Raw genomic sequence first — 138,475 nt, 5'->3', positions numbered from 1 at the left:
GACGCTAGAGACACAGCAGAGAATCAAGCAGCCTCGCAGACGCACCAGGCCTAGAGGAGCTGCTGGAGAGCACGCAGGGGCCAGCCGAGGCGGCCCCAGACGGCGGCCCTCCCGTGCCCTTGCCGGAGCTGGGAGAAGGGAGCCGACCGCATGGCATGCTGGCACATGGCCGGTGCAGAGCCCCACCAGCATCCGCAGAAGCGGGGCTCCGGATCAGTGAGCGTTTGCATCACGGGCCAAGGCGCCCCCGACAGGGCATGATCGCGGAACCGGCGAACACCCTGAGGCTGTGAGGCCCACACCCGCCGAGGCCACAGGTCTGGAGGGCGGGGTGGGCTTCCTGCAGCCACGAGGTCAGGACCCTGGCCGATGAGCCCTCCAGGCGCTCCAGCTCCCAGGCCCCAGGGTCCCTGTCCCCTGCCCGCACATCCCGGGCACAATTTCCCTCTGGGATCATGCCTCGCAATCAGCTGAGTTAATATGTTACCCCTAAATAAGTTAATTATGTTATTACTTTCTGATGCTGCAATCACAGATTTTTGTTTTGATGCTAAATTCGGTAAAACTTTAAATTAGGGTAATTAAATAATTAGCTGCAAGATGACAAGCTAGCAAACAACTTCCCCCGCCCTCAGACACGCCCAGCGGCGTCACCTTCGTGGAAGTTGCCTCAGAGAGCGGCGTGTGCAGCACCACAGAGCACCACAGAGCCGGCACTGGGAGGTGACCCCGGCGCCAGGCCGGCCTCCGCCTTCCCGCCGGGTCCCTCGTCCCCGGGCGCCTGTCTCAGCGTCAGGGCCTGGCAGCCTCTGCGTGTCTGGGGCGGAAGGAGCAGAGCTCGGTGTGACCCGTGCTTCGAGGTGTCCCCACCCCTGCTGGAAGCACCCCTGCGGGAGGGCCATGGGGCTGCTGGGTTTAAGATGGACACGGGCCTACAGTGCCGTCCACGCAGCAAACTGAGCGCTCCTGTCCCTGGGGAGGCTGGGAGCGCAGCGGAACCGAAGAGAAGTGTGGGTCTGAGACCAGGTGACCCCGAGGCCTGCCGCCTGCCCTGCGGATCGGAGCCGTACTCCTTCCTGCCCCTCATCCCAGCCTCCCCAGAAAATGCACCCAGCGGCAGCCGTGCGCGGCCGCCGGCTGTGTTCCGGGCGGTGCGGCTATTTGAAGAGGCGTTTGGTTTCTAGGTTAACGCGGCACATTCAGGCCCCAAATATTCAAGAAAACAGGATCTGCGGAGCGGCCTCGTTTCTGTCCAGGTGAATTCCCCGTCCAGGTGGGACGTCAGCTCTGAGTGTGATACTGCTTCCTTGTGTTTCTAGGGGTCAGACTGCACCGGCTCCCGTGGACTTGGGACACCGTTCCGCTGTGACCGTGCCCCAGGCTTTGGGGAGAAACTGCAGGTTTTCCCCGGGCTCTCCGGATGCACAGCCCCTGTTTGTGGGTGGCGAGAGCCCACGGCCCATCTGCAGCACGGACAGTACACGAGGGAGCTGCCGGCACGCTCGTGAACACCGTGTTTCACACACGTCCCGAGTGAACCGTAACACGGTCCTCCGGGTATGGGGACCCCACCTCTATAACGCCCTGAGCCAGCGGGAGCCGGCACCTGACGTCCAGCAGACACGTCGCTCCAGTGGACCCGGCCGCAGCCTGGGGGCCCCACTCGGTGAGCTGTGACTTGCCCAAGACCCTTCTGCCTCTGGAGTGGGGAGGCAGTATCGTTGTTCACTGAATGTGGGTGAAGATGGGCCCCACGGCTGCCCGCCCACAGATGCCATTAGGATGCGGCAGTACAAAGAGAAAGGGACCCGAGACCAAGGCTGAAGGCCCCCCGGGGCTGGGCATCACTGCTGAACCAGCTCCAGAAGCCGGCTCCCGAGAGACACTGTCCTTCTGCCTGAGACAGAGCCGCAGGCCGCGCACCGCCCTAAGCTTCCATCCCCACTTCCGGGCTGCCCGCCGCAGAGAGGTCCCCTGGGTGAGCCACAGGGGCCCCATGGCCTCAGCAGGTGCTATGAGCGTGAACCCGCGTGCGCTGGCGGAGTCCTCCCCGGAGCTTGGACGGAGGGGCCGACACGCACGCCCGCTCCCTTGCTCACGCTCCCACTTCATGGCCAAATCTCCGGCGGTCTCTTCTGTCCCCCCGGCAGCAAAATTCCCTGTTCATGGACTTTCAGGCAATGAAAACCCTCAAAGGACAAGAGGAGGGGGACTGGGGACAGAGGAGACCCCTCCCCAGGAATGCTCAGATGATAAATGGGGACCCAGCCACGTAATCCATCCCAAAAGGAAGCCCCCAAACGCCACTTGCACATGTGCAGCCGCCTGGGTCAGTCGGGGTCCAGCTGGGAGGATGGAGCCCACCCGGGTGTGTGACTAGGGCACCAGCTTCAGAGGAAGCATGGGAGCATGCTATCATTTCGAGGTCCCTTTGGAAGCCAGGAACTCGGAGGCACAGACGGGCAGCGGAAGGAAGACAGGACGGGGGTGACGGCAGGAGGGGCGCCCACAGCGAGGGGGCCGGAGGGGCAGGGCCTGGCCGGGGTGCAGAGCCCGTGTGGTCGCTGCCATGTAGACCTTCCACTTGTCCACGAAGCCCCAAGCCTGGGACAGGCCTTGGACCAAGGAGAGGGGTGAGGGGACCCCAGCTCCACAGCCCGCATCGTGCCGATTTCCGCTGAGGCTCTGGCCGAGAGGAGCCCCTTCCCAGGGGCCAGGGCTGACGTCCCAGCAGGTCTGGGTCCAGTGAGCAGCTTCATGTGGCCACGTGGCCGTGTGTGTGTCCTGCTTGCAGTGGCCCCTGACCCCACGAGCGCCCCTGGAGAGCCCGCGTGTGCGCGCCTGTCCAGCCCTTGCCCGCCCCTCGAGGGCCCTGCTCTGGTGGGCGCTGGGCCGTTGGCCTTCTTCCAGCCTCGCTGTGCTTTGTTTCTTTGCTGTCATTTCATTGCTAATCACGGAATTTTACTCTCAAACCAGAAGATGTTCAATTGCGTAAAATCTTGTGCTTTACCCCGACCACACCCCACTCCCCTTGTTTTAGGGTTTCACTTCTGAGTTTGTTTGTGCCTCCTTGAGTTTACTGAGTTCACGCACAGAAATGGGCTCCGTCCCGACAGCGTGCACAGCTGCCTTCTGGGTCTGAAGGGGTGTCACCTAACCCCAAGCCCCCGCGGGGGGATGCGTGGCGGGGATGCAGGAAGGGGCAGATGTAGCCGTAATTAGCTCTGGCTGCAGGACGCCTGGAGCCTGGCACCCGGCTGAGCTGCTGACCAGCCACAAGGGCACGGCCGGCCCAGCCCCCGCACTCCCGCCGGCTGCCCACCCACTGAGAGGTGGGGCTGGGGGAGGAGCATTTCTTTTTGGCCGATGACCAAATTCAAATGTACGATTTAAAACCACGCCTGCGGGGCTTCCCTTGTGGCGCAGTGGCTGGGAGTCCACCTGCCGATGCGGGGGACGTGGGTTCGTGCCCCGGTCCGGGAAGATCCCACATGCCGCGGAGCGGCTGGGCCCGTGAGCCGTGGCCGCTGAGCCTGCGCGTCCGGAGCCTGTGCTCCGGAACGGGAGAGGCCACAGCAGCGAGAGGCCCGCGTACCGCAAAAAAAAAAACAAACAAACCACGCCTGCACTTCCCACCCCAGTGCCTGTGACGATTGTGCTGAAGTTGTTAAACACCTCATAAATAATAACGTGACATCTTCCGATTGGGCGTCTGATTACCTAGCTGTCATTTGCAGTCTGAGACTGGGACTGTCCCCACAGCCCCCCGGGGGCCCAGGAGTCGAGGCCCCCAGTGAGGTCCAGCACAGACGCGGCCCTCCCCCCAGGGCAGAGGGAGGGGGAGCAGTGCCCCCCACTCCAGGGCTTGCTCTCTGCGTCGGGAGCTGGGCGTCCCCAGCTGTGTGCTTCCCACGAGCCTGCGGCCCCCCAGACACCCCCTCCCTCTTCCTGACGCCCGGCCTGCCCGAGTCTGGGGACCGGCAGATGAGAATGATGAGAGAGGGAGGAAGAGCAGGAGGTGTCCCCACCTCCCGGAAAGGGTGGAGGGCGTGATGCGCTTGACGGGCACCAGCTCAGGGCCTGCTGTGCCGGGAGAGCCCCGTGGATGCTGATACCGGCTCCCCGGTCACCACCAGCAGAGGCCTGTGGGTGGCGTGGGGTGGGAGGGCGGAAAACGAAGCCCAAGACACAGGAGGCGTGTTTACCTGCCTCACCTGGTAAATCTGCACGGTGCCAGGTGAAGCACAGGCCTGATTCAAAAGGCAAGAAAAGCCGCGAGAGGCATGGAGACACCAAGCCTCCCTCTTGCCTTCTCTGCAGACTTGCATGGGTGACTTTTATTCAGTATTCAGTGTCGTTCTAAGTGAAGAAGAACTGAATGCCGAAGTACTAGCATAACTGTGCGAGGCCGATCTTGAGGGAAGCGTAAGAGCCACGGAAAAGCACGGTCCTACTTTGAGGCTCATATGCGCGTTTTGTTCTCACAGCCCCAAAAACACCGCACGCGCTCGTCTCATTCCACAGCTTGCCACATGGCCTTCCACCAGCATCGCTCCCTCCCTCACCGGTGGGTCCACAGGGACACAGCGAAGCACTCCAGGTTTCCTGTCTTCTCTACCGATCCTTCTAGACCATCCTTTTCACCGTAAGTGGCTGCCTAACAGGGAAGTGACAGGAGTAAGAAAGAGGCCACCGGCTCCGGCCACCGTGTCCCAACCACCTTTGCTTCCCTTCTGCGTCTGACGCAAGCTCTGGTTCAGAGGGAAAGCGTGGCCCTCGGGCCGTGGGCGGGCTGCGTGCTCCCCGCGACGGGACCGCTAGCTGCCTCGTCCTTGCCTCCATCTCGCGGGGCCCCACGCCCGCGGCCCCCGAGCATCCTGAACCCTCCAGGTGAACGAAGGGACGGCCGAGAAATGACAGGCTTGGCCCTCGTCTCGGCCATCATCACTTACGAAGCCCAGGTTCAAAGACAAAATTATTAAGAATCTCAAGATTGCAGCAGAGCGCGGGCCCCAGGGCCCCGTCACTGCCATGTCACAGCCCGCGAGGCGGGCCTGGTCCCCACGAGGGTGGGTGTCACCCACACTGGGAGGGCTGGGGAGCAGGGGGCCGGCGGGGCAGGAAGATGAGGCCCCTGGGGCGTGAGAAGCCACGTGGCACACACTCGAACACAGGCACACAAACGCACGCGCACTGCCGCACACGCACACACGTGCCCACTGTGCGTACAGGCGCACACAGTGTCTGAAATCCCATCGGCACTCCCTTTCTGTGGGCTTCCCTCCTCGTTCACTCCTGATCCTACGTCCCAAAAGGATGGCGCTGGGCCCCTCCCCGTAGGGTGGAGGAGAGGTGGACCCGGAGATTCAGGAGCTGTGCAGGCCTGACCGGCCCAGAACGCGCTAACGGGCAGTTTCCATGGAGACGGGGATTCCTTCCTGGCCCCCCAGTGGCCGTGAGGCAGGCTTCTGCCTCCTTTCCGTGGACGGGGACAGTGCTCCAGGCTCAGGCATGGGGAGCCCCCCCAGGTCCCAGTCTGAGCCCCGGAAGCCCCGCCAGCCACCCTGACCACCACGTGTGCCCTGGCCGCTCCATGTGGGTGGCCCCAGGAGCCACCCGGGGGCCTGGGAAGGGCTGCCACACAGTCCCGCCTTCCCCAGGACCCCTACGAATTTGGCTGGGGTGGGCTCTCTGAGGGCAGCTCTGGGCTCCCCTGGCCGCTCTGCTCAGACCAGCTGCCCAGAAGCAAACCCGAACCCCTCAGCAGCCCTTGTTCACCCCTCCGAGGCCTGCATGGGCTCCACGGCCCCCCAGCACCTCTGAGTGGCCCATGTGGGGAGCCCCGAGTGCAGCTGAGAGGGTGGCGGTCCAGGAGAGGTGGCCTCACGTCTGACCGCTGGCCCTCGTCCTGGAGTCTCGGTGACGACCCGTGGAACCTGCACATGCACTGGGCACCTGCCATGAGCCCCCCACATGGAGGGGTTCATTCTTCAGATCCACCCCAGCCCAGCAAGGGCATCACCTGCCCAGGTGAGGACGGAAGGAAGTGGAGGGACCCAAGCTCGGCTCCTGGCGCTAGAGTGGGGAGACCGTCCGCCCTCCTGACCCTTCTGTCCCGTTCCAGGGTCACCTCGTGCAGGACCCGCCCGGCCTCCCGACCAGCCAGGTCCCACCCGCCCAGCTCCCGGCTTCTTCCCAGCACGTGCAGCTGGCCATAGGATGCCTGCTGGCCTCCGGGAGCTGTGACCCCCGGGGGACACAGGAGACGGGGTGCAGGGTGGATGCCGGCTCACTCGGCCAGACAAGCACGTGGCCTTAGTGACCTGACAGGGAGCAGTGGCCCTGCCTGAACCTTCTAGAAGCTTCTTTCTTTAGGTCAGGATCACATGACCAGTCAGTGAGCAGTTGTGCAGCCTGAGGCTGGAGGCTGGGCCCAGGCTGAGGAGCCCACGCGCCCGACAGGCTCAGGAGGCGGGAGCCACCTGCTCAGAGCACAGCCTGCGGGCGGTCGAGCACTGAACGTTGGCAAAGGTCACACGGCTTCGGGGCTCCAGCAGACACAGGGTATCGGGGGTCCCAGCCCTAGTCACTGGACGCCAGCTCAGACCTGGCCTCTGGCCCAGCGCCCCCTCCACCTGCTGCAAACAACCCCCAGACCCTGAGAGGCCTGGTTCTCTGTCTCCAGCCCCGACTCTGCCCCTAGCACGACTGTGTCTTGGCGGTTTGCGATTTTGCCCTAAAAGGATTAAGAAAACAAGAAAGCAGAAGGCAGGACCCTCCAGCCCCTCTGTGGAGCCTGCGCTTAACTCTGTGGACACCTGCGCTTAACTCTGTGGAGCCTGCATTTAACTCTGTGGACGTCTGCACTTAACTCTGTGGACGCCTGCGCTTAACTCTGTGGAGCCTGCATTTAACTCTGTGGACGCCTGCACTTAACTCTGTGGAGCCTGCATTTAACTCTGTGGACGCCTGCGCTTAACTCTGTGGAGCCTGCATTTAACTCTGTGGACGCCTGCACTTAACTCTGTGGAGCCTGCATTTAACTCTGTGGACGCCTGCGCTTAACTCTGTGGAGCCTGCATTTAACTCTGTGGACGCCTGCGCTTAACTCTGTGGAGCCTGCGCTTAACTCTGTGGAGCCTGCGCTCAGTTGAGGATGCAGCTATCTATTTCCTCCCCTCAGTGGTCCAGAACATGAAATAGTTATTTCTCTTGTTGCGCCTCTGCACTCAAACAGCCTCAGACCCACTCCCTGCAGGACCAGAGAGAAAACTGTCAGTAACTCAAATGAGGGCGCAGACCACACGGGCTGGAAGCTCCAGTGGAGCCCAGGCTGGGGCTTCCGTGGAGGGACGCGTGCCCCCAGGCAGCTCCTGTCCCCGGCCGGGGGCAGCCCCACACACTGAGCTCGTGGACCTGCCCTTGGTGGTGCCGTGTCCAGTGGAGCCCGTGGGGGGACCTAAACGCACCCCGCGGCCCAGCGGTCCGGCCCAGCGGGGAGGTAGGGCGTGCAGGCGCGTCTTTGAGCTTGAACTGCAGAAAAAGATGGGAAAGGCCTGGGGGGTCTGAAGCGTCTGGATCCTCCCCCAGGGAGGGCAGAAGTCATCACAGGCAGAGAAACAGCCCTGTGTCTCCATGGGGCTCTGCTAGCACCTCCCGGCTCATAAGTAGGGCAGCTGCTTCTGTGGAACATGGTTCCCCCACTTATTCTGAGAGTCGAGCTTCTTAAAACAGAAGTCGTTTTTGAAAGGAGGGCACCCCAGCTCCCTGGAGCTGCACGCAGGGCAGCTGGGGGAGCACGGCCTGTTAGGGGCAAAGCAGGGGAGGGGATGTCTCCCGGTCTCCCACCCCCCAGGGCGAGGCTGGAAGGGGCCCCCGCAGGCCTGGCCAGCCCTGCCAGGCCCCTGCGTCTGTGGCGCCTACACCTGCACATTGGGAGGCATCCGAGGCCCTTGGAATCGGGGGCGCCCGGAGCAGAAATCCTAGGGGAGGGGCCGTGGGAGATGCAGGGGTGCCTCTCACGTTCCAGAGCGTTTGGAGGGAGGGAGGGGCGAAGTGCCCAACCCCCTCCCCATCAGAGGACTCAGCACAGGAGAGGAGGGAGGAGAAAAGCGGGAATCCTACTGTCAGTAACGTCACACCTTAATATTGTGGCACATTAGGGCAATCTGGTGGCTGAGACCCCGGAAAGTGGTACCTGTGCTGTCACTGGGCACCGCCTGACGCCCCCTACACACCCTGCCGCCGCCAGCACCCCCTGCTGGCTGTAAGCCCAATTCAAGGGCATCGAATTAACTCTACCCATCTCCACTCGGCAGACCAGCCACAGGACCCTCTTTGTCTCTCTGTTAAAAGGGGAGAGGGGGGCTTCCCTGGTGGCGCAGTGGTTGAGAGTCCGCCTGCCGATGCAGGGGACGTGGGTTCATGCCCCGGTCCGGGAGGATCCCACATGCCGCGGAGCGGCTGGGCCCGTGAGCCATGGCCGCTGAGCCTGTGCGTCCGAAAGGGGAAACGGTGTAATAAATGAGGGTATCCATTGACATCGCCAAAGAGTGGCCACGGGTAGGTTACCACATTGATACGGTGCTAAGCCTGGGACTCTGGACGGAGGACAGGTCTGAGCCCAGCTAGGTTTGTGATAGGGAAGACCCTTTGTGGTCTAGTACAAGTTCATCGCTAAAGGGATGTTGCCTATAAGCCTAAATTACACTTAGTGGCCCATCTCTGAGGAACCTGCCTCCCAGGTAATGAGCATTCAGCTAAAATATCTTTGTTTAGCTCCCAGGAAACATCTTGCCCAGGCCCACCTGTGAATGGCTGCAGGAAGGAAGGAATTAGCACATCCGCTCCGGAGGCTGACCGGAAGCAGGACATGTCTGACTTTACTCCCTCCCCTTTTAGTGTAGAAGGAGCCTGAATCCTAACTCAGGCGAGAGGGTTCTTTGGGACATGAGTCCACCCTCTTCTCCGTCTGCTGGCTTCTGAATCAAGTCACTGTTCCTGGTCCCAACAACTAGTCTCTCAATTTCTCGGCCTGTCGTGCGGCCAGAAGTATGACCTTGGACGCAGCAACAAGTTCAGTTTACTTTTAGGTGAAAATGCTGAGGCTGCTCACAAGGTAAGTTGTCCAGACACAAGAACCCGCATGTTGTGTGATTCCACCTCCATGAAATGTCCAAACCAGGCACAAGTTGTCAGTGGTGGCCGGGGGCGGGGAGGGGCTTCCTTTTGGGTGACGTGGGTGTTCTGGAGTTAGAGGGTGGCGATGATTGCGCAGTGCTGTGCATGTGCTAAATGCCGATGAATTGCACACTCTAAAGGATGAAATGTACAGAATGTGCGTTATATTCCAATACAGCCGCTCCAGAAAAGGAAACCCCAGCCACGTGGTGCAGGCAGGACCGAGGCAAGGGGGCAGCATCCCCGGCTCCCAGCAGGCACCGTCCCTCCAGGGTCGTGAGGTCGGCTGTGCTCCACTTGGGGGGACACTCTGGGGACACAGGCTGTGTGGGGGGCTGACTCTTTCCTGTTGTGCATTAAATAGATTCCACTGACATCACCGCTTGGGAGGCAGCTGCAGGCGGAAACTCCTGGACAAATTCTAACCAGGCCTCCTGAGCTCCCTTTCGGATGAGCCTCCACCCTGCCTTCTGGGTCCCCCTCATAGAGTCCGGTTCTGGCGAGAACCCTGCTAAGTCCGCTTAACCAGAACCCCCAACCCGGTCTCAGGGGCAAGGGACCCGGGCAGTCACTCCAAGTCCCGAGCTCAGACATACTAATGGATTAAGGCTCTGTAGCTGCCATCTGGGACTCAACTTTGGAACAAGGGGCCCTGCGTTGTCATTTTGTGCTGGAGCGCATATATTCTGGGCTGGTCCTGCATCCCCCGTTGGGGGAGATAAAGGCTGACCACATTCCCGGCTTCCTGGTGTGTCTGGAGTGAAGGCCAGTGGATCCTCGCCCTGCCAGCCCCCAGAAAGCCACAGCCGCCAGGAGGGACAGCTCTGGGGATGGGGCAGGTCAAGGCCGGCTAATCCCCGGGGGTAGGACCCCAGGGGTCCCGGGCTCTGCCATCCACTGCTCTCAGCATCTGAGCCCCAATGACCAGCAAGGGGCCAGCGCACGTGGAAGGCGGGACGGAGGGGGCTGGCCCATGTGGAGTGAGTGAACGAGGCGGGGGCTCGGGTGAATTCGAGAGAAGAAACCACAGGGACAGGGGCTTCCCTGGAGGTCCAGTGGCTAAGACTCCGCACTCCCAATTCCGGGGACCCAGGCTTGATCCCTGGTCAGGGAACTAGATCCCACATGCTTCAACTAAGAAGTCCACGTGCCGCAGCTAAGGATCCTGCGTGCTGCAACTAAGACTCGGCGCAGCCAAAATAAATAAATAAATATTTAAAAAAAAAAAAGAAAGAAAGAAACCACAGAGACAGCCAGGGAGGGAGACGGCAGGAGGGTGAACTGTCCGTGCCCCACGTGGTTCTGGTCTCCCTGTTACGAGCTGAATCGTGTCCCCCCAGATTCGTCTGCTGAAGCCCCAACCACCAGGACCTCGGTATAGAACCTTATTTGGAAATAACCCAGAGGCCACTGCAGATGTAAATAGTTCAGGTGAGGTCCTTGGGGTGGCCCTGATCCGACCTGGCTGGTGTCCTTAGAAGAAGGGGACATTGGGACACAGCCACAATCATGGGGGGACAGACGCAGGGATGGGGTGAGGTGTCCACAAGCCCAGGGCACCGAGGAAGGCCAGCACCACCAGAGGCTGGGAGAGCCAGGACAGACGGTCCCCCAGACCCTCAGACCCAGAACGACCAGCTTTGCCACACCTTGACCTCCGAGGTTGGCCTCCAGAACCAGGAGAGAATGGATTTCTGCCGTGTGAGCCCCGCCACAGTGTGCGCGCTCCGACAGCGGCCCTGGCTGGTCCTGGGGGAGGCGGACACGCGTGCGCTCTGTGACAGCGGCCCCAGCTGGTCCTGGGGGAGGTGGACGCGCCCGAAGAGGCCGGGACTCCCTGCACTGATGGTCACAGCCTCGCCGCGTGCAGCCCTCCCCCCACCCCCGTGCGGATGGAGGGCCTCCTCTCGCGGCTCCCGAGGGTCCAGTGCCCAGCAGACCAGGCCTTCGTGGCTCCCTGGGTCTCCCTCCTGGTGTCACTCAGAAGCTGCTGGGATGGCGGCGGCCGGGCCGCCCACCCAGTTCCTCCAGCTCCCCGGGACCCCCGGCCGGCCCCACCCCCTCGAGGCCCACGGGGCCAGCATGTCCCTTCCCGAGCCATGGAGCCCCACGGTGAGCGTGTGTGCACACGGCAGAGAACAGCAGGGATGGACACAGAAACGGCAGCTTCCGAAGAGGCCTGAATCCCAGCCACAAGCATCTATCGGCTCAGAGGAGCGAGCTCGGCACCTCGGTCGGCACCTCGCTGTTCCGAGCGTTCATCCTCACGGAGCCCTGGTCGTGGCGGGTGGGTGTGAGATCGTGCCCGCCTCGCGTGTGGACATGGCAGGGCTGCCCCCAGGCCCCCAGCCTCTGACCAGCCTGGGGAGCGTCTCGGCACTGGGAGGAATCTGGTTTCTCAGACATGAGAGCCTGGGGCTCTCAGGAATTCTGTGTTTTCCCCAATGTTGACCGTTTTCATCATCAAAATAGTTCAGTTGTTTACTCGGGTCCTTTCTTCCTCCACTTTCCTCCTCACTTTGTGCTGCGCTCAGCCCTCGATGGGAAAGAAAACTTTGGAGTACGTGAAATATGATGGGCGAAATGCCACCCTCCACCCCATCACCCCCTCCCACCAGTAATCCGACTCGAGAAATCATAGCAGGACCCCCTCCAGGGGCTCCTCTGGCTTCAGAGAAACTGCTGGAAATGAAGGGGCCCCGAGAGAAAGTGGACAGAGTCGCTGACGCGTCAGCACGACCTCTGCTCACGGCAGGGCCTGGCTCCAGTGACACCGACCCCACACCGCCGCTGGCGCTCCAACAGCCTGGGTCCCAGGGTGCATTCCCAGGGACCAGCGACCCCACAGCGCTGGACCCAAAGCCATTTCTATCTCGTCAGGAGATGCTGTGTGTGTGTGTGCGCGCGCGTGCGCACGTGTATGTAGGGTGGCGGCATTTTTTGCTAATTAACATTTTTATGCTGAAATCTCTAATTTTCACATTGTTCTACAGTCTACTTTGTGTGGAAAATGTGAAATAATTCTGAGCTCCCACCCTGTTTTTAAAAGTCGCTCACATTTGACTAATTTCAAAACCTGGGGCCAGGTCAGCTGCAACTGTCGCCCGTCCCCACCAGGTGGCGCCACCATGATGAGCTGCTTACTCGGGCCACAAACGTGGATGCCGGTAGTGGGGCTGGTCCCAGCCGGGCCAGGAGGCATCTGGCCACATCTCCTTCGGGTCGGCACCCACGGCTGCGGGCACTCTGCTGTCGACACGCGTTGGAAGGTTCCGGCCGCCTCCGGGGCACACAGCCCTCGTTCCCTCCCTGCCGCCCATTCCCCTTAATTAAGCAGAACGTGGGGCGACACTGTCCCTTTCACTAGGATGCACCCGGGAAGGCGTAGGCACAACGGAGAAGTCCCAAGTGCCAGCTGGGCTGGGGCAAAAGGGATGGCGCTGAGTCCGATGCTGAGCAGACCCAAGTCCAAGCCCTCCTGACGAAGGCAGGAGGCTGGGGAGACTGTGCCTCTCTGGGAACCAGAAGTGACGGGCGGGCAGGGCCCTGTGCAAGCCGAGGGGTAAGACCAAGGGGCTGGGTCTGCCCAGCTCTGGCCCCCAGGGAGAGTGATGGGGGAGAGGGCTGGCAGCTCACAGCACCAGCGCGGGCCAGTTCCCAGCAGGACAGCAGCCCTCTGCTCAAACAGGACACCACCCAACGCAACCTCCTCCAGGAAGCCTTCCTGGAACCAGCCCAGCTACGTGACTCCCCATCTTCCCACTCCCCTCCCCTGGGCCTGGGTCCTGCCGCTTTCCAGACTGGCTTGGGGGGTCTGCAGGGTATGACGGAGGGAGAGGGGGAACCCACAGGAGACGATCAGTCTAGGTTGGGGGCGGCTCTAGGGACTGGGCTGCCTGGGCAGAGGCCAGGTGCTGGCACTCGCTGGACTAGATGGAGCTCGGTCTCATGTGGGAGGTGGAGGGGCGGGTTCTGATGGCTGGGTGCCCATCCCTGGAGATGGGGAGGGTCAGCCACCCAAACCGCAGGACCAAGAGTAGGGAATGAGACGCTGGGTAGAATGTTCAGGCCGAGCGAGCGGCTGCTAGAAGGGAAACGAAGCGCCTGCTTCCCCTGGGGCTGCTGAGCTGACGCTAGCCTGCAGCTCCTGACACTCTGGGGGGCCCACCTGCCCGAGAGCAAAGTCAGCACAGAACAGCTGAGCTAAGAGACGGGGACGAGCCCTCGTGCCGTCATCAGGGCACCTAGACCCAGCTGTGCCTGAAGCCATCCTCGGTTCACAGAGCTGAAAACTCCAGAGGCCCCTGTCTTCTTAAACCACCTGGAATTAGTCAGGATTCCTTCCATCAAAAGTGACTGGATTCCAGCAGGTGGTGACTTAAAGAGAAGCCAGACGGTCACAGAGTCAGTACCAGGAAGCTAAGGTGTCGGCTGAGCCAGTGCCCTACACACAGATCTCTGGACCCCAGCGCCCCGTGCTGCTCACACTCTGTTGCTTGGACGCCCCCTTCCCACCCCCCACGGAAACTGAGGAGGGGCGGTGGGTCATGTCAGAGGCTGTGCCTCATGTCTGTGGGTGTGGAAGGAGGAGAAGGCCCCACTCCCACCTGCCTCGCTGTGATAAATGGCAAACACCCACTTAAGGAAGCAGGGGGCCAGGCCATACGGGCTCCCTGACCCGTCACGGGCGATCCCCCTCCTGACCCCAAGACTCCAGCCAACAAGCTTGCTCCAACAAACACCATTCATTTTTTTTGTTTTTTTTTTGCGGTACGCGGGCCTCTCACTGTTGTGGCCTCTCCCGTTGCGGAGCACAGGCTCCGGACGCGCAGGCTCAGCGGTCATGGCTCACGGGCCCAGCTGCTCTGCGGCATGTGTGATCTTCCCGGACCGGGGCACGAACCTGTGTCCCCTGCATTGGCAGACGGACTCTCAACCCCTGAGCCACCAGGGAAGCCCCATTTGCTTTTAATTGTGCCATAAGTAATTGTTTAGGGGGCTGAAGATCTCCTTTTTAAATTTTCTATGTATTAATATTTAACCTTAACGAAGTACAGAATCGTTTGTGCAATAATGTGGGAGCCAGGGAAGGAGGAATCAGCCACTGACACAACACCAGGGTCCCCGGGCTGCTGCAGGCGTCACGCCTCCACACGCACCGCAGGCCCCCGGGTGCTGCGGCCAGAAGGGCTGCCGGGGAGCAATGCAGCCAGGGCAGCTCCGGGTTCAGGCCAGGGCCCAGGCCAGGGTCCTGGGCCGTGTGTGATGTGTGGAAGGGGACGTTCGGGGGAGACCGGCTCCTCTCCTCCTGCCTTCAGAGGGTCCAGGCATGCAGGTCTCCACATCCTCGCAGACCCCTCGTCCATCCAGGCTGCCCTCACACCTGCTGGAGGCCCTGACGCAGACAGCTGCGGCCACGTCCATCCAGAACTCGCCCACGTGAGACACAGGACATGGAGATGGGGGGAGGGGGCAGAGCCAGGTGGGCCTCAAGTCCCCCAGGTGAGAGTGCAGCACCCCCGCCCAGGACCCTGCACCCTCCCAGCCGGGGTTTCAAGCCCAGGGCGCCCCTGATCCCGCTCTGTAGCCAGAGAGAGGCCAGTACAAGCTCGGGCTCTGCCCCTGAGGGCCGTGTGACCCGGGCCACGCTGACCCTGCTGTAGAGCAGGAGGAAAGAGGTCGCTGGCGCCTGGCAAGGAGCACAGTGTCGGCAGAACCTGCCCCTCCGTTGTTCAATAAACATCAAAGCCTCAGAAGCCCTGGGTTCCAGGTAACGGGGAGAAGAAGACCTCTGAAAACCCAAAGTCAATTCCAGAGATGAAAAATACAACTGACGCACAGAAACAGGATGGACAGAAGTAACAGATGAGACTTTGCACGAAAAACAAGTCAATTTGAAGACACAGCAATATTAATATCCCAAAGGAAGCCACAGAAGAGAAAAATGTCAAAAAATAAAAAAGAGCAGAACGTCAGCGGCATGGGGGCAATATTAGGGTGGGTGGTGGAGGGACAGAAAAGTGGACCCTGAAGTGTGATGGTCAACTTTCCAAATCTGTTGGAAATCCAGAGATTGAAGAAGCTTGCTGAACCCCAAGCCGAATTAACGTAAGAAACCACCACAAGCCTGACAAAACCGTCAAACACCAGTGAGGAAGGAAACTCTTAAGCCATCAAAGAAAACAGACAAGTGACATAGAGATGGACAGGCGTCTGAGTGAGAGCAGGATTCCCGTGGAACCACACAGGTTAGAGGACTCAGAGGTGACGTGCTGCAAGTGCTGACAGAAGAAGGAAATCGATCCAGCTAACCGCTCCGTCCAGTGAAAACATCCTCGCCATGAAGTTCCTCTAAACCGACGAACAAACAGTCAGCCCCAGGGCACGCACAGGACACAGTGAAGTTCTTCAGGCAGAAGGAGGGTGACGTCGGATGGGTCTCCACGAAAGAAAGGGGGCCAGATGTGGGAAAGACGTGGATAAATAGAAAAACCGTTACAATCATTTTTGATTTTTCAAAGGTAATGGGTGGTTGAAGGCAAAAATATTAATCACGCGCTGTGGGGATTATAACCTCTGTAGATGGGTAGAATGCATGACAGGCGTAGCACAAAGGCTGAGGGTGGTAAATGTGTACAGTCGTGTATACATGACGGGCACACGGCTGGTCAAAGACCGCGGGGCCGTTTGGAGACTTGCGTTCTACACCTGCCGGGTGTGACGGATCAACCCCTGAGGATGTAAAACGCGGAGGAGAATCTCAGAAGCCAACAGTAAAGGTAGAAAGGAAATCACCTGAAAACTCAATCCAAAGTGACGCAGGAAAAGAGGGGAAAAGAAACAAGAAGAGACGGGACAAACAGACAACAAAACTTGTAGGAGAGGCGGATTTTCAAAAGCGAAAAGCATTGAAAAGAAAAAGACGTAAATAAACACAGAGACCCCGAAAGCTCCTCCGTACATGGAAAACAGACCATTCAACACCGTCGAGACAAACTGCCCTGGGCTTCATCAGGTGAAGCCCTTCCCGCAGAGGACCCCGGGGGACACCCGCCGAACTCCACAGATGATGGGGCTCACGGGCCAGAGCTGGATGGGCACACGGACAGACAGACTTTCCTCAGCACCGCCGACCGGCAATGGCCCACGTCCAAGCATCCACACGGGGTCTAATGCGAATATGGCAGCCAGGACACAGCCCGCGGCCACGAGTCACCCACGCAGCTGTGGGCAGGGAGCTCAGACCGACGGAGACGCAGGACTGCGTGTCTGGGGGGGGGGGCGTCCGATGCCAGGACAGCGCCCAGGGCACACACGCCCCAGGACCGTCATGACCACTAGCCTAGTGTCGGGTCCCCACACCTGGACACGCACCACGCGTCAGGGCTCAGAAGTGGTGCGTCCAGGCTGAGGGACCGAGGAGAGGGGGACCCCCAGGGTGGGAGACCGACCTCCACAGTCTCTCCAGGCGACCTCTCGGCCTCACTACCCCACTTTGCGGAAGGGGAAATGGCTGGCCTCCCACTCAGGAGGCCCGTGGAAAAGCAGGGCCTGCTGGACGGCCAGCTCCACACGGCGGTCATCCCAGCGGGGCTGACCTGCCGGAGTGCGCGGGGCGGGTGGCGCACATGGGACCCTCCCCAGACTCGCCTAAGCCCACAGCGCCCGAGAGGCAGGTGCCACAGCTGGGCCTCGGTTTACCCATTTTACAAGTGAGGACAGAGTTGGGGGTCCAGGGTGGGCTGCCAGCAGCCTGGCTCCGGGACCTGGGCCCTGAGCACCGTCCATCTGTGCCTGACGCTGACTCCAGCCCCTCCCTGGGGCTGGACCCACCTCCCTTCCGGCACCAGGCAGGCATCGCACAAACGCCCGCCCCCAGCCCGCTGCACTGCCCTCCCAGCTCAGTGGTGCCCAGACCTGCTGCTGGTGTCCGCAGCACCCCCTCCAGAGCTCACCCTGACCCGAGGCTGCTGCCTCCAGAGCAGGACGGTGGGGCTGGGGGTCAGAGGTGGGGACAGCAGGCACCCGTCCCCCCCTTCTGAGCCACTGTGCAGAACCCAGCACTGGCCGCCCTCCTGGCTACACCCCCATTACTCCAGAGGGTCCAGGGCCTGAGGGCTGGCCCAAGGGCACCCAAGGCCACACTCGGACACCAGCATCCTGCTGCCCCCAAGCCTCCCCCGGACTCGGCCACGCAAACCCAGGGCCTTGCTGCCCCCTGGAGGCCAGGAGGCAGATGGCCCCTAAGGGGCGGCCCTCCTCCGCCCTCCCCAAGTCAGAGGAGCTGGGTGGGGGCAGGGGTCTTTCCCTGGGCACCCAAGCTGTCCCCTAGCCGGCACCACGAGACCTCCCCTGGGCAGCCCCCCTGCCCACGCAGAGCCCGCCACTCACACCCACACCTAGTAAGTGCTCAGCAGGGGCTCAGGGCCCCTCGGGGGACCTCAGGGAGGCCTGGGCAGGTGGGCGAGGCCCAGCACAGCTAAGCTGGCGGACAGGGCGCGGGGAGGGACACGGGCCTGCGGGAGGCCTCTGCATTTTGTTTATTTCCCATCAGGGGTCCTGGCCTGTGACTTTCTTCTCTCCTGTCCTCGTCTGGCTTTGGTACCAGAGCAATGCTGGCCTTGTAAAGTGAGTTTGGAAGTGTTCCTTCTCTTCAAGTTTTTGTAAGCTTTTGAGAAGTCGTGTTAATTCCTCTTTAAATGTTTGGTAAAATTCACCAGAGAAACCATGGGCCTGGGCTCTTCCGTGTTGGGAGGGTTTTAATTGCGGATTCAATCTCCTTACTGGTGACTGGTTTGCTCAGAGTTTCTGTTTGTTCATAATTCAGTGCCGGCAGGTTCTGTGTCTCTCGGAACTTACCCATTTCTTCAGATTTGTGCAACGCACGGTGTCTTGTCCACAGCAGCCCCTCCCGGTCCTCCGTGCTCCTGTGGCACCAGCTGGAAAGCACGCAGGTGTTTATAGCAACTTCACTCACAAGTGCCAACCGCTAACAGAAGAAACAGACGATATTTGTAAGTATATGGACATTGTTAACAATGCAGTCGATACATCTGATCAAATTAATTTGTTTAATATTTATTTATTTTGGCTGTGCCGGGTCGTAGTTGAGGCACACGGGATCTTCATTGTGGCACGCGGGATTTTTTAGTTGCGGCATATGGGATCTAGTTCCCCAACCAGGGACCGAACCCAGGCCCCCTGCATTGGGAGTGAGGAGTCTTAACCACTGTGCCACCAGGGAAACCCCAAGCAAATTAATTTATAAAGAACACCACACTCCCCAAAACAGTTTACAAAAATTGAGCAGATGAGATAAGTCACAGAGGCTTGGGGTGAGGGAGAAACAGGTGGGGAACAGGAGATTTTTGGGGCCATGAAACTATTCTGTATGGTGGACACATGTCATTATACCTTTGTAAAAACCTGTAGAGTACAACACAAAGGGTGAACCGTAACGCAGACTATGGATTTTAGGCAATAATGATGTCTCTATTGGTTCATCAGTTGTAACAAACGTAGCAACCAGTGCAAGACGTTAATAATAAGGGACACTGAGGGTGGGGTGGGGAAGGGGTGTGTGGGAACTGTGTACTTTCCCATCCATTCTTCTGTAAACTTTAAAACTACTCTTTAGGGACTTCCCTGGGGGTCCAGTGGGTAAGACTCTGAGCTCCCAATGCAGGGGGCCCGGGTTCGATCCCTGGTCGGGGAACTAGATCCCACATGCATGCCACAACTAAGAGTCCACATGTCACAACTAAGACCCGGCGCAGCCTAAATAAATAAATAAATCTACTCTTTTAAAAAAAGTGTATAAAAATCTTTGATTGACCATATGCTGAGTCTAAACCAAGTTTGAACAAAGAAAATAACTAACCGTATTAATGTCTTTGGGGAACAAATTTTCAGATGAATCTTAACGTGCCCAGTAGAAGGGCTTTATGGGTGGTGTCAGTTTTTCCTCGCCATCTGTCAATTTTTGTCTGATATATTCAATAGTACAGTAAAAGACTTTATCACGGCTCTTCCAGCATCTATCAGACAAATACACACACACACACAAAGAATATAAAGGATTTGAACAACACAGTATGCTTGATTGAATAGATATATATAAAATTTCAACTATGCCCAATAAAATTCCCATCCCCTATTATATATGAGCCATGTTCACTGACCACGATGAGATAAGATTAGGAATCAACAAGCAAGAAAAATCGGAAAGTATTTATGCATCTGGATATCTCACCCGAGATTTACCTACAAAACGTAGACTAGCTTTCCTGTGAGAAAATCTTCTAACAGACGCTGCTTCAGAGGGATTCAAAGGCTCCGGGTCTAAACCTGGAGAAGCAGGCAGTGCCCAGGGGCCTGGACTGGATGCCACGAGGCTTTTGGTCAAGCTTGTCCAGAGGGATTCAAAGGCTCCGGGTCTAAACCTGGAGAAGCAGGCAGTGCCCAGGGGCCTGGACTGGATGCCACGAGGCTTTTGGTCAAGCTTGTCGCTCCTAATGAGCCATGGTGGGTGCGTATCTTGTCCGGCTGGGGGAGGGTGTCGGGAGGGCTTCCGGGAAGAGAGGCGTGTTCAGCCCTGGGGAACGGGCAGGGGTGTTCCGGGTGCGCAGATGGCCAAAGTCAAAGTACAGAAACCAGAAACATCCCACATCACTGGCGCCAGCGCAGCCCACCTGGCTGGTGCCGGGGGCAACACGGGATGCGGCTCACGCGTGGGGATGGGCAGGACCTGGAATGCCCCAGGGAGCAGGGCTCTATCCTGCTGGTGACTGGGAGCTACCAGGCATCTTAAGTGGAAGGAGATCAGGTCAGCCAGGAATCTATGTACTGATGGAGAAAAGGGGGCAGAGAACACGCAAGGAAGGTCAGAGCTGAAGCCACCTGCGTCAGAACCCCGGGGGCCCCCTGCTTCCTCCCCGAGTTTTCACGCGGACTCAGTAGCTCTCTTTTTATTCCTCCAGGTCAACGTTGTGCCACTAACCAAGGCGTCTGTTTGGGGAGATAAATTCAGGCTGATGCGTTCTGGGCATCACCCCTGCACGCCCGGCAGGGGCTACCTCTGAGGTGATCTGAAGGTCCAGTTGGTGGGACGTGATCTGAGAGTCTTGAGCAACTCCCGGGGGACGGTCAGTACCAGGGGACTGTCTCCTCTATACCCCACCCAGAGGCCACAAGCCCGCAGCTCATATGGCGTTAAAACCTCCTCTCCTGCAATGTGGATGGACCTGGAAACATGCTCAGTGAGAGAAGCCAGTCACAAAAGGCCACATAGCGTATGAGTCCATTTACACGAAACGTCCAGAGCAGGCAAATCTGTAGAGACAGAAAGCACACTGCTGGTTGCCATGGGCTTCCTTTGCAAAGGGAGGAACGGGAGTGATAGGTAACGGATACGAGTCTTTTGGGGATGACGAACGTGCCCTGGAATAGACTGTCACGATGGACACTGTGAATGACACTGTGAATAAACTAAAAACCTTGAATCTTAAACTTTAAGTGGGGGAAATGTATAGTACGCAAATTATATCTCAGTAAAGCTGGGTGTTTTTTTTTAAATTTCTTTTCATCACCCTGGACTAACCTGGCACGGTGTCCGCTAGTGGGGTGGGGGGAATAAGGGAGGGGGAGGGAGGGCTTTGTAAACTGTCAAGTCTTGTCAAAATGCAGGAGGTGGTGGTTTTGTGGGGTTTCTAAAAACAACTTGAACAAAAACAGGTTCTTGTAAGTGGATTGGGGGCCATCTTTACCTTCCCCCCCATCTTTACCAGTCCCCCCTCCATGGGGGGGACATGGAGACCGCAGATGGTCAGAGGCCAGAGCTGCCAACCAGAGGTTCTGAGGCGCAGCTCGGGGGACTTAAAGGACAATTACCAAGTGCTACCCAGAGGCACTTGGTGAGAGGTACACGGAGACACAAGCCCCTAAAATGAGCCTCGGGACTGGCGCTCCATCACCAGAGACCCATGGAAACAATGGGGGAAGGGGCGGAGTCTCAGCTGAGACGCAGGACCAAGGCTGCCCCAAAGGAGCCTCCGTGGACCCTCTTCCCTGCCTGGCGAGGCCCGAGGCTGTCTTGGCTGCCCCAACCTGCTGCCCTCGGCCTCCCCCCGGAGACCTCCCCCCGGAGGAACGTCCACACCAAACAGCAAAGAGCCTCGACCGCGTTTAGCCTTCTGCGCTTAGGAAATATCGCAGAAAAAAATCACAACCCAAAAGCAAGTGTGGGGCTGCAAAACAAAACCAATAAAACACGAAGAGGTTTGAAATCAATATTCCTTGGGTGTCTTCCAGCCCAGGAATGGCCACGGGGCTTCTTAACATTAAGGCAAGCTGCTTGTCAGTGACGATTGCAATGAAACTGTTGAAACATCAGAAATTATATAAGGAATGAGGAATACCCTCCGAACAGGTGGCGGGAAGTTGAGCGGGGCTCTCATGCCCAGGTGTGGAAAGCGGCATCTTCCACCCCCAGGCTGGCGTGGCCCCCAAAGAGGCCAGTGGGTCTGCGTCCAGCAGCCATGCTTGGGTGCCTGTCTTTTACCTGATTCTGGTGAAGCGCTGGCCTCTGGAGCCCCCACCTCCGAATTCAGGGAGGGGGGCTTCTCGCTGTGCCCCGCTCTCCCCGTTGTGGACAGGAGGTGAGGCTTGTGTGGACAGGGTCCGGGAGGGCCTGAGAACGAGTATTAACCAGCAGGGCCAGCGGGTGGAGCGCAATCTCCCAGGTGGCCAGCAGGTGGCGGCGTCTGACCAAAAACCATGCCTCTCCCGGCGCTTTCAAGATTTGCGGCCGAGCATCGCCCGGATTGGGCCCTCTGGGGAGGCTGCTGGAGGGTCTGGGACCCCAGAGGAAGGCCCGCGCCCCCCACCCCGCCTCCAGCCCTTCTCTGAGCTGCTGAAGTTCAGAAACTGGCCCAGAGCCCTCGCTTCCCGGACTGGAGTGTAGACATCCCAAAGGCCAGGCTGGACCCCAGACTGACACTGTCAGACCCCTCTGGCCCGGGCCCAACGTCGGATTTAATTTAATCTCCCAGCGATGCTGACCTGCAGCCACAGCAGGGGCTCTACTCCAGCCCCTCTTCTGAAAGCCAATATCCTGGGTGCCCGTGGCTTCAATTACTGAATGCTCTGACGACGTTTCCATGTCCCCGTGAGGGCCTGCCAGACACCCCTTGGGTGGTTCAAACGCCCTCACACTCAATCTGTCCACAGCATACCCGCCCCCTCAACCCTCCCGCCCTCCAGCCCTGAGTCCCAGAGGTAGGAGGTCACTGGCCCCCATCAGGCCACACCGCTCGTGTCGGCCGCGGGGGTAACAGTGGAGCTGGCCCACCTCTCTCCACGTCCCCTGTCACCTCTGGCAGCTCTGCCAGGACTGGAGAGACAGCCAGGAGGAAGTGCCCCAAACCCCCTGACCACAGCGGGAGCAGTGATCTGCAGAAAACGCTTCCTTGAGCTCCTACGGTGGCAGCCTCTGCCCTCCCAGCAAAGGCCAAACTCCCCACCAGACTGGCCGCCCCTTGGTCTCTGGGCCCCACCCTGGCCCCCTGCTGCCCCCTCCAATGTGCCACGCCCCTTCCAACAGCCTGTAAGCCCCCTGCCCCCCAGGGTGCTCCCCCACCCCAGGTGCTTGGCCTGACTTCCACTCACCCTTCAGACCATGGCCCAAACACCATGGCGGCCTGTCCATGCTGAGCTGTCCCCACCGCCCTGCCCGTGCCTGACCTCAGCCCAGGAGGCAGTGCAGGGGCTCCTTGGAGAGCCCCCCCAGACCCTTCTTGTCCCTGAGCCCACCTTCAGCCCCAGATGGGACAGGCCCCCCTCCCCTCATCCATCCGCAGGGCCCAGAGCACAGCGACTGATGATCCACGTGTTTGTGCCTGTCTCCTCCCACCCAGCATGGAAGCCCTTGAGAGCCAGGAGCCCCATCAGTGCTGGATTTCCAGAACCTTCCAGAGTGCACACAGCTCTCATCCGTTCGCTGCACAAGAGCACCTGGCACCTGCTCACGTTCCCCGAGCACTCGACAACACCGAGATCATCTCTGTTACTCCTCTCCCTGGGAAACCTGGAGAACAGAGAGGTTAAGCTACTCTGTCAAGGTCACACAGCAGGGCCTGGTGAGTCGTTCCCAGGCAGTACTGAGCTGGAGGCCAGGGGGACACCATCTCTTGACTGAGTGGGAAGCAACCACCACCCGCCAACTCCACAAGACCTCCAGGCACCTTCCCACCTGGAGAAAGTCTGGGGTCCTTCATCTCTCATCGGAAAGATTGAAAAGGTGAGCCCCGAGGCTGGCAGGATTCCCCCAGATGGGGCTCAATCCGAGAGGAGGAGGCACCTCTGGAAACTCCGCCGAAGCCCTGCGGCCAGGGTGCGCTCACTGCACTTAGAATGTGGAGAAAGGTCAGGTGGCGCTGCGCTGGCCGTGCACAAAACCGGGACCCAGGTTTGAAAAAGGAACCAGGCTGCTCTCAGCTTCCTACCCTCCCGGGGTTTTTCAACCTGTATTAGAAACTCCATCATTACCCCACCCCTCCCAAACCTTCCGACAGGTCTGGCCTGAATCCTTGCCCCCAACCTCCCAGCCACGGGGACCCTCCTGGCTGGCAGCCCCAGCTCGGCCAGCACGTCACCCTGCGGCGCGCTGCGCCCAATGACCAGCCCCCACACCCTCCCCGACCCAGGCTGGCGGGGAAATTGCGGAACCGGGCATCGTGCATCCCGGGGCCCCGCAGGTGCTCAGGCAACACCTCTGGTCTGACGTCCACCTGGGGGCACCACAGCCGTCCCTGGAGGGGCTTCTTGGCTGAGACTCGGGCCAGGACAGAGGAGCCGCCCCCGCCCCAGCCTCTCGCCGGCGCAGCCCCCATCTGCTTTCTCCAGCAGAGCTGCCATGCTCCCCAACTTCATGGTGGAGCCCTCGCCCCCGCCCCCAAGTAGAACACAGAAAATTCCTTCTCTATGGTAGGGCAAACCATGGAAAAAACCTTTCACTGGAAATAGCAGAGAATTGAAACAAGGTTTTGCCTAAACAAGAGGTTTTTGTCCTTAAATCTCCGATCCCCGCCTCAAATCACTAAGACTTCAGGGAGCGTGGAAACATCTCCAGGACGCACTTGTCCCCGGAAACGGCGCGGCGGGGGCTGGAGACCCACGAAAGGGCCAGCTGCGGGGAAGGCCCAGCCCAGCCGGGCCTCAGGGCGTTCGGAGCGCTCCCTTTTCCCCGCGGGTTACCCAGCTGTGAGGCCGCTCCTGGAGGGCGCCCACCGAGCGCCCCGGGCGTGCTCTCCGCACCTCCTCCGGCCTCGGCGGGTCAGGCGTCCGCGGTGGGCTGCGCGCTCCCTGCTCCGATACCTGCCTGCGCGGCGCCGGAGGTGGCTCCTGCAAATGGTACCGAAGACGAGGACAAGGCGGCCTGAGGCGGGTGCCCACGAGGGACGGGGGCGCACAGTGACGGCAACCCCCGGGGGTGGCAGGAGGCAGAAGCTCGAGACGCCGGGAAGCAGGAACAGCTCTCCCGGGTCCCGCGGCTTCCACAGCCGTCTCCAACCAGACCTCCAGCTCCTTCCATCCCGGCGGCGCCCCACCCCTGACCATCGGTCTGCGCCGCCGGTGGAGCTGGGCTCCGGGAAGAGGCGGTCACCAAGTCCCCTCTGATTGGACGGCCGCGAAGTCCCAGAGGGCGCCTCCGCACCTTAAAGCAGGAGCGGGCGAGGAGAAGGTAGAGCCCTCCGCAGCCCAGCCCTGAGCGCGGCAGCGAGAGGTGGGGAGGAGGGGGTCGGGGGCAGAGGACAGAGACGAGAGAGGGGGAGGCGACCAGGAGGCGGGGCTGGGGCGGGACCCAGAGGCCCCGGCGCGGGGAGGCCCCGGGACCGACCGACCGACCGACTGCCGGACGGACGCGCCAGCCGGTATTGGTACCCAGGCTGCGGCAGCGGCCAGCGCGCGCGCGCGGACCCCGGGGCGGCTCGGGCCGGGCCGCATGAGCGCCTGCCTGCCCGGCGAGCCCTCGGGCCCCGGAGGCGCGGCCATGGCCGAGCTCAAGTCGCTGTCGGGGGACGCGTACCTGGCGCTGAGCCACGGCTACGCGGCGGCGGCTGTGGGCCTCGCCTACGGGGCGGCCCGGGGGCCCGAGGCGACCCGCGGCTACGGCGCGCCGGGCCCGGGCGGCGACCTCCCCGTGGCGTCCGCTCCCCGAGCTCCGGCCGCGGCGGCCGAGAGCAGCGGCGAGCAGAGCGGTGACGAGGATGACGCCTTCGAGCAGCGGCGGCGGCGGCGCGGGCCCGGGGGCGCGGCGGACGGGCGGCGGCGGCCCCGGGAGCAGCGCTCGCTGCGGCTGAGCATCAATGCGCGGGAGCGGCGGCGCATGCACGACCTCAACGACGCGCTGGACGGGCTGCGCGCCGTCATCCCCTACGCGCACAGCCCGTCGGTGCGCAAGCTCTCCAAGATCGCCACGCTGCTGCTCGCCAAGAACTACATCCTCATGCAGGCACAGGCCCTGGACGAGATGCGGCGCCTCGTGGCCTACCTCAACCAGGGCCAGGGCTTGGCCGCTCCGGTGGCCGCCGCGCCCCTGACGCCCTTTGGCCAGGCTGCCGTGTACCCCTTCTCCGCCGGCGCCGCGCTGCCCTGCCCAGACAAGTGCGCCGCCTTCTCCGGGACGCCCTCGGCGCTTTGCAAACACTGTAACGGGAAGCCGTAAGGGCCCCGGGCCGCCCCTTCCTTCCGCACGCGTCCTTCATTTTACCTTGCCCCCATGACTGTGCACCCTGCCCCCACCGGACCCCGCCCACGGGGAGAAGGCGGCCAGGCCTCGCTTCCAGCCCTTGCGTGCTGAACATTTGGGCCCGCGGGAAGCGCAAAGCCCATCCGGGCGCGGGACTGAACCGGAGAGCGGGGCGCTGGAATCCATGCCCTGGAGCCCGCAGCGCCCAACGGGCACCCTCCCGACGCCCCAGCACTCGACCCTGGGGACGGGACGGGGGTGACCAAACGTGCTTGTCCGGGCGCCGCCGCTCAGCCTCAAAAAGAAAACCAGGATGGTCGCGACCCCCGGGCAGGTGGTCCTCCCCTGAGCCACCCGGGGGTTGGCGGAGCGCGGGACACAGCGTAGCCCACCTTGGCGGGTCGTGGCCCTCGCTTTGGAGCGCGTCTTTGGCCCCCGTCGGCCGCTCTTGCCAAACCTCCGGGCCGCGCTCCGGGTGGGCGTGTCCCCGAGGACGCACCGCGCCCGGCACCTTCCCCCTCTGCCTGCTCCAGGACCCCCGCGCCGAAGCAGCGGAGCTGCGGACGAGCCCCGCCCCGGCCCCGCAGTTGTCGTTTTCAAAGAAGCCGGGCTGCAGCCGCAAGAAGACCCTGGCCAGGAGCTTTGCGGCTCCCAAGTCTGTTGTGTTTGTTTTCTTGCTTGCCTAGGGGTGAGCGGACGCTAACGCCGACTGCAGAATTCGTTCCCTAAACAGCCCCTGGGCTCCCCAGCCACCAATGCCCCCGCCGGATCGTCCACACCCTGGCGCGGCCCGGGTGGAGCTGGATGGAGACCTCCGCACGCCCTCTGCTTAAAGGCGGCTGCATGGAGGAGGAGTCCTGGGGTGTCAGGGAAGGGCCTGGTCTAGCCCTGGCGCCCGGCCAAGCCCCCAGCCCACCAGCCCCGCACATTTCCGGGAGAGGAGACCGGGCCACGGTGAGTACCCTGGTGGTACCCTGGTGGTACCCTGGTGGGGGCCGCGCCCTGGCCGGTGCGAACCGCAATGGGGTCTCTTTTAAAGTCGGTGTGAGGACGGGGTCTGTGTTTTTTAAAGTCGGTGCTCAACTCAGAACTCTGCCACCAGCCGGGGTCCCCCTCGCCCCCCCGGCCCGCCCCCCCACCCCCAGCACAGCCGGCGGCCGCCCTGGGGGACCGAGCTGTCCGCGCCAGTTTGCGCCGGAGCGGCTCTGCTACGATATCCGGCTTTATTAACCCAATTTCTTCGGCTGTCGCTAATGCTATGCTAATAGGGAGAGAGGACCAAGGCCCTGCAAAGCAGCCTGTCTACAGCAGTTAACTTTAATTAATACATTTCAAAAGACCCTTTTGTATTTGCAAAATGAAGTGTGTGATTAAGTCTTATTCATAAAGACATATGCTTAATACTCATTTTTGCTAATTTCCGTATTTATTTCTTATTGTCTTTTTTCCCCATAACGGACTAGTTTATCAGTTTTGCACATTCAAAAAGCTGAGTGTTGGAAACTGTTTCAAATTTCTTTTAGATAACTGCATACCCAAGTGTCACCAACTTCTAGGGTCATTTCAAAGTGACCCTAAATCAACTTTATAAATTACTTATAATCTGAAACAGAGTTGCTTATTCTGGTTAAAGTATATCATTTATATTCAGAATAAAGTATTTGATTTCAACTAATTTTTTGAATAATATATTAAATTTTAATATCAATTTAAATCGTGTTCATTTGTGACTGAACTCATAATTTCAGTGTTCAGGGAGTTGTGTCAGTTTGGGCCACATGCTTCTAAATCACAGAGTCCAAAAAGTCTCTGAGACACAGACAGCTTATCTGTAAGCAGCCGCTCAGCAAATGTATGAAATAATGAGAAAACGGTGAAGGAAAAAAATCTCTCTGCCTCCTCTAGGTGAAAAATAAGAATTAAAAAAAAGCCGTTTAAGTAATCAGAAGTCCTTCCAATAACTTCGTTTAAGTAAAAGTTAAATTAAATTTAAACTTTTCTTTTTTTTCTTTGCAAAGCTGTTTATCAACTGTTCTCCAAAAATGTCAGCGTGCGGCTCCCTGGGGTTGTGCGGAGTTTTTCAAAGTGAAGTTTGCTGGGTTTCTTGACAGCAGCTGCTAATCAAGCAACGTGGAACATCAAAATAAATGGCGTTCAGCCTCTCCCAAGTCTGCACAGCAAACTCACCTGGAGCATCAAAATAAATGGCGTTCGGCCTCTCCCAAGTCTGCACAGCAAACTCACCTGGAGCATCAAAATAAATGGCGTTCGGTCTCTCCCAAGTTTGCACAGCAAACTCACCTGGAGCATCAAACTAAATGGCGTTCGGCCTCTCCCAAGTTTGCACGGCAAACTCACCTGGAACATCAAAATAAGTGGCGTTCGGCCTCTCCCAAGTTTGCACAGCAAACTCACCTGGAGCATCAAAATAAATGGCGTGCGGCCTCTCCCAAGTTTGCACGGCAAACTCACCTGGAGCATCAAAATAAATGGCGTTCGGCCTCTCCCAAGTTTGCACGGCAAACTCACCTGGAGCATCAAACTAAATGGCGTGCGGCCTCTCCCAAGTTTGCACGGCAAACTCCTCATTCTAAGACAACCTAGACATTGGAAGATCAGTCCCAGCACGAAAGGTCTGACTGCCCCCTCCCCGCCGCCCCAAGTATAACCAACCAGGGGTGCCTATTGGCGCTGCCTGTCTCTGTTGCCAGAGACTCTCTGGAAACTTCTGATGGGGGTTCTGGTGTTTTCCCTGAAGGCTTGCTCTCCTACAGTGGTGGCACGAATTGCTGTGAATGAACTTGAAAAAATTCATCACCGCACACCTAACCCAGAGCTTGGCCCCCTCCAGCACCGGGGGAGGAATTAGGTACGAAAGAGCTTTGCTAGCAGCTAGGATTTGACGCAGCTTGTTCTCAGAGGAACAAGTTATTAACAAGAGCCCTTTAAACCGGGGTTGCCGCAACAAGGAGAGTGCCGGCCACATGTGGAATCTTACCATTTCTGGTGGCCACGTTAAGAAAAGGAAAGAGAAGTAGATGAAATTAGTTGGTTTTTTTTTGGCGGTACGCAGGCCTCTCACTGTTGCGGCCTCTCCCGTTGCGGAGCACAGGCTCCGGACGCGCAGGCTCAGCGGCCATGGCTCACGGGCCCAGCCGCTCCGCGGCATGTGGGATCTTCCCGGACCGGGGCACGAACCCGTGTCCCCTGCATCGGCAGGCGGACTCCCAACCACTGTGCCACCAGGGAAGCCTCAGATGAAATTAGTTTCAATGACTTTTATTTGTTCCAACATAGGCCAACTATTATCATTTCAACATGCAATCAATATTTTTTAATTATTAGGAGATCTTTCACGTTCTCTTTTTGGACCGAGCCTTCAGAATCCGATGTCTCACACTCAGAACCCGTCTCGATTCAGAACAGCCCACTTCAAGTGCTCAGCGGCCACGTGTGGCTTGTGGCCGCCCCAGTGGAGACAGCAGCTCTAGACGGTAAAAACACGAAGCATTCAAAGTGCATTCGAATAACGAGCAGGAAACCTCCGCAAAGTCGGGGAATACATTGTAGCGCGAGACAAATAGGGAAGGCTTTGTCCTAGTCACTCAGTCCTGGGCCACCAAATCTCGCTGGGGCTGGGGCGGGCAGCAAGAAGAACCACCGTGACTTCTCTACCAAGAGTGGAAGCCGTGTGTCTACTAGTCGCTGGTCCCAGTGCATCAGCCTTGCACGAGCCAGCCACACCCACACCTAGGGAGCCAGCGGAGTGACTGTGGGGTCCTCCCCACTCTGGCCAAGGGATTGCCTTGAGCCAACAGAGCCTCTTCCTCTGTTGACCCCACAAATGAAGGGGTCGGCGCACTGGCTGCTGCTTGAGTGACTCTCAGACCAAGACTCCTTCACACTCAGGTTATGAGCCCGTGAAGCCTGGCTCCTGGGGGCTTGGGGCAGCCTTCTCAAGCCCAGTGGCTCCGTAGGGGTCCCTGGCTGGGGTCAGAGGAGGCAAGTTGCTCCGCCAGGGTCCTGCACCCCATCTTCATTCACTAACCCACGTGACCGGCGTGGCCCCGGCGCTTTTGGATCAGATGGTGCCCAAGACACTTTACGCCCAAAGATCTTTGTTTTCCCCGGTAGGAAATTCACGCACCTAAAGCAGCATCCCTGGTTTCCAGTAACAGCACCCAGACTCTGGGGGCAGAACTCTACCCAAACCTGGCTCTGCCCTCAAGGACCAGGGGTATGGACCACGCAAAGGGCACCCAGCCCACGCGAGTTCATACACAGGCCCGCAAGTACCAGGTACGTGGCTTCCACTGTTTCATTTTGTTGATTTCATCCCAAAGGTGGGATTTCCTTTTCACTTCTTCACAGAAGACTCCTTGGGGAGCCTTGCTTCCCCTTAGGAGTAATCCGACCCTTGCTTTGCCAGATACGCCCGTCTTATTCCCTTGCAGGTTGGGAACGTTCACAGAAGGGGTTCTGCCTCATAAAGGACAGACACTGCTTTCCTGAAATGATGGGGGAAACGCACCAACCACATCCGACCGGCATGGCCAGCCTGGCCTCTCCCTCGGCATCCGCGAGGGCGCCCACTGCAGCCTCGGCGCAGAGGCCCCTGGGCCCTGGTTAATCCAGCAGAGGGTGATTACAGCAATGTTATCATGTGAATTTGCTTGTGATATGTTTTTAGTCTTTAATCGCTTTTGGTATCCCATTTGAAGGGATGGAAATAGAGGGATTTATGATGTATTAAATCATTTCTCCAACAATTACCTCTTTGGGCTCGTAACTCTAGATGTTTCAGCTCCCCAACTAAAGCCCATTCCATAAAATTAGAAAGTTAATACACGTTTGCACATTTAACCCCAAAGGAGCAAAACCCACGTTACCATAAATGCAGAGAGGCTGAAAGAATTAGCAAAGTTACCTTTGACCCAGTGTTTTCCCTGTTTTAAAAAGTGACTTGTGCTGTTTTCTTTCCGGTCTGAAGTGCCCGAGGCCTGTGCATTCGTATCACGGTATAAAAGCTGATTTTCAGGTGTGGCTCTCTGAGTGGGAAGACGGCCAGAATTATTCTGGAGGTTAACATGAGGCGGGTCACACTTGTAAGATGCACGCGTGCGAGGGGGTCTCTGAACGAACCCTTTCTGCTCTGTGGTCGGCTCTGTAGAACTGACCAGCTGGTGCCTGGTGGGGATACAAAGGGAAGCTGCTTCGTGGCCCCAGGGCCTCAGCCTGTGTTTCCTCGAGGCACAGCCCTCAGAACGCAGTGCGGAGCCACGCGTGGGCCTCTGTCCCCCACGACACACAAGGCCTCCTGGGGTGGCAGCCCCACCCGGTGGCAGCCGGCCTGCACGCACAGTGCTGCCACCGGGGACGGGAGCGCGGTCCTAGCTCAGGGCCTTTGCGGAGCAGCTCGCCAGTGCGCTGGAAGTGGCCCAGCCTTCCCAGGGCCTGGTTCCGCCTCCAAGCCCCGTTTTGTCTAAAGCAATGAGCCCACAGTCAGTTGCTCTCCTGGGGGCCCTGATTCGGCCTGACGGGAGCCCAGTCCCCCCAGTTCCCGAGGACGGCTCATGGTGCCCTAATGAGGCCAGGCCAGCCTGGGAACCTGGCTTCAAATCCCGAGACACATTCAGGACCCGCAAGGCTCTCTGATATCCACAAGGCATCTGCCAGGATGCGTTTCTGTCGCCTTCGTCACCCTGCAGCCCGCTGGCCTGCGGCACCGGAGCTGTGTCCCGGCCCTCCCCGTGTGTCCCTGCATTTGACTGCAGACGGCACCCAAGTTACAAGATCCCTGGGAACAAGCGGCCGGTCTCTGCACCTCGTGCATACAACCAGAGCCAGCGGACACCTGGGGACGCGAGTCAGGGTCGGGCTCAGCCCGCACCTGCCTGGGGGTCCGGAGAGCGGCTCGCGTGACCCAGCCCCGCATGGCCACTGAGCAGGCAGGAGCCAGGTCCCCTCTGCCAAAGTAACTCCCAGTCCTGGGACGGTTTGTACAGAGCAGCCTGGACGCCGTCCACGGACCACAAGCTGCTCGCTCAGGAGTGGACGCATCTACGCGGTTTAGTAATAGAGATGCAGAAACCCACTGTCTGTGAGCCGCTCTCTGGCCTGTGGCGCCCAGATTGTGGGTGGGAGGGGCCGTGTCTCAAGCCTCTGGGTGTTAAGACCCTTCCTCCTTCCAGCACATCCCTGAAGCACCACTGCTGGTGTCCTTGCAGCCCTCAAACAGCTGAGGTTTCCAGGAGGGCATCACAGACACATGGGAAGGTGTTTATTTTCTGTTCAGGGGTCTGGGTTTCCAAATAAACGTAAAGCCTTTTACCTGAGGCCAGGATGTGAAAACAACTGCTCTTCTCACACCCCTGAATCTTTGCTCTGGGCTGTGGGGTCAGCAGTGATGTTCCAGAGCTTTCCATTAGCTCCTCCCCCATGTCGGGGACCTGAGGCTGCCAGGTGGGATGAGAAGCACCGTCCCAGAATGTCCGAGGGCTGCTTCCAGGCCCCCCAGCACACATCTCCTGGCTCGTTCTCTCTCTCTCTCCCTCTCTCCCTCTCTCTCTCTCTCTCTCTCTCTCTCTCTCTCTCTCTCTCTCTCTCTCTCTCCTGCAGCTACACTTGGGAAAAAAGAAGGCTCTATAACCCTTTCCCTCTGGGTAGCCCTATTGCCCTAACACGCATGCTTCTTAAAATATCACAGGTGTGGGGTCTCATGACCCTGGTCACTGCCCCCAGTGCAGTGCTGGTTGCTTCTGGTTTGGGAAGGGGCGCCTGATCCAGGAGGACCGCTGACCGGCCGCCTTCGGCCTTCAGCCCGGCCTGGAGCCAGGCGGACACGGGCCGGGGCAACCATCCTCTCTGCATAAGCATCACTCACACGCGGGCGTGCGCGTGGCTGAGCACGTGTGCGTCCGTGCCTGAATATACGTGCAAGTCACGCTGTAAACTGTTTCACCCCCTGCCGAGGCCAGCTCGTGCCCACGGGGGCCGGAAGAGGAGCTCGTTGCTGCCCGGCTGTCCCGGAAGGTGGGTGAGATGCCCCTTCGCAGGCAGCGGACAGGACCGAGAGAGGAGGTTTCCACCTGGTCTCAGGGAATGTCCTCACAGTGAGGGAGCCTGGATGGCCGTGTGGCCACAGTCAGGAGTGACCGCAGAGACGGGTCATGGAGAGCTATACGGGGGTGAGAGTGGCGTTCCCTGAGTTGCGGTGAGTTCCCTGGTCACCCAGCCTGGCCAGCCCCAGCGCCGGACCCTCCCCACCTAACCCATAGCCCATCCTGATTTCAACAGAGGTAGAGGGGAGCCCTCCCTGCAGGACAGAGGTCTCTGGGCGTCAGGGGAAGGAGGAGGCCACGGCTGCTAACTGAGCTGTAGGAACAGGGGCCGTTCAGCGCCTCCTAACGAGCATGTTGTGGGCGATTCCGCCCTCATCTTCTGCTTAATAAGGCTGGTTAAACAGTGATTTTGCGGGGCCTTGCATCCCCTAAACCTGTTCGTTCTCATGGCGCACTCCCTCTGCACTGCAGGAGGTGATGGTTAATTAATACCGTGCCGGGAAGTGGCTGTGCTGACAGATGAGGGTCACCGGCGAACTTTCAAGGATGCTGACTTCATTAAGCGGCCTCATTACAGCCCACAGAACCGCTCAAGACGTCGTTTGAAAGGAGGTGCTCTGCGTTCAACTGCCCCTCGCCGCCCTCCCTGTAGGGGAACGAACAATGTTTCCAGAATAATGACAAGTGAACAAACAAGGTCAGGGGACCCCGCAGGCGGCTCCGGCAGGCTTTCTGCCCAGTGTCCTGGGCCAGGACCGCAAAGCCCCGGATCCGTTCCCTCCCCGTCCAGGGACCCTGGTGAGGCAGCCGCGGGCTCTGAGCTGTCGGGAGGATTGAGGGGGGTCCTGACGTGCGGCTTCGCCCCCAACCCCCTCAGTGCTTCCTCAACGCCAGCTGTGCTCCAGGCCAGGTGAGGTCGCGTCTGCGACCACAAACTCGGTGTGGCCCTTTGCTGAGGACCACGACCCCCCTCGGGCCACCAGCAGACCCGCAGGGGAGGAGGTGCAGGGCAGCCACTCCAGAGGGACCGTCCGTTCATTCTTCACAGAGCTGCTCTTTCCTCTTTTTATTGTGGTGAGACATACTTAACATAAAACTTACCGTTTAACCGTTTGAAGTGTACATTCCGCGGCATTAAGTACATTCACAAGGTCATGCAACCACCCCCACCATCTATTTCCAGAACTTCGTTATCACCTACAATTGGATTTTTTCAGGTCAGGCTTATTGACGTGTAACTGACACCCAGTAAAATGCACCCCCCCTTAGATGTAGTCCCTTGAATCTTGGTAAACGCACACGGCCGTGAGCCACCCCTGGGCCGGGTGTGGGGTCTTGCCCGCACCCAGAAAGACCTCCTGTGCTCTCCTGACTCCAAAACTGCCGGTCTGCTTTCTGGCCCTATAGTGTTGCTTTTTCGAGAATGTCTTCTAAACGGATGATTACAGTGTGAAATTTGGGGGTCTGGCCTCTTCACTCGGCCTAGTGTGTCCGAGCCTGGCCAAGGTTACCATCTGTGAAGTGGGGTGGTGATCTCAGTGGCACAGGAGACTTGGGGGAGCTGGATGAGCTAACCCTTAGCCCCTCCTAACCCTTAGCCCCCCGCCTGCCCCCACGGGCCGTGCGCTGCTGTCACCACGATCCTACTGCACCCACCATGGGTGCCAGGCTTTGAAAGTCACGGGCCAGCTTGGTTTCTGCAGAAGCAGCCCTGCGTGAGCCGCTGTGACATCAGAGGCTTCGGGGGAGGAAGTGAGCAGGCCCACCTTGCTCCTTAAGGGACGGTTTCCAAAGATGGCTCCTGCCGGCCGTCCAGGGCGGGCCCAGAACGAGGCCCAGAGTCCACAGCCCCGTCGATGCCGACTGCCCGTCTGTCTCCTGAATTTCTTCCTCTTTCCCAAAACACGTCCTCTCAAGGAACACCTGGGCGTGGTTTCCCCGACAGGGTGAGGGGTGGTGAGGGTTTGGGAAGGAGTCGCTGAAGTGGTCCAGGCTCGGGAAAGGCGAGGGAGGGTGACCGCGTCCGGCCCCCTGAGCTGGCCCGACGGCCACGCGCGTCCTCGTGAGGGGCCGGAACAGCGCGGGCCTGTGGTGGACGCCCTAAGCACTGATTAAATGAGGATGACAGCAGCGGTCACGGAGGGGCCCCGGGAGGGCCAGGAGACAGGTGCCCCGTGATATCACTTTTCCGTGAGCTCAGCGCCCCGGGCTGCCACTAAGCTGCTTGTCAGTTAGCGTTAACCTGGAGACGCCCAGCCCCTTACTGGGAACCACGGAGCAGAAGCCAGAAACCACGGACTCTCATAAGGAAACGGAAACGCTGACACGCGTGCGAAGGGCCTCGGCCGGGGAGATGCGAGCAGGTCGTAGCTGGGAGGTAAACCAGGGCCCGAGGGGCCACGCCTCACAGCCACTGTCTGGGGATTTTCTGCTCGAATCTGGTGTCAGCGTTTTTCTCCTGCTGTACTTTTTTGATAGAAAAATATGGAGAAGAGGCTCTAAGAAGCAAGGTGCCTGGAACGGGCTGTCGTCAGGGTAAATGCTGGTGCCGTTTACATGGGCTGCGGCCACGTGTGACCTGAGTGCCCCCGATATGCCGCCTGCCTTGTCCCGGTGGGGCCTGCGGGTGCCCAGGGCACAGACGTCAGCAGGAAGCTGTCTTCACAAACAAGAGGCGTTCCTAATCCTCCGTGTGGCAGCTCAGTTATCTGTCCGGTGGCGAGGGGATGTTATGGGTGAGGCTGTGATTAAATTTCCTCATGTAACGACCCTAAGTAAATCTTTGCAATTTTCATTTTGCGGAGATTTAATATAGATCGGGGCCCTGTTGTTGGCTCCCATTTTAATCCCAAATCACTCATTAGATGAAGGCCAGTGGGCGAGGCCTGCGGGCTGAGCCGCAGACTGGACCCACAGGAGCGCGTCCAGATGGACGGCTGCTGCCCTCGTTCCGTGATGGGTGCTAATCTCAAACCGACCTGCTTCCTCCCCATTACGCATATTAAATGCAGCCAAAATTCTGGGGGTGGTGCGGTCCACGCCGCTCTCCCCAGATGCCTCTGGTCCCGACCCCGCCTGCCTGCTCCACATGGAGGCAAACCCGCCTGGGAGCCGGGGCCGGGCGGTGCCCACTGACAGATCCACCTGGCCGGACACCCCAGCTGGGTTGCCAGGTAAACACAGGAGTCATTTTGAGTGAGACTCTGCCTGAAATAATTGCATGGGACATACACTGAAAACGCGTTTCTTGATTATCTGACGTTCAGATTTCAGTGGGTGTCCTGTATTGGGATTTGTTGCCCTGGCCACTGTCCTCGGCCCCTGCACACTTAGCCCTGAGCCTCCCTGAAGCCCACTGACCAGGGCCACTCACGTGGCCGCAGACCCCACCCTGGCAGCCCTGCCTCCAAAGACTCAGTGGGTTTCCTGGGGGCCAGATGAGCTACAGAATAGCAGACCCAGCGTAAAAGGAAAATGTGGGAGCCTAGTCCCAAAATGATTCAGAATTACAGGATGGCGACAGCCTTCTGAGGGCCGGGCTCTAGGCACACTGTTCAGGCCACCGCCCGCAAAGCAGGTCCTGCTGGGGGAGGAGGGTCGCAGAGCCCACCCAGGCTGCACGCCCAGCCCGACCAGGACGCCCCCTTCCGACCACCCTCCTCTTCATCCCACATGGCCCCTTTCATTCCGGGATCCAAGAGACACCCCCCACACGGGCACGCACTTGCACACACACCTCCACATGCATGCATGTACCACATATTCAGATATGTGCTCACATCTGCACGCACACGGAAATATGCAGACTTTTGCACACATCCACACACATGCTCACATGCGTGCACACGCCTGCACACACATTTACTTCCTTTGGACACTTTGCTCATTTGGGAACATGATGACTGGTCTGGCTTAACTGTGTCGCCCTCTCTGTGGAAAGGCAATCTGGCCTTGTGGAAAAGGCGCAGACCTTGGGTCAGCAGTTCTGCTGTGGGAACGCGTCCCTCGGCACAGTTGGGGCCCTGGAGAAAGACACCTCCAAGACCTCCTGCCAGCGACAGGGCCAGGAAGCCGCTTGGCCGCACCTATGGGCCAGAACCAGGGAGATCATACTCACGGATACAGGCCGTTTCCACGACTGACCATGTGAAAAAGCAACAAGAAGCACTGTTTACAACAGGCTTCAAGGGGGGATATTTACACAGATGTAAAGTCTCTCTGGAAGGACGAGACCCTGCCCTGAGGGGCTCCTAAGGAGGGCGCTCAGGGCCCGGCAGGCAGGTCAAAGGGGGAGTGGCTCCCGGTGGGTACTTCTATACTCTGAGCCCTCTTCCCACCACCGGGAATGTCTTCTTTAATTAAAACCAGAAAGCAGCAGTCATGGGCTGAGTGGTGGCCCCCAAATATGTCCACATCTGAATCCGTGGACCCTGCAAATACTACCTTACATGGCTGATGACAAACTGAAACTATAAAGGAGTGACCACAGTTCAGGTGAACAAAAGTCGAGTCAAGCGGCCATCGAGGATCCGATGTCAAGACGCGGCCCTGCCCCACCGGGAACTTGAAATTTCTCTGAACTGTACCAGGTCCGAGGACACCACCTGCCTGCTGCAACCTTGTGGCCTCAAGGTCTCCCCTGGTGACTATGCAGCCATTTCGGACCCCAACCAGCAGCCTCACTTCTCACCAGCTCCAATTATAATTCTTTTTTTAAAAAATTAATTAATTAATTTTTGGATGCCTTGGGTCTTTGTTGCTGCACGCGAGCTTTCTCTAGTTGTGGTGAGCAGGGGCTACTGTTCGTTGCGGCGCGCGGGCTTCTCATTGCAGTGGCTTCTCTTGCTGCAGAGCACGGGCTCTAGGCACGCGGGCTTCAGTAGTCGTGGCTCGTGGGCTCAGTAGGGAGCCTCTGGAGAGAGCACCTGCCTGCCTGCATTCTGACCTTGGACCTCCGGCCCCCAGACCAGGAGAGACTGCTCTTCTGCTGTTCAAACGCCAGTCTGTGTACTCTGCTATGGCAACCACGGAAGCCACTGCAGAGCCCACCCTGGAGGTTACAAGGGCGCCCACCGCCCCTCGTGGCGCAGCCGACTCCTCCGTGGCTCGGCCAGGCTCCTCCGTGGCTTTATTCTCCCAGAGGAACAGGAAGGCAGGGAAGAGCCAGTGGCAGCTGCTCCAGGCCCCCGGCCGATGGTGCACACTACCCCCTGGGTGCACACAGCACCCCCGTCCCATCTGCAGGTCAGCCCGCAGGCCCCCAGAAACAGTGCAGGGCCGCTTAGATGGCCCACGGCCTCTGCACCACCAGGAGCCACGTCGTGGAGTTGTGGGAGGGTCACGTGGACTCAGGCCCTGACAGTCATGTGATGGGCGCGCCTGCTGGACACTCTGGCAACCCCCAGGCATCAGCCATGCTAGGAAAACCTTCTTCATGTGTCACAGGTGGGAGGTGACGGAGCAGGTGAAGGGCCGTCTCGGGTCACGGCGGCTGCTGGGTCCCTCTGAGTCCTTTCCTTCCTTCCTTCAACAAGCACTGCCCAGTCGAGGGAGGTGGATGACTTCCCTCAGGAAGGGACTCCGCAGGGCCCCAAGCCCCCCAAAGGGCTGGTGAGGCAGGACCAGCCTTGGCCTCTGACCCCGAGGGGTAGATCGCAACCCACCCAACGGGGTCCAGCTCGTGATGGGAGGTGCTTTACCATGAGCAGAGCCGGTGGGGACGTGGGGAGAGGGGAGGAGACCCTAGGGCAGAGACCAGGGGCCAAGGGGTCCCCAGCCCAAGTGCTGGTCACTCCACAGCAACCTTAACATTTTCTTCCCACCTGGAGACCTGACTGTGTCCTTACCGGGTGTGTCAGGTAGCTGTTGCTGCATTACAAATAAGCCCCAAACTTCGCAGCCTGAAACAATAACACTCATTCATCATCTCTCCGTTTCTGCGGATCAAGATTCAGGAGTGGCTCCCTCAAGGTGTCTGGTGAGATGCAGCCCGGGTGTCAGTGGAGGCTCTGGTCATCTGGAGGCTGGACGGGGGCTGGACGGTCCCCTTCCAGGCTGGCTAGATCACGCAGCTCTGGGCTGGAAGCCCCAGTTTCTGGCCCCGTGGACTGTCCACGGGGCTGTCCCAGTGTCCTCACGACGGGGCAGCTGGTCCCCGGGGCCAACAGTGATGGGTGATCTCGTCTTAGAAATCACAGACCATCCCTCCCACCACTTTTTATTCGTTAGAAGCACATCATTAGGTCCAGGCCACACTCAAGAAGAGGGAATTAAACCTTTTCCTGAGGCGAGGATTGGCAAAGAGTTCGGAGATGTATTTTAAAGCTACAACGTTAGCATAGTTCCCTTGAAGGGACTGAAAGAAAGCCCCCCATAGACACCCCGCCCTACATGTAAAACTGTTCCCACAAGCACCACAGGGTCTGAACTCAACCTTTAGATGCTCATTTCTTTGACTTAAGCATAAGTCAAAGTCAAAGTGTCCAAGTTCTATAGTTGGACGTGACTGTCTCAACCAGGGGTCACATGTGAGGAACCTCCTCGTCAACCCTTTCCAAGGGCAGACTGCTATTGTCTCTCTGGGGATCTCTGCTGACTGTCTTCTGGGCCACATCTGTCCCCTGGGCCCCACCTTCAGTGCCTGGGTCGTGCTCGGAAGTAGGAGGCATTTGATAGGCAGATGTGACCTGTCACCCTGGACCAGAAGAGGGTGTCCAGCCACCTCCAGTGAGTCGCCCAGCCCCCGACGCCCAGCCCGAGCACTCAGGAGGCGCAGCATCCGATACACTGGCTCCATCAATCCCCTGGTTTCATCCTTTATGGGCAGCAATAAATGCTGCACTTATTACTGGAATGGGTTTAACTGCGGTAATGATTTTATATCACAGGAGTGGCCATTCTGGGTCTGATATAAAAACCACAATAATAAAACTTCCTCTGTGGTATTTTCGTTGTTCTGAAATGCAGGCCGTGCTAGAACATTCTGGAGGGGGTGCTCTGCTGGGACATGGAAGGGGTCCTGGGACTGGAACAGCCGCAGGCCCTGTCCCACTGCAGACGCTCTGATCTGGCTGGAAAGGGGGAGGCTGTGAACAGCGGGTGAGGCGTCCCTGACCAGGTAGGGCCTAAGGCCTGGACCAGCCGCTGGCCGCCGAGAGCCTCAGCGTCCTGGGTTGTGAAATGGGGGTTAAGATTCTGCCGGGCCGGGAGGTGCGCCCCAGCCCTGCCGCCCGCGGGACCAGCAAACACCCTCTTACTAATGGCCCGCCTGGGTCCCCTGGCATCACATGAAGGGTCGATCAGGGTCCCAGAAACCAACTTGTGCGTGACTTTCCCAGGGATAACGCCGTTCTCCAGGACATGACCCTTTTTCTTCCCCACGTGGATCAGCTCCCGGGATTCATTTGGACCCTCACTAGGTCTCCAGACACCAGGGCTAACTGGGGTCCGTGCAGCCACGGGGAGGCCCACGGGGGTGCGGTGCTTCTCGGATGCTGGGACCCAGGACGCAGTGGCCTGAACCAGCACCCCTCCCCCTGGGCTCTGCAGGGGTCCCTCCTGAGCTCAAGGTGATGGGGACACCGAAGATCAACACCACTGTCACCAGCATGGTCAGAACCAGCAACTCCGGGGTGCAAACGAGACCAGGACCAGCGCACCTGGAAGACCGGCTCGTGTACCCCTCCCCCCATGGGCGAGGCCAGCTGTCTCAACTATCCCGGACCCCGTGGTCAGTTCTTCCTGAGCTACGGGCACGACGTTTGGAGAGCAGTGTTGGAACTCAACCCCAGGATTTAGAAACAATTGAGTTCAGGCTTCCTGCTGATTCGGGTAGTTTTCAGCATATACCCCTCCCCCCAGGGCCTCCCAGCCCCCAGGGCCCCCTTTCTCCTTCTCTTCCTCTCAGTCTGGGGAGAGGTCTGCCTTCACGGGAGCCCTGGGCTGACCTCTCCCTCTGTCCAGGCGAGGACAGTGGCCTCCGTGGGTCCCTCCGTCTCTAGAGTGCTTCTGCAGACTCTGGAGGACTCTTTACAGCCAAAGCAAAAGGAGCCGCCACGGCGAGAGGCACCTGCCCCACAGCAGCCCACCATGAATACTGACAGCCCTTCCTTTGTGACACGAGTCCCGCCCGGGCCTGCTGCAGAGCAGAGTGGCGGCCGCTCTGAGATCCATGCAGCTTTGTTGAGCGTCAGGACGCATGGCGTGACAGATGGACACTCGCCTTCAAACCCCCTGCCCGAGCCGGGCGCCGAGGGCCGGGACGCTTCTAGTATCACACGTTAGCCTCGGGGCTTGTTTTAAATCCCGCTTACCAGGGGCGCTGGCTTTTCATCAGTCAGATGCCTTCAGCGCTTTGTCAACTTGGACATCTGGATGCACAGTTTAAAAATTTTTTATTTGCTAAAATATTTAAGAGTGTGGCATGGGTGTCGCTGGGGACTTGAGCTGCCAGGCATATGTGGATGCCAGCCACTCCAGCAGAGAACCACTGAGCCCCTAGGCCGTGGCCCTGGCAGCGGCGATAGCAGGCCCCGTCCCGGTGGGCGCGGCTCCTCTGGCTGAAAAGTTAGTATTCACTCCATTCGGGCTGGGAACGCTCTGTCCCCCTCGAAACCGGGAGCAACTGAAGGCCGAGGGAGGGGTCTGTGGACTCCCAGGACAGTCACAGTTGAAAACAGGATGCAAGTCCTTGGACACACGCGTCCACGCAGACCCTCGACACACTCCTTGCGCCGTTCAATACCAAAAAGGAGCCCAAACCAGGGATCGACCAAATGCGCACCAGCTGTGATCAGCAGAAGGGGTCCGTCCAGATGTGGCTATTACTCAGCTACACACTACAACGTGGATGAGCCTGGAGGACATTACAGTCAGTGAGAGAGGCCAGACACAAAAGACCGCACCGTGTGTGATTCCACTTGCAAGATGCCCAGAATAGGCAGATCCAGGGGGACAGAAAGCAGCTTCGTGGCTGCCGAGAGCTGGGGGTCAGGGGGGGTCGGGGTGACCGCTAAGGGGTGCAAGGTGCCCTCTTCAGGTGAAGAAAAGGTTCTGGAAGTTGACAGGGGTGTTGATTGCATGCTGGTATTGATTGGAACGGCCCTAACCCTGCTTGATTACCAAAGGTTGTTAATGATCAAGGGTCCCTGGGCGCTGGGCACAGCTGTCTGCTGAGGACACAACAGTGAGCAAGGAGGCTGGCCTCGGCTCCGGCAGAGCGCAGAGCTGAGAGCAGGCACAGACAGTAACCAGATAAGTCAGCCTGAACAAAGGAAGGCTTCCTGGAAGAGGTGACCTCGGATGGAGCTTGGGAGAATGGCGGTGGGGGATCCAGGCAGAGGAAGAGCAGGTGCAAAGGCCCCGAGGCAGCGGCATAGCCCTAAGGGATGAAGGAAGGATGACCTGGTGGAGAGGGAAGAGGTTGGGGAGGTGATGCCAGGTGCCTGGCTGAGCAGAGGTCAGGGGTGCAGGACCAGAGCGAGGAGGGTCCCCAGAGCAGTGATCACCCCTGTAGAAAGAAGGTGGGTTCCAAGTGGGTTCCAGGAAATTTCCTCCCATGATGGCCTTGTTTTAGCCGTGGTCCCTCATCCTCTCCAGAGAGTGACCCCAGGGTCACTGGCAGAGGCCATGCAGCTTCCAGGCAGGGCCTCAGCCCAGGTCTGGGTCCAGAGCTCCCGTCCAGCCTGCCAGCTCCAGTGAGGACCCCGGGATCAAAGACTCCTGAGAAGTCCCGAGAGGCTGGCCAGGGCCGTGGGCTCCAGCCTGGCCCCGGCAGCCCAGGGCCCCCAGTGTCGGGCAGGGGGCTTGGTGCCAGGTGAGCGCGCATCTCCATCCCGCACCCTCTCCTGGGCCACCTTAAGGGGCCACCACCGAGTTTCACACACATGCCCCCTTCCGGAAGCAACAAGAGCCCCCTGCGTGTCCAGTGAGGCGTCTGTTGCTTGGACAAGAGCAGATTCTCCTGCCCACCTGGCTCCTTCCGGAGAGTCCTGAGGGTCAATTCCAGGATGAAGGGGCCACGAGATGGATCTATCTTCGCGTGTTAAGGAGGCATTACCCGGGAGCCCTGAGAGGACGGGAGTTACAGCCCGCAGGTATGGTCCTGGGGGTGGCGACCTCGGGCTACAGGGGCTGCGTGGGGCAGGCAGGGGAGGCCCTCACTTGTTTTCTGGCCTAAACGTAAGACTTTCTCCAGGCTCATCCCACTGCCCGCAGACTTGGGACCAGAGGAAAGGATGCTTGGTACCAGGACTGGACCTCAGATTAGAGCTGGAGGGGAGGCTCCTGACCACGCCCCCTTGGGGAAGCACCAACTCCTGGGCCCTGGCTGGGTCCAGCCTCCAGCAGAGAAGGGCACCCAGCTCCGGGGCTGCACACAGTCTGGGGACCTCATCCCCAAACGCCCACCCCAGGACCAGGCCGACGGGAGACGTCGAGAGGGACAGAGTGTGGAAGGACAGATCCTGGGCGCCAGAGGGAAACTGAGCCCCCTAGGGTCTGGGGCGTCCACCTGGCCACGACAAGGACGCTCCTGGGAGGAGACAGAGGCGAGGAGAGGCTGGAGGAGAGGGCACCATAGGGCACAACCTGGGGAGACGATCCAAGTGGCTGCGGGTCCCACGTCCCGTCCCCAGAGAGGCGGGAGGTCAGCGAGCAGGGCTCCTGCACCCAGATCCCGCCCGCCTTGGATGGGCCCAACCTGCTGTCACCAGCCCCGCTGCCTCTTCTCCCGGCCCATCACTTCTCGCGACCCCCGGGGCCCCCCGCTGTCCCCCACCCTGTGTGCAGTCATGGCACTGGCCCACCCCAGGACCCCTGCCTCCACTCAGCCTGCCTGCTCCCCCCAGCCTCTTGCCTGCATCACCCATCTGCAGGCTCTGGGCGGGAGAGGACAGAGACAGCCCCCCAAAGAGACCCCACGACACGTTGGCCAGCGCACCTCTGCACCCCTGGATCCATCCCCAAGCCTCGTGCCAGGACTTTCTGGGCAGCAGAGGAGACCCCGGAGGCTCCCATGCCGCGGACTCAGCCCGACAATCTCTCCAAACAGCGGCTCCCTGAGCCGGCGTGGCGAGGCCTTCACCTGCCCCTCCGTGCCCACCGGGCCTCGCACGCCTGTGCCCGGAGCCCCGGGGGCCCTCCACCCGTCTCGCCCACCAGATCCCAGCCGGACGCCACCTCGGGGAAGCTGCCCGGAACCCCCTCGGCCTGCTTGCTGAGCTGGGTTGGTGCCAAGCCAGCACCTTGAACAGGGCCTGGGGCGGGAAGCCCAGCAAAGACCCCGAGAGGGGTTCACAGGGCGATCACCTCGACTCCCAGAGGGGACAACAGCAGGTGTGACGTAGTAGCAGTGGTGAACCGGCCTGGCCTGGGAGAGATGTCAGAGGCCGGGAGGTGGGTTGAAGGAGGCGGGGAGAGCTGGCATCGCTTGGCAGCCCGCGTGCCCACATGGCCCCCGGCCGAGACGCTGTGTCCTCGCCACTTCTTCTAAGGGGACACTGTCCTCCTCTCAAGGAGACAGGCTCTTCCCTCCTCCTCAGGGTGACCTTTCATGTCCCACAGAGGCCCAGAATCGACAGGAAATGGTCTGCGCATCCCGCTCTCCGATGGCCTCGTGTCTCAGGCTGACCCAGGTCACCTGCGTGCCCTGACGATCCCCCTGCTTCTGCCCTGGGCCCGGTCCCCGGGGAACCCCGGTGGGTCTGGGGCCTGCAGCCCCCTCCGCCAGCAACACCAGGACACAAGCCAGCAGGTTTGGATTCTGTTGTTTCTCTTACCTTTAGATGTTCAACAGCATGAATATTCTTACTTTTTATTTAAAGCTAATTTGGAGCTCTCGCTCTCCAAGCGGCTTCTAATCACCAGAAGGCGCCTGCAGTGAGGGCTGACTGGCAGGCGGCGGGGCCGCTTCCGAGAGCAAGCTGGCCACTGGCGGCGCCTCGCACAAAGGGAAGCGCCGAGCGCTCGCTATTCATGAGCGATTAGGGCAGCGCAATCAGCATCTGCGCCCCACATGGGCGAAAACACCTGGCAGACATCAGGAGGCCGTAACACGCACACGCTTCACAGTCACTTTGTTTAAAAAGTCATTAAAATTGAATGTCAGCTAAAACCTAGGAAAACATTTATTCTCCGAACCCCTTTGAATCTTGCTGGTGAGCAGGAGACAGGACTGCTTCTGCCGGGACAAAGACACGAGTTTGTAAACAGGCAGGCGAGTCCCCGGAGCGGCCACAGTGACAGAACAGGACACGGGGGAGGAGAGGCGTCCATCAGGGCCCCGGACGGAGTGTGGGACCTGGGACGCCCGCTGACCCCGCCCGCCCCACGCTGACCGGGGCCGAGGTCGTCCCTCCGCCCACAAGGAGGCAGCTGCCGGCCCCCGCTTCTTCTTCCCCCAGTGCCGCCCATTAGGGCCAGTTCTGGAGACGCGTCCGCGTGGGGACTCACGGGCGCAGGCCCAGGATGGGGTCCGAGCAGCAGGCGGGGCCGGGGGTGCTAACTCAGGAGCCAGAGCAGGGCCGGGCTGGCTCCGAGGGGTCTCCTGCTGTAGGGTTGAGACCCCTGGCCGCCCCTGCCCATGTCCCGCTGCTTCCCAACAGAGGGTCCCAGGGACAGAAACTGGCCCGAGGCCGCCTGCTGCCACAGTCTCCACTCAACATGGACGGACTGTTGAGGATGCGGAGGGTTTGCCTCCGGCGGCGCGGCAGGAAGCCCAGCGTCACCCCAGCCCCGCCGGACGCGGGGAAGGGAGGACAGGCCTGCGGCAGCCGCGCCCTTGGCCGGGGCTTCAGACTCGGGCTGGGCACAGGCGGGGGGAGGGACCGGCCGGCAGTGGGGACTTTGGCTCAGCTGTTCTGGCCTAAGGATGTTGGTCTTGCCAGATTTTGCCGGTTTTGCCCGGTCTTTGCCCGGGGCCTGCGAGGTGCTCGAGGTCGTGTTTTGTGTTGAGCAACGGCCATTGGAAGCAAAAGGTCTGTTTGGCAGAAGTTAAGGCTTCAGACGTGCCCAGGACAAGAGGGTGAGGCGGCCACAGGCCCCAGAGAGACTGGGCCTCATGATTGGCAGATTTTGACATAGACCAAGTAGCTGAGCCTTGTCTGTTTTTCACATAAAAGAATTAACCCTAGGAATTCCCTGGGGGTCCAGCGGTCAAGACTCCGCACTTCCACCGCAGGGGGCAAAAGTTCAGTGCCTAGTCAGGGAATTAGGATCCTGCAAGCCGCGCAGCGTGGCCAAAAACAAAAGAAAAACAGGGAAAAAAAAGAAAGAACTAACCCTGGTGAAAATCATTTCAGAAAAGGAAACATGGAAACAGAAATGATGGAAGTAGTGAGCGGCCCCATGGACGGATGACTGAGGAACCCGGCCAAGCCCCCCGTCGGGAGACAGTGGTGGAGACAGGGCTGCAGACCTGGGACCCTCCCCAGCTGGCTCCTCTGGCCCGTCCCTGTGCAGATCATCCACTTGGGGCAAAAGTGCCAGAGGGGAGGAGGCCGACTCATTGGCCTGGGGAGAAAAGTCCGGGAACCCGTGCCGCTGAGGGTTCTCGGGGACACGCCGGCCGGGACCGCAAGGTGCTGCAGTGCCGCGAGCGGCTCCCACCCCGGAAGCCCCAGCCCGGCCAAGCTCGTCCCGCAGCCAAGGGGGGAGGGCGACCCATGCCCAGCTCGAGGGCCCCTCACATGAGCGCCCGGGCGCCTGGGGGCTTGCCTCGCCTCCTCTGGGAGCAGGACCCAGCTGCACTGTCACCAACTACCTCCGTTCCCCGGGCGTTGCGAGCGGTTCATCCCTGGGAGCTGCGTCTCCTAACGCAGCTCTGGCATTTCTTCTTGTTTAGCGTATGGAGAGCCCCAGACATGGCGGACGTAGGTCCCTCCCAAGCTCGGAGGGGCTCTGGGAGCCCCCAGCTTGGGATGCGGGGCCTGCCTCAGGTCGGGCCCCCTGCAGGCGAGGCCGAGCGGGAGACTGGCTGCAGGAGGTCATGGGGGTGGCCTTGACACCAGCCGGGGGGGAGCAGGGGCGGAGTTGGGGTGCAGTGCACCACAACAGAAGCCTCCACCCCCCCATGGAGAACTCTGGAGCCTGATGCCCTTTAGGGTTGTCCCCACTGAGGCCTAGAGCAGGGCCGTAATCCCCTGCAAGATGACGAGTCACACTGGGAGTCAACCCCGGGCGCTGTCGGCAGCCCCCTCCTCACCCTTACGGGGGGTCTGGGCGGCCCGTAGCACCCACTAGGTCTCCATGGCAGCCTCTCCTGGCTCCTATGGCCCTTGGTTCAGGGTAGGTGGAAACGGGGGAGCCACACTGTTATGAGCTGAATGATGTCCCCCCAAATTCATATGTTGAAGTCCCAACCCCCAGGAACTCAGAATGTGACTGTATTTGGAAATAGGGCCTTTACAGGGGTGATTAAGTTAAACTGAGGCCCTTAGGGTGGCCCTGGACCAGTCTGACCGTGTCCTGATAAGAAGAGGAGATCAGGGCACAGACGCACACAGAAAGACGACCACATGAGGATGCAGGGAGAAGACAGCCGTCTACAGGAGGAGCCTCAGGAGGCCTCAGGAGGAGCCCTGCCCACACCGCGACCTCAGACTTCCAGCCTCCAGGACTGTGAGAGGATCTGTGTCTGTTGTTCAAACCCCCTTCCTGAGCGCTTGGTCCTGGTAGCCCTAGGACAACCCCACCGGACCCATCCTGAAAGCGCTGGCTGCTCTGTGCAGAGGTGCCAGGTTCTGTTAGTAAAAATGCGTCAACGGGCACGCGTGAGAGTAGAAGGCAGGAGGAGAAGGGGCCAAATGGTGCAAAATGTCCCACCGGGTGTGGCAGGGAGGGGGCGGTGCAGGCAGCAAGCGGGTCTCCGCGGCCCCACCCCTGCCAGGCCTCCCCTCCCCCAGGTCTCCCGCCAACCCCAGCCTGAGTGCCGGCTGAAGGTTCTCCCAGCCGGAGGCGGGACAGAGAGCAGGAACCACGCGCAGGCGTGCAGGATGGTGGTGGAAGCTGACGCATTAGCTGACGCATCAGCTGGACAGGCTGTATCTCACGTCGCGGTCCCCGCACGCTCAGTGCTGTCTCCCAAGGTCTGTCCTTGGCTCTGATGCTCTTCCGGCTCTTCCCTAAAGCAGCTCCTAGGTCCGCTGCCCGCCTGGCCAAAGGCAGGACATGCTTTTGGGAGGGGGCCAAATTCTCTCCCAACTACTAGACAGCCACAGAGTGGCCGGTGACCCTCCGAAGGTGGCACTGACTGGAGCCAGGTCCCCACTGCCTGGCCAAGCGGGACTGTCCCTGGGGCTGTGCTTGCCAAGCAACAGCCCCCCCTCCCGCCGCCTCCCCCAGACCCAGCTCAAACACACCTGCTCCTGCAGCCCCCTGGACGGCCCCTCTCCTGAAGCCTCCCGTCCGTCCTGTGGGATCTTCTCTCCAGCTCTTACCTGGTTGCTATTCTGCTCAGTTAATCATCCAAGATCTGGGTGCTTTTCTGTCCATCATCGTGTGCTCTCTGCCTGTGTCTGTGCCGGGCATCTGGCAGGGGTGGGCTCCTCCAGGCGTTCCCATCGGGCTTCCTCACAGCATGGCGGCCCCAGGAGGGCAGGGCATAGGCTCATCAGCTCCAGTGTCCCATTCTGGTCTCACAGGCCCACCCAGATCCCAGGGGGACACAGGCCCCATCTTTCCAGAGAAGGAGTCTGGGGGCCAGGTTTTGAAACGGCCGCAGCATCCTATGCTAGATTGGCTTCTGGGGCTGAGTGGGGTCCTCCCCGCTACCTGCCTCCCCCAGCCCCTGATATGGGCACCAGAAGTGCCCGATCAATGCCGAGACCACAGGCCCAGGATTTCTGCCACCCAGTGTGGGACGCAGGAGTCCCGGGTCCTCCTGGCGGGCACCCCTGGCAGGCGGACAGTGTGTGCCACGCACCCCCAGGCCAGGCCTCCTGTGCCCTGTGCAGGCTGCACCCTCGCCAAGGAGCACACAGGCGGGGGGCACAGAGGAGCCCCCGGCTAGCAGGGACTCCCGCGTCAGTACCATGCACGTGTGTGCCCGAGTATGCTCACGTGTGTGCCTGTGTACACGTGTGCATGTTCATGAGGGTTGCACACGTGTACTAGATGAAGTGGGGAGGGGGTCCAGGCGGAGACAGAGGCCCGGCCAAAGTCTCCAGGTGGGAGAATACAGGCAGGCGCATCTAGCGACCGCGAGAGCCAGGGAGCCAGGGCGGGGGGGCCGCGGAGCCCTGTGGCTCAGAGGCTGAAGAAGGAGCCTCTCAGAGTAAGGCCCAGAGAGGCTGGAGGGACAGCTGGACTTCGTCGTCCGGGACCTTAGGAGAGTCGTGTCAACAGATGGCCAGGGTGAGGGGCCCGCGACCCCTCTGGGGAGAGAGAGGCAGAGACAGACAAAGACAATGAAGAGAGACAGAGATAAAGAGGCAGAGACAGAGACAGAAAGACAGAAATGGAGATAGAGACAGAGACAATGAAGAGAGACAGAGACAGAGGGAGACAGAGGCAGAGACAATGAAGAGAGACAGAAATAGAGAGAGACAGAGACAGAGGGAGACAGAGACAGAGAGCATGAGCTGGAAAGAGACGTGGAGCTGACACAGCTGTTGCTTCACATCCAGCAGGAGGCAGGAGTGGCAGGGAGGGCACCCTGCAGTGCCCATGAGGAGCAGCGCGGCTTCGGGTGGGCTCGGGGGCCTGCCCGCTGGGCTCAGCGTGTCCACGTGAGAGGAGGGGACCACCATGCACTCAGGGCGCTAGGCGCATCCTTCCCCACCGTGCGGGTGCTCTCGACGAGCACTGTCCCTGGACTTCTTGCTGTCCATCAGGACAGAGCAGAGGCGCGAGCCCAGTGGGGGGCGGGCGGGCACAGCTGGCCCGGGGGTCTTCCGTCCGGCCTCAGGGCACTGCTCTCAGCCCCTCCTCGCAGGACGCTGCCAGCAGGGCGGCGCAGGCATCACCCTCTGGGTCCTCCCTCCCACCCCACCGCTCCCCTGCACCGGCCTGTGACCCCAGGAGAACCCATAGGGCCACGTCCTCCAGGTGCAGGGAGGAGAAGCCAGAGCCCACGCGCCCGAGGCAAGAGGGGCGGCCAGGCACACAGTCCCTGCACCTGCACCAGCCTCCCCGCCAGCTTCCTTGAAAACTGGGGGCCTCTTTTGTATTCCAAAGTTCAAAGGGCCAAGCTTGCCTGTAATTAAAATGCCCCGTCCTTTAATTACAGGTCCCATAACACATGAAGGGCATCTACTGAAATACGATGTGTTACACAGTCATTTCTCTGCTGTTAATTACTAATTAATGAAGCTATTTCAATTAATAGCTTCCCTACCTCGCTCCCCCTTTGACAGGCGCCGTGCTGGGGCGCGTCCCGCAATCAGATGAGGCTTCCAGCCACCTCGCTGAATATTCATGCCACGGCTTCAACGGTGTTCAATTAAACATGATAAAGCAAATGCCCATCAAAAGTGTGTTCCTACGCGCAGCGCTGCTCCTTCTGCAGGAACCAGCGGACGGAACGAACGGCAGGCTCCACCGTACACTGGAGAGAACACAGCCCGCGGCCTTGGAGGCGCCCCAAACGCCCAGGATGGCCCCTGCACGTCCCGCCCAGGAGGGGCGAGCAGGGGTCCCCCAAGGGCAAGGGGGGACCCCCAGGGCCTTGTCCTACAGCTGAAGGACAAAGCCAGAAATGGGGGTGGGGGGAGCCCAGAGAGGTGGGGCTAATTAACATGCTAATTACAGATATTAACTGGCCATTAAAGATCCTGTTTTAAAGAAATGACAGAAAAGTGTCACTTATGGTGACCAGGAGGGGACACCCCGCCTGAGAGCGGGAGATGGGGGAGGGAGCCCGGCGAGGCCTGTGTGGGGCTGGTGGGGTCTGGGGACAGGACATCGGGGGGAGCCTGGACTGGCACATCCTGGGCCCCAGAGGGACCCCAGCCCGTCCTGACGCCAAACTCCTGCAGTCCCAGGTCGGGGGACAGCCCTGCCCCTGAGGACACCTGTACCCTGGGGAGAGGATTGGGGGACGGCCCCCCAAGGACCTCCAACCACGAAGTCCTGCTGCTGTCTGTCTTCTTGTTAGAAGAGGACACAGACCTTCCCTGGTGACGCAGTGGTTGGGAATCCGCCTGCCAATGCAGGGGACACAGGTTCGAGCCGTGCTCCGGGAAGATCCCACATGCCGCGGAGCAACTAAGCTCGTGCGCCACAACTACTAAGCCTGTGCGCCTAGATCCCGTGCTCCGCAACAAGAGAAGCCACCGCGGGCTTCCCTGGTGGCGCAGTGATTAAGGATCTGCCTGCCAACGCAGGAGACGTGGGTTCGAGGCCTGGTCCAGGAAGATCCCACATGCCGCAGAGCAATTAAGCCCGTGCGCCACAACTACTGAGGCTGCGCTCTAGAGCCCGCAAGCCACACTCCAGAAGCCCGGGAGCCTAGAGCCCATGCTCTGCAACAAGAGAAGACACCACGATGAGAAACCCGCGCACTGCAACGAAGAGTAGCCCCCACTCACCACAACTAGAGAAAGCTCGCACGCAGCAACGAAGGAACCAACGCAGCCAAAAATAAATAAATTAAATAAATAATTAAAAAAAAAAGAGAGAGAGAAGCCACTGCAATGAGAAGCCCGTGCACCGCAACGAAGAGCAGCCCCCGCTCGGCACAACTAGAGAAAAGCCCGCGCGTAGCAACAAAGACCCAACGCAGCCAAAAGTAAATAAATAAATTTATAAAAAGAAAGAAGAAGTGGACGCCGTAACCCCGTGTGTGCAGGCCCAGCAGCCAGCGGGAGGGACCCACAGTGGGGACCCAGACTGGGGGAGGGGTGGTGGGAGAGGGTCCCCGCTCCCATACGCGCACCCCCCAGGTCCTGCCGCTCCTCGGGCCCCCTCCCGCCTCGGGGTCCAGCCTCGAGCCTCCCTGCGCCTGGAATGTCCTTCCAACCCGTCCCTTCCTACAGAGCTGAGGGGCAAGAGCACCGGCCTGCACGGCACAGGGTGGCCAGCTGGACCCCTCGGCTCCCACCTGGCGACCTAGGGAAGAGTCAGGTCGCTGCTCTGGGGCCGGGAAAAGCCCTGTCAGACGGCGCCCTCTGTCAGCCAGCTGCAGGAGGACAGCAGCCCGGCCCTCCCGAGGCGCCTCCTGGCTGTGGGCCGGGCAGGCACAGGCGTACGCACACGCGTGCACAAATGCACACACACACATGCACTACTGCACACACGCCGTGCACAAGTGCACACTCACGGCCCCGGGCGGCCAGAGCCCCTCCTCTCAGGAGAGAAGTGTCTGGGGTTTGGTGGCCCTACAGACTCCGCACCGGCTCTCCCCCTACTGCACTCAGGGTTGGTGTCGGCCCTGGGATCCTGCCAGGGCCACCCGGGCTGGGGACGTGTCTGAGCCTGGCTGCACCAGATAACACAGCGGGGCCTGCTGCTGTCTGTCTAACGCTAACGCTGCCCTCCCCGCCAACAAACATCTTCACCTGGAATCCTCGGAGCCCAACCCGGGGCCCAACACTGGCATTGGGAAGGGTTGAGGGGCCGCACCCAGCTCCAAGGTGACACTGAGCACTAGGGACGGCAGTGACGGGAGGAGGCTGGGCCCAGCTACTGCACAGCAGGCCCAGGGCCCCCACATCCTGGCTTCTCCCTCCCGTATTCTGCCAGGTGCTAACAGAAGCGTGACCAGACTCGGATTCCAGGAGGCCAGGGATCCCAGTTTACACGTATGCCCTAGGACCCCCTGCTGAGCAGGACCCACCAGCACCTTCTGGGTCCCGCATCCCTTCAGGGCTCGAGCACTGAGACCCCAGACGGCTATGTTCCCACGGGAAGGGCCGTCTCTCTCACGCTCTCCAAGAGTTTATAGTTTGCTGTGGGTCAGAAAGAAAGGTGTTACTCTCACATCCATGCTCACAGCAGCGAATTCACGGCGGCCGAGAGGTGGAAGCAGCCCAGTGTCCACCGATGGATGAAGAGCTGAACAACACGTGGTTCAGCCATACAATGAAGTATTACACGGACTTACAAAGGAAGGAAATCCCAGCACGCGCTACAGCACGGACGAACCCTGAGGACACCACGCTTAGCGAAATGAGTCAGTCACAAAAGGACAAATGCTGTAGGATACGTTTCCATTGAGGTCCCTAGAAGGGTCAAGTTCATGGAGACGGAAAGCAGATGGTGGGCGCCAGGATCTGGGGGAGGGGGAGGGGAGAGCTCCAGTTTGGGAGGAGAAAGTCACGACGATGATGGCGGTGACGTTGCCCAACAAGGTGAAGGCAGAGCATCCCTGCGCTGCGGGCACGAGGACACACCTGCATCCTGTGTCCTGTGTCCTGTGTCCTGTGTCCTGAGGAAACCACCCCGCCGCGGGGAGTTTCCTGGGCAGGGCTCCCAGCTCGGGACAGCACAGCCTAGAAACCCACCCGCGGTTTCTCATGAAAACCCCCAGCCGAGCAAACAGCGCGGCCTTTATGGCAAATTAACATTCTGGCTGCATCTCCGTGAACAGTCAGGCCAAACCTACAGGGGCCAGACTCACTTTGTCATCGCGAATCTTTCTTTCAGATTCTTTCTGATCACAAGTGGGGGGGCTGCGGGAGGAAATCTTTGCTTACATGGAAAATTAGGAGTTGTCTGATTCTAGAATCTACACAGCTGACAGCTACACCAAGCAGCTCCGACACAGACGCACAGGCGGGGTCTGTCCAGAGCGGGAGCTAGGAAACCCCACCTCAGCTGTATTTGCACGTGTGTGTCAGCATCCTGGAGGATCAGTACGTCTGTTCTTGGCATTTTCCTTCGACTGTTTGAAACACTTTGCTGGTTTCCTCGAACTAGTGAAATAAATCTTTAACACTCGTTTATTCTTTTCATAAGAAGGGCCTTAAATAACATTACGGTCTTCTTTTTAAATAGTTTAATAGTCATCATTTAAATAAGGCTTTGGTGTGCTTTTCCACATTCTCATAGTTTCTTTTCTCTGCATATACATCTTGCAAAATCTATTATTAATCTGCGAGACGACTGGCCCCTCTATTGTAAACAAGGAGGGAGAAAGAGAATGCGGACCGGTGGGTTCACTGGTTCCGGGGTGTGTCCTGGCCAGGAACGGGTGCCCAGGCGCCCTCCCCAGGCACCAGGGGAGCAGGACGCATCGCCAGTGCCTGGGAATCCATGGGAGGGGACGCCGGGGGCAGGGTCCCCAACGATGCACAAGGGCCTCGAGCCCCCACTTCTGCCCCCCCATCAAACTGGGGGGCCTCAGCCTGGGTGCCTAGAGAAGCGGAAACACCACAGCCCTCCCTGGCCTTCTTCTAGAGCTGTGGTCCTCAGCCAGGGGGCGGGTCTCCCGGGGACACTTGGTGATGTCAGGAGACAGGGTTGGCTGTCATGACTGGGGGGGTCATCTAGTGGGTGGGGGCCAGGGATGCTGCTAAACGCCCCGCAGTGCACAGGACGGCCCACCACAGGGCATGATCCGGCCCCAAGAGCAGAGAAACAGAGCCAGGCAGGTCTGGGGAGAGACTCCAGTGGGGCGCCCTGCTCTGCAGTGACACGGCCCCGGGCGGGCTGACCACGTGGGGCTTGTACTAATCCACCCACCGTGAGGTCCCACCAGCCCGGAAGGAGGCTGCGACCCCCAAGGGCGGGGGAACCGCACCGCACCCTCCTGCTGGGCTGAGGCTCCCCCGCCTCTGCTCACCCTGCGGGCCAGGAGCAAGGGGCCTCTAAGCTGAATGCTGTCCCGAGGCTGACGGCGCTGGGTCCTCGGGGACAGGGGGTCGGTCGGCTAGAGGTCCTCATGGGCGGGGCTCAGGTCCACCCGCTGGGCCTTCCCGAACACCAGGAAGGTGCATAGCCCGAGGCTGCTGACGGCCGCCACCAGGTCGAACACGGACGTCCAGGAGCCCGTGGTCTCGATGAGGTAGCCACCCAGGCACACGCCCACGACTCCTGCACCCTCGAGAGGGGACAAGCAGACGGGGTGATGGGCCATCCCGCCCCTTTGAGGACAGCTTTGAGGGGAGCTGAGGGCGGGGGGCCTGAGGGCATGAGCCCCGTCACCGTCACCCAGGCACTTGGCCTCTGGGGACCCTGGACCTCGGGGATTCACTCACATCTGCAGGTCACGTGGTTGGGGACGGTTACATGCCATTGGAAGCATGAGCACCGTGGTAGACGGCTCTGTGCTCTCCCCCGGCCAGCTCTGGGGTCTGGGCTCCCACCCCCCGCCACTGCTCTGACACTGTGGGGACCCCCCAAGGGGTGCCACGCCCCACCCTGAGGGCCGAAGCAGCGGAGCAGGTGGGAGGACACAGGCGTGGGGCGGCGCCCCGGGGAACTCTGGGTTTGAAACCCGCAGGCAGGGGACCCCAGACCACTTCTCACCTGCCAAAGCCCCAGCTGTGTTGGCCACACCTGAAACAGGACAGAGAGAACGAGGACCAGTCAGCGGAGGCCCACTGTGACCCTCCCACGGCGCACCCACCTGGGGGCCCTGGGAGCGGGGAGGGGGTGAGCAGGGGGGCGCAGCCACTTCCTGTCCAACGAGGGGCCGAGGTCCTCACCAAACAGAAAGCCGGCACAGGACGGGGCCAGGTCCTGGATATTAACGGAAATGCCGCTGCGGAAGAGGAAAGGACGCGGGTGAGTGACCACAGGGCAGCCGCCACCCGCCAAGCCGGCGGTCGGTCCTCCAATCACCTGGATCCCGGAGGCTGGCCATACCAGGAGCTCAGCCCCAGCTCAGCGGTTACGCATGGGACCCACTCCCAGGACGAAACAACACAGGGAGGTGAGTTTGCCTGGACTCACACTCATTTGCTACCCGATAATCTGGAAAACGACATCAAGGTGCCGATTCCCAAGACAAGTCAGTGCAGTTTTTCTGACTAAACACTGAGCTGCTGCGCAGGCCTGGAGGCCCGCAGAACAACACGTGGGATCCGATGGGCTCGCTCCCCACCTTTGGTTCAAAAGATGCTGCTTGGGGACCCTCATCTGCTCTGCCAGCCCCTCCCCAAGCACCCGTTTTGTTTTCCCAAAAGGCCCAGGTCCTCACCGGCTTGATACCCTGACTGCCCTTCGCCTCGCGGCTCACTTGTGGGGACCTGCCATGCGCCCGCCCTCCATGTGCGCCCCGAGCCAGGGGCCCAGGACCCGGGAGCCCAAAGGCAGCGTGGGTGGCTCCGGTGGACGAGGAACCTGGCCCTTACCTGTGGTTGAAGGTCTGGAGGCCGATGGAGGCTGATGCAAAGACCACAGACTTACAAAAGCTCGAGGTGTGGCCCAAACACAGGGCAAAAACGCTGGACAGGCCGAGGCCCATCGCCTGCGGGAGAGACGAGTGGGGACGGGGTGGGAGTCTCGCCCCTTCCTGGGCTACCTGGGCCACACTGAACAAGGGTCGGTGGGCACCCCTCCCAGGCTGGGGCCTGCCTGGAGGCCACTGGGACGAGGCTGCACTAATGATCTGGACCTGCTGGTCGTAGCCCATTCGGCGTGAGCCGACCCAGGCCCCCAAATGGGCACCAGGACTCAGGGAAGGGCCTCAGGTCAGCCAAGCCAGTCCCAAGCACTGCCCCACAGTGCCCTCCAGCCACTGTGCCACACCAGTCCCCTTCTAGGTCAGGGGCCCCAGGAACAAAACAGGGATGTCCGGAGGGAGAGAGCCGTCCCACGACCCTCCTACCTGCATGAACTTCCGCACAGTGATGGTCCTGTAACCTAGACGGGGAGACCAGGAGACATCCTGTCGGCCCATCCGTGCTGTCCCACCCCAGACGGCACCCAGAGTGGGTCCCACCCTCACGGCTGCGCGGAGGGAGCGGGGAGAGGAGGGCCGGGCTGGGCTAGCGGTGGGGCAGCCCCTGCATCGCCGTGAGCCGCGCGCACACGTGTATGAGCCTGTGCACTTAGAGGGTTCCCAAGGCCGAGGCCTGGCAGACGCACCTGAGGAAGGCCACTCTATGGTTACAAAGTGCTTTCTTTGTGTTTCTACCAATTTACTAATTTTTCCACAATGAGTGGGTGGTTCTTCTGTAACTAGGACAAGACTGACATTTAAGGACGTGCAGTGCAGGGTCGTGGGGAGCTTGCGTGTCTGCGGGACAGTCATCCTCTGGCCGTGTGCACTCGGGTCTCAGGCCTGAGACCTCTGACCTCACCAGGTGCCCTTTCCTCCTCTGAAGAGGCCGGGGGCTGTGTCCAGCCCCCAGTTGGAGGAATTCCACCGTCGCAGTGTGACTGTGTCCCAATGTCCCCACATGGGGAAACAGGCTGGGGGGTGAGAAGCTGGAGGCAGTCATCAGCAGTCGGGCTGGGAGCCGGGCTCCACGGGCCCACCTGGCTGGCTCTAAGGGCCAGGGGTCCCACTCTCACAGCCTGGTCCTCGGGGGCGTGGCCTCTTCCCGTCGCTACAGGAGCACCCCAGGAGGGGTGCCTCTCTGCCCCCCAGAGTGAGGCAAAGCCCAGGCATGGCTCCCTGCCCGGCCCCTCCCCCAGGGCTCACCCTGATTGATGAGACGGTCTGAGAGAAGCCCGCTGAACAGACTGGCGGGAATGGCCACTAGCCAGGGCACCACGTTGAAGACCCAGCCCTGCAGGGAAGGAGGGTACAGGGGCCTCAGAGGCCGCCAGGGCAGGTGCCCAACCACGGGGAAAGGACGAACAGCCCAGGCGGTCATCCACGCCCACCACTGCCCACCAGGCTCTCTGCCCACAGGCTGGGCCTCCGAGATCCTAAGTCATCCCCGACCTTGACTGAGCGCTGGGCCCTCAAGTGCTATCACCCTTGCAGGCAGAACCTCCCTCACGGCTCCCCACACCCCGCGGGGCAGAGCTGGGGGGCCGCACCCTGCCCAGAGTGTGCAGCCAGGGGGCCCCGGTCACCAGAATTGGGAGGGTAGCCGGGCGGCTGGGGTGCAGTCAGCCAGGCTGACCAGCAGCTGACATCTGTGCCCACATCACAGCCCCTGCGTGCCCCCCCCCCCCCAGGAAGGACTGTCTGCAGACGGGCAGGCAGCCGGGGTAGCAGCTGGGCCTCTCCTGTGTGCACCCAGGTGCGGCCGCTGAGCCAGGAGGCGGCAGAGCCGCCAGAGCTCGGCGGAAGGAACTCAGGGCCCCTCTGCGTGTGCTTCGTGGCGCCCCCCAACCCTGTGAGCTGCCGGGCGGCCAACCCACCTTGGAGCTGGGGAAGGTCTCCTTAAAGAAGGTCGGCAGCCAGGAGAGGAGGATGAAGAAGGAGCAGGCCGCTGAGAGCTGGGAGATGATGGCCGCCCTGGGGGGGCGGGGGCCAGGCTCAGGGTCCACACCCCAGCCCCCTCCCCACACCCAGGGCAGCCAGGGGCCTGAGGGCGCGGAGCCCAGAGTGGAGCCGCCCCCCCGCGTGGGCCGCTCGCCCTGTGGCCGAGGTCCCCAGGGCCCCAAACCCCATCCCCGCAGCAGCCCGGCTCACCACACAGAAGGCTTTCGGAAGAGCTGTCTCCAGGGCACCTTGGTGTGTCTGGACACCGGCAGGCCCTGCGCCAGGACGCCCAAGGCCAGGATGAGATCTGAAGGGCAAGGCATCTCCACGTGAAAGCCATTCAAAGAGGGTGGACGGCTCTGCCCCCACAGGCCAGAAGCTGGGGGCGCTCGTGGGTCCCCGGCTGTGCCTGGGGGCCATCCTGTCCTCTCCGCCAGAGCCTGGGCTCGGCAGCATCTGCCCTCGAGGGTGGACAGTAGTGTGGCCATCTGTCCCCTGAGTCCTCAAACGCTCCAGGCCCCACTCCTGTCACCGGGAGCCACCTCTACCCCTGCAATCTGCCTCTGCCGGCTGCGCAGCCCCCTGCACGTCTGCGTTCACCCGGCGACTCTCACACCAGACTTGACCGTAGCCGGCTGAGACTCAGGGAGTGGGCGTCTTCTGTGAGGCTCTACCTAGGGGATCCTGGGGCCCCCGAGCTGGCCTGCTCTTGGGGGTTCGGTGGCCGCTCGCTGGAGGGGACAAGGCACCAGGGCCCCCGCCCTTCCCGGGCAGCAGCACGTACCTTTCTCACCCAGCAGACACCTGTACACGTAACACACCCACAGCAGGGTGAGCCCACCCGAGAAATAGAAGACGCTCGGCCAGCCGTACCAGTCCAGGAGCAGGGAGCCTACGGCCCCCGTCACCAGCGTCCTGGAACGACAGGGAGGGGCGTGGCTGGGACCCTCGCTTCACTGGGGTGCGGAGACATCTCCGAGATCCCTACCCCAGGTGACCTGAGTCCCTAGAAAAGAGCATTTCTATCCCCTGTGAGGCAACTGCCCGGAAGGCTGGTCCCCAGGCAGCTTGCTAGGGATGTGATAAATGGAATGTTTATAAATGGAATATTTCCTGCCATATCAACAAACAAAGGATGTCACATTCATCAAGGATTGCAGCCCTCCGTGAGCTGGTGAGCCCTGAGGAAACTCAGGGCTGAAAAGAATACCTGCTATCCTGCAGCCGTCTGACTGCAGCCACTCCCTGCGGTGAGCCCTGCGGAAACTCAGGATGTGAAAATACAGGACACTGGCCCCAGAGAGCTGAGGTGCACACCAAAGGAATGATTTCAGTGAGCCCAGACTCTTGCATCTTCCCAGACACAGAAAAGCACTAAATTCCTAAACTTGAGAGATCGGGTTTTCTTTAATTAACAATAATTTTTTGACCATTACCTGCCCTTTTGTTGCAAAACTCCTCTATATCCTGGCTCCTCCCCTCACCTCCTGGGAGCAGTTTCTCTGAAATGCTGTCTCCCGGGCTGCAGCCCTCATTTTGCCCCAAATCAAACTTAACTTCATGTTGTGCATTTTTTTAAGACAGATGCAAGCTTTCCGGGGACTCCCGGTGCCACGGGGGCCAGCGTGGACGTGGCAGCCGTGATATGGCACACGGGTCCTGTGTTGCCCTAGTATCTCCTTACTAGGCCTCCCAGTTGGCCTACAGTTGTGTGTGGATCCTTTTAAAATGAAAAGGGCAACGAGAAGACAGCGGTGACAAGAACACGCTGAAAACCTCCTCGCTGTTTTCAGCTGCTCATATCAGAGAGGATGAAATTTCAAAAAGATTTCAAAATGCAAAAACAACCACACAACCCAGCTGCCTCCCCAGGTCCTGCCAATGCTATTGTCCCAAATATGCCCTCGGGGCCCACCCCTCCCCCAGGCTGGCCTGTCTGTTCAGAGGCTACCCCCCAGCTGCCCCCCACCTGCTGAGGCTTGGCCAGGAGACAGTTAAAGGAGAAAGGCTTTCCCCCAAGGCCAGTGGAGGGATGCCTTCCGCTCTGAGCCTCCATTTCCCCATCTGCGGGGAGGGGGTGGGCACGGTCTCTCCCTGTACCTCCCCTGCACCCCACTCCCACCCGGAAAGGCCCAGGTCACCCAGTGAGACGGGATTTCAGATAAACAATGAAACTCTCCTGTCCGTGTATTGCTTCTCTGAAATTCACATGTCACTGGGCCCCCTGGGTTTCTATCTGGGCCGCTCCCAGCCCCCCAGCAGGTACCCCTCACCCCTCTGCATTCTGCCTGGACCTCGGCAGCAGTAACGTGAGGGCCCTGAGCCCAGGGGTCGTGAAGCCCCAATAGGACAGCAAGACGTCCTTCCAGCCCCAGTGCGGTCGCCCCACGGAGAGTCTGGTGCTCTGGGGGGTGCAGTGGGGAGGGGCACAGGTCTGGATCTTACAGGTCTGGACCTTTCATGTCTGGACCGTGACGGGTACCCTCTGGGGCGAACGCAGGCCACCTCCCCCATCGGGACGGGCACCCCATCCAGTTCTGTCAGCACAGATGGAAGGGAACATAACACCCCAGCCCACGTGCCGGAGCCCCAGAGCTCTGGTCACGTGCTGCTGGCCCGAGAGGAACAGAGCATGCACGCAGATGGGGGTGGCAAGCGCCTCCCAGAGCACAGAGTCACCAGACCTGCGTCACCCTGTCCCAGACGTGCACGTGGCCCGTCCCCACCAGACGCACCGAGGCGCTCTGCCAGCTGCACGCCCTTCGCCTCCCAACACCGACCCCCCCCCGCTCGGACCCCCCAGGCTGGGACTTACCCAAACTGGGAGCCGGCCCCCACGGTGCTGTAGGTGAAGGCTCGCTCACTCTCCCGCACCTTCTGGGACAGCAGGCTGGTCAGCGCAGGGAAGTAAACCCCTGGGGCGGCAGAGAAGGCAGAGGCCCGCGCAGAGCTGTGTCCCGAGCTGGCCCGCGGGCCCTGCCGGGGTGGCCGGCAGAGGGGTGAGACAGGGGCTGGAAGCTCCGCGGGGCCCTCGGTGATTATTCAAGCCCGGGTCTCCTTCCTCCCACTATCACCCCCAGGGATCAGCAGGGCTGGGCTTTTCCCAACACTCAGCTAAAGAGACAGCTTGGGGAGCGGGGGGTTCGCTCAAGGTCCTGCCACCAGGACGGCTGCAGGGGGGCTTCTGGCCCCAAGCTGGCGCTCCTCCACTGTCACACCAGCTCCCAGAGCCACACGGCTCCAGAGTCCTGGCACCAACACGCAGAAGCACACACACAGGTGACAAGTGCACACGCACACACACTGACATACACGGTGCGTGTACGTCGGTGAGACCTGAACAGCCCCGTGGAACTGCACTGCCAGGCCCTGGATGTGATGCTGCCCTGTAGCTACGTGAGATGCCACCACAGGGAGGTGGGGGAGGGAGCTCGGGACCTCCCTGTGCCTTTCACTGCAACTTCCTGTAAAGCTATAATTATTTTAAAATCCAGTTTAAAAAAAAAACTGCATTGGCGAAAGCAGCTCTTGCCCGTTACGCTGCGCTTCTCTCCAAAAGCACGTGGGGAAGCTCGGAGGCCAGGGCACACAGGGACAGGACTTGGTCCCTGCCTTCCCTCTGGGGCCCCGGGCCCCTGCTCACACCACGTGGGGAGCACGTGGGGTGAATTCAAAGGCACGCAGGCGCCGGACTGCCTGGACACCGGGACCACATGTGGGCTGGCCTGGTGGGGCTGATCAGGAAACAGGCAGAGGCCCATTCCAGGATATACATCTGGGGTCTTGGGGGTACGGGCTAGAGGCCCACGCCCCACCAGAGCTCTGGGAAGTGGGGAGGTGTGGTGAGGAAGGGGTCACGTCCAGAGGACGGATGCTGTCAGATGCCATGCTGGTGGAGGGCAGGAGCTCAGAAGGCCGTCCTACTCCCTGGAGGGTGGGTGTGCGCCCCTGCCACCAGCTCCCCCAGGCCACTGGGTATCTTTGAGGGGGGCTTTCTCCAGAAGTGTAATATCCCCAAAGAATGAGAGCGGGGGGCTTGGGAAAGCTGGCATCCCCTCAGCCTGCTGGCCCGGCCAGTGCGGGTGTGGCCTCCGACTGGCAGCACACAGAAACTGGGCACGTGCCCACCATGCGGCTGGTGGAGCCGACGGTGCCGCGTGGCAACCTGGCTGACACCGGATCCCTGGAGCGGAAGTTTTGGCAGAGGAGGACACGTGACATTAAAACGTGCCAGCCAGACTGTGAAGTGACTCTAGACACGGAAATTGCCTTGGGCGCAACGGCATCGAAGCACAAACAAAGCCCGGTGCAGGGAAGTGAAGCCAAGAGCCGGCAGCCCGCCAGCGGGGACGGCCCGAGCTGTCCGCCTGCCAGGGAGGAGAGCCCATGACCTCAGCAGCAGCAGCGCTGCAGCACTGACGCACCCGCTCTGAAGTGAGGCACACCACGTGCAGGGGCACACACGAGGACACACGTGCACGCCCACGAGCACCCACCTGAACACGCGCCCGTGCACACAGGTATGCATGCACATACATACACGGGCACACACACCCGTGCACACGCTCCCCTTGCTCTGCGGCGCGTGGGCCCGAGGTCCAGCCCCCCGCAGCCCCCCTACCTTGGAGCAAGCCCGTGAGGATGCGAGAGAAGGTCATGAAGGCCAGGTGGGCGCTGCTGAGGCGGGAGAGCAGCGGCGTGGCGGCGGTGATGAAGCCCCAGGCGGAAGCCGACAGCAGGATGACCTTCTCACCCCCGATCCTGCACGGGGGATGAGAGGGCAGTGACGGGGAGCTGTGCGGCTGGGCTGCAGGCCGGACCAGGAGACCCTACCGTGGAGGAACCCGGGGAGGGGGCCGGCACCGCCCGTCACTTGGAGCTGCCCTCTGGGGTGGGCACTGCAGCCACATCCCCTCTGCAGAGGAGGCCGAGGCTGAGCACACAGGGTACAGCCGGGTCCCTCTGTCCCCATGGGCCCCAGAGCTGCCTCCTTGGATGCTGGCTGCTCCCCAGGGAACCAAGCACCCGAGACAAGCTGAGCGCCGGCCCCAGCCCGCCCCTGCGCAGCCCTCGGGTCTCCCAGCCCCCGGCTTGCTGTGGGCGGGGCCGCCCCCCATTCCCTTCCTAGGAGCCACCTCCCCAAGCCCTGCAGCGCGGGAGGGATTACCGGTCCCCCAGGTGGCCGCCCACCACCTGAGTCAGGCAGTAGCCCCAGAAGAAGCTGCTGAGCACAACACCGGCCTCCTTCTTATTCCAGCCGAAGTCCTGGCTCATGGCGGCGGCACAGACGGGCATGCTGACGCGGGCGCAGTATAGCAGGCATGTCCCCAGAAGCAGCGTCCCTGTCCACACCTGGCACTCGGGTCTGGGGAGAGAAGGGCCCGGTCAGGCCCAGGAGAGGCTGTTGGATGGGGCCCCTCGGCCACCTCTCAAATGTCCACCTGCTCACGTCTGGTGACTCCTGGGAGAAACAGGCAGACACAAGAAATGATGCACGGGGTCCCTCAAGCAGCAGGGGTGGGAGCGGCTGGATGGCTGTCGCAGGGCAGAGGCTGAATAGCCGCAGCTGGGGAGGTGCTGCTCTCCAGGCCCCGGGCTCTCGGTTTCCATGGACCAAGGGCCCAGGAAGGCAGCAGGCTGACAGCTGGTAGCCGGCCAAGGGGGCGACGGGCTGGGGAAGAGGACCCCAGCCGCAGCAGAGAGGGAGGGTACCACAGCACCATGGGCCCCTGCAGGGTCCCCAGGAAAGCTGGGTCTGCCCAGCAGACCACCTTGGGGCAGGCAGGCCCTGGGAGGAGCCTGGGCAGCTGTGAGGCAGCCCTGGTCGCCTGGGAAGGTTGCCAGACCAAGTCTATACAAGTCCCCAAACTCCTGGCCAGCACCGTCGACTGTCAGTCACCAAACCAGGAAGTCAGAAACTGCCAGAGTGCAGAGCCTGGAGGAGACGCAGGTGCCTGTGGGACCCTGGGCGGGGCCCTGGGACCCCGGGGGAGAGTGCAGAGCCCGGAGGAGCCCAGGAGACACAGGTGCCTGTGGGACACTGGGCGGGGCCCTGGGACCTCGGGTGAGAGTGCAGAGCCCGAGCACAGCGTGGGCTTTGGCAGCAGGACTGTCCACGGCAGTCCACTGATGGGGACCAATGGACACTGACCTAGGACGTGAGTGGGGGACACGTGTGGAGCGCGTGGCAGTCTGTACTGCCTTTGCGGTAGCTCTGTACATCTAGAACCGCCCTAAGAGACAAAGTTTGGGGAGGGGGGATTGGTATTTTTTTAACGAAAAAGAGAGAGGAGACTCAGTGCCCTTTGTGCAGGTGGAGGGGGGCTCAGTGGGGGACGGCCTGAGGGAGGAGCACCACTAGTGACTTGCAATGTCTTTGCACAGGGCGGGGACGTCCCCTGAGGGTGGGGGCCACAACTGGGGGGGGGGTCGGGAGAGTGGACAGGCCTTGAAGTAGTCTCAGTGGGGCCTTGGGGGTCCTGCCTGCACCTGGACTCACCTGCCCAACTGGGGCAAGGGTTCTCCCCGGGGGCGGGGAGTGGTGCGAGACGCACAAAGGGAATAGGTTCAGGCTGTGGGGAAGGCACGGGGCCGGGGCTCCAAGCCCAGGGCCCCCGAGGCCTGCCCAAAGCAGCCCGAGGCGTTAGTGCTGTAGACCTTGGGGAGGCCACTGGACAGGTGTCCAGGAGGGTGAGGCCGGCAGGAGCCTCACGGGCAGTTCTCAGAACAGAGGGAAGGACGCCTCTCACCTGGCGGATGACCCAGGACACTGGAGTCTCACCCTCGCTCCCCAAACCCCCTTGGACCCCTGTCTGGACCTGGCGGGGGCTACCCCCGCCGGCCGGGCACGTGAAAAGAACAGCCAATGGGGCCCAGGGTAGTGGAAGCTTGGACTCCATCTGCGGACACGGGCAGGTCCCCTGCCTGTGGGCCCCACCCAGGCTCAGGCTGTGAGCCGACTCCGGGGGGACAGTCCAGGGTGAGGCCAGGACCACCCCTGGGAGGGCCGGAGCCCTCGCCTGCACGCCTCCCGGGGGTGAGAGACCTCGGAGGCCCTGAGGGTCTTGCCCGCTGGCAGGCAGCACCCGCACCAGGAACTGATAAGTGCGTGCGACGGCTGTGTCCGTTATCTCCGGGGCAGGACCGCTGGGCCAGCAGCGAGGTGGGGCTGCCCCCCACCCCCTCTGGCCCGCGCCCGCCTCCTGGCAGGGTGGACTCCGCACCCCTGGCTCTGGGGGAAAGTTTCGGGGTGGGAAGAAGCTGCTGTCCTGGACCTGGTCACAGACAGGGCGGGGGGTGGGGGGTGGCACGTGGGGCCCGTCGCCCGGCCTCCCGAGCTTCAGTTTCCTCGGTGAAGATGGGCTCATGTCCCTGACACCCAGCTCCTTCTCGGGTCAGTGAGCAGCAAGGTGACCCACCAGTTCCTGGAGCCCCAACAAGGAGCTGTCGACCGGCCAGCGGGCTGGGAGAGGCCTGGCACCAGCACGGCCCTCCTCTACAGGCGCCTCCCCGCTCCGCTCCCCCTGGCACATCAGTGTACTTTTCCACAGTCCAGGGAGCGAGTCGGGGAGCCTTCCCCGTGTCTCAGGCCTGCAGAGGCCTCCCCGGCCCCGCTGCTGCCCTCACAGCTGAGGAGCTGTTGCCCCAGGAGGCTGCAGCGTCTGGCAATCCCACTGGCGGAGACAGCTGCTTCCAGGCTCGAGCCCCTCCCTCGGGGGGTTTGGGGTGAAGGAGCCCGGCCTGCTGTCCCCAGACAGAGCCGTGTTTGTGGGCGGCGCCCGGTTTGGGAATTACAGTCCAAAGTGTTCTGCAGCCCTCAGTGATGTGTGTGGTCTGATGTGACCAACTCTCCCGGAGGAGAGACTTGGGTGCCGCTCTGGGCCCTGGCCTGACTCGGGGAAACCCGCCCTTCCCTGTGCCTCAATTTCCCCGTGTGCACTGGACCACGGATTTCAAACTGGGTCTCTGGGTGCCCGGAGGGGTGCCATGGGTGGGGCTCCCAGGCAGCACTCTTGGACGAGTTGCTTTTTATATTAGAACCTCCTATACGAGTCCAATGGGAAATAGTGTCCCGTGCTGGAAAGCCTGCCGTTCTGCAGTTCCAGGAGCCGGCCGCTGGACCGTGCCTCGGCAGGGGCTGGGGGGCTGCTCCCTTCGGAAACTGCCCGGTGACCCTCAGTGACGAGGGAGGGGCCGTCACACCCCCACCCTCCTTCCTGGTTCATAAAGTGTGCCTGGAATGACTCAGAAGCCAAGATGGTGAGGACGACAGTAGCACAGCGTGTGCAGCAGGTCTCGGTGGCCTCCCCCCTGGAGAGGCTAAGGCGGCGGGAGGGGGCGGAACCCCACGGGGCAGGTCGCAGACTCACCTGGGGCCTGGTGGTCCCAGACACTAGTTTCCTTTACAGAACCAAAGACTGTGAGGGGCGGGGCAGGGGCGGGGCGGGGGTTCTGCCAGGCCAGCGAGTCCCCAGGAGGCACCCGCTCAATGTCTGAGTTTGTGACATGCAACCCCTGGGGGCTCAGGGCCTGTCTCCTTCGCGGCTCCAACCGTGGGAATGACACTCCCAGTCCACCCTCTTGCCCCCTGTTTCCCAGCCCCGCACTTCAGGCCTTCGGGGACACTGCTCCCTCTGAGCAAACATCCCACCAGGCCTACTGGGAGGCACGGTCCAAACTGCCCACCAAAACCAGCCCAGCCGGCCACCCGGGCCCACCGGGACGGAGCCAGCAGAGGACTCATGAACCCAGCCCTGCCGTGGCCTCCGACGCCCGTCCAGGGCCACCTGCACGGCCCTGCGGGCGAGCCGTCAGCAAGCACACACGCACGGGTTGGTGCACAAGGGGAGTGGCAGGGGCTGGGGAGCAAGGCTTTTAACTTTCCACGAACAGCCACAGCCCGAAGTTGCCTTTAAAAGGAAGTTTTATTCCTTTATGTGGTCAGAGCAGCGGAGGGTCACCTGCGCGCAGATGGGACCGCGCCCCCGGCACCTGCCCCTCCCTCGGATGCACTGTGCCGGCACCCCGGGAGCCTGGCTCTGTTTGCTCTCTGGGTGGGAAGTCCAGTTAGAAACAGGGGAAAGCCAGATGAGACTGACCTGCTCTGGAAGGCTGGCAGGGTACCGAGAATACGGTGCTGCCCCCCGCCTCCTTGTGGCCCCGGGAGGTCAAGAAGGGCCCGTCAGCTTTCAGGCAACCAGCCCACTCTGAGTTTAAGGCGCTGGCATGGGACGCCCTCTGGAGCTGGGGGGCCAGGTGCTGTGTGCTTCCTCCCTGGGCCCCGGAGGCCCCTGCAGCCCTGGCCCTGAGTTGGCGGGCAGCGCCACTGGGTGGGCAAAGGGACGTCCTCCACAGCTGCTGGGGACACAGAACAGGCCACCTGGAGGTCTGGCTGGAGGGGGTGACCCAGACACGGCCAGCTGCCGGAGGCCCGATTAGGACGCCAGACGCAGAATCCTGGACCTGCGGACGGGCTTGCTAGGAACACGGAAGGTCATGGCAAAATCGGCCACAAAAGGCCTGAAGACCTGCCTCCAGCCCACTCTGTCCACTCCCGAGCCTTGGGTCTGAGCCCTCAGCTCTTCAGGGTGCTTCCATGAACTTTCTAGAACCTTCTGCATCCTGCAAATGGCCCCTGTGCATGAAAAGCACCCACGGCTGAGCAAACACAAGGTCACGTGGACCCTCAATTCAGAAAAGGGAAATGAGTCAGCGCTGGGGGCAGAGGGCAAGCAGGGTCAGAGGGCAACCGCCAGAGAGAACGTGCGGGCCCAAGGCTGCCGGCGCCCGGCTGGGACGTCCCTGGGGAGCGGCCCTGCCTCGGGGGTCATCCACATGGCCGCAGCCGCCCACGGTCGCCCTTGTCACGATTCTCATCACCTTTAGCCACTCGGGGGTGCGAACCACCTTTTCCCGCTGAGCCCCACTCCACCCAGGACCCCCGCTACCCCACCTGCAGGTGCTCCTTTCTAAACTGGGCGGGGAGGGAGGCGGTGAAGGCAAAGCCGGCCAGATCTAGACCCGTTAAAGCGTAACCGAGGGGGAAGTTTCAAAACATTCTTCAGAGGTCCCGGCCCTCTGCCCAGCTGGCTGCGGAGCTGCCTGCCACCTGGGTCAGCGGGGCCTCGCCTCGACAAGGGCGGGGAGAGAGCAAGGGAGCAGAGGCGGCCGCAGGGCGCTCCCCAGCCGGGCACACCCCACACGCCTGCCGCCCTCCTGGGCACCTGGCAAGGAGACCCCGTGCTGCAATTTGGGCTTTGGGGCTCCCGCCCTCACCGGGCCCTGTCCCAAGGGAGCCTTCTGGCTTCTGAGGCCTTCCTGTGACCAGCTGTGGGAGGCGGGTCCCGCAGGCAGCAGGGCAGGCCCCGGGGACTCAGAGCTGGAGGTGGACAGGCCTGGAAGCGCAGGGCCTGACTCTGGGCCTGGGGTCCACTGGAGGACCTGAGGGAGCTCTGAGCGGCGGGCGGCTGGGGGCCGCTCTGAGGGCTCGCCTCTCGTTCCTGGTCGCCCTGTGAGTCATGCTGGTGAGCAGATCCCTGTCCCAGGGCCTTCTGCACCCGGCAGCAGAAGAGGGCGGCCTGCCTGGGCTCTTCCTCCCTCACAACCGACACCCCCGTGGGGACCCTGTTGGCGTCACGTCTCTGGCACACGACGACAGCAGGGCTCAGCCAACTGCTGCAGGTGCCGGCGTGGTCCCCCCAACGCCCCCCAGCCCACTGCCTGCCTGCACAGGTGGCACTCAGTGGGTGGTCACAGGTGCGGTCGTGGGGGTAGGGAGGCCGTGCCTGGGAGCCACCCTGCCCAGCCAGGCAGGCCTCCCGGGACAAGACACTGCGCACACCACCCCCAGGACCGGGGCGGCCTGGAGAGAGTGCAGGGGGCTCTGGGTGGGTGGGGGGTGGCACTGGCCCTGGATGGGAGGCGTGGAGGTGCAAGGCCCCCCAGGCAGAGCAAAGGTGCGGGGCGGCAGGGAGCCATCTCTGCCCAGGACGCCCGCTCCCTCCCCTGACCGCCGCCCCGCCCCCACCCCCCGCCGCGAGGCCCCACCTGGACCACTGGGCGTCCTCGGCCGCTTCCCTGCGGGCCTCATCCGGGGGCGGCTGCATCGGGCGCGGACGGCGTGGGCACAGGGTGTCCGGGTCCGTTCCCGCCCAGCCGACCCACCGGGCAGCGCCGCCCAAGTCCACGTGTCAGTCCCAGCTGCGCTTCCGACCGGCGTACTCCCAGGACGTGTCGCCCCCGGACGGCCACCGCGGCGGGCGGGGCGGGGCGCGCAACTTGGGTCTCCGCCCTGCTCACTCTGTCGGAAAGGCCAGACCTGGCGCTCCCGCGGGCGGGCGGGTCAGACCCTCGCGCGCCGGGGCCTCCTCGCTGCCGGTCGCGGAAGTTCGGGATGGCGCGGGCACTTCCCCTGCAGGCGGCAGGAAGGATGGGGCTTTGGAGGGGCTGAGCCGGCGTGATCCCGGCCGGACACATTGCTGGCAGGGCAGCCTCCGCGCACATACACAAATGGAGGTGTGGTGGGGTGGTCCTCACCTCGCAGGGCTGCCTACGCATCAGTTGACAGCTCGGGGTAGTCTCACCTGTGCAAGGACAGCAAGACTCAAGGGGAACCAATTTTTAAAATGGATCTTTGAAGGTGGGCTCCAGCCCTGTGACCCTGGACCAGCCTGGGAGCCCTGGGCAGCCCAGCGCTTGCGGGGGGTGGGGGTGGGGGCTGAGTGTTCTGAGTGCGGACACGTGCCGGGCCCCACGCTGAGCCCTGTGGATCCTCAGTCTCAGGGCTCCACCTGACCTCAGAAGGCTTCACACCCACGTGCTGCGCACAGCCAGCGCTGTGACGGTGGGGACACATTGGAAGCAGGTGGATTTCTGGGCGATTCTGCTTCCGCCAGCTGCCCCCTCTTCACCCTGCAACGCCCCCTCCACCCGCTACCCCCTCAATACATCCTCCACACGGCAGCCTGGCGAATGTGGCCACATCCCACCCTGCTCCATGTGCGCTTGCCGAACAAACTGCTGTTCTTCCATCTATGCGACGCTCAACGGGGCAGAAGGATGGGGCTGGAGAGAGGTGTGTGCCCCAGAGAGCCTGCGACTCGGAAAAGTGTTCACTCAGCTACGACAGTACCCCACCCTCCTCCTGGCAGCTCACTCTCACCCACTGCCTGGGGCTCTTTGATGATGATTTTACATACAGACCTAGAGCCACACTGTGGGGGCATTTGTCATTTGCCCAAAGTCCCTCTCCTTCTGGAGCTGATGTTCCAGGGCGTGTAGACGAAACACAAAAAGGAGACCAAGTGGGGCAGGGAAGGGTGGCTTCTGCCGTGGGACGGGCTGAGAGGTGCTCCCAGAAAGACATACGCGTCAAGTCTGAGAGCAGGGAAGGAGGAGGCCATGCGGGCGGGGCGGGCGGAGGCCCAGGGCCAGCTCCAGGACCGCAGGGAGCCCAGCCGGGCTGAGGAAGGGGAGACAGGAGGTGGGGACAAAGTGCTGGTGAGGTCATTACTTGCTGTTCAACACTTCTGTTTTACGCTCAGGATACAACAGAACACCCGGAGATTAAGGACTCACCAGTCCCACGAGTCTGTGGCCAAGCAGGGGCCAGTGCCCCGTCCCCTCACCCTGGCCAGGGTGGTCGACGGCCTTCCAGGCTTTCGGCTGACCGCCCACCACCTCCCTTCCCGCCCTTCCAGCCCCGGCGTGGCATCCTCCGTGACGGCTGGGCTGGCTTCACTTGCAGAAGCCAGATGGTAAAATTAGTGTGACTGTAAGACACCACGACCCGTGGGAGAGAAAACCTCATGTGACAGGGCCCGCGGCTGAGTCTGCGGAGAGCGGGAGCCACGACCGGAGGAGGAGACGTCCCTCCGTCCTCTCCGGTGACTAAGCTTACGTGCAGCCCAAACACGCAGAGTGCCTTGGGGTCCCAGCGGCCAGGCGCATCCCACCCCCAGCTCCAGAGGCGCGTCGGGGTCTCAGCCTCGTGCCGCAGTGAGCCCGCTGCTCCACGGGCATCTGACATGGAGAGAACGCAGCCGCTCAGAAGCTTCACGTGGGCAAAATCTGCTCACCTCCAGTCGCTGCTCCACTTGGTCAGAGCTGGGGGTAAACGAGCCCGGTAGACTTCCTTCTGTGCCACGGTCGGATGTGACCGTGAACCTGGCCTTCCAGCTGGGAGGCTTCCAAACCGCAGACAACCCGAGCCCCGTGTTCCTATTCAACTCCACCCCCCCAATCCCCACAACGGGAAACACCTCCATGCTGTCAGCGCAGGGTTATCGTGATCAGTGACCCCAGACCACCCCTCCCCTCCTCCCCCCTCCCACCGCTGGGGCTGGGCCAGTCTGCTCACCACGGAGCCGTGGCCGGCATCCTGCAAAGACGAAGCCACTCAGCACGCTCCACCCGCCCCAGCGACTCGTGCCAAAGGCCCACTCGAACCCCATGCCCGACATCTACGTAAGTAAACCACCACAAGGAAGGGAGAGCCTCGACGGCATCTCGGGTTGAGGCACAGCCTCCAGGGTGGGCAGGCCCCGTGCCAGGACCAGCCCCTACCGAGCACCCTGTGGGAGGTGGGCACAAAACCCAGGGCTTGGGGGCATCGGCAAGGGCCGCCTGGCCGCGCCTGTGAGGCGGGAGAGGTCCCTGCCGTGGGTCAGCGATGGGGGAGGCCCCTCCTTTCCTGTGCCCGTCACCACCAGCGCCGGCACCCCTGCGCATTGCCTGGCCTGGGGCTGCACTCTGCACCCCGCCCATCGCCCTCCAGCTGCGTCCAGGGTCCCGCACTGGCCTTCCACAGAGGGTGCTCGGGAACCCGCCCCACCGGACGCCAGCACGGGCACCACGGCGGCGGCCCCGGGCTGTTGGAGCAGCCCTTCTTCTTTGAAGGTTTGGAAATTACATATGTCACAAAAAAATTACTTAGGATGTTCCAATTCAGCTGAAAGTCATACGGTGGGCATGGAGCCCGACTAGCTCCATCTCCTTCACAAAACTGAAACGAGGTGCCAGTGCAGAAGAGCAGACGGCAGGCTTCAGGGTGGGGATGCAGCCACAGCAAAGCACGGACGCACGGGAACCAAAGTTCCGCCACCCTTCCAGGTCTACATACAAACGTGTTAGTGTGGCACGGAACTCTGTTCTTATTAGAATGTTGTCGGTGGGGGGTGCGGTGGGGAAGAGCTTTCAGACGAACACTCAGAAAAATGTGCAAACTTTTACTATGAAATTAAGAACAGGCAGCAAAGGCAAACTATTCTGCGTTTTTCAGATGTTGTGAGCGCTGCACGCATGCGCCCCAGGAATCGCCTGGAACGACAGAATCAGAGGGGCACCAAGTGCTAGGACGGGTGACTGTTTTACACAGGCTCTCACACGCCTGCTGCCAACAGTACAACTGACTGTAAACCCGAAAGAGCAGGTACGTATTTCTGAAATGGAAACACACCCATCGTCAGAACAACACGCTTGGTGTCCGGGGGCTGGGGACGGGCAGCCCAGCCTGCAGTCACCACACCTGATGCCTTTAATCTGGTCTTCTGTTCAGACCGAGACTTGGCAATAGCCACCCAGAGAGGAGTCCTGCCCCGTTATCCGGAGGACGGCAGTGTCTTTTTTTTTTTTTTTTTTTTGCAGTACGCGGGCCTCTCACTGTTGTGGCCTCTCCCGTTGCGGAGCACAGGCTCCGGACGCGCAGGCTCAGCGGCCATGGCTCACGGGCCCAGCCGCTCCGCGGCATATGGGATCTTCTCGGACCGGGGCACGAACCCGTGTCCCCTGCATCAGCAGGCGGACTCCCAACCACTGCGCCACCAGGGAAGCCCCGGCAGTGTCTTTTAACACAGAATGTGTACGATTCTCTCCGAAACTCCTGGTTCTGCCACGGTCCCCTAAACTAACAGCAGAGAGAAGTGGGAAAGTAACAGACATCACACTGCGTTAGAAAAGCTGCCCCTCCACACATTTTCTCTGCATGTCTGTCTTCAGAGGGCATCCTGGCTGGACGGCAGAGCCAGCCCTGCGACCCCCAGGCTTGCTCCTGGCATCTCAGTCCACGCCAGGACCAGTCCCAACCAACAGCTGCCTTTTCTAGAAACTGGAAAACTTAATTCAAATGGCAGAATACGTTAGCTCTCATTTGCTTTGCGATAATCCCTGTGCTTCGGAAGAGTCCCGACTGGGGCCGCTCCTCATGTGACTTCACGACGCCAGGGGCGCGGGGCACCGGAGCATGCTCACATTTTATTTATTTCAAGGCACTGTCCACCAGAGAGTGTGAAAAGAAGGAAGAAACTACCCTGGTAGAAGAGTACATTTTGACAAACACAACAGCGAGACCCAAATGAGACGAAGCAGAGTCGGCACACTTGACGCTCGTTATCTTGAAATGGCTTAAGGTAGCCTGCTTGCTGCAAAAGGAGAGACTGCAAAAAAGAGGAAACAGAGGCGTCTGCAAAGCCACCCCCCTGAAGATTTCCAGCCCATGGGGAAGGAACTAAACCCCTTAAACAAAGGTAAAGAGCTGAAGAGTAACATGTGAATTCTCCGAGTCTGGCCAGCACCCAGCTCACATGGGTTTTAGCACTGGCCGATCAAGTCACTCACTGGCTGAACTGGGGAATAAAATAGCAACACTTCTCATAAGCATTTAACATTCATGCACGTGACAAACCCCATTCAAGTCCTGACAGTTTATGGATGATTCTTGCCCATTACTGTACATCTCAAACCCTCTCCTTTGAAAAATATTTCAAATCGATTATATATTAATTATGCACATAAACAATCTTATATACACTAATAATAAAGGATGCTTTTGAAAAAATGTAGTTTTATGTCTACTGCCCTAATATTTTTCTTCCAGCTTCTGCTGTATTAAGTCTTAATTACCTGAAGATTAAAACCCCCTTTCTCCCTTATTTTTATCCTCAAACCTCAGAGGAAATGATCCTACGGAAAGGTCACACCTGAGGCTGACGACCGAGAGAGGTGAAACTCATCACTTCTGGGGGTAAGGAAAGGACACCCCACCCCCCCAACCCTCACAAGGTCCAAAGGGCAGCATGAAGGGCCAGTCTAGGGCCTGAGTGGTCTATTTGCCTTTGCACCCGTGACTGAATTACACAACCACCTGGGGAAGGAAAATCCTGCCTGAAGCTGTACCCACTGAAGACCGGTGACCCCACAGACTCAAGTGCAGGTCAAAAGCGAGTGGTAAGTGGAGGGAAGAGCTGGTGCCACAGATGCTTCAGGACAAACACTCGGGGGGTCGGAGGCAGAGCCCCGACCTCCCCGAGGACCTGCTTCACTATGCATCCAGGCCCACGGGCTCCCCAGATTCGGCTGCTGATGGCATTTCTCTCCATCGAGCCCGGATGCCAGCACAGCCCACCCTGCACAAGGGCTCAGACGAGGGAGAACTGAGTATCAGCCACGTGGGCGCTCCCACCAGAGGGTGCACAGGAGCCACCAGCCCCAAGAGCTCCGCGTGCTGGGGCCCCGTCCACCTCCACCTCCACCACCTCGCCCAGGGGCCGGCAGCTCTGCAACAATCCACAAAACCCCTTCCAGCACCGGCGCCCCAGGCTACCTGCCACAAAGCCCAACACCCGAGCCTGCATTTGGGTATCACCTACCGCACTGGGTGCGGGCACAGAAGCAGCACAGGCACAGCACTGGCTGACAGCGTGAGAGATGCTGAAGTACGGCACACGCCGTGGCGCAGTCACCCGTCTCTCCAGCCGCAGATACTAGACGGGGTCACTGCCGTCACATGGGGAAGCCAGCCCCAGAAGCAAAAGGTGTGCTGGAGATGATGAAAACTTTTGAGAGACCATTTTGGTCATTCTTGAAATTAAAGAGAAACCTTTATTTTTAACATAACTGCCCAGGAGAGATGGTTCATTGATCCACTAGGAAAGAGTCTCTCACCACGTACAGCACCAAAATATATATTTAAAAATTTAAAAAACACACAGCCCGCCCCTCATATACACACGCACGCACGCACTTATCTCCCCCAAAGCCACACAACCCAGACCAAAAGGGAAAAAAATCAAACTCAGGACCCGCACACGAAAGAAGTCTTTGAATCGGGATTTACAAATTTATAGTCTTTCCTATGAAAAAACAAAAACAAACCAAAAACCAAGGGGGAGGAAACACTTCTACACGAAGGCCAGCCGAGATGTGGGAAGACGAGGACGCGCTGTCTGTCCAGACACAAACAGAGAGCAAGACGGCCATCAGTGCTGCCCCGGTGCTCCGGGCGGCGGCCGCGGGTGGACCAGTGTCCCTAAGATGCGGCGCCTTGGGAGCCGAGACGCCCAGAGCACGGAGGTCAGGCCATGCTGTGGTCCTCACCAGCCTTCCGGAGGATACGGTGTCTTTCACCGCACGTTCTCCAGCACTTAAAAGGGCTACTTTTCCCTTCTGAAAAGATTCTGGGTCAAAAAAAAAAAAGTAAAAGGGGGGAGGAAAGAGTTCTCTGCTGCCGTAAAAATCTTCAGTCCCAGACGGTGCTCTGCCGGCCCGGCGGTGAAATGGGGCCCCTGCCCAGACTCTACTTGGGCTCCTCGATCACGCCTTTGCTGAGGTCTGTCATTTTGGGATATTTGACTTTCTTCTGGTCCAGCTCATTCTGAGCCCAAAGGAGTAGTTTCAGTAACTTTGCCAGCTTGGGTGTTGACTCACGATTTTCATAATCCAGGACAGCTTGGTTCACTTCACTCCACACCTAGAAAATAAAGGCAGCCAATAAACACCACCACAAAGGCAGAGCGCCCGCAAAAAGGGTCCATCATAAGATGCATTTCGTGCGTCTTGGAAACCAATTTTATGTGAGAAGCTGGTTACTTATTTAACAAACACAAAGCCTGTGACCGTCAGGCACTCCAGAGGATGTAAAGCACACTACTTGTCCAGAGGAACTTGCGGTGTGGTCAGCAGATATCACACATCCGGCCTGGACGGCAGTGACATGCCAGAAGCTGGGCACGAGGGGCCTGGCAGAGAGGGCAGACCAGGGTGGGGGTGGGACCGGTTCCAGCCTAACAAGCCCCAGGACGACACCTGAGGTGGACCCCAAGGACACCCTCGTTCCAGGGGAGCGGAGGGTGGCGGGGAAGCCACCATGCCGTCGGGGACACAGAGGCTGCGACAGGGCGCGCAGAAGTGTCCAAAGCAAGTGTGGGCCTTTAATCAAAAGGTACTTGAAACCCCTCCTCCTACGAGTCTCCAGCTATACAGGAAGAAGGCTCAGATAAGCAAGAAAAATGGGCGAAGAGGCTTGCCTGCTTTGTCACAGCTGCGACGCCCTGGGCTCCCGGTGTGACACAGTGGAAGTGTCAGCTAGGGAACAGCTGAGGCCCTCCCAGCAGCGTCCCGGCCAGAAACGCCGTCCCGTTCGACACCACCCACCCACCGCCCCGTTTCTTTGGAAATCCTGTGAACATCTGTGGAGGACGCAGACGGAAGCCCCCTACCCGCCTGGCGCCCACCTTCTGCCTCTGCATCATGTTGAGCAGGTCTCCGAAGGGCGAGTCCTCGGGGTTGTCGAAGGCCAACAGGGCCAGCGTGCGTTCCATCTCGGTCAGGCACTCCCGGCTCTCCTCGCCCTGCTCGGCCAGCTGGGTCTGTGCGAACTCCAGCGCCGCCTCCGTCTCCCGCTGGCGGATCAGCTCGATCAGGTGCTGTTGCTGGTCGGGGCCCAGGCAGACGGGGTGAGCGCCAGGCGCCTGGCCACTCGGCCAGCGACACCCCCGCGGCCGCGCCTGCTTCTCATGGAAAGGGCCTCTCAAAGGACAGAGTTGTCTAGCAACTCCGAGTTATTACATTTGCATTTTTAAAGCAAGAAACAGCTTCTGAGATACACAGAAGAGCAGCTAACTCTAACCCCTTCCCCACGTCAATTAAAGCAACGTTCTATTAAGGCGAATTAGCCTCGTTACTTCTGAATCCCATAAAGAACCTTAATTTGTCAAGCATCCGTAAACCAGACTCACTTGTAGGTGGAAGTAAAGATAGCGGTTTGTGTCCAGAAGCTCCGGGTGGAGGCTGTTGACCAGTGCGATGGCCTCGGGAATCTGGCCTTCCAGTATCATCTCCCGGATTTTGATTCGCTCGTCGAGCGTTTCTAGATCAACACTAGGTTCGATCCCAGATTCCATCCGAAACTTCTCTGCTGCTTCCTTAAAGCCCTCTGGAAATGAAAACCATCCTCACTGCTCGGAAGGTCAGCAAGACATCAATGCAAAGCCCTTTTGTCTCCAGAAAGCCCACCGCCTTGAATAAAAAGCCTCTGCTATAACCGCACTTTCTTGGGGATCTGGGTTTAATACCTTTGTGACTTATCAGTTATGTCCCAGAAATGCAGACGTAGGACTTCATTTCCTTCCCCCCACATCCCAAACGCTCCAACCTCCCAGCCAGGTGAGGGCGGGTGCTGAGGGCCCACGTGCCGGTGTGGCCCCTGGTGGAGGGCTGCGCTCCAGGCCCAGTGCAGAGAAGCTGCCGACCTGCTCCAGGGGAAGCAAGGCCCTCTCAGCCTGCAAGGCCCTGGCTACTCCCACTCTTAGTGAGTTTACAATTCTCTCCAACATCAGAGACTGATGGGAGGGGTGGTGGCCACTGGGAACTCACAGGAAGGAGACTGACTTTCTGGAAACATGTGGGTTTTCTCACCACGTACAGAGTTACCCTTTTGCTTCCCAGTGTCAAGGAGGACTGAGTGTTAGCCGCAGAGCATGTGCGTTTCCTTCCATATGCCCTTCCCCCTTTCTTGAGTTGGACACACCTTCTAGAAACAGTCCAGTATCATTTACCAGACTGGCCAGAAGAGATTAATTACTTGGGTTTTAAACGTACTTCAGCACTTTCTTAATTATGCTGATCAATTGCAAAAATGTCAAAGGCCAAGAAACAGGTTTTTTCCTTAGGTCTCAGAGACCCGGAATCATGATCTCATCTCCGGAAGAGGTTATCTCTTTAAATCCGTAACTACAAGTTTATCAAAAGAACACTGCATTTTCCTGACGCCTGAACACAAGTGCACCACAAAACTTCAGTAAGTCCTGACTGTGTGCACAGAAAGGGATAAGGATGTCCAAGGGGCAGCACCCTCGTCACACCCCTTACCTGTGACCAAGTAGTTCATGATGAGACGGTTCATGTCTGCTCGCTGGACGTGTAAGTTATTGAGCTTTTCCATCCACTCATCCTTTGTGATTTCATCGGGTTTTTCTGTATAACTCATTCTGATTTATTTCTACAGGGAAAAAAGGTAATATTTTAAGAATCGGTGAAGAATTCTATGACAATTGCGATCATTTCAGACATAAACACGGCGACAGAGCAGGAAGTAAAAGGGGGAGTGGGAAGATACTTAAAATGTGGAAAACAGCACATGCAAAGGGCCTGAGACTCAAACACAGATTCAGGGACCAAAGAGAAGGTTGGGGTGTTTGGAAGGTAGGATGAACGAGAGGAAGAGCCAAGGGTCTTAGGACCAGGAGGTCAAGGGTCGGCTGGGGTCCGATTAAGGCCCTACAGGACAAGGGGGATCTAGATGGACTCCCCTCTAAGCACGAAGGGCAGCCACGAGAGGTACAGGCTGAAGAATCACGTGCTGCGATGTGTGTTCTCCAGAGAAGCCCACATCACACACCCTTCAGACTGAGAAAAATGAAGCGGTCTGACAACACCAAGTGTTCACAAAGACGTGGAGTTCTCCTGAACCCCTTTACCCTGCGGTCAGAACGGACCGCACGGCGAAAACACTTGGCATCGCTTTGCAAGGCTGCGCACATGTGCCCCTCACAGCCGGCTCTTCTACTCCTGGAGACTGAGACCCAGACACAGACGAGCCTGTCCACAGAGACACTGCTCGGGATGGCGACAACATGGAAGCCATCCACCCGGATGTTCAGCCAACAGCAGCACAGACAAATGGACTGTGGTTCACAGGACCACAGTCCCATAGGACCAAAACCTTGGGGCAGGTGGGTTTCGGACTTCAGAGCTGTTCAGGCTGTACAAAGACTATCTGCACATTTGACCACGTATCATACGCCATCCCCTCTGTGGTGTGGGGCAGCACCCCGCAATCAGATACGATTTCTTCAGTGAAACGTATGAGGCCTCATACCAAGTGGAACAGAAGCTACTAAACAGCCTTTGGCAAGTGAGGTTTTGCCATCTAATAGATTAAAAAGAAAACCAAAAACTTTTGGTTTTCAGAGTTATGTGGATTTTAGAACTACTGAGAAGGGACTGTGACTGTATCCATGAAACAGGATTTACTAAAGCAAGTAAAATAAATGAATGTGACCACATGGGGGACTTAGAAACCAGCTGGACGAAGAGAGCAAGTCACAGCGGAGACCCCAGTGCGGCGGTTTGTAAAGAACAAAAGCAAGACAAGCTGTACAATGGTTGCTTAGCAGTAAATACACTCATACGTTCGTAGCAAAACCGTTTTGCCACTGTTTTAAGTAAGGGCACGAAACATGAAACTCAGGAGATGGTTACCAAGGAAAGGGGGCCCTGGGAGCACCAGCTGGGCTCTCGCGATGGGTGGTGAGCCCACCACTGTCCACGTCAGTTTTATCCTTTGTAACTGACATAGACGTTGTGGATATTACTTTATACATAGCAAAGCACATGCCAAACCAATTTAAAAAAATTAAAAGACAGCTCTGGTTGCCCAGTGGACATGGGATGACCGTGGGGTGGTGAGAGCTGAGCAGGAATACCAGTGAGGAGCCACCCAAACAAGAGAGGACGGCAGCAGAAGAGCCACAGAGCACAGCCCATCAAGACTCTGTGGACGGAGCCAGGGGGCCTTGCTGCTGGACCCAGCGTGGAAGGATAAAAGAACGGAAGACTCAGGGACCATGGTGGGGTTTCAAGCTTGAGACCTTGCAAGATGGAGCCACAAATGAGGAGAGGAACAGGTCTGAGGAGCCGGGCACGTTTGGGCTATCAGACCCACAGCTGGAGAAGTCAAGCAGGCACCTGGATTACAGGTCCTGAGCTCAGCGCTGGAAACAATTAGGGAAACATCCGCCACAAAATGACTGAAAGCCAAGAGTTCGCCAAAGATCGCCCAGGGAGAGAGTGTAGGTGGGGAAGCAAAGGGGTACAAGACAAAGTTCTCGGTCCGTGGGGGGATGCCATGCCCAACTCTGATCCGCAGAAGAACACTTGTCCTAAGACAATCAAGATGTGCTGTCCCTCACCCAAGGACCCATCTCTCCAAGCTACGCGCCAGTGGTGTAACTCACTCAGATCAAATTCTCAGTCCTGGACGACAGAGCGACGTTTGAAAAAGTTAACAACTTTGGAGAACTGTCCCATTCTGTTTTGTGCAGGAAGAACTCAGCAGTTAAAAATCCCACAGACATAATTTAACATCCCATTGCGGACGGCGAGGAACACTTGCTCGCAAGAGCAACGTCCGGCCTCTGCAGCTCAGCCTCTGCTCGGACGCGGTTCCGGGTGGAAACGGTTCCCGTCGCAGAGACACCTGTGCGAAGTGTCGAGAACTATCACCTCCTAGTAGGCGCCGCCTCGGAATGTGCAGACCTCCCTCGAAACGCGCTTCGTCAACAACAAACACCGAGTCTCGGCGCTCGGGCTCCGTCGCCTTAGGAGAAGGGGACATTTGGACCTGCAAACCCCGAGGGCGCCGCCTCCCCGGACAACGCGGCCCGATGACACCTGCTCGGACCCCCAAGCCCGGAAGGCCCCCCGGCGCGGTCGGCCAGTCGGCGCACCCCCGCGGCCTGGCCCGTCCCCTTCCCGGGCCGCCTCGACCCCTCCCTGGCCCCGGCCCCTGCCTGACCCTCCGCCTCCCTGCCCCGCTTCGCCGCGCTCTCGCGGGGACGCTCCGCCCGACCGCCTGGGCCCGCCGCGGCCATCTTACCGTGAGGATCCCGCCTGCCGCGCTGCGCGGTCTCCGCGGCCGCTCGGGGTGCCGGCCCGGGCGGGAAGGGGGCGGCGGCGGCGCCGGGGAGGGGGAGGCAGAGGCGGGGGCCGCGGCGGAGGCGGGGAACCGGAGGGCAGACGCACCGGCGGCCGCCCCCTCAGCCACTTCCCGCGAAATCGCGAGATTGCAAGCCGACAGCCAATCAAGGGCTCTCGCGAGGGTGCGGGTCGCGGCGGCCGCCCGGAAGCGCGGGACTCCAGCTTCCGTCCTTGCGCAGAACTCCTCTCACGGCGCCCTGGCTGTACGGATTGGCGCGAGAGTCAAAAGGCGGTGGCCGCCTCTGGATAAGATGGCGGCTGTGGAGGCGTCGTTGTGGGGGAACTTCGAGCCGGGACGGCGACATCTGGACTGAGTCGGAGGCTAAGGTCCCAGCGTCCCTCCGGTCGTTTGTGTGAGCCCGAGGGCATGGGGCGGGAAGGGGGGACAGGCGCCGGTGCTCCGCGCAGCCCAGAGGCGGGGTCCTTGCCAACCCGGTGCTCGCCTTCGCGCAGGCCCGGGAGGAGCCTCCCGAACTCGGCCGGCGGGAGCTCTCGGTTCCGACGGTTGGGGCAGGTTCCAGGGCACGCGACCGCGGCGGGGAGCGCGCACCCGCTCGCTGCCGCCTGAGTCAACCCGGACGGGCCTGCCTTCGGGGAACCTTCCGGGGACCCGGGGGCCTTTTCCGCCTGTGGTCCCTGCGGCGCGGGGCCTAGTGGTTTTTCCCGCCCGTGATCCCTGCAGTCCCAGGCCTGGTGGTCTTTACAGCCCGTGGTCCCTAAGCCGCGCTCGGGTTGGGCGGGGACTGCAGGCCTGTGCGACAAGGGCCCCGAGATGCTGCGGCCGGGACCTGGTGGTCGCGGAGACGCAGAAAGTCATTTGCGCGTTTATTTGGTTATTACTGTCCGTCTGCTGGAGAAGCGTGCAGATTCCTTCAGATCAGGGTCTCGTTTTCCCGTTTCTGGAGAGTAAAGTTAAAAGATTTTGGAACCCTTCAGGAAGGAAATTGAGGGGCAGCCCTTTACTCCATCGGATGAAGTCCGGTGCCCTCCTGAGTTAGAATTCGGGGGTTAGTTGGTTTCCTGTGATTGCTGGGGAGTGAACTAAATAACGTGGAAGTGGTATGGGACTTCTTGCAGAAAGTAAGTGGAATTTGGCAAATAGGTTTGACAGTGACGACTAATTGTGGATATTTCCCATTAGGGTTAGTCAAATGAGCTAAATCTGCAGGTCCAGAGCTTTGACCAAATCTATTTAAAACGCAGACGCAAATGCAGTATATGTCTGTAATTACATCCTCTTCAAGTACTTAATCCTATAAACAACTTTAGATGTCAACTTTATAATGGGCGAGGGGGTGCAGATTTTAAAAATTCTTTTCAAGGGAGCAAAAATCTGGTGCCCTAAGAGGCTAGAGAGTTCTAAAGAAGGTCCATCTGCACCTTCTGTGCGGGTCATAGGTTAATGGCCCGTCACCCCCAGAAGTGGTCCTGCACAGCCTGAATTCTGTCTAGATACCGGCTGCTTTTTGAAACCCACACCTCAGGCAGGATCATCTCTCTTTGTCCCTGGCTCCCTCTTCACACCCATCGGCAACTCTCCAGTTGCCTGTGTAGAGTGAGCACAGCTGAAAGACTCACCACTCCTACCCTGACTCTGGGCTCTCAGGAGCTGGGTCTGCGTGCAGCGCTCCTGAGGCCAACTCCTGGGAGTGGGGACACCATCCCGACAAGCAGGATGTCGTGCCACCCCTTCGTGTTCACGTGGTCCCTAAACGATTCCTTCGTTGCCTTCAGCACACCGTTCTATGTCACTGATGCCTGTTAGTGTGTCACAGTTCACCACCACCAACACATGACCTTCATAAGAGCTGAAGCGGCTAGTATGTGGCAGGGGTTCTGTAAATACTTGCTGAGAATGTGGAGGAATAGATGAGTGAGGGTGAGGACCTTCGCTAGAAGCAGTCTCAGCAAAAAAGGACAAAGGATGGGAAGTTAGTCCCAGTGGAGTGAGAGCAGAGGAAGAAGTCGAGAATGGCGCTCAGATGTACACATCTGCCTGGTTGGTGGGGTTGATGGTGGCGCCAACTGAGGAAGAGCCGGCAGGGTGAGGAGTGAGATGGGAGGAGGGAAGGGGTGGTTAGGGGCCCAGGGTGGACCATAGAACGCTGGAGGGAACGATGAGGCTGGAAGTGCAGGTTTCTTGGTGACACCTCGTGAGAGTCTGTAAACGTATTACTTGGAGGAAGTCCGTGGAGAGGAGGAGCGGGGAGGAAGGGCCGGAGCGCTGCTGCCGGGCTCTCCAGGAGCCTCGGGGCGCAGCTTCCAGCAGAGCCACTGGCTGGGGCGGGCCACTTGATGTTCACCAAAAGCTGCCCTTGTGACAGGGCAAGAAGTTCGGTGAGCCGGTGAAGGCGGAAGATGTCAGATCGCGGTGAGCTGAGATGGGGTGGGGTGTCTAACACTGAGAGGCGCCTAGGGCCCTGCAGCATGTGTGCAGAGGAGCTCGCAGGTGGACTTGATCATGGGAAATGCTAAAGCCATGGGGTTTGATGGCTGAGGGGGAGGCCGGTGTGTCGGAGAGAACCCTGGGCTTCGGGCTTGTGCCTTTGGGTTCCCAGGGCCGGGCCGCCACTGAATGGGGACACCAGAGGAGGGCCGGGATCAGCGGGGAGCTCAGAAGTCAGGAGCTCGTTTCGCATGCGTTAGGCTTTGCGGTGCGTTTGCGGCATCTAGTGTAGAGGTTAGGGGAACAGACGAGTGGATAGTAAAGGACAGCCGCACGGCCAGGAGGGCGTGAGGCCCCGGATGAAGAGTACGCAGTGAAAAGAGAGACGGCCTGGGCCGAGCCCTGAAGACACCCGCATGCAACAGGGGAGCGGGGAGCAGGAAGCAGCTGGGGGTGCAGGGCCACGTTGGTCATCATCTGGGGCAGTGAGCAGGTTGACCAAGATTTCAGCCCCTTGGGGTGGTTGACTGACTTCGTGATAGGAAGGCAGGGGCCCAGAGCTTCTGCTCTTCTCCAAGCCCTGATGGAGAGTTTCATTCTGACAGATTAACAGTTCTTTTTTCTCTCTCTTTGTAATTGGTTTTCTTTTCTTTTTTTTTTAATTGAGGTATAGTTGATGTACAATATTATATGTTCCAGACGTACAAGGTAGTGATTCACAGATCAGCAGTTCTTTAAAGAGAGATGTTAAGGTTTATTAGTTTTAAAAGAGCAGGCAAGAGTTTTTAAAAAAGGAAGTGCAGGGCTTCCCTGGTGGCGCAGTGGTTGAGAGTCCACCTGCCGATGCAGGGGACACGGGTTCGTGCCCTGGTCCGGGAAGATCCCACATGCCACGGAGCGGCTGGGCCCGTGAGCCATGGCCGCTGAGCCTGCGCGTCCGGAGCCTGTGCTCCGCAACGGGAGAGGCCACAACAGTGAGAGGCCCGCGTACTGCAAAAATTAAAAAAAAATTTAAAAAAAGGAAATGCGTTTTGAGAATAAAATACACAGTGCTCCTTTAATAAAATCCTGGACTGTTCAACAACCTGGGTATCAGCCATGTTTTACAGAACTGCAGTATTTTGGAGGGCGTTTCTGTCTTAGTCTCATACCCTCAAAGCATAAAATCAAACCCCTACATGCTGGAGCTCTGCTTTCCAGGGGATTTGGCAAATCAACCCTGATTCTTCAGGATAAGGTATAAGCTGATTGATTGTTGCTGCTGGGAATCATTACCACAAGTGGGCAGTAAACTCCAAAAAGTCAGTTCCCATAGCCTTAGCTTCACACGGTATCTTGTCTTCAGTTTCTCTGTGAAGCTGTTGGAAGGAGTAAGGAAGACTGTTGTTACTGTTTAGTTCTGCTGCATGTATTCAAGACCCTGTGAAGCACGTGTAATGGGGTCTGAGATGGTCGCCTTCCCCCTCCTTGCGGGATTGTATTTCCCTTTCTCGATTATATCACTAAATCAGAAGGCACTGGTTTCGTCATAAGTTTCTTTGGATGGGTAAAGTAATATTTTAGAGTAATAGTTTTCTTGACCTTTTAACTCCTGCAGAGGTTGTAACGTAAATTGAGTCCAGCACGGTGCCACCTGAACCGCTTGGGGTGGGGTGGGGGCCGGACGGAGGGGCACAGGCAGCGTGCTCACAAGGCTACCAGTCAGTGCGCTGCTCGCAGACTGTCTCTGCTGAATTTGACCCTTCCCTTCACACCTGGCTGGTTAGGGCTTTGAAGCGCACATCGGAGATCCATACAGACACATGCACGTGTATATATAAACGCCTATAGCGTACCCGTGCGTAGCTGTATATCTGTATATGCTTTGAGGAGTTTCTGGTTTCTGTTGGTTTTGGTGGTTTTGTTTTTGCGTGAGCCCAGTTCTGATAACATGTCTGACTTGGAGATGGAAGCACTGAATGAAGATGAGGCATTTTTTCAATCGATGCCCACGCGTTCTTTTAAAAAACACTCGCCAAATTGATTTTCTTTTTTGACTTTAAAGTCCTCTTATATTTACTCTTTTAAATGTTTTTACTTTCCATTGAACGAGAGGAATTTTGTATGTCTGACAGACTCTCCCAAGATTTGTCACTTTTCTGTGTAGCTGTAAAAGGCAACGTTCTTGTCCTCCTACCTTCTGTAGACAGATTTGGGAGATCCTGTTTCTCCTTGGGTTTCTAAATTTCAGAAGCAGTTGGTTCAATTTGGAACTCAAAACTATTTTGGTATTGAAAAGGGTAATTTATGGGTATTGATTTCATTGAAATCAGGGATACCCCAGAATAAAACCTTTTGGGTATCCTTTTGAAATTAATAATAGCTCAACCTGTGTTACTCTTGTTGGTATTTTCTTCAAATACTCTTTTCTCTCTTTCACCATTTTGTTTTTGTGACCCAGGCAAGAGCAGGAATTTATACATTTTTTTCTCTTTTGGACAAATCCAGAAAGCCACTGTTAGACCTGACTTTCAACTATCTTTCACTTTTCAAGTATTTTCTTTCAGAAAAAACGAATCTCTTACATTGTAGGCGGTACAGCTATTTGTCGCTGTGTGCCTGCCCCTGAGGCCCCACAGGCCAGGTGCCGGCCGAGGACTGGTGTCAGCGGCCCTGCCCTGGGCCCTCCCGTCTCAGTTGACTGTTCTCTCCCAGCCTGTGGAGGTTCCTGCTCACCAGCTGCCCTAGGAATTCGGTTCAGATCTGTGGGCTTGTTTCTCCCTTTTCCTGTTACGTACTTTGTGGTATGATGAGGGTAAACGGTGTATCTGGGCACAGTGCGGTGGTGGATCCAGTACACCAAATGGTGTTTCTGCTTTACTCTTAAACTGCTTTTCTGTCAAAATCTGTGAAAGGCGTTGATTTTTCTGGCTTTTTCATTTGGTGTGTTCCTTTAGAGACTGCTAAGAGATGAAACCAACCAGAAAAGAAATACACTTTTTATGCCTTATACTTTTTAAAGTATTTCTTCTGAAGTTAACTTTATTTACTTTTCACTAAACTCACGGGAAAAAGTAGATGTCTCAGAGTTACAGGAACCACCCTGAAAGGCAGGAGTAACAAGCGTTGTTCTGACGTCTGAGCCCTGCAGCCCATGACCCCTGGGTCAGAGGGCACCTGCGTAGCTATTCTGAAGAAACCCTGAGGGTTTTCCTCCAAACTGCTGGCCGAGGCTAGGGAGGAGGAGCTAAGGGGGGTCCCACCTTGACTTTGCCCCCTGGCTTCTTCTCTCCTCCCTGGCATCTCTCCTCTGCCCCAGGTCTGGGTCTGAGTTTGGGTCCAGGTTCACTGGGGACCTTGCCCAGGGCCAGGCAGTGGCCCCACCCTAGACCTTGACTACCCAGCCCCTTCTCTGCCTGCCTGCTGGGAGGGCGCTGGCTTGCTTGCTTGCCTTTGAATTCCAAATGAGAGTAGCAGTAAAGCTGCTTGGCTGTCACCTTGCCCAGACGCACCTTGCCTTGTCTCTCAGGGTTGCACTTGACTGCAAGGAGAGGGGTGCTCTGCTCAGGACCCAGCTTGCCAGTAGGCTTTAACTCAGGGGTGAGAAGAGGTTGAACGCCAGGAAGCGGTCTTGTAAAAGGATTGCTGACTTTTCCAGATGTGCTTTTCTGCTTTTATAAATTTCCTCCGAATTGTCCATGGGTGTTGGGGGCAGGACCTGGTGTCCACACACGTTGGGCACGCACCAGTCACACATTTTCTCAAAGACTGAAACCCCCTTGAGTCCTGGAAGCCTATTTAGCTCCCTGCTCCCTCCTGCCCTCTGAGCTACTCGTGTTGTCCCCTGAACTTTGGGATTTTTCTTTGTGTATTTGGGGTATTTAGGAAAGAATCTGAGACAACTGGAGACGCCTTTTTAATCTGTTTGTTCCTCTGGGTATAAGGTTGTTAGGAGAAGGTATTCCTTAGCTAGTAGACTGCAACTAAAAAGTATCCAAACTGAAGTTCCAGAAATGCCTTTTTTACCAGGGAAGAGCAGCTCCCGTGAGGAGTGACAACAGGTGAGCTGGAGTTACCTGAAGAGGTGGGAGAAGGGCGAGGGCCTGACTCCTCCCACAGGTGGCAGGTGCCCCTGAGCCTGGAGGCTCATGGTCAGGGCTAGCTCCTGCTGGGAGATCAGAAAGGGAGGCGCAGTTGCAGGGCTGGTGGGGGTACGGTTTCCTTTCCTTTGCTACCCGAGAGCCCTCCTGAGCCCCCCAGTACTGCAGTGATACAGCCGGAGCTTCCCCTCTGGGCCTCCCTTCTGTCCACTGGGCTTTCCACCCGGAGCTTCCTCCTGTTCCACTGGCAGCCCGGTCCTCTGTGTCTTTCGTGCGTCCCAGCACCCGCCCGAAGCTGCAAGCCAGTTAAAACTTTGTAGAAAGACATTACTGCTGGGTTTGCTTCATGTAAAGATTTTCAGCTAAAGAGGCTGGGTGGGGTTTCCCCGTTGCGACTACTCCCATTTAGGGAGCCCTTTGCAGGGACGCCTTCTGTGAGCTTCCCCTGCACCCCAGCATGAGTCCCATGTTACACACAGCTTACCCACTTACACACTGCTGGTTCAAGCCAGTTCCAACTCTGTCTGGTTTATGAACTTCTCATACACCCATCTGGAGCAAACCTGGAGACAATCAAGATGCTAAGAGTGCAAGATTCATACTTGGGAGAGGCCGTGGAAGCAGTCCTGATGGAATCACATCAACAGAAACAAGCTGTGTTGGATTCCTTTGAAGAAAACGGACAGTCTGCGAACCTGGCAGGCCGTGTGATCTTCAGAGATGTTTATTTAGAAGCACACCTGCTCCCAGGCCCCTGGTTCTCACGGAAGCACCTGGCAGTCCTCTGTAGAGTCACGGGTGGAGCTTTACTGCACACAGGGCACTTTTCTGCTTTTTGCCCAGTGGTTCCTGCTACTAAGGAATGTGGAAGCAGGGAGCTGTAGCGGCAGCGATGGGGACAAAGGCCCTCGGCCGGGGAGTTACTGTCTTCGGGGGTCATTGTCCAGTGTCCCAAGGTAGCAGGTGTTTCCCCTCTGAAGCCCGTTTGTTGAGTATTTGGGGATGGACAAGTGCCCTGCAGCCCTCGTGGGCAGGTGTGCCCGGTTGAGTAGGCGGGGGCGGCCCGGGCACTGAGCCCTTTGGCCCGTGGGGAGCGGGCTCGAGTCCCAGAGAAGCTGGGAACGCAGTCTGGTGGGAAAGGAGCGATGCGCCTTGCTCCTCCATCCTCTTCCCGGCCCCTTTTGGGGCCCGGGGTGGCCAGCCGACTGGAGCCGCGCCGCCTCTGCTCTCAGCTTTGGCCCTGTGGCTCGGGAACAGCGCGGCGCAGGGCAGGGACGGGGCCTGGGCCGGGCTCCTTCCTCCGCCAGCCGCGCGGGGCCGCTGTTCTCGGGGCGCGGCCGGCTCCTCTACCCGCCGCGTCTCGGTGGTCGGCGTCTTCTATTCGCTCAGCGCGGGCGGCCCCTCTACCCCCCGCATCTCGGTGGCCGGCGTCGACCCCGCCCGCCCACTCTGAGGCGCTCGGAGGAAATGGCTGCGAAATCTTGGAGGCCTGCGGCCCGCGCAGTGAGTGGCGGCCGGGGCGCCGGGCGGAGGGTCGGCCGCTGCGAGGCCGCATAGGGACGGGCGGGGGTGGCGGCGCCCGAGCCCGGCCCGCCCGGCGCCGCAGGGCCCGCGCCCAGCCGCGCTCTGTCGAGCTGAGAAGATGGCGGCGGCCGCGGGGAGGGCGAGGGGAGGGGGGAGGGACGCGCGGGCCGTGGGCAGGAGCGGGGGGGCGGTGTCGGGGGGCGCCGGGGCTGCCGGGCAGGGTTCACTCCGCGGGGTCCGGCCCGGTCCGCCCGCCGCGGGCGTGTCCTGGGGGCTGGGTTACGGTGTGGACGCCTTGAGAGGTGCGCGAGCAGGACGCCGCCCGGTGACCCCCCAGCGGCAGTGCAGGAGGAGGGCGATGCTTTTTCCTAGAAGTTCCTGGTCTCGCTGCTGGTGCGTGGAGGAAGTGATTCTGTTTCAAGTAACTGTGTAACGTAGGATTGAATCCCCCCCTCCGTTTTTCGTTTTTTATCAAGTGTCTAGTTGCTCTGGACACCTTAAAGGAGATGAAGTTTCATTCTGGTTTTTTTTTTTTTTTTAAGTTTGGTTCTTTTTGCTTTTATTTCGCTTGATGGTTTTGGTTTCTGGTCGACTATTCCTGTAAAGAATAACATTTCGATAGTTGTGTGATATTTGATGCTATAGGAAGCAAAAAAGGCCTTCAGAAAATCTGTTTCACTCTTTTAAAGAGTGTGTGCCTAGCCATAAAATACGGATTTTTAGCTTTTATTGTGCGACGTGTCGATTTGATGTAGGACACAAATTTGTGTTATATCTTATCTTCTGGTCAACCTCAGAGTAGAAAGGGGCAACGTTCACCTTCCACCGGAGGTGTGCCCGGCCGGGCCCTTTCTGGCTCACGTCTTTGGAGCTCAGATCCCACGCCCTCATTTGCTCACTTTTCTTTCCCCCTCGGTGGCTCCCCCGCCAGGTTGGGAAACTCTGGAGGTCAGGGCAGGTTTTCTGCTCTGAATCCAGCACTTCAGTCAGTGAGCTTAGAGTTAGGACCTTAGAACGACAGCACCTGAGCTAAGTTGAAGATACTCTTTAATTCGTGTTTTGGCCTTAGATAATACCCATATAATTTGCACATTGGTGGAATGAGATTTGAACCTCATGTACTTGGGTATTTTGCAGGAGGGAAGGGCGAATATTGAGATCTTTTCAGTGTGCTCACACAAGCTCATTACCCATAGCTTGGTAAGCGGGAAGCTGAGCCTCCACTTGGCACCAGCAACAGCTCACAGTGGGCATTCCACCAAGGTTGACCCTGTTCTGGGCAGTTGATGTGTGCTAATTCGTCTCAGTGAGTAGGATGCTTCTGTACCTGTTCTAACCTCCAAGAAGCCAAAGCACCTTTAAGGAGCTTGCCCAAGATTGCAGAGCTGGGTTCTAACCGGGCCGTTGGGCCAACCCCAGACAAATGTTCCATGATTTCCCCAGAGCTACGTAGTCCCTGGCTTCATGTTTCCAAGAAAGGTGCTTTAGCCATGGACTTTTTTTTCAACATCTTTATTGGAGTATAGTTGCTTTACGATGGTTTGTTAGTTTCTGCTTTATAACAAAGTGAATCAGGCACGTATCCCCATATCTTAGCCATGGGTTTTAAGGAAATAAGATCTGTGATCTTTAGAACGATTTCTCGTTGTATTCAACAAATATTTATTGCATCCTGTGTGCCAAGCACCCTGGTTGTAGCAGGGACCAGAAAGGTGGCCTTCCCAGCCCTGGAGACGTGTGTAATGGGGACCTGTGAGGGTCGGCAGCCATGTCCCTGGAGCCTGGGGCCCCTTTTTGGCACTTGAGGGTGGCATGTATTGAACATATACGTCTCCACGTCTAGTCCTCTACCTTCCCATCTTAACACGGCAGACGTCTCAGGTGTCACCTGGGGAGGCCCAGCCACAACCCTGTTGTGAAGCATTCTGCCTAATGCATTTCCTGAGCACCTTCTGTTTCCTAGCTGCCCATGTTCTTGCAGGCTTACGTTAACAGTGAGTTTAGGACTAAGGTGTATCTTTAATTTACTACTGATTTTCCACCGAGAACTGTCTTCTGTTAGTATTCGATTAAATTCAGGCTGTTTCAGGCGAAGCGAGTTATGCTCTGATAAGAAAGGGTAGAATGAAAAGTTGGGCAGTTGGCCGCTGCCCTGATTGTCTGCTGTTGCCGGCGGTGACCATGTATGCATGTGTGAGCATCACAATGGCGTGTTGAGGAGCTGTGTCACTGGGGATTGGACACGGGGCGCCCAGTGCTTCAGGTGGCCCTTCGTGTGGATGGGGTTTGTCTTCTTGGTGAGGAAGGGAGGGTTTGGAGTGGGGACTTGGCTCCCGTTTTCTTTTTGGCGGTGGAGTTGTGGGTCCTGCTGTTGACGCTGGAAGTCTCTCTGTGACTGACCGCAGGGTGCCTTATTGGCTTGGAGCCCCTTCCCTGGCAGCCTGCGGACTGGGTCTTTTTAGTGTGTGTTTCCCAGATGTTCCAGGTCCTGATTGTTTTTTATTTCTGTTAACATGATGTGTTTTACCTTTTTTATACACGTGTTGTAAGCTACCAAGTGACTTGCATTTGGCTCTTACAGAGCCAAGGTTGAATGTTTACAGGTCAGCTCACTGTTGTCCTTGGGTCCCGTCCAGTAGAGGCCTGATTTCTCATACACCTGGTGGCTTCAGGAAGTCCTTTAAGAAAAACGTTCCTTAAACAGTCCCTTTTGCATTTTTTCTTATTTAAATGGTGGTGTCAGGTACAGTGGAAACCTAATGTTACTCTCTTTAAGGCCAGCATCAAATGATGTGTGTTAATTCCACTGCAAAGTCTCTGTGATTAACAGTTAATGGACATGTACTATTTGGGAAGGAGGAGACCTAACGGTCTACATTGAGCTCCCTTGATCTTAAGTGCCCACACTTCCTGGAGTCTCTTGCTTAGGCCTTTTTTTTTTTTAATTCCAAACTCTATTTTATCCCCCTGCCCGAGCATGCGGGCAGTGGGATAAACTTTGTTTTCTACGCCTGAGTCTATTTCTGTTTTGTAATAAGTAAGTTCATTTATGTAAATTTTTTTAGATTCCACATATAAGTGATATATATTAGTCTTTCTCTGATTTCATTTAGTATAATAATCTCTGGGTCCATCTATGTTGCTGCAAATGGCGTTTCATTCTTTTTTATAGCTGGGTAATGTTTTGATGTATACATTAACCACATCTTCTTTATCCATTTCATCCATCAGTGGACATTTAGATTGCTTCCATGTCTTGGCTATTGTGAATAGTGCTGCAGTGAACATTGAGGTGCATGTATCTTTTCAAATTAGAGTTTTCTCCAGATACATGCCCAGGAGTGGGGTTGCTGGATCATGTGGCAGCTCTAGTGTTTTAAGGAACCTCCATACTGTTCTCTTCATTTTATTTTTTGAGTAGTATGGTTGACCCTTGAACAACATGGGTTTGAACTGTCTGGGTACACTTACGCAGGGACTTTTTCCAGTAGTAAATACTACAGTACTACACAATCTGCGGTACGCGGAAGCCAAGTTAAACACAGGAATTGGATGGGAGTCTAGTTCCTGCGTTGTTCAAAGGTCACCTCTAATTTTGAGGGTAAGTTGTTATGTGAAGTTGAATAGGTAATTGTACGCATTTTAATAAGAATTGTTGTAGCCTTGATTGTAAAAACTACTTAGTAGGTGTGATTATCTTGTTTGTAATTTGTAAAGCAGATGTTTCTCTCTTGAGTGTCAAACTTAGGTGCTATGGTTTTGTTTTTCATATGCTGATAGAAACACTCCAGAGGTATTTAATACACCTTTACAACAGGAAGGTAAATGAGGTTTCCTCCCCAATGTAAAGATAGCTGTACGGTGTTTGGGTTGCAAAAATAAGTTTATAGAGAGAGAAAATTAGGATATAAAGAAAGGATATAAAATATGAAAGGATAGAAAGAAAGCAGAAACCCCAGAAATGGCACCATTTGGAAGCCCAGTTACAGCTGTGGATGTGTTTGTGAACTTGGTTGGGGTGGGGTGGGGGGGTCAGGATGTGCTGGGAACTGTTACCTGCTAGCTTCGCTCAAGGGTGTGGGGCTCTTTCCATGGCAGGGGCTGTAGAGTTCATCATCCTTTAATTACAGTCTTAAAGAATTGCATCACATGGCTGTTTCTGGGTTTTTCTCAAACTGGTCTCCTGGTGATGGACATTGGTTTGTGTCCCTTAGTTTAAAAAAAAAAAAAAAAAGGGGGCATGCTGGGAGCGCCCTTATAAACGCACCTGCACTTCCCTAGTTATCCCTGGCAGGTCACAGTGAAGCAGTCCCACCTGGCCGGGTGGAACAGAGGTGCTGCCTGCTCTGTGCCGAGCATAGAAGGGGCTCTTTGTAGATATTTGCAGATTCTCCTGTGAGGGCCTGTTTTCCCAACTACTCACCAGCAGACATTGTCATTTTAATAAATGACACAGGCTATTTATCATAATCTGACTGGCACTTGACACGATGGAGTTTCACAGTTGTCCCCATTTCCCTGGGCAGCACACCTAGCTGTTAGGTTTGCAGTTGGGGTTGAAGGCAGGGACACCCTGGTGTGAAGCCTGCCTTCTTCCGTGGTGCTGCCCCTTGAGCCTCTCAGCCCCCTATCTGCTTATCAGAGGACTTACCCTACTTGTTAGTGTGTGGGTGTGGTCATGCTGTGGTCAGCAGAGGAGGACACTGGTGGCTGCCTTGGTCAGGACTGGGGATGCTGAGCCGGCACAAGGAGTGGTACCCCTGAGATGCCCCCCGTGCCCCATGGACACAGGGCTAGGTCAGTGCTAGCCATTGACCCTTCAGGTTTGTTAGATTGTAATTTAAACAGTATTTGTGTTTTTAGTAGTAAGGTGGCTTTCTTCTGCACTTTCCCCACCCGGGCCGTGGGCAGGAGTTGGGGAAGCTGCCTCAAGTTGAGCTCTGCATGGATCTGTAAAAATCAGTAGAGAAAATCCTGTTTTTATTTAATAACTGCTTTATTTAAGCTTGGACCTTCCCCACTGCCCCCCAAAGCTAGACATTGGCCTCTTCTAATCTCAGAGAAAGAAAGGAAGATTCCAGCTCAAGTATACAGTTTAATTCTTGACTTCTGCATTTCCAAGGTCTCCAAGCATTATTTTTGCCCCTTGGCCTGTGGCATGAGATGCAGCTCCACTCATGAAGCAGATACTTGTGAGGCAGCAGCAGGCCTTTGGTTTTTTTCTCCAACCATTTTCTCTTTGGACTTAGGTGGCAGTCCCTCTGAATGCTGCAGTTTCGTAATTGGTGCCTTCTCATCCGAGGAGAGGTGGGGAGGGTCTGGGAGAGCAGCCTCCTGGAGCGTCACTGTCACGGCCCATCAAGAGCAGCCCCTTGACGTTGCCAGTAGTGTCAAGTCTGTGGTGGTGGCCATTCTCAGACTGACCCCTTTACACCTAAAATTAACAAGGACCCCAGAGGGCTATTGTTTACGTTGTATCTATTGATATTTCCCATATTTGGCATTAAAAATGAGACATTTAGGGGCTTCCCTGGTGGCGCAGTGGTTGAGAGTCCGCCTGCCGATGCAGGGGACGTGGGTTCGTGCCCCGGTCCGGGAAGATCCCACATGCTGCGGAGTGGCTGGGCCCGTGAGCCATGGCCGCTGAGCCTGCGCGTCCGGAGCCTGTGCTCCGCAACGGGAGAGGCTGCAACAGTGAGAGGCCCGTGTACCGCAGAAAGAAAAAAAAAAGAGAGACATTTAAATTTACTTACTTAAAAATAATAACATAAATGACACTTTATGGGAACTATGTTCCAAAACAAAAACAATTTAATGAGAAAGGTAGTGTTGTCCTAGGGTTTTGCAGCTCTCCAGAATGTCTGGCTTAAGCGACAGTAGCCAGATTCTCTTGTCTCCTTCGTCCTATCTCTGTCATTTGGCTTCTGAGAAACCACCACATCCATGCCCTTAGTGTTGTGCAAATAGTTTGCCCTTGGGGGGGCCCTCCCGAAAGGCCCGGGGGCCACACTTTGAGAACCTCTGCTCTGGGTCACGGTTAGAAATGCTCTTGTTGTTGAGAAATGGGAATTTTAAAAGGCAGTTGACTCTGAACTTGTAACACCTGGGGAAATGGGTTACTTTTAAGATAGGCAATGTTTTCAGGGGGCCCTCAACCACGTTCTTGCTTTTTGGGAAAAACGTGGAATATCTGGCTAGTTTGTGGTCCCTAGTGAAGAGGGTTCAGTGCACACGTCCCCCTCAAAGTGGACCGCCTGGAACCAGAGCCCCAGAGTACAGCCGGGGTGCGCTCTGGGTGAGGAGGCCCCAAGGGTCTTGCGGCTTGAGGGAACGGTGGGTGGCATTTTGCCTTTATCGTAGGCTGTCCTCACCCATAGCCTCTCACCGGATCCTTACCAACAGCTCTTGCTGCAGTGAGACACGGTGCGCCGGGCCTGCACTGGGTGCTACGGGTGACACGGGGATCTGGCAGCAGTGCCCCCGTGGGCGCTGGAAGGGAGTAGCCAGCCCGGGTGCACTCGGGGCCCAGACAGACCATTGCGGATATGAAAGCGATAGGGTGAGCAGTTAGGGGGGCGGAGCTGGAGGATCAGGGTCCCTAGGAAGCAGCCCCTGAGGTGCCCAGCAGGGCTGACTGTCCTGGGGAGCGACTTACTGTGCCCAGGGTCCTGTCTGTGACCCTCCCCCCCTCCCGCCTCACAGTCACACCCTCTGTCTTGGTTGGGGAAGGAGAGGGGAGGCTCCCTCTTGGGGGCCCATCCCAGTGTTGTCCTGGATATTTAGCCAGACCTGCCCCATCTTGCAGACTCCGTGAGGACAAGAGCCTGTGCAGTTCAGAGGGGCCCTAAGACCCTGGCAGGAGCCTTGTCTTACAGGCACCAACCCCAGGGTGTAGGATTCAGATAGTCCCTTGCCAGTGTCTGAAGCCATGTTCTCTTGTCCTTGAGAGACAAGAGGGAGCTGCGTCGGTCCCCCGGGCTGCCGTGGCAAGGACCACAGACTGGGAGCTTTCACGCAGTGGGCTCGATTGCTTGCAGCTCTGAAGGCGGGAGGCCCAAGGTCAGGGTGCCGGGGCAGTTGGGCCCCGGTGGCAGGGCCAGGTGAGCTCTGGGGCCTCTTTTCCAGGGCAGCTATCCCATTCAGGAGGGCTCCGGGGGCACAAACGTGCAGACCACAGCAGGAGTCCATCCAAGGTAGCAAGTGGTTTCGTAGAGAACAGGGAAAGCCTCGTTTCCTCCACCTTAACCTGGACGCATTCAGGTGGCTCTGCTGGTTGTTCCTGAAGCGCTTTTGGAGAGCTGCCCACCGAGGTCACAAGCCTGTGTTTTCACTAGGCAGTGGATAGAGAGAAACCAGAGTGCCCACTGCCCACCCGCAATGGGGGAGCTGGGGTCCCGGCCTCACCAGAGCTTGGCCGAGGCACCAGTCCTGGCGAGCTTTTAAGCAACAAGTTTTACTTTTTGTCTGCACAGACCTGTAAAGCAAAAACACCTAAGAAATTTTGAACAGCAGGTGGTTCCTAGATTTCTCTCTGTAGTTACTGCTTGAGAAGCTCACCGTGCTGTGGGTCCTTTTGCTTCAGTGGAATTTTAATGATGACAGTGTTACTTGGAAAGCAGCATACTTTGGATTAGCCACCTAAAGGACTGCAGTGCCACTTGTGCAGTCGAGTCAGGATGAGCGTGGGGTAGCGTGGGGTCGCTGAGAGGGAGCGCTGCCAGGTCGGCAGAATGTCGTGTGTCCTCTCAAATTCCTGGGCGTGCCCTCGTTAGTGACTATCCCATTAATAAAAACGGAATTGTGAAAGAGGCTTTAATTGGGAAAGCTTGCGTTTTTAAGTACTTCATAGAACTTTCAGCATCTTCTCAGTCCCTCCTCATCCCCAGCAAAGGATTCGTCATGAGACGGAAGACTCTTAACGTGAAATAACAGTAACTGTGAACTTTGGCCCAGCCTGTTAGAACCATAAATTGAGTTAGCAGAGTCCGAAATAATGAGGTTATGTTGTAGCATTGGATATAAATTGTGACCGGCAGGTTAGAATTGTTTCAAAATTAAAATTGTTAGCTTTGAATATTGTTTTGGGGGTGTGAGATTCGGAGGACCACCTTGTTTTGCCGCTAGGTGGGCAGGACAGGTGTGCGCTTGTGTGTTATCTTTTTGAGAAGCTGCAACTGTTTTCTTGTGTTTGTTGTGCTGTGGAAATAGGAGCTTCATTGTGGTTATGTATTATATTTTAAAGTATCTCAGAGAAATTAGTCTCCAGTCCATAGAACTAAACATCTTCAAATGGGTAAGAGGCGGTTACTTACCCTTCACGAGCTTTGTAGAAGTGGAGCCTTCAGATTTACGTGGTTGTAGAGTTGGGCATCACTCACGTTTGGGGAGCGTATTTTTGGTTTTGCTCTAAAGAAAATCACTTCTGGCAGCTTAACGTTTTTCAAGGGTTGGATAGTCTGAAGGGAAAATGAAGTGGTGGTTTTAGAACAGTTTTGTGGAAGCAAATGTTTCCTCTCCTCTGACACTGAAGTGCGGATATGTGTGACTGCTTGGCGTGTATCCAGCATGTTCTTGAGCTACCGGAAATGGTGTGTTTTGAAACCCTTTGGAGGCTAAGAGCTCAGAAGCCCTGTCCAGGGTCACAGTCGGCCTCGTGAGCCGGCCCTGCCGGGTCGGCGTTTGCACTGCTGGCACAGAGGTTCCTGGTAGCGCCCCTGAGGGGCCAGAGGGGCCTGCAGCTGGGGGCCGCAGAGCATCACCCATGGACTGCATTTTTCCAGGTGGTGTGTGGCAGGCATTTTCTCGAAGATGCACAGTGTGAGACTCGAGGAAAGTAACTGACAATGTTTGTTACTGATGACAAAATTCCAGCTTTAAACGGAAGTTAGCATTTTGAAAAGCTTCTATCTGCCACCCTGAGCTTGATGGCTTCCCAGTAATGAAAGACATTTCAGGAGATGGGCGCTAACGTTAACAGATGCGTCTCATGTTGTCTAATGAAATGTGCCAGCGTGTGGACTCTGCATGTGTCCAGCTGGCCACCGTGCACACAGGCAAAAGATGTTTTCAGAGTGCGTTACGACCCAGGAAGGTGTGGAGCATTCATGGACGCGGTTGCAGATTCGTGTCACAACTACTTTTCATGTAAATGCGGCCTGTCGAGGTTTGATGTGGTATCAGGGAACATCCACAATTCTGAAAGCCTTTCTCAGGTTTAATTTTGGAAATACATATCCCACATAAGCAACCGCTCTTTGTGGTCCTCAGTTTTTAAGGGTATAAAGGGACCTCAACAGCAAAAAGTTGGAGAGCTGCCTGGGAGGTGGTGGGCCACTTCCTGCCCTTGGGTGGCCTGGGGGAACCTAAGGTTTCATGTTGGTATTCGCAGGTCTGCTTAGGAAATGGAGCAGTTTTCAGCTGAGAGGACATTTGCACTTAGAAATGTAAAGATATAAAACTATCTCAGTGCATCATGTTCGCCTCCAGGTTTTCTTTTTCCCAGTTTCAGGGATGCCCGCCCACCGTTCTTTTCCTCTGGGGAAACGTTGTTACTAGTATGGTGTGACCACCGTTTGGTGACCTGCTGTTGTGTGTGGACCCACATTTTAAGTTGTGTTAGGAGCATAACACAACTTTTCTTTTGTAACTTTTGCCTTGATCATAGGGGTTTGTTTTTGTTTCGTGACCTGAAATTTTACATTAGAATTTCTGGGAAGAAATTATGAAAGTGATCTTGCAAATGTAAAATCAAAACAAAATGAACCAGGTTATCTACAATGATATGATCTATTCTGAATAAAGTGCTTCATTCCACTTAACAGAAATAACTGGATTTTCCTTTTCTGATTATTCAGAATTCAAATCCAGAGGCATGGGGTTTTTGAGGGGGGGGTTCATATTAACATAAATTTTAAAAACTTTTTAATTCCTGAGAACATCGTAATTTCTTTGCTTTTATAAATGTTCACTGTTGTGAACAGTTTCTCCTGAGAAGTTTCTCGTTTTGAGATGGGTTGACCACATGTGAGAGAGGTGGTGGCCATGGGGGGGCAGGAGTGACCAGAGTGAGATGGTCGCTATCTCTTTAAAAGGAGGTGGGACGGAATGTTTGCTCTGAGGTCACCAAGGAGACCACAGTTACAGGGGAGGCATCTGGTGTGAGGTGAGGAAGAGGTGAGGTGCGGGCAGGGAGTCCTGGGTCTAGAATGCGAAATGTGTTAAAATGTTAACATCGAGGACTTACCTAGAAACAGAGACGCGTTTGTGGAGCAAACTAGGTATCGTGATTGAATGAGGGCACAGGAGGAGAAACGTTCTTTAAATATGTAAATACACGTAGATGAGCTGTACCACGGTGATGTTCAATAATCATAACATTAGTCCTCTGAAATCTCTCTTAGAGTTTTAACTAAAAGGATGACATAGGTATAGTGTTCTAGGGCTTCCCTGGTGGCACAGTGGTTAAGAATCCGCCTGCCAAGGCAGGGGACACGGGTTCGATCCCTGGTCAGGGAACTTAAGATCCCACATGCAGTGGAGCAACTAAGTCCATGTGCAACAACTACTGAGCCTGCGCTCTAGAGCCCACAAGCCACAACTACTGAGCCCACGTGCCACAACTACTGAGCCCGCATGCCACAACTACTGAAGCCATGCGCCTAGAGCCTGTGCTCCACAACAAGAGAAGCCACCGCAATGAGAAGCCCACGCACCACAACCGAAGAGTAGACCCCCGCTCGCTGCAACTAGAGAAAACCCACGCGCAGCAGCAAAGACCAACGCAGCCAAAAATTAAATAGATTTTTTTTTAAAAAAGGATTTCTAGGGCTTCCCTGGTGGCGCAGTAGTTGAGAGTCCGCCTGCCGATGCAGGGGACACGGGTTCGTGCCCCGGTCCGGGAAGATCCCACATGCCGCGGAGCGGCTGGGCCCGTGAGCCATGGCTGCTGAGCCTGTGCGTCCGGAGCCTGTGCTCCACAACGGGAGAGGCCACAGCAGTGAGAGGCCCGCGTACCGCAAAAAAAAAAAAAGAATTTCTAAATAATGACTTTTCATGTGTAATTTTTTTTGTTCATGTTTTGTTCCTTTCTCTCTTGTCTCTGGGTTTTTATTGACCTTGGTCCATCTCAAAAGTAAGATTGTAATTGGAAAGCATCTGGTACCAATGATCAGTTTTCAAACTCTCCTTCCCACTGAGGCCTCTGCCCTCTGCCCACCAGCTTCCTCCCCACCAGTGTGCCAGCCGAGGCCTGTCCAGCTCGCCCCCTGCTTTCAGAATGTAGTCAAAGTATCTTCCCTTCTTTAAAAGTCCTTAAGGGAAGCAGGGGACTTTGTTTTGTGGATTTTGTTTGTCGACTCGCCGAATGTCTTTGTGGGTCACGTAATGTACATTCAAATAAGAGATTGTTTGGAAAGTTGCATGCCTTTTTTTCCCTTAAACATGATTTTAGTTATAGTTGCTTTAAATCTTTAAACTATTTTGTTGTTTTCTTTTAGGAGCTTACTCCGTGATCACAGTCTCGAGATAATCTGCGTTGTAATCTGTGAATAGTGACCGGCAGCAGCAGTGTTGCGGGGCTTGGCGCTTCCCTTGGACCCTGCAGTTGCATCGGCCAGGTTTTGGTTGTTTTTAGGAAGTCGGAAGAAGCGCCCAAGCTTCCATGTGGGGCAGGTAACGTGGCAATAGTGTTAAACGCCAGCAACACAATTTTAAGTTTTGATGTCATGTTTTCTATTTCAAAAGTGGCATTATATGTAAAGAAACTAATGTAACATTAGTATTTGTTCGAAATGGTTTAAGCTTTAGCCCGAGATTTCTTGGAGAGTGTCTAATTGTGTGTTAAGAATCTGATTCAGAGCACTACTTTATCTTTACATGAGTGGTATTTTTAGTGCATTTACAATGACGTTTTATATTCTCTCTGGTGAGAACTGTATTTTGTAGAGGAGAGTCCTTCCTGCAGAAAGCCTTGGGTGACCAGGACAGTGGCGTGGTCCTTGGTGGCACAGGTGCTGATGTCACAGCTACTCCTGCAAGCTTCCGAGTGGCCTGGGAGAGTGTGGGCCTAGGCCCAGGGTGGGGGAGTTACAGACCTGGACACGGAAATGGGAGGTGACAATACTTAGTGGGAACCAAAAAGAGAATTCAATTGTGTGTGATGTTTAATTTTGTGTATTTTCTGTTTGAAGGTTTTCATTCTGTATTAGTCCTTCCCCTGGGATGGAACATGGCATAAAACCTGAGTCATCGTTAGCATTTAAATGTAATTGAAGCCTGCACAGCTTGGGAAAAAATTCTCAAGGTATATACTATCTTTTTCAGGCTTTTTCATTTTAAACAGGAGTGAAGTTTTCACAAACATGACCCTTTAAACAGTCTGTTAGAAAGAGGAGAGAAGAAATATACACCAAAGGTGCTGTGTGGCTCAGTATTTTCTCAGTGTCCCCATCGACTGCTGCTGCAGACCCTGCGCGCAGCGCTGAATGGGCCCATCTTGTGTCAACACAGTCGTGGCTCGGGAATCTGGGCAGGGTTCAGGGTCCGAATCCCCCATCTCCATGTGATCCCTCCAGCAGTGTGGTCAGACGTCTCACACACAGCTTGGGGCTTCCAAGCAGTAGGCCCAGAGCCAGCACAGTGCTCTGTCCACCGAGCTCTGCAGGCAGAGCCAGGTGGGCCCCGCGTCTCTGTGCTGGAGAGCCCGAGGCACCCGCCACCCTGTCCTGTCCTGGCAGCACTGCTGCTCGCTTCCTCTTTCCCTGCTACCACTTGTACAAATCCTCGTCCTCAGCAGTTGACCAGTTCACAGATTTGGTTTGCTAGCTGTGTTTGTCTACTGAACATTAGATACGTAACTGTTACAGTTTTCTTCAAGGACCCCCTTGAATCCTCTCAGCGCACTTTAGGAAACACCTTCGGTTTTTGTAGGTGGAGAATTGTTGCGATTCACTGTGTCTGGGTTTCCTCCGTGTGGGTGTTGCCCCTTCTCGTGCGCTCTCGTGGCTGGTGGGTGCCTGTCCTGGTCCTGGACCGCGGCCCTGGCTGACGCCTGGTGTGGTTTGATTGCATTTCCCTGTTAGGTATGGACGAGAAGGGTGACCCGAGTGGTGAGGATGCGCCCAAGGCCATCAAGCCCACCAGCAAAGAGTTCAGGAAGACGTGGGGGTTCCGGAGGACCACCATCGCCAAGCGCGAGGGCGCTGGGGATGTGGAGATGGATGCCCTGGACCCGCTGCCCCGGCAGCAGCAGAGCCCGTCGCTGCGTCGCAGTGGAAGGCAGCCGAAGCGGACCGAGCGGGTGGAGGAGTTCCTGACCACGGTACGGCGCCGGGGCCGGAGGGGCACCCCTGTGTCCCTAGAGGACTCGGTGGAGCCGGCGTCCTGTCCAGTGACAGATGCGGAGAGCGCCTCTGAGGGGAGCGTGGAGAGCACCTCGGATGGGAAGAGCGGTCCCAGGTCTGGCTCCACGGGTGCTAAGGAACGAACGGCCTCCTCGGCAAAGGCCAGAGGGCGTGGCGACGAGGATGACACCTCCGATAGCGACAGTGACGGGCTGACTTTGAAAGAACTCCAGAATCGCCTGCGGAGAAAGCGCGAGCAGGAGCCCACGGACAGGCCCCCCAAGGGCGTCCAGAGCCGCCTGCGGAAGAAGCATCGGGAGGAGGACCCGGTGGAGACCATGGACGTTGAGGCAGGCGATGCAGTGGAGGGCTCGCTGCCCGTCCCGCAGGAGCCGGAGGCCGACCTGGGGGCTGCGTCCCAGGCGGCGAAAATGGACAGAGAGAGCCAACTGGAAGGGAGGGCGGCCCCAGGGGGGAATGCAGAGGAACCCGGAGACACAGTCCGACACAAGCCCGAATGTGAGGTGTACGACCCCAATGCCCTGTACTGCCTGTGCCGCCAGCCTCATAATAACAGGTGGGTCGTGGGAGGATGGAGTGGCTGCCCAGGCTTCTGGGGGGAGTCCGAGCTGTGGAAAGTGCCAGAGAGCGTTTTCCATTCGTCTTAGTTTAGAGAGTCCCAGGGTGGCCTGAATGAGGGACTTGTTCTCTTGGGAAAGACGAACAAGTCATTGTACAAAAACAAAAACAAAAACGGCGTGGGTGGGCACTGCCAAGAGCCACACCCTCCACCAAGGTGGGCGCTGGCGTGGGACATTGGCTGCCTCGGTCCCACCAGCCACGGACAAGGCGGCCTGGACCAGAGGGGATCTGCTATCCCAGAGAGCTCGCTGGGTGACGCTGCTCCAGACCGGCTGAGACTGGGCTGTGGTGTGGACATTGGGGCAGCTCGGGGTGTGTGGGGGGGTATAGGCGTGGCTGCCCTTCTGTGGACGAGAACTGTGGTGTCAAGGGCAGAGTGCTTCCCTCAAAGAAAAGATGAAGCAAATTTGATTGAATGTTAGTAAAATTGAGCAGGGCACGTGGATGCTCTTTATTCTATTCTCTCCACGTTTCTGTAATATTTTTGTTTTTTTCATAATAGAAGGTTGAAATTTGACTTGTGTTTAAAGTTGAGTTGGTCTCTCACTTTCCATTCCTAATACTAATAATATCCATTCTTTATTTTATCATTCCAGATTTATGATTTGCTGTGACCGATGTGAAGAATGGTTTCATGGCGACTGTGTGGGCATTTCTGAGGCTCGAGGGAGGCTCTTGGAAAGGAACGGGGAGGATTACATCTGCCCAAACTGCACCATCCTGCAAGTGCAGGACGAGCCCAGCTCTGAGACCACAGGCACGCAGGACTCGAGGTCGAGACCTGCGGACGCCGACGGCACAGACTGTACAAGTATAGGAACCGTGGAGCAGAAATCGAGTGAAGACCAAGGAATTAAGGGTAGAATTGAGAAAGCTGCGAACCCAAGTGGCAAGAAAAAACTCAAGATATTCCAGCCCGTAAGTACCTGTCTCCCAAGGTCAGCGGTAGAGGTGGCCGTGGAGCCCGCAGCTGCCATTGGCAGAAACATCAAGACAGGAGCGTTTGTCTTCTGAGATAAGTTAGCTTTTCCCAGGAGTGGCATTGTGCGCAGGGCTGGGCTCTGCGAGCTCCCAGGTCCATGCACCTGCTCCAGGCTGGCAGGCCTATCTATTCTTACTCTGTGTTTGTTAATCATATCTATCTCCTATGCTGTTATTACTGACTTAACATTTTCCGTAAGTGGACTCACTTTTTTAAGTCTTCCCTTCAGTTTTCTCATGAATGGATCCTGAGTTTGAAGTGCATATGTGAACAAACAAAATTATTTTTGAGTCACAGGGGCACGTGTGCACCTATATTACCTGTCACCGCCTTGAGAGAACCAGTGGTCTTGTGCCTGCCTCGCAGCAAGATGCCAAGGCCAGCGGTGGTGACCGCACGGCTCCCCAGGGTGACAGTTCAGCTGCGGCTGGCACGCCCTCTGTTATGGTGGTCTCCCGCTCCCCAGTGCTTGTGCAGCTCTGTATGCTCCTTTCCTAGCTCTGTTCACTCGCTTCTCCTGCCCAAGGGCCATGATTCTTTGTCATGGTTTCCATGCATCTTGAGAGCTGTCTCAGGCTCTCAGGATTGTCCTACTCAGAGCATGTTTTCACCCCAGGCCTTCCTTGAATTGGGGGCCCATGCCGCCCCCACAGCCCGTTCTCTAGCCAGTGTTGGGCATGCAGACGACTTTGCGGTGGCCGTGTCATAGCTCCCCGCCGTCTCCCCCTTGCACTGACGTAGCCTCGAGGGCTGGACCATTTAAATTTTACCTGTCATGGGCGTATGAGGAGGCATCGAGTGAAAGTATGATGATAACTGGTAAGGAAGAAGAATTAATGGAAATGTAAGTCAGTAGGAAACGTCATGTTATTGCTGATGTGTTTGAGACTACACATAAAGTATTTTTCTGAGTAGAACTTGGATTCTGTGGAGAAAAAACAATTAAGTGCATAATTTGAGATACAAGATTTTGCTCAAGTACATTTGAGGGGTATGTTCATGTATCTTATTAGTCTCGACCATCAAAACATGTTCTAGTGATCATGGACAGCTGTGTTCAGCCCTTGTAGTGAACCAGGTTCCTACTGCACGGCAGGCAACCACAGACTTGTTTAGCAGCTTAAACAACACACATTTATTAGCTCAGAAATCCAGGCCTGGCTTAGCTGGGCCCCCTCTGCTCTGGGTCTTACAAGATTGCCCTCCAGATGTCGGTGGGGGCTGAGGTCTCATCAGAGGCTCGGCTGGGGAAAGATCCACTTCCAAAAGCTCTGACTTGATTTAGCATGTAAAATATGTCCCAGGCAATTTTTGTGGCATGGTGACACCAAAAAGTTGTCTGTTGTTTCTGAGACCCACGTTTAATTGGGTGTCCTGGGTGTCGTCTCACAACCTTGCCCGCCGAGCCTAGGCCTGGGCGCCCTCTCAGCAGAGGCAGCAGTGGAATCCTCTCTCTTCTGGAGGCTCAGTTCCTCTTTTAAGGGTTTTCAGTTGATGAAGTTGGACCCTTTGGACTAACTCACAGTCCTCTCACTTGGGATCTTAATTTCGTTGGTAAAATCCCTGCCCATTTGCCCGATAAGGGAACCTACTTGTGGTGTGAAATCCCATTGTGTTCAGAAGTGTGCAGCATGAGTGCCGGGGTCCCCTTCATGCGTGGCATGAAGGGCAGTTAAGAACTTGAGGGCCTTACCCAGGGGAGGTCGATTTGTGTGTTTTGAATAAACAGAGGTACATCTTTATTCATAATTTCTTCATACATGATTAAAAGCAGTAATCTCGGTACCGTGAATAGTTGTGTTACGAAGTGCCACAGCCACCAAAGCGGGCGAGCACTGAAGCCGCGTCTGATCCTGCAGGTCGTAGAGGCGCCTGGTGCCGCCAGGTGCATTGGCCCCGGGTGCTCGAGCGTGGCGCAGCCCGACTCTGTCTACTGCAGCAGCGACTGTATCCTGAAACACGCCGCGGCCACCATGCGCTTCCTGAGCGCAGGGAAAGAGCAGAAACCGAAACCTAAAGAGAAACCCAAGACAAAGCCGGAAAAAATCATTCTTCAGAAATGTAGCGTTCAGGTGAGTTGACGGAGGCCAACCATTTGTGTAGTTGAAACCAAAAGCGTCTGGAGGTTACGGGCTCGGTGGGTTGGTTTGGAGAGTGTAGGGCACACAGGCCCAGACAGGATGCAGGCGCCTTCACACTGCCCTCCGCCTTGCCCACCAGTGTTCTCGTCAGCATTACAAATAGGCACGTGTTCTCATGTTTTCCTTCTCCGCCTCTAGCCGAGGGATTAACTGATAGAAACGTGGGAACCGGCTGCTGCACGGAATAGCTCTCCACCCACACACCAGCCCCGCCGGGAGGAGAGCGGTCCCTGGTGGAGTCTGTGTGGGGAGTTGACGCGCAGGCAGCGGGGTGGCAAGTGGGTTCTGGGGGTGCCGCACTGAGTTCCTGGTGGGGTACAGGGATGTCGTTTGGACGCCTGTCCTTTCTCCACGTGCTGTTGTGTCTGCAGCCCCTGCCTGTCAGTGTTATTTGGGCGCGTTCTCACACAGGGCCCCGGCCAACCGTGCTCTCCGCCTTGCTTCACTGCCTCACTCCATGGCCCCTCGGTTATCCTGGTGGCCTAGCACCTCATCAGGATGCTAGGATGACGGGTTATTCTGTCAGGGACCTTCTCATCGCTCGGATGTTGATGCGGGCCTGCTGGATGTGGGGGAGTAGCCAGCCCGCTGCTGAGCAGATGCAGTGTATTGGGCTTAGGATGGCCCAGGAGCTGATTGAGTCGTGACCCTCACTGCAGAGTGAAATGAGCAAAGGTTAATTTCTGACCTCATTAATGATTGGGGCTTTACTGATTATCCAGGCAGGCATTAAAATCTCTTCTGTGCACAAGAGACTGGCTCCAGACAAGAAGGAGAACGCAGCGAAGAAGGTGGCGCTGGTCCCTCCAAGGAGTGAGGTCCTCGCTAAGGAGCCGCCCTGTGAGAGCAGCACGCCGTCCTGGGCCAGCGACCACAATTACAATGCAGTAAAGCCAGAAAAGACTGCTGCCCCCTGGCCGCCACTGTTGTATAAATGTATGTATCACCCGGGGGGAGCTCTGGACCCTTCCCGGTCTTTCTGGACGGCCGTGCACTCGGGCCTGTCCAGAGCTAGGAGTTCTAGCCGTGTTTTCTGCTGCACCTGCAGAGATCAAAGCCCTTGCCCAAGTCCAGGAGGCCTCCTGAGCCCCGCGTGCCCATCCTTAGTCTGTCGGGACTTCTTGTCAGTGTTTCCAAAAAGCTGTACGAGACCCGTTGCTGAATGTCTCACCTCTGACGATTGATGTCTTTAATCGCTTTTCTTTACTATCAGTCTCTGGTAAGTATGTGTAGTATCTTCAGCAGAATGTGACAAGGGGGCGCGCTGCCTGGCACTCAAGGTCCGCCGTCATCCAGACGTTCACCACAGCGCCGTCACCGCCGTGGGCTCTCCACGCGGGGGTCTTTCCACACAGTCTGCTCCCAGCACACGTGACCCTCACTTCCTTGTATATTGTGGGAACCTATTACTATTAGCACAGTAGTGTTGTAGCTGATTTTCAACTGAAGCATGAGTTTCAGGAGTTATATTATTTTTGACGGAACCGGAATTTTTTTTATGTCCACTTCACATACTACACACAACATAAACACACATGCCAGTCTTGAAGGCCGTTTACCCTGCTTCCTGTGCTTGAAGGTAAGTGAGCACAGTGTCTCCACTCTGAGCAGCACCCAGACCAGGAGTCTTGGCGTGCACTGCTGGGTCATCCCACCCCAGGCTTCAAGTTCAGACAGACCTTTGCAATCCCAGATGAGATCATGCAGCTTGAATCTTTTCTCTTTCTTCTTTTTTTCAGCTCATTCTCCAAAATTAAATTTTAGAAATTTAAATTGCTCTGGGGCACATCTTATTCTTATTCTATGGTTAAGGTCATTTTGTGTTCAGTTTTTATTTATGCTATCTTTTATTTATACTCTTGCAACTTTTTTTAAAAGCACAAGAGGTTAAATGGCCCCAAATTCCAGGATTATAGCCACGAGCTGCTTCCTCCTCTCAGCCGGCTGTTTAGGCCAGTGGCCTGAGGGAAGACCTCATGGATGTAGTGTGGCTAGAAAACTGCATAACTAGATGCGTTTTGAGAATGTAAATGACCCAAGACCTGAGAAATGGAGTTGCAAGTGAACTGCAAAGCAATACTGTGTGTGTATATATATGCATATTTATCTATTTTATTTTATTTATTTTTGGATTTTTGGAGTGAGTGGTTAAATATAGAGTTAACCAGTTGCTGTATTAAAATGAGTCTCAATACACCTCAGGTTGTTTGAACCAAGAACTTCATGCTAACAACGTGTCGCAAATACCCATCAAGTTCTAGCACCTCTACACAGTAGCGCCTCTACAGGGGGTACGAATGGACCTAAATATAAGCATCGCCCAGCTGGGAAGGGGTGGGGAGCAGTCACGTTGGAATCCTGTGCTAAATGTTCTCAGTTGGTTATAGGCACGTGACAGAATAAAAGGAAAACCAAGGTGTAGCCACAAAACCCTGGGTGATTGGTTTCAATTCAGTTAATTTCCATCTCTGTTGACCAGAATTGGGAGACTGCCCCCGGGCTCCGAGTGTGGAGTCAGATGTAGGGCGCACAGTGAGAAAGGAAAGTTGGCGGGGTTTGGGGGAGGGGTGGGTGCTTACTTATCCCCAGTTCTGACTTCCCGGTTTTTGAGGGAAGACTGGGGTGGAAGGGCGGGGAGACTTGCCCCCAGGAGGTGGTGGCTCTGCTCACAGGCGGGGTTTCTCTTCCCTCTGCCCCACCCTCCCTCTCTGCACATCAGCTCCTCACTGATCACCTTCCCAGCACATTTACGTCTCAGAACTACATGGATGGATAGCCACAGCTTCTAGCCTGCATAAGGGACATGGTTTTGAGCTAGTTGCTTCTGATCATTTTTTGTTATCCCAGAAATGTCATCTTCCCAAAAGATGATTGGGAGGAGTGTAAAAGGTCGCTGGTAAACACCCGACTTCAGCCTCGGTGAGTAGCAGCTGTGCCTCTGCCTCTTCCCCAAACCATTACTTGACAGTGGCAGTGGCTGTGGACCTTCCCCGGGTCCCCACACACAGGCACAATGGGAGGGGGCCCCTCGCACACACTCAGCAGAACCCTGCATCCCCGCCAGGGCCCCCACCTGCCTCCCTGGCTGCAGAGCGTGATATGTTTCTGGGTGCAGGTGATGCCAGGACAGCTCTTAGGAAGGGGGCGTTTTCCACGTTGACCTGGATTCAGGTCAAATCTTGGGTAGATCCTTGGGCAGCCAATGTGCTGCCCCTGGAGGTGCTCTGCCCCCCACCCCCTTCTCCCAGGCCATTGGCACTGGCCTTGGGTTGTGGGTTCAGGGCAGCCCTTCATGAGCGTCATGGGCAAGACCTTGCTACACAGAGGCTCTGACCTGCTCTCATGGGACAGTCAGTAGATCTTCAGGTCCTCAGGGTGGTGGGATTAACACGTACTTGTTCTCTGATGAGTTTTTTTTTTTAATTTTTCAGAGTTTCTGAGAACAAAACCAGTGTAACTCATGGAAACGATTGCCATTTTCTTTCCCCCCAGGTCACTGTGTTTCTTACTCCTCCTCATGGTTCCTCTTCATTTCCTCTCCGTCGCCTCTCATTACTGTCCAGGCACAGGCACGAAGAGGGCTGAAAACGTTCTTCGAAAGTGTCCCTGGTTTGTTAGGGTTTGGAAGTGGAATTGTGATAGGCATAGGCACATTTCCCCATGTTTGGGGCTCCCTAAATGGCCCTGAGATGACTTAAAACTCTGGGGACCTGAACAAATTTTGACTGGAAAATCAGATTTCTGCAGTTTCATGTAGCTTTGAGAATTGAAATGGGGACCCCTTGCAGAACCTGTGCACCCAGGTCCAGTGATGTGTTAGCATCCTGCCCCGATGCGAGCGTTGCCCCGTGGTCCGCGTGTGCCACATGTCCGGTCCCCGTGCTATGGCGAAGTGGATCTGGGGACGCGGGTTTCACAGGGATTGGTGTGGGTTCCGGGAGCACGCTTCACAGGTAGTAGGAGAAGACAAGTCCCCACGGTGAGATAGATGGGCGGGGGGGGGGGGATGGGGGTGCCTGGGACCCAGGGGTGTTTGGTAGAAATGGAACGGTGGGAGAGGCATGTTTTATCAGCTGCACGAGCTGTTTTTATCTGTGTCTTCCAGATCTTCAGTGGCAAAAAAATGTGGGTGGGGACAAAGCAGCCTTGTACATCTCACCAATCTCCTCCCCCATTTGGAGAGAGAACCAAAACTTGTCCTGATAAGGATTTACCTTGACAGCTGTTTTTAAAGTTATCCAAATAGCTGGAATTTTCTTGGTCATTGACATTCTCTCGTATTTTTAAGTGTTTTACTTTTTACAGTTTTTTGTTTTTTTTTAATAGCCAACTTCAGAAAATCAGTGCAGGGGAGGTTTCGCATGTACATGTACTTTTTCTGACAGAGACCCTCAGATGTATCCTGGCTGCCCCCCTTAGTTCTTGTGCTTTAGCGGGGGTGGGGGTGGGTAGAAGTTTCTAGCAGGAGTGGTCCTGCTCAACTCACCTGCCCTTTGGCCTTCATGTGGCCTCTGGGGCTCTGCATCTCCTGTGGCACTGTTCACAGACTGTCCCGCGGCAGAGTCCCTTTGGTGGCATCGAGTCCCGAGGGTTCTTTTGAAGATGCAGCTGTAAACCCTCCCACACGGTGTAGGAGTCTCAGGCATATTTGAAGCTGTGAAGTAATGTTTTTGATTTTTTGCGTGTTGCACGTCACCGTGCACGTAGTCATAGTCTTACCTTCTGAAAGTTAAAGAAGTAAACCTGGAAGATCGATAAGAAGGGTTTCCACTTTGATTTCTGTCAACGAAGGTTGGGGCGTTGCCATGCACCTGGAGGCGTCAGCGAGACGAGCACAAAGGTAACGGCCGCTTAACCCGCCGGGGTCAGCAGGTGCCGCGGGCTATGTGCCCCAGAGTCTTACCACGCCCCCGGCCCCATCATGTTGCTTGAAGTAGCAGGTGATGCAGGCACAGATAACGGTTAAAGTTGAACCTTGTCAAAGTGGTGAAAGTGCCTGTTGGCGGGTTTTGGAAGTGAGGGAAAGCAGCAGCTCTACTTCCAGCTGAGTCTCAGGTCTGGCGGCCAGTCCCCACCAGTCCAGTTGGCGTAGACAGGAGAGTGGAACGCCTGCCTCACACACAGCCTCGGCCCCGTTCCCTTCTCGTGGTTCATGCTGAGGGATGATGTGACCATTTTTTTTCATATATTACCAGTCCAACATGAATTGGGTTTTGGTTTTCAAAATCTGTGAAACTCTGAAAACAAGGAAGGGTCCATTTGCCTCCGGAGGTGTACTTGGTTTTTTTGCAAGCTTGTTATGGCCAGTTCTCTGCACCTCTCTTGAGGTGTAAGTCGCTCAGATACTGCACATCAGTAAGAAAAAAGTCAATCTGGACAAGCTTTGTGTAGCCCCAGATCATGGCAGTTTGGCTGTGGACCCACATACAGACCCCTAGCGATGGAGAGCAGCTGGCGCGAGGGCCCCAGAGATGGAGATCAGGCCTCCCAAGTCTTCAGTGGGGATTCTCTCTGTTTCTGTGTAAGCACAACTTTAATTCTCCAGGAATAATTCACTGCAGAATATTTAAGCAAAGGCACAAAAGCAAAATGTTCTCTCTTGCTACTTGAATTTTCACACTAGGAAACGTCTTGACAGCCAAGAAACAAAGTTGAAATGAGAAACGTCTTCGTACACGTGTCAGGCTGAGCTGAAAATAGAGCTGATGTCACAGTGAGCAGAGCCCACTCCCCCCAGCCCCTGCTGCTCCACTGTGTCCTCTGAGCCCTGGCTGGTCCCGTTACGTTACCCGGTTACCCGGGCCTTGTGGCGGTAGCTGCCTTGCCTCGGCCTCACCACTGAGCCTGGGTGGATCTGGGGCCCTGTGGGAATGGGGGGGGGGAGGGGACGTTCCGACCTGCACCACGTGGGCTTGCTTGGCGCCTGGTCACATAAGAAGCTCTTTGATTTCTTTGGCGTTTACAGCCAATCATTCTGAGTAGTGTCTCTCCCCCCCCCACACGTGTCAGTGTGACTGAAAGCCTCATATCTGGGGATTTTTAGGGTAAATTGGCACCTCTTTGGGGCAGGACAAAAGGTATAAAGCAGTGACCATCCCTCAGGGTTTTTCACTGGTCCCTGTGAGGGGCCACCCCGACAACGGCTGTCACTGGGCGGGGGCCGCGCGATGCTGTGCGACTCGGGCTCCTGCCCGGCGCTGGTTCCTCGTCCTGCTGCACAGCACTGGCTGCTCGGAGTAACACAGCTTCCACTCCCGTTTCCTCCTGTCCCCACCAAGGCCCACCAGTGCCACCCAGTGGCCAGCGATGCCACAGCACCACGGCCCACACCTTGCCGTGTGGCAAGGCCCCCAGTTTCGTGCTTATTGGGAAGTTAGCCAATTAGATTGTTGCTGGTCCCTGAGCGCACCGGCCTGCCTGGTTCCTACCGGGCTTCACCACAAACAACTCGTTTCCAGTATAAACCAATGGCCAGACCCAGCAGAAACGACGTCATCTGGGGCGGTGGCCTGGCCACCGGCCAGCATTTCCTCCTGTATCTGCTCCCCAAGACAGCACCTGCCCTGGAGCTTGGGCCACTCTTTTCCCCATAGGCAGACCCCGGGATGGCCCAGACTGGGTGTACACTCCCAGGAGGCCGTCTCTGTCCGGCACATGGGCAGGTGGTCACGCTGCCTCGAGCTGGCAGCACTGGGGGCCTGCCACTGCTGGAGCCACTCTACCATGGGGGTGTGCTGCTTTCCTGTTCTAGAACTGGTGCTTCGTGGTTGGTTGGTTACGCCTTGCTCTTCTGTGAATGTATACACATAATACAGTTAAAAGGGAATTTGGATGAATTTGCAAATCTGATTTTAGCTCTACTCAGAAGTAATGCTTCTGTCACTGTCAGACACTTTGGCACTACACCGTGTCACTGCCATTCCAGCAGCAGCTAACCCACATCCAGCTGACCGTGGGACCAGATGCAACTGTTTTCTGTTTTGAGCATTTTCCCTCAAAGTAGGAGAGGGATAGAGCTGACTTGCTGTTGGGGTCCACCAGTTCCCACATCTTACCAACTTTTTATTTATGTAATTACACTTACATACGCTCTGAGATGCAGGTGAGGGATGATGAAAGTTGACTTTTAAAAGCCAGAAGCAGCTAATTTTATAGAAGAGCAGCATAATGGTTAAGGAAAGCCATCCCCTGCTTTTTAAATAGATTACGTTCATTTACTGTTACCACTCTTGGATAGCAGGTCACTTTAATCACCTGTACTGTGAATGTCCTAAAAATAAGCTCCTGGCTTCTGTTTTCCCTGAATGAGAGAAAACACCGGTTAGACCAGTGGAAGCGTTGATCTTAGGGAGTGAATGTTTTCGAAGTCAACAGGAATTGTCACTTGAAACAATGTAAATGTCACATGATAAGAGTTGTTTGAGGCCCCATCATGGGTGCCTCACTGAGGATTCTGGAAGCACCTTAGGCCAGCTTTTTACAGTTGTTTAAAAGTGTGCTACTAAAATCTCAGCAAAGTTTGTAAAAAGTCAGTGACTGAGCTGGTCTTAGGACTCGATTTTAATCCTGACGGGTTTGTTCCTTCATCCCCTGCTGGCAGTCACAGCTGGCACCGCGTCCTGCTCCACTCCACTCTTGTTCCTTCCCCCAAGAAGAGGGGCCTCTGTCCATTTCATTTAACCTAAGCTCTAGCAGTCGTTCCCCCCCACCCCCCACCCAGATTAAGTGCTGTGGCCCCTGTTAGCCAAGGCTGAGCTGGTAAAGATATGTTTCCGTGTACTGAGGTATGGTAGCGCCTTAGGAATATGGATTTGAGCTGATGAAATAATATACATAGAATCATAGTACTTAGTCTTAGTTCCTATGACGTCCGCAGTTCCTACTTTGTTAGCTGTGACTTGCTGACGGGACATGGGTGACAGCCAGCAGGGTGGTCTTGGGAAAGGGCTGCTCAGCAGGGAGTGGGTGGTCTTGGGAAAGCCTGGACAGCATAGCCCGGGGGTGCCGGCACTTGTGGGGCCAGTGATTGGGACACCGTGGACAAGGGGACATGAGGTCGGGGGGTGCTCTGTGAGATGAAAATAGATTTGCAGTCAGGGTTGTTGCTTGATGACATTGAGGTACTTCTAACACGGTTCTAAGTTTTGGATGTGTGTAGCGCTGTTGCAAACTGTAAAATTAGGTAATTTCGCCTGTACTATGAAATGGAAAAATCTTGCGGTCCCTGGGCTTTTAACACCTGTGGCTGAACTGGCCTGACCAGTGCTGGAGGAAGGCAGTCCTGAGGGCAGCACTCCGGCCCTTTGCCAGGATGGTCACGCAGGGTGTAGGCTGTGAACGCCTTGGGGGCTCTTGTGGGGTCAGGCCTTATTTGCAGACAGGCTCTCGCCTCTCTCCCCAGACTTCAGATTTCTCCCTGCTTCACTAGGACAGTTGCAGGAAGCCCCGGCAGCTGACTGGAATTGGTGGGTCTTCAACCCCTGCGTAAAACTGGAAGGCTGCTAGAGCATCTCGAAGTCTCCCGTTTAGAATCTAGGGGCTCACTGCGCTGTGGGTAGTTGAGAAGAGCCTACGCCTGGGGAGGCGGCTTCTCCGTCGGTCCTGTGTGACGTGGCCCTAGGTGGTGTCCCTGTGCTCTCCTGGCTTGCTCCCTGGACCTGCCTGCCCCCGCCCCCACCCCATTCTGCCCTGGGTCCCAGACGTTCTGGGCGGTGGGCCTGAGCGGGGCCATCTGGAAACACGCCCCTGCTCTCAGTCACGGCTCCCCACGTACCTCTGCTGGGCCGCACGCCCCTAAGACTGAGGAACTGGTCTTAGGATGAATCTCCTTGCTTGCCTCTGACTGTAATTCTGATGGTCTGATACGGGATTAAGTGTAATCAGTCCATGCGAAGTACTGGCATAAAGATTCTCATTTTAGCTTTTGGCTGTAATCCTTGTTTGCATTGAAAGTGCTAACCTACTGTCTTACCCAATAGCGAGCTGCAGCTAGAGGGGTGTGAATGACAGCAGGTGGCGTTCCTGCCACCCAGCTCCTAGTGTAAAAATAACTGGTCTCCCCCCATGTTGCAGTTTTCTGCCAACATTCTATATTTTATTAACATCACCACGTCCAGTTGACTTTTGTCCAAGAGGACGGTGAACACCTGTGAGCCGCTAACCCCAGGGTGGACTCTCGCTAGTCCTTCCAGTGCCCCATGGGCCCCCGAGGTGGGGCTTGGATATGCATTCGAAGAGAATGTGTCTGATCCACCCTGGAAAGATTTTCTAAGCTCCTGTTCACCAAAAACTGCACTGGGACTCTCCATGAGAGTGGTCTTTGAAATCTATACCTTCTCTTGATACAGCAAAATTTGCCCTTCGAGTTCCAAGCTAAGCTAACGGTTTAAATCAAGCCTTTGATAGCTTACTGGTTCATCGGTTGAAGTCAAAGTTTTAATAATAAAGCATTTATCTCTGAAACAAAGTATACTCGCTGTCATAAATGTTGCTGGTAGCCCTTTTACACTCCTTTTCTGAATTTAACAGTTACTTTAAATCTGTCTCAGTGATGCTGGGTTATTAGCTTTGCTGGTTTCGGGTGCACGTGCTGTGTGGGGTCCCCTGCACCCCTACCTCACTAAGCGGGCCCCTCTCCTTTGCAGCCGTGAAGGAGGACAGACGCGCAGAGGCAAAGGTGGCGGTGGCGGCGGTGCCGAAGAAGGCGGCTCCTCCAGGCTCCTCGGGAGGCAGCAAGCAACCCTCGCCCAGAAATCTCCTTCCAAAGAAGTCCCCTCCTTTTGCAAACGCGGCAGCAGCCAAACTGGCCATCAAAAAGACGCCACCGGGTTTCAAGGGCACCATCCCCAAGAGGCCATGGCTCTCGGCTGCCCCCTCCCCCTCGGGCAGCGCTCCCTCGGCCAAGCAGGCAGGGCTGGCACCTGTTGCTGCCACGTCTGCTTCCAGAAAGTTTCCCAGCTCTGCTGCTTCGGTGGGCGCCATCAGGAAGCCTGGGACCACCTCGGTTCCCCTGGCCTCTCCAGCCCCGGGACGCCTGGGCCCCGCGAGCCCCGCCTCGTCACAGCCAAATTCTCAAATTCGGCAAAACATAAGACGCTCCTTGAAGGAGATCTTGTGGAAAAGGTGGGCTGTTCCACTTTGTTTCTTAAATGTTAAAGTGGAAAGTTTTCCACGTAAAGGGTGGTGGTTTCGCGATGGCTCCGCTGTTTAAGAAAAATGTCACATGTGGGACTTCCCTGGTGGTCCAGTGGTTAAGACTCCGCGCTTCCACTGCAGGGGGCACTGGGGTTCTATCCCTGGTTGGGGAGCTGAGATCCCACATGGCATGTAAATGCAGCAGTTACCGTGGGGTTTTTTTCATTCCATCTAGAGTCACTGACAGCGATGACTTAATCATGACCGAAAATGAAGTAGGAAAAATTGCACTGCACATCGAGAAGGAGATGTTTAACTTGTTCCGAGTCACAGACAATCGGTACAAGAGCAAGTACCGCAGCCTCATGTTCAACCTCAAGGACCCCAAAAACCAGGTGCGTGTCCGACCGTCAGGAGAGGGGGCAGTCCTGGCCACGTGCTGCCCAGGCCTGGGTTAGGGCAGTGGGTCCCCCTGCAGCTGTGGGTGAGTGGCATGCTGTTCCCGTGGGGCCAGGCGCTCGCCCGCTGAGGTTCTTGCCACCCGCACGCCTGTGTGCCTGCCGGGGCCCACGCTGTCTGGATCGGCCTCTTGACCTCTTACCTGTGTTTAGAAGCAGGGCACATACTCTGACTTTCCATTTCGCCTTGTTAACCCCCTGGCAGAAGGGATTTCTTCTACCTTTGTCCCTAACACTGTACCTTCTTCAGTCGATTGTGTTTTCTGTGAAGTGGTCTTTGTAGCAGGGTCAGTGCGGCGGGATACTCGAGATCAGCTGCCCGACCTCAGGGCCCTTGTTCTCCGAGCATCGATGGGATGCTCCGGGCCCTCGTCCTGCTGCGGGGCAGGGGCTTGCCTTGCTGCCCATCTCCACATCCTCTCTAGTATCTTAGAGGGGTTTTTTTGTTTTTTGTTGTTTTTTTGTTTTTGCGGTACACGGGCGTCTCACTGTTGTGGCCTCTCCCGTTGTGGAGCACAGGCTCCGGACGTGCAGGCTCAGCAGCCATGGCTCACGGGCCCAGCCGCTCTGCAGCATGTGGGATCTTCCCGGACCGGGGCACGAACCAGTGTCCCCTGCATCGGCAGGCGGACTCTCAACCACTGCGCCACCAGGGAAGCCCTCTTAGAGGGAAGCCCTCTTAGAGGGAACGAGTGAACGAGAGATGTTTGTTTACAGGGGCTCTTCCATCGTGTTCTGCGTGAAGAAATCTCTTTGGCAAAACTTGTGAGAATGAAGCCAGAAGAACTTGTCTCCAAAGAGCTTTCCATGTGGAAAGAGAGATCGTCAAAGCCTGTGAGTGCCGACGGGAGAGGAGGCTGCGGGTGCCAGAAGCCTGACACCAGCGCCCCCCCCCCAACCCAGAGTGAATTAATAGCCCGTTGGCATGAGAGAGTCCCTTTGGGAAAGAAGGGCTAAGTTTTCACGTTTGTCTGTCTTTTTCATCTTAGGTGATGGAGTCCAGAACTAAATTGCATAATGAGACTAAGAAGCCAACTGTTAAACAGGAAGCTATTCCCGATATGGAAGATTCTCCGCCAGTATCAGATTCTGATGTAAGCGTTTAGGATTTCCAGTGCTCACGAGAATTGACTAAGATGATCCCGTTCCAGACGTTGTTAGGTGCCGGAATTACTGGGCAAGATGCTGAGCTGACACAAGCGTGTGTGGTGGTGTTGCTTCTCAAGTGCTTGCATTCAGTGGTCCTTTTGCTCTTTTTTCAGTGGTTCTTAATCACGTGAGATGTTTCTTCCATGGGTGCTGCTGATTTGGAGAGGGGGTGGCAGAGAAATGACCTCTGCTTCTTGTGCTTTAGGAACAGCAAGAATCGGTGCGGGCGGCCCCCGAGAGGAGTGCAGCCCCGCTGCTGGACCTTGTCGGCAGCATGCTGCAGGACACGACCGGGCAGCACCGGGCGCACCTCTTTGACCTGAATTGTAAGATCTGCACAGGTGAGCAGATCTTGGGGGAGACTGTGGAGACCCTTCTCGGGACAGCTGCATTCAAACCAGGTTACACAGTGGAAAGGGTAGAATCGTTTCTCTAAGCTTAGGAAGTGAGCCCCTGCCTTTATAGTAGTGTTGTTTTAAAGCAGTGATCGTCTGTCTACCCACGGGCAGGCTTTGCTCTCGAACGTGTGGGATTTCTCACGAGGGCCTTCCTTCCGTTCTCCAGGTCAGGTTCCGTCGTCGGAAGATGAGCCAGCTCCGCAAAAGCAAAAGTGGCCAACTTCTGCCAGGAGGGAGGACTCAAAGTCCAAGCATGACAGCGCTGCCTCTGAGCCCGCTCCCAGCTCAGCCGATCATGCGGCACCAGGAACTCTGCCTGAAAACGCCTCGGAGCCAGACCTGGAAAGCGCTGCTTGCACCCATTTGGAGGGAGGGTCCCTCCCGGTGCCTCCAGAGGACGGCCACCCCGAGCCCTCCGCCCTGGAAGGCGCCCCCTGCCCGGCCCCTGGGGGCGGCGGAGTGCTCACCACAGTCACGGTGTCTGGCCGCGACCCCAGGACTGCACAAGGCGGGCCGAGCACGGGCACGGCTCCCTCGGCAGCCCGCCCAGACAGCGCCCACCCAGCGGAGCCCCGACAGGACGTCCCGAAGCCTGTGCCGACCTCCGTGACGGTGCCCAAGTCCATCCTGGCCAAGCCGTCCGCATCGCCCGAGCCCAGATACCTCCTGTCGGTCCCACCGTCGCCAAGCATCAGGTGCGGCCCCCGTGTGTGGTCTGAGCAGCTGAGCTGTGGCCTTTCTTTCAGATGAACAGGAGCAGTAATGAGTGATTCAGTCTTTCGGCTCTGAAATCCACCCAGAAATACAACTCTCCTCAATTTTCTATTTTAAAAAGGTGTTTTTTTAAGGCTTCAGTTTTAGGATGACTAATTATCACCTTAGAAATATAGTTCCTGAAAACTGGAATTTAAATTTACAGCCATCCAGTTTATTGCCTATATAGTTTATATTTCTTTGACCAGAATGTGTTTATGTCATTATGATTAAAGTAATTAATTTGAAAAAGTAAGCTATCAAAACTTGCAGGCATTCACTTTGCTTTTGTAAACACGTTAAATAAATAAATAAATATTGGGGATTCTTTGGGCAGAGAGAAAGATTCATGCATCTTCTGTGGTTTTGTTTTGCAGCATCTCAGAGTCCCGCTCCCCTCCAGAAGGCGATACCACCCTCTTTTTGTCTCGACTCGGCACCATTTGGAAAGGATTTATTAACATGCAGAGTGTAGCGAAGTTTGTCACTAAGGCGTATCCTGTCTCTGGATGTTTTGATTATCTCAGTGAGGTTAGAGCCAGGAGGGAGAGAAGTGTGTGTGTGCGTGTGTGTGTGCGTGCACGCGTTTTCCACGGGCACTCTGGTCCCGCGCTGGAGTCAGGCGTGTGACCACCTTCCTGCTGAGTGTCTGGACACGCAGCATCTCTGAAGGCAGAATAGGGGTTGCCTGGCTGAGTCAGCAGGTTACGTGGTTTGGACAGTGGCGAAAATTCAAATGAGAAATCAGACCCTCCATCTTTTCTGAAAAAGCTGAAGCTTGTCTTCCTTCTCCCTCTGTTCACTAGAGCTCGTGCAAAACCAACCTGGGTGTGCATGTGCCCACTGCAGGTGTGGCCAGACACGCATGAACTGCCTTGGTGTGGAGGGGCACACGTGACAGGTCTTTCATTTTTCAAAATTAGCAAAACATCACTAGCATTTCAGACTTAACAAAGAGTGCTCAGTCACTTCTGAGACATACCTGGATCTTTATGTGTATGTTCCTAAAAGACAACAGTAAAACATACTGCTGACTGTCACCCTATTGAGCAGAAGCTTCTCCTCCTGCCACCCTTGGGTGTGGTCACTCATAATCCCGGATGTTAGTCAGCTAAGCAACATTTGACACAGTTATTGCTGCTTTGTTTGGGATAGTTGCAGTTTTCTTAGTTGTGAATCTCGGGTAGTTTGGGGTCTCTCTCTGACCGCCACGGTTCCACTGGCCATTTAATCAGAGTTCATTTCACTTAGGACCTGCCCGACACGATTCACATTGGCGGAAGGATTGCCCCAAAGACGGTCTGGGATTACGTCGGCAAGCTCAGATCTTCAGTGTCTAAGGTACCTGCCCACAGTCTGACCTCTGCACCCGAGGAGGAAGGGGTTTGTTTACACACGGCTCTTTCTTTGACTCTCGTCTTGCACGTTAATACTTGAAATGTCTCTAGTTCGTGAGATACTTGCAGGTGAACGTTTAAGTTCATAGCTGGCTAACCTGTGAAGGGGTGTCTGAGTAGCATGACGGTGGAAGCTTTGTGAAAGCGCATGTGCAGTTCAGAGCTAGGAATACAGATGCTCTGTCCCTTCTTGTCTGAGCTGATGGAGTAGAGGTGGGGGGAGGCGGCTGGGCTGGAGTCTGAACCCCTGAAATGCGGACGCAGCTGTGTGTCTGCGTGTGCAGTGCTCTTTGGGGGAGGGGCTCTTGTTTTCACTGGGGTCACAGAAGGGTTACAACCCTGGTCTAGTTCAGCCCTCCCGTTTCGGAGCTGCGGGCAGCTCATCACACGCTTAGTGGTCACTTAGCTCTGTGTCAGACACCGCCCCAGGCTGGCCCTGCACACAGAGTACCCCATCAGTACGAGTGCCCCAGGAGGTGGGCTCTGTGTTGAGGACAGTGGGGCTGAGTAGTTTTGAAGCGGTCCCTCCGAAACCAAGACCAAACCCAGCAGTCTTGAGACTCGGGCCTGTGTGCTCTTCACTAGCTCGTTGTTCGGATGTGTTGGGCAGCAGGGCTGTGACGGCCAGAATCAGAGCTGGTTGCTCCTCTCCTCGCTTCCCTCCTGCTTTTGGGGCTTAGGTGCAAGGTGAAGCGGCTGCCTTTCCGAGAGGCCGCAGGTCAATGCTCCCCGCCCTCTGTTTGTTGCAGGAGCTGTGTCTGATCCGCTTCCACCCCGCGACGGAGGAGGAGGAGGTGGCCTACATCTCTCTGTACTCCTATTTCAGCAGCCGCGGCCGCTTCGGCGTCGTGGCAAACAACAGTAGGCACGTCAAGGACCTCTACCTGATCCCGCTGAGCGCCGCGGACCCTGTGCCCTCCAAACTCCTGCCTTTTGAGGGACCAGGTAGGCCCCAGCCTTCTGCCCACACGTCCCCCCCACGCCCTGCGGAGTCAGTCCCAGCGAGCTGCGTGCCTCACCCAGACCCGGCCTTTGGCAGCGGAACTTGGGAGCAGGGGTTAAGGAGCGTCGCTATGGGACTTCCTGGATAGTGGAGGGTGGCACCGGAGGTCCCCTGAGGAAGGTGTGAATTGTCTTAGAAAAGTCCTGTGAAGAGGGACAAACCTGTCCGGAGCCCGCCCGCCTCGTGTGAGCAGGGTGTTGGCGGCAGGAGCTGGGCAGTGCCGGGAGGGCGGGGCCTGGGCCTGGCCTGCGGGCTTGCCTCCTTGCAGGCGTCAGGCCAAGCCTCTTCGCTACAGGCATTCGTTTTGAGGAGAAACGAGAAATAGCATTGAGACAGGAACTAGTTCTAGAAATAGTCACTTTGAAATCTGCTGCTCGAATTCTTATCTTTGGCAGACCACTTTCTGTTCACTCATTCCTTAGAAAGTGCTGCTTCTAAAGAATTACTTACAGGCTGACCAGAAAGAAAGTTCAGGCTTGTCAAGGGAGCTACGGGTGATTCCAAGGGGGACGTGGTCTCTGGGGACCCAACTCCTCTTAACCCTGAGAAGTTGACGGGACTTAAGTCTCGCAGAAAGGTGCCTAAATGGGAGTGTCTCCTTGGCCGTGGCGCTCCCCAAAACGGCTAAGCCTAGAAGATGCTGAGTGTAACCCACGGTCAGCGCTCTTGAAGCACTTGCTTCTACAGGCGGTGGCCACGCCCGCGCCCGGTGCCTCCGTGTCCATGGCCAGCGCCCCGGCGGCTCTGCGGCTGGGCCCAGCGTCCTGGTCGGTCCCCGTGACCGCAGGGCTCGTGTTCCCTGACATAACACACGGAATTGTCTCAGTGCCAAACACGTTAGAAGCCAAGCTCTCCGGGGGGCTGTCCCACTCCTCGTGCTAAAGCAGTGCTGCCTGATGGGCAGCAGGGAGGGCCGTGGCCGAGGTTCTTGGCGGGCAGCTCCTGGGGCACTGGCCGGCTCCCTGGACGCCGTGTTCCTGACACAGCGGTGACGGTGGTGAAGCCGACTTCCCGATACCATGAGGAGCCTCCGGTCAGTCACAAGGGTGGAAGCCTAAGCGGGGCCTAGTGTGAGCGTAGATCCTGTGACATGCACACTCTGCGCGTCTGTAGCAGCGGTACCTGGGAGGTGACAAAGCCCTGTTTCACCCGCGTTGGAGCCCCCCTCACGGCTCCACCTGCAGAGCCTGCGGTGGGGTCTTGCCTGACTCTGTCCCGGTGCACCTTGTCACACGAGCAGGGGGCTGCCAGGTTCGGGGCCACAGACAGACCCTGAGTGGGGCAGAGGTGGTTGAGGTCAGGCGTGGTGAGGAGGCAGGGGCGCGGGGGCCACCGAGGGGACCCCCGGTTGGAGCCGCGGTGGGAGCTGGTGCAGTGCTGGGTTGGGGCCTGGCTGGCAGAGGGAGGGGGCCGCGTTGGGTGTTCCGGGGTGACACGGGGACAAGGAAGGCTGGGCAGGGCGCTCACCTCATCTGCTAAGTGACCACACTTGATGACCAGCGGAGTGGACATCACTCCTCCACCTGCATTCCCAAGGCTGTCACTTCCTGAAGGGGATGCTCAAAGGCCTGCGAGTTTTCATCCACAATAGAGAACGAAGGTTTCATTAAAATCAAGTAGGAAGAGGGGCTTTCGAAATGTGATTGTATGGGAAATTTTACCATAAACTTCTAAAGACTTTTAATCGAAGAGCTTCTAAATCTCAGCTCGCTCAATTTAGTATATATATTTTTAATTCTCCTGCTACCTTTGTTTGACGTTAACATCCGTGTGTGTTCTGTACACCTGCACATCAGCCAGACTCCCTTGGCCCCAGAGGCCACGTTACCTGCCTGAGCTGCTTCGCACGTTTGTAGCGTGACTTGGCGCTCCCTGGGTACAGACGTCCGTGTGTCCCAGGCTCGTGGTGTGTGCGTCATGTGCGTGTTGTGTGTGTGCATGAGTGTTTGGAAGGTGGGCCAGGGGTGTTCCTCCCGTCTCTGCACAGCATCCTTTGACGGCACAGGTCCACTCTGAGGGGCTGCCGTGTCCGTCGATGGAGCAGCCAGTGGGCTTGAGCACATGCTGCCTGGCAGCGCTGGCCCCGCACCCTGAGGGGAGCACCCTTGACCCCCCATGTCAGCCCCTCAGCAGGGAGCGCCCACACTGCCCAGGGTTGTTGCTGCCTGAGCTCGCAGGGCCAGTAAGCGTGGAGTCAGGGTCCGACCCGGCCGCATCTCCATCCCAAGGCCTCGGTGGGGCACAGGCCTCCCACTTCGGGCAGCCCGCCAGCGGGCGGGCCTCTGGGAGGAGGAGGGCAGGTCTGTGGGGGTGGAGAGTGCCTGACTCGGCATGTCCGTCTCTGGACTTGGGAGCCCCGTAGATTTTGACAGTATGGCTCACTGGAGAAGCAGGCGAGGACACGAGGTGTTGAATCCATGTGCGGAGCCGGGGAGGCCTGCGCGGCCTGCTCGTGGTCAGCGTCCTCTCCGCCCCACGCTTGGATGGTGGACACGGGGTGGTCTCCACGCAGAACCCACAGCCCAGTCCCTGCACGGCAACAGAGCCCATCCGAGCCCAGTCTGCCTCCAGGGCCTTTTGTCCTCCCGGGCTCCCTCGACTTGTCCCAGAGGCACCAGGCCGTCGCCACGTCACACAGCCTGGAGGAGGACGGCTGGGAGGCCCGCGTCCCTCTGAGCCAGCGGACAGTCCTTCCACTGTGGACACGGCTCAGCTCAGTCCCACACACACTGACGGGGCTCCACCCCTGGGGACTCGGGTCTCAGCTGGTCCGCGCGTCTAGGGGCTTTATTCACAGAAGGAAGACCAGTCAGATGGGATGCTGGGCCTAGGCCAGGGCGCCCGGCCCTCCCGAGGGGGTGGGGGGCGCCTGTCGAGGGCCCTCAGGCATCTAAGGTGTGGACCACCCTGAGCAGAGGACAGGGACCTGCCTTCCGAGGCATTGCAGGGCGAGGGCCATTCTCTTAGCAGGCTGGCTCCATCCGTGGTGTCTGCCTTCTGTCCTCACGCTTAACTGCTTCCTAAATTAGCAGACCGTTTCCGTGACTTGCAATATTGTCAGGTAAGCACGTCTTCAGTTTCTGCGTGCATAGCTGTGTACAGATGCTGTAATCAAAGGCAAAATCGTGCTGAATGGAAAGTGCTTTTCTCTCCTTTGAAATCAATAAAAATATTTCATGGAAACTGGTCATTGTTTGTCTGAATTTGAACCATTTGGTAGCTCTTGGTGCCCATCCAGGTGCACTGTGACGGAGGACTGTCTCCACCTTGCTTTGCCTCAGCCGACGCCAGTGTGCTTCTGGCTGTGCCGGTGGCGGTGCTGTGCTGGGGGCGCCTGGACACGGGCGGGCGGACGGATGGACGACGCTCTCCTCACTGGGACGCGGAGCCCTGGCTTTGCACAGGTCTTAGGGACCCAAGAGTGGGAGCGGGCGAAGTCTGCATGGGAGCCGAGTGTGGCGGGCGGGCAGCTGCTTCTCCCCGTATTTGCTGCGTCTCTGCCCAAGTCCTCTTCGAGGACGGTTGCGGCTAACTCCAGCACAGTTTCTGTTCCCGCAGGTGTGGACGTTTTATCTTGTCGGACTCAGACCATAAGAAGGTGTTCACTTTAAATACTGAATAGTGGAGCATTCCAGGTAGATTTAGGGGTAAACGCCTCATTTGATAGTTGGACAGCTTTCATCTGGTTTATTAAAACTAAACCTTGTCCCCCCGCTGTGCCACATCCAAGGTGCATGGGGGCTGCTTCCCCCGCGGCCCTGTTGCTGACACACCTGGACACAGATCCTGGTTTGGGTCTTGGCTCAGGAAATCCACACACACCTTTTCAGCTGTCCCTCGTCCCTGGGTTTGTCCACTTCTTTCCCTGTACGGGTGGTCTGGGGCTGACCCTTTCACCGTGAAGACTCGGGGACCTACATGCAGCTAAGAAGGCTTGTTTCATCCACACCGGACATTGTGGACACGTTTCTCCCGCAATTTGGAGGGGGTCGGGCAGGGGTGCCGACACCCCGGTGCTCAGTCTGATCAGTACCCCGTGTCTGGAAATGATAGTTCAGTGGCCTCCCCCCTAGTTCTCATCTACTTGATGAGTCATAAGCCTCACCACTACCCTCAAAGGGAGGTCGGTAAGTAAGCGCCCCGCTTGTGACCATGGGACAGAGGCCCTGTGCGGAGCCGGGGAGGCGCCCCGGGCCCCAGCGGGAGCCCTGTCTGCACGCAGCCAGCGGGGCGCCCTCTCCTCTCCAGGGCTCACACTCAACAGTGGGCGCGCCCACAGGGGCCCCAGGCCGAAAATGGGGCCTTCAGGGGAAGGCTGCCCCTGCCACCGCCCCAGTGGTAGTAGCCCTTTGTGTCCAGCGTGCCCTTGCCAGGCGCCTGTTGTGAGGGTGCGGAGCGGGGTGGAGCCAGACGTGCCCTCACCTCCCTGACGGTCACTGCCGAGGCCCCGGTAGCACAGTGAATCATATTCTTCCACGAGTAAGTCGTCTCCACGGTGCTGGTTACGTTTCAAGTCTCATGCAGCCATAACGTGCACAGGTGAAGCAGATGAGATTTGACTGCTTCAGAAACAGCCCAATTTACGTGTAAAATCCTGGGGAAGGCTAGTGGGGAAATTCAAAGCTGACACTCGCCCAGCTCGAGCCTTGTTAGATCGCTCACGGGTGTGCGTAGACGAGGTAGTCGAGCGGGAGGCATTTAACAATACTAGCTGCTTAGTTAGGTGCTGGTCTCCAGGGAGTTAACTGTTTTCGAAACAAATGTAAATGTTAAGTAATTTAATTATAACCTCACCTGTGATGCCTGTGACCACAAACGGTAGAGTCTAGAGAATTTTGCCACGTCTGGGATATATCAGTTTTGTTAGGAAGCATATGAAGCTGCTGCAAGTTGTAGGGCTGGCGCACCTCCCGAGGACAGGACCCCACCTCCCTGGATTTAACGCAGTGACTTAGCCTCCACACACAGCGTCTTTGACCTGAAACGCGATTCATGCCGCAGGCCCTGGTGTTGGCACCTTAGAAGTTTAGCTCTTCAGAGGTAGCATAGCCCATCTGCACTGAGGACAGAGGACAGTCGTGGGCCCTGGGCTGCTGAGAGGATGCCCCTGGCCGGGGCTCCCCAGCCCTCCCCACCCCCGCCCGCGTGGCCGAGCACATTCCTCCTCTGCTGCTGCTCACAGAGCTGGCCAAGGCTCCAGCTTGTGGCTCGGCTGGGGACCTGCTCTGCCAGCTCTGGGGCCGTGTCAGTGACAGGCGGTCCAGAAAGGGCCACGAGAGCCAGCTGAGCTATTGACTGTGCCCCAAACTGGATATTAGTGAGCTGTAAATTATTCAGTAAGTGGCTGTTATAGTGAGTGAGAGATTTACTATTTTAAGTTAAAATAATTCATTTTGATTAGAAAGCAAACTTGATAGAGTATCTTTCACATCTGAGCAGAACCATCTGGATGCCATGCTCAGTGCAGTGGGCCTGGCCTTCCTGTCTCCACGCCCTCCTTTGCCCAGCTCCTCCTTCCCCTGAGTCACCAGTGTCATCAGAAGGGCAGGCAGAGGACATTCTGGAAGAAGCCGTTCCTCTTATCATGAGTGGGTGTCTTCATGGGCACCTCAGCCCTTGAATGTCAGCCTGTGAAACGAGGCGCTGAGCACAGTGGGGAGGGGGGCCGGCAGCACCTCGCCGATCCATGCGGATGCTGGGCCAGCCCAGCTCACTCTGGCATGCCGGGTCTTCCTCCTCGGGGGCGGGGTGGGACATCCGCCACCCTCGTGCTCGGCATGTCAACCCACCTCTGTTGGAATTTAGGAAGGGTGACAGGCGCTCAGAACTACACAGTGGGTGTCCAGAGACAACTATTTGATCTGTGATCAACTTAAAATCACAGAAAGAATAGGAAAAACAGTGCTGATTTTCTTTTTTAGTGATTAAACAAAAAATATATAGCATGAATATCTTTTACACGATAGTGATTTATGCGTAAATTGAGTTTATACAATTTGATTAATTTTAAATATGCTGTTGAAACAAAATTCTGGTCCCGTGTTTATCTTCTCCCTAACTTACCGATCTGTGACTCGGGCTTTTCTGTTCCCCTGTTGGTGTTCCGGGTTTGTTGTTAGTGTGAGGGTGGAGGAGCCGTACAGAGACAGTAGCATCCCTGGGACAGTGCACCACGATCCACAATGTTTGGATGAAGGCTTTTTAAAGAAATAATTATTTTTTAAGAACTGTGCAATGTTCTGAAATTCCCAGCGTGTTCTCCACGTGGTCTGTCCTTTGTTGCCCCTGTCCGAACACCGTTGGGCTTTAAGCCGCACGTCTTGTGTTGACAGAGACCTGAGCGTTCGGTAGCTTTTGATAAGTTACTGGTCGTTGAACGTCTTTCTAAACCTGCAAGAACATTTGTTTTAGGCATTTTGGTCAGCGTCACTTTTCCCGTCAGTTGTAATTTTGACACCAGTGACCAATGAACTTATCGAATGGCGTGTGCTATATCGATCAGTATAAGTTTGTTGATCATTATAATTGAGTTGTAGAATTGGTCCTTAATTGAACCTTTAATTTTAGTATGAATAGCTTAATTTACATATTGCAGCTCGTAAGTTAAAGTCGAAAGGGGGTGCTGCCTTCCTCATTTGTAGCAAGAGTCAAATAAAGGAACACAGCTAAGAGTTCGTTTAGAAAACATCCTGGTACACACAGGCTTCATTCCCAGTAGGTGAACGGCCTGGAGTGTGTGCGTGCTGGCCTTCCCCACCTCCCCCAGCACGCCTCTACCCTAGCGTTGCGTATAATTGAAAATCTGTAATAATTTTAGCACTGGGCGAATGCGCGTGTGCATTGGGCCCTTGGTTTTGTGGTTTGTGGGCCCGTCAGGCCGGGCAGGTGCGCGGTGCAGTCTGCATCTTTTGCAGCTGGTCTTCAAACACTTGGTTCTGTTTTGCCACAGAATTTCCTCCTCCTCCCTCTGGAAACCATCCCCCCGCTGCCCTTCACACCCAGAGTTTACCCCTGAAGGACAAAAGCTACAATTCGATTCTAAAATTTGCACAACTGTTTTGTTTTTTAGGTCTTGAGTCACCGCGTCCAAACATAATCCTGGGGTTAGTAATCTGTCAAAAAATAAAGCGTCCTTCAAATGCCGGCGAATTAGACAAGACAGAGGAGAAGCGGCCCCGTACTCAGACACAAGAAGAAGTGGATCCCGTCCACCCCAGAGTGCCAGCAGCCCTGCTCCCTGAGAAGAAGCCGCCCAAGTACCCGCTGTGCCCAGGGGACGCGGCTGTCAGCACCACACCCCCGGGGTCTCCCCCACCCCCACCCCCTCCTCCAGAAGCACCAGGTGCGCCGGCCTCGTCTTCCGTGTTACAGATACTGTCGTCGCTCAAACCAGGAGCCACGAACACTGTCACAGCATCACCCGCGTCAGTGACGGTGGCCGCTTCCTCTGTCACTTCCTCTTCTTCAAAAACAGCTTCGCCCCTAGAACATATCCTGCAGACTCTCTTTGGGAAGAAGAAGGCGTTTGACCCCCCCACCAAAGAGCCTGCCGAGTCGGCCCCAGCCCCCCACCAGGACTCGAGAGCCAAAGCCGGCGGCGGGCTGCCGGCAGCACCTCTGCTGGACCCAATTGTCCAGCAGTTTGGTCAGTTCTCAAAAGACAGAGCTCTGGAGGAGGAGGAAGACGACAGGCCGTATGACCCCGAGGAAGAGTACGGGCCTGAGAGAGCCTTCGACACTCAGCTTGGAGACCGCGGGCGACGCCAGGACGCGGAGAAGGCTGCGGAGGCAGCTGAGCGGGAGGAGGTGGCCTATGACCCGGAGGACGAGACGATCCTCGAAGAAGCCAAAGTGACCGTCGACGACCTGCCCACCAGAATGTGTGCGGACGCGCACGGCGGGCCGGGCCTGCCGGCGCCCTCCTTGGCCGAACAGCAGCAGATGATAGAGGAGCTCACCAAGCAGATCGAGGAGCAGCAGAGGCAGGTGGAGGAGCAGGAGGAGGCGCTCAGGCAGCAGAGGGCGGCCGTCGGGGCCTCCATGGCCCACTTCTCCGTGTCGGACGCGCTCATGTCGCCACCGCCCAAGGCTGCGCTCCTGCCGCCAGAGCCGCAGGCTGCGGCCAAGCCGGCCGCGCCCCCCACTGGCAGCCAGGCTCCGGGCCCGAGCGCCGAGGCGCGGCTGAGCCGGGACCCCCGGCAGGCCCGGCGGTTGGCCGCGGAGAGCAACGAGAGCGAGGCCGCCCCGAGGCCCCCGCTGGCCAGAGAAGCGCCCGGAGGGGCCGCTGCCGGCCCGGGGCCACTCCCAGCCCAGGAGGAGCCAGAGTCAGCCCCTCCACCGTGGGCTCCGGGCGAAGAGGCCCCACTGCCGGCCAAGCAGGACGGCCCTCTGCGGGAGCCCATGGAAAGCCCGGGGCCTGAGGGCGCGACCGGCGGGGACGGCGCGGCCAGGCCTGCCCGGAAGGTGCTGCTGCCCACGCCGCCGGGTGCCTCCTTCCAGCCCCTCTTCCCTTCGCAGCACGAGGGCCAGACCTTCCACCCTCCCGGAGGAAGGGATCCTTTCTCGGGTCCAGGGTACTCTCAGGAAAAACCTCTGGGCTCTTGCCAGTACGACGATCAGAGCAATGCTCAGTTTCCCGAGAAAAGTGACTCCCTGGCAGCTGAAGCCGAAGGAGACAGAGAGCCACAGCCCAGGCCAGGTGAGGGGGCCGGCACGTTCCCCGCCGCAGCACAGAAAGGGGGGCCTCCACCCCAGTTCCAAGGCCAGCGGGAGCCTGCACCGCGTGCTTTCGGGATGTCGGGCCTTCACGGCCCCAATTACACAGGCCCACGGGGGCCAGTCCCTCCGTTCTCGGAAGAGAATTCTAATAACGACGGGCCGAGAGGGGGGCCTCCACCAGCCAGATTCGGGCCCCAAAAGGGGCCCATCCCTTCCTTGTTCTCAGGGCCACACGGGCCACCTCCCTATGGGGACGGGAGGGGCCCATCCCCTTCCCACCTGGGCGGGCCCAGGGGAGCAGGGCCGCCTCCGTTTGAAGACCGCAAGGACCCCCACGGGGAGAAGAGGGAGTTCCCGGAGGCCCCTTACGGTGAGGCCTCGGGCCCCCCTGGCCAGTGCGAGGGGCCCGAGCAGGCCCCGTTCCTGGGAAACAGGGGCGCCACGCCTTTCCAGTTCGGGGGCCAGAGGAGGCCTCTGCTGTCGCAGTTTAAAGGACCCCGAGGTGGCCCTCCTCCCTCTCAGTTCGGAGGTCAGAGAGGCCCCCCTGCCGGCCACTTTGTGGGCCCGAGGGGGCCGCACCCTGGGCAGTTTGAAGGCCCCAGGGGCCAAGCTCCTGGATTCGTGCCGGGACCCAGGGGGATGCAGCCTCAGCAGTTCGAAGAGCAGAGGGTCCACTCACCGCCCAGGTTCACCGGCCAGAGGGCACCGGCGCCCTTACCCTTTGGGGGGCCGCGGGGGGCCGCTCCCTTCCCCGAGAAGAGCGAGTCGGCGCCTCCACGCTTCCACTTCCAGGGCCCGGCCGCCCCCGGACCCAAGCCGGCGCCCCGGCCACTGCTGGAGCTGCCCAGCCACCCGCCTGCGCCACCCGCCGCGCCGGCCCCAGGCCCCGAGGCCGAATTCCGCGAGGGCAGGGGCCACGAGTACAGAGGCCCAGGCTTCGAGGGGCGGCCCCGCGACAAGGCCCCGGAGGAGCCCGAGGCCCCGCCGCCCGACAGCCGCCCGGGCCGGGCCCTTGAGGACCGCCGGCGCGAGCGGGAGCGTGGGAAGCCCTGGGAGCGGGAACGCGGCCGGACCTGGAGTCGCGAGCGGGACTGGGACCGAGGCCGCGAGTGGGACCGACACCGCGACAAGGACGCTGGCCGCGAGTGGGACCGGGGCCGCGAGCGCAACGCGGGCAGGGACAAGGGGCGCGAGTGGGACCGGGCCCGAGAGCGGAGCCGCAACCGCGACCGCGACCGCGACCGTAGACGTGACCGGGAGAGGTCCCGCAGCAGGGACCGTGACCGCGACAAGGCCCGCGAGCGGGAGCGCCGCAGGGACCGTAGTCGGAGCCCGGAGCGACCCCGGGACCCCAAGGCCGAGGCCCCGCGGGCCGCCGCCCCCACCGCCCAGACCTAGGGCCGCCCGTGAAGCCGCGCTCACGTGCTAGGCAGGTGGTCTTGGAAAGAGCTGGGTGCTCATGCACAGGACAGAACCTTCTGGGCTTGAGAAATTACTGTAATTTTGTGTATGATGGTTTCTTATGAAATTTCACACCTTTACAATTCTGATGCTTTTTAAATGTAAACAAAAAACTAAGAACTCTTTAACATTTCCGTTTAAATGTACTGAAATGGGAAAGTACCCACGAACGCGTATTGCTTTCTCGGGTTATACAGCTATCTTTTCCAGTAGCCTGACTATTGTAAACCTTAAGGGAGTTTAGCGGACCTCAGAGCCATACCTTTCCTGACACCTCATCCGTGATACCTGTTTCCAGAAGCGGACTTCACAGGGTTCGGGGCAGGCGGCCGCGCGTTTCTGTGCATGGCTGTGTCCGCTGTCTCTGGAATGCTGAGAAACACCGGACTTAACTGCAGGCGCATCTCCCTCTTGTCAGGAAGAGATTTGAATTGCAGACTCCAGCCAGGGAGCAGAGGCGCGTCTCTTGGTTTTGCTCGGTGTTTAGGTGTCCCCTTACATGTTCCCCCCACCCCCAAACACGATTAAAAGCAACATCTGAATAGAGAGTGTGGGATTTTAAATAACAATTTATTTTAAAATGTTTAAATTTTACCAGCCCAAAGAATGTGAGAAAGTAAAGCAATTAAGTGTACTTTAAAAGGCAGGGCGGGTGGAGGGAATAGGTTTCTTTGATTTGAATAATCAGGAACGTTTTGTTTGTTGAACTTCACCATCTGAGCGGTTCTCTGTCCCGGGAAAAGTGCACTAGCTCCGCACTGTGATACATACTTGTGACAAAATCTCAACGTTTGTCATTGAAATGGAACAATATTTGTGTAAAGCCTGAGATGAAAATAGTGATATTAGCTTAAGAACTACAAACTAGAAAGCTTTTCACTGTGAGACACAGTATACTGCTTCTTGTCATGTATTTTCCAAGTACTTCTGAAGTGCGAAAGAGAAAAAACTTGCTAATTTATTTGACTGTACAAATAAACTTTGATAATTTTTTTATATTTTCATAAACTTACTTTTGCAAATATAAAATTAGAGAATTTCATTTGTTCTTTGGAGTCTGTTCCATTGTACATCACTACAGATTTTTCACTTTCTAGCACAAACGTTTAAGTTATGAGAACACCGAGAACTTAGCAATTTGGAGTGATTGGTGTTAGAGACCCTGTCAGTAGGTTACGTTAAAGTGGCGACGAGTTCCAACATCTAACGAGATGTGAAGGTTTTTTTACGTGTAAAACAAAAAAATTTTTCTAATTTAAATACAACAAATGTAAAAAATCAAGTGTGTTTCTTTAGGTTTACTTGATAGAAATTTCTGTAAATTGTATTTTATATTGCAAAGTATTATATCACTGTACATTAAAACATGGAACTTCATAGCTTTGTTACTTGAAGTAGAATAAACATCTACAGAAGGTTTTCTGTCTCGTGTGGCATCGCGTTGGAAAGTCGGGTCTGCAGAGGGATGCCTCAGCTCCTGCTTCTTGGCAGTCGGCGTGGTGTGGGCAGCGGTGCCCTTTGGCCTGAAGACCCCTGCCGGATGCACCCCGTTCCCGGGATGGTTCCAGCGCAGGACCCCATGTCGAGCAGGAAGCCCGAGGCCACCAAGGGAAGGACAGAGAAGCGCACGGTCGGGATGACAGAGACGTGGGGCAGGCGGTACCGGCAGGGTCGGCAGGCACCCAAAAGTCCCCGGCCGCTGACTCGGGCCTCAAGGAGCACCGGGCTGGTCACGAGCGTGTGGTGAGGCGGAGCTGGTGGCCCAGGCGCCTTGCCGGGTGGAATAAGTGGCAGGGGCTGTACCAGCAGATGCGGAGCCTTCAGGTCAGGGAAGCGGCCGCGGCTGGGAGGAGAAGACAAAGGTGTCGGCCTTGCCCTTGAACTTCAGGGCCACCAGTGACTGGCCCCATCCTGGTGGCCCTTGTGCCAGCATTTAGCTTCTCAACAAGTTTGTGCACCCATCTCCCGCCATGAGCCGAGACACGCAGGAAACATCCCTCGGGCAGGACAGGCTCTACCCCTGTGGGCTGGAGAGTCAGTAACCTAACGTCTGGTTTCCCGGCTGAGTGCCGCAAAGCGGGGGTCCCGCGAGGGGACGCCGCCATCACTGCCGCCTCAGAAAGGCGTCGGGCCAGGCGAGGCCAGGAGGGTGGCCGCTCGTCTACGGAGAGCCCACAGCGCTAGCCTGACCTTGGGGAAGACCGCCCTACGGCTAGGTCCTGCCAAAGAGGAAATCCCGAATCCTGCAGGATAGACACGAGCAGGGCTGGGCACGGTGCCCGGCTCCAAAACGTGTGAGTCCCTCTGGCCTGCAGGCTGCTGTCCAAGCAGTTTCCCCAAAACATCGGGGAAAATACGCGCAAGTTTTAAAATCCTCAGTCCCTTGAGTACAGCTGGGATGTTTGCATCCTCCCCAAGCCCTGCTTTATCTGCTCCACAGAATACTCCCGTGGCGTCCGCTGCTCCGTCCTTACCCTGCCAACTACCCCTGCTCTCCTCCAGGACCAGACCTGACGGCTCCAACCCGTGACCCCGTTTAGCCAAAGTCACTCACACACAATCAGGTGCGCCGTGCAGCGCTTGGCTCTCCGGAAACCTGGCATGAGGACTCCCTCCCGCTTGAGGCCTCGAGGGCCGCGGTGCCTGGCGGGGGCCCGTATCCCATCCAGTTCCGCAGAGGCAACTGTCAGGGAGGATGAAAGCAGCCTCCAAGGGAGGATCACACCCCAGGGGCCGGACCCTCCCCACCCCCGCACCAGCAGGTCCAGGGCCAGGGAGACAGCAGGGCGAGGGCACAGCGACGGGGACCATCTGGCTGTGCCCTTGAAGGGGCCTGAGCAAGGGTTGGGGAGGCAGGTGCCCCAGGGTAGGAGCCCCAGCCTCCAACCCAGGCCCCTCAGGGTGGGGATGGGAGCTCCTGGCTTGGGATGGCTCTGACGCCTGCTTCCCATCAGACATTTAGGAAAGGGGAGGCCCTCCAACACCACCCACACTTTCCACCCAGTGGTCACCACGGGCAGCCATCTGTATCTTTTCCCTTAATCTTTTTTTCCCTCTATTTTTCTTTTACAAAATTGGGATTCTATACATTCTTGTATCTTTTCTTTTTATAACCTGGGCAATTCCCAAAGGTATCAAGTATTCATCAAAAGCATCATTTAGGACTTCCCTGGTGGCTCAGTGGTTAAGAATCCGCCTGCCGGGCTTCCCTGGTGGCGCAGTGGTTGAGAGTCCGCCTGCCGAGGCAGGGGACACGGGTTCATGCCCCGGTCCGGGAAGATCCCACATGCTGTGGAGCAGCTGGGCCCGTGGGCCGTGGCCGCTGGGCCCGCGCGTCCGGAGCCTGTGCTCCGCCACAGGAGAGGCCACAACAGTGAGAGACCTGCGTACCGCAAAAAAAAAAAAAAAAGAAGAATCCGCCTGCCAATGCAGGGAATACGGGTTCGAGCCCTGGTCCAGGAAGATCCCACATGCTGCGGAGCAACGAAGCCCGCGAGCCACAACTACTGAGCCTGCGCCTAGAGCCCGTGCTCCGCAACAAGAGAAGCCACTGCAATGAGAAGCCCGCGCACCGCAACGCAGAGCAGCCCCCGCTCGCCGCAACTCGAGAAAGCTCACGAGCAGCAACGAAGACCCAGCGGAGCCAAAAATTTAAAAATATAAATATGTTTATTAAAAAAGAAAGCATCATTTACATTTTTCACATTGTTCAAAATTTTCTAACTTCTACTTTCCAGAGAATGTGGGCTCCCTGGAGATTTGTGGGGTCCTGTGTGTTCCCAGAATGTGGGAAATGAAAGCGGTGTACCAAGAAAATCAAGATCTCCCAAGTGCCGCCGTCTGGAGACAAGTGTTCTTAATGGTGTTTCTGGCCCAATTTTCCCGTACCCATGTTGCTGGTGTTCAGGTGGGGGGTCACCAAGGAAGCACAGAGACTTTTTCCATCTTTGAGCTTCACACGAGGGTGGGGCAGGCAGCCCTGGCGGCTTGCAGTGTCACTGAGGGTCCCCCGTGCTCTGCATCCTCAGCTCATGACTCTTGTCCTCGTGTTTGCAAGAAGCCTGCCCCTGCAGCCGTCATGTCATCACCTCACTGTTATAGGAGGGAACCAGCAGGAGCAACAGAGCCTCTGTTCCCCTTTCAAATGTCTGGTTTGACCTCATTGGCCAGGTTGGCACCCGGCCACCTCTGGCTGCAAGGCAGCAAATCAGGGTATCAGGGTCTGCCAGAGAAAAAGAAGAGGAATTCAGCCACTGTGGACACCACCCCAGGGTGTCCCTTTATGTAAAGGGTCAGAAAACTGACTGTAGCAAGTGCTGGCGAGGATGCGGGGTGGCGGGGAGGGAAGGTGGCACCGCCCTGGAGAAGAGCTCTGCGTTTCCAATCAGTGACTTTTCATTAAATTCCACACAAGCCGGCCACCCCCCGCTAGACATTCACCCCAAAGCACGCATCATCAGTGAGGGCAATGTCACCCCAAGGGGATGAGAACCCAAGTGCTTATAGTGATTTATTCACAGTTGCCTAAGCCAGGAAACCACCCAGGTGCCCTTCAGTCAACACGGGGGTGGATAGTGGCCCAGCCACGGGGAGGAGGGAAGTGCATCCAGTGAGAGAGGCCCCAGACCAAGGCCACTGGCCGCAGGCCCCCCTGAGGGACATGCTGGAGGGGGCAGGTTGCAGACAGGGTGGGGCGGGGGCCTCTGAGGGGCAGCACGAGGGAGGCATCCGGGGGACGGGGGCGTCCTGTCCGATGGCAGCGCTGCAGGCACGGCTGTTTGCACTTGTGACTTTGACCGTGAGCAACACCCAGATGCACGGGGAGACCAAGTGCTAGGCTGGCAGCTCCCAGGGATAAGCCCCAGCTCCCGCGCGCACACATGCACACGGATACGCACACACATGCGCACACACTGGCACACACGCACACACGTGTCAGGACCGAAAAGAAAGCAGCTCACGTCTGGAAGGCGAACCGACCGCAGTCACGCTTCTCTCCCTGGACGACGTGCATCCTTTCATCTGGAGTGGCGCGCTCTTGGTTTTCAGAAAAGATCCCCACCCGTGTGATCAAGTAGTAAAGGAACACTTTCCTTTTGTTTAGAAAACAGGAGTGGGGAGGGAGGAGGAGGACAGAGGGAGGGGGAGGAGCCCCGTGCAGCAGCCTCGGGTCCCTCTGTGCTGCTTTTCTCGGCCGCGCTATCACCCCCGTCAGGACGGCCCTGTGCATCCCTGGCTCTGGCGTCCTGCTGCATCGTGCCTTTTTCTAGGCCAGTCCTGGAATCCCTCCACCCTGCTGGGTATTCGGACCCGATTCTCTCCAGCACCGGGTCCACCACTTGCTGCTTTTACTGTGTTGTGATTTTGCGGTTTTAACTGAAGACTCGGCCCTTCCCCGCCTCTGCTGGCCTCTGACTCCTGCCGCCCTGCCCCTCGTCACTCGAGTGTTCATCTCTTGACCCCGCGAGTTCAAACTCACGTTCATTTCCTTGGAAGTTCAAAAGCAGTTGCCTTAAACTTTCCTTTGGTTTGTCTTTCCTTCTGTGCGTGCGTGTGCGTGTGCGTGTGCGTGTGCGTGTGCGTGTGCGTGTGCGTGTGCGTGTGTGATTAATCAATACTTAAATAGCTGAGGAACTTTCGAGCAAGCAGAAGGAAACTCGTATTTTCTTCAATGTCCTATTTCTCATCTATTAAACAATATTTTTAGAGATATTTAAACACAATATCAAACACTTAAACACCAAATTAAATACTGAACAGTTTTCCCAAATATTTAGAAATCGGTTACAAAGGTATCTAACCGAATGCCCCTAAGCCGCTGATTGAAATCACATCTCTAACAAAGGCTTCTCCGATTCTCTGACTCCTTAAGGAACGAGCAAAACTCACAAATCACGGCAATGGGATGCGCAGCAAGTGGTTTACAGACGCGGCGCCGTGGGTCTCACCGTCTCTTCGTTATCTGGGTCAGAGAGAGACAGAGAGGGCGGGAGGGAGAGAAGAGGGAGACAGGGATGGGGCGATGCATCAGGGCTTGGTCTGCAGGCTTAGCCCCGGCTGTGGGAGCTGCTGTGGCCAGAGCTGGACGGGAAGGACGGGCAGACGGGAGGGTGTGGAGGGCGAGGTGAGGCCAGGCCGGGCCCCACGAGGATGGACTAGCCTCTCTCACGTGTTTCTCTCTACCTCCAGCCTGGACGGTGCGGACATCCGGCCTGAGAAGCTGGCGCACTTTGTCATAAAGTTTAGAGGCACACCTGGCCCGAGGGATCCCGGGAGGCGGCGTGGCCAGCGGGGACACTGCCCCCAACAAGGCGACAGCCCCGCGCGTGACCCCAGGTCGACCTCTGGGTTGAAAAATCAGTGCGGCTGTCGCTTCTCTTCTGGTCTCCAGATGTCGTGCAGAACTGTCTCTGCTGATCCCCTCAACCGCGAACACGCAGCAGAGGGGCTTCTAAGAAAAGGGGCCCGGCTAGCCACCCCCTGCCCATCATCTCGGCCCCCTGCGCGCCTCCATGCCTTGCTTACAGCCGCCCTTTGAGCCAAATTCCCAAAGGAAGACAGGCACCAACTCACCTCCCGCCCAACACGACGCCCCCATCGCCACTGTCCCCGCCCCCAGGAGAGGGGACC

General features: G+C 57.4%; 4 protein-coding genes across 7 annotated transcripts; 2 read left to right on the top strand and 2 right to left on the bottom strand.

Annotated features, from left to right (window-relative positions):
• Positions 1-25,180: 25,180 nt before the first annotated feature.
• BHLHE23 (basic helix-loop-helix family member e23) lies at positions 25,181-25,903 on the top strand (the record flags this gene model as incomplete). Its single annotated transcript, XM_082857302.1, has 1 exon — positions 25,181-25,903. The coding sequence occupies one exon, from the start codon at positions 25,181-25,183 to the stop codon at positions 25,901-25,903; it is 723 nt and encodes a 240-aa protein (XP_082713428.1).
• Positions 25,904-53,950: 28,047 nt separating this feature from the next.
• SLC17A9 (solute carrier family 17 member 9) lies at positions 53,951-69,458 on the bottom strand. Its single transcript, XM_082857087.1, has 13 exons — positions 69,296-69,458; positions 63,417-63,614; positions 62,871-63,010; positions 61,065-61,164; positions 59,034-59,164; positions 58,460-58,556; positions 58,186-58,282; positions 57,515-57,602; positions 56,696-56,730; positions 56,220-56,335; positions 55,572-55,627; positions 55,393-55,422; positions 53,951-54,957 (listed from the first exon to the last, which is right to left on the bottom strand). Exons 1-13 carry the CDS (start codon positions 69,352-69,354, stop codon positions 54,794-54,796), a joined length of 1,311 nt encoding a protein of 436 aa, XP_082713213.1. The 5' UTR covers positions 69,355-69,458; the 3' UTR covers positions 53,951-54,793.
• A 5,733-nt stretch (positions 69,459-75,191) lies between these two features.
• Positions 75,192-81,306, bottom strand: GID8 (GID complex subunit 8 homolog). 2 transcript variants are annotated; one of them, XM_082857655.1, is made up of 5 exons: positions 81,180-81,306; positions 78,392-78,521; positions 77,260-77,456; positions 76,756-76,953; positions 75,192-75,992 (listed from the first exon to the last, which is right to left on the bottom strand). In XM_082857655.1, the coding sequence occupies exons 2-5, from the start codon at positions 78,507-78,509 to the stop codon at positions 75,819-75,821; spliced, it is 687 nt and encodes a 228-aa protein (XP_082713781.1). In that variant the 5' UTR covers positions 78,510-78,521; positions 81,180-81,306; the 3' UTR covers positions 75,192-75,818. The 2 variants fall into 2 exon arrangements, with proteins under 2 accessions (XP_082713781.1, XP_082713782.1); XM_082857656.1 differs by lacking the exon at positions 81,180-81,306 and adding an exon at positions 80,539-80,581.
• Positions 81,307-81,536: 230 nt separating this feature from the next.
• On the top strand, positions 81,537-131,929 carry DIDO1 (death inducer-obliterator 1). 3 transcript variants are annotated; one of them, XM_082858144.1, is made up of 17 exons: positions 89,207-89,662; positions 100,765-100,939; positions 101,458-101,570; positions 102,349-103,186; positions 103,848-104,169; positions 106,093-106,305; positions 107,097-107,310; positions 116,019-116,496; positions 116,744-116,903; positions 117,684-117,800; positions 117,956-118,060; positions 118,321-118,456; positions 118,680-119,208; positions 119,644-119,797; positions 120,518-120,607; positions 121,413-121,608; positions 128,736-131,929. In XM_082858144.1, exons 4-17 carry the CDS (start codon positions 102,351-102,353, stop codon positions 131,780-131,782), a joined length of 6,597 nt encoding a protein of 2,198 aa, XP_082714270.1. In that variant the 5' UTR covers positions 89,207-89,662; positions 100,765-100,939; positions 101,458-101,570; positions 102,349-102,350; the 3' UTR covers positions 131,783-131,929. The 3 variants fall into 3 exon arrangements, with proteins under 3 accessions (XP_082714269.1, XP_082714268.1, XP_082714270.1); XM_082858143.1 differs by lacking the exons at positions 89,207-89,662; positions 128,736-131,929 and adding an exon at positions 81,537-81,633 and having other exon boundaries at positions 121,413-121,997; XM_082858142.1 differs by lacking the exon at positions 128,736-131,929 and having other exon boundaries at positions 89,191-89,248; positions 121,413-121,997.
• Positions 131,930-138,475: the final 6,546 nt, after the last annotated feature.

The sequence above is a fragment of the Leucopleurus acutus genome, assembly GCF_964270905.1.
Source record: "Leucopleurus acutus genome assembly, chromosome: 16".
Taxonomy (NCBI): domain Eukaryota; kingdom Metazoa; phylum Chordata; class Mammalia; order Artiodactyla; family Delphinidae; genus Leucopleurus; species Leucopleurus acutus.
This window is presented reverse-complemented; position numbering and strand designations above follow the sequence as displayed.

Bases quoted from the DNA above. Each gene is read 5' to 3' on its own strand.
- SLC17A9 (XM_082857087.1), bottom strand. From the start codon at position 69,354: ATGCAGCCGCCCCCGGATGAGGCCCGCAGGGAAGCGGCCGAGGACGCC. The intron at 56,731-57,514 runs GTGAGCCCTGGG...CTCCCCGTCTAG, and splicing joins AGACCGTCTCATCAATCAGG to GTTACAGGACCATCACTGTG. The intron at 55,628-56,219 runs GTAAGGGCCAGG...CCTCTTCCGCAG, and splicing joins CTCCAGACCTTCAACCACAG to CGGCATTTCCGTTAATATCC.
- GID8 (XM_082857655.1), bottom strand. From the start codon at position 78,509: ATGAGTTATACAGAAAAACCCGATGAAATCACAAAGGATGAGTGGATG. The intron at 77,457-78,391 runs GTAAGGGGTGTG...TTTCATTTCCAG, and splicing joins CATGAACTACTTGGTCACAG to AGGGCTTTAAGGAAGCAGCA. The intron at 76,954-77,259 runs GTGAGTCTGGTT...GGCCCCGACCAG, and splicing joins ATCTTTACTTCCACCTACAA to CAACAGCACCTGATCGAGCT.
- DIDO1 (XM_082858144.1), top strand. From the start codon at position 102,351: ATGGACGAGAAGGGTGACCCGAGTGGTGAGGATGCGCCCAAGGCCATC. The intron at 107,311-116,018 runs GTATGTATCACC...TCTCCTTTGCAG, and splicing joins GCCGCCACTGTTGTATAAAT to CCGTGAAGGAGGACAGACGC. The intron at 120,608-121,412 runs GTACCTGCCCAC...TGTTTGTTGCAG, and splicing joins TCAGATCTTCAGTGTCTAAG to GAGCTGTGTCTGATCCGCTT.